The sequence below is a fragment of the Zingiber officinale genome, unplaced genomic scaffold (assembly GCF_018446385.1).
Source record: "Zingiber officinale cultivar Zhangliang unplaced genomic scaffold, Zo_v1.1 ctg209, whole genome shotgun sequence".
NCBI classification, from domain to species: Eukaryota; Viridiplantae; Streptophyta; class Magnoliopsida; order Zingiberales; family Zingiberaceae; genus Zingiber; species Zingiber officinale.
In genome coordinates, this window is record NW_024589891.1 from 1 (window position 1) to 140,591 (window position 140,591).

Below are 140,591 nucleotides of genomic sequence, written 5' to 3' on the forward strand. Positions count from 1 at the left end.
CTTCCTAATCATTCCAATAAATTACCATTAGCACTTACTTTGCCTTGGGAATTGGGACAAGTTGCCCAATGGCAACCTGTTGAGTGGCTGTGTGTGATTCAATTGAATTCTATGAAAGGGAGAGGCCATGATTTCTGCAACAGACACCACTGCAACAAATAATCATAATTAATGATAAAAAAAATTAAAGGAAAAATAATAATAATAATTGAGGTGGTGGATATTGATGATGTCTTGTAGCATCATTGATTGAGAGCCTTCTGCCCCTCCTTTCTGGTTAAAGCTGGACAAAGGAAACAAAGTCATTCAGAAATCTGTTGAATTCCACTCAGTTTTTGTGTTCAGACGTAATTTAATGGGGGAAAAAAAAGGAAGAATGATCATTCTTCTTTTTTCTCTGATGGTTTTTGAGTAGCATATTCACAATCGACAGGGGCGATCCAAAGACCCAGGAGTATGAACAAGTGTACACACAGCAATAAACATGAAGAGTAGACATTTGAAGGGTAGATGTTCCAGCAAAGCTCCACTCCAGCAAACAAAATGAGTCTGAAAAAACAAATTATATCAATCAAAAGCATTACGAGTCTATAATGAATGATCTTGCCGAGAACCAACCTTAGAGGTGTAGGGAAAGGCGATATCCACAAAAGGAAGGGCAAGGAGTAGAAGTACCTGAAACAGTTGAGAGATTTCTTCTTAGAGTAAGAATTTAGTAGTATTTGTTTGACTCAGCAAATACTTGGGTTGTGTATTTGTTGCAGAGATTATAGGTTGAAAATGACTCACCAAGAGTAGAACTGGTAATGAAGGGACCGAGCACATACTATGCCAATGAAATTCCCGGTAAACATAACAGAAGCAACATCTAGATGGATGTCAGCCCACTTGCATGTTCAGTCAAAGGAAACATAAGGTAAAATACTTGGTAAAAATTTAAAGCATACATGATTTGTTAAGAGTTTTGGTTCTTGGTTCATAGGAATGAAATCGTCGAATAGATGATAAGGCATCACTGACTTTGACCTTCAAGAGAATAAAAAGCCCTTCGCTCCTGCCAATGCAAGTTGATGGATTCATTGACTTTTACTATTTCATAAATGTTGCAACTCTGAGTAACTATAGATAATGTAATTTGTAGATGTTATAAGCAAAACATTTTGTAAAATGATCCTTCCTGCACTTTAGATATTCTCAGAAAGTAACAGTTAATTTCAGATTAAAATGTTTCGGTCTTGTTAGAGAAAGGATTAAGGATGCATATTAGTACATGGGCAAACAGATATAAGAAGATCTGAATGAAAGAAGAAGGAACAAAGATTTAAGCACTCACTTGGACCACCTAAACTGTGCAAAAATTGCAAGCAACATGAGATGAAGAACCAACAGAGCAATGGAAAACTCCTTTGATACAAATATCTGTTCTGGAACAAACTTGAAATTAACAGACCTGAAAAAATCATGCTATGAGAATTATGTGTATCTAACCCCATCAATATCCTGAAACACACGCGACAAGTACAAACATTAAAAGCATTTTTTCCTATGTCTTGGAAGAGACTAGTGATTAAGATGTAGGAGCCTGAAATAATCTCCACAGATAGGATATCAGCACATACAGTATGTAATCTCCAGGACAAGAAAATATTCATTACCAACCTAACATAATTGGGACCTAATATCAGCATGTACAAAAATGAACATTGGTTTGCTATATCAAACAAAAACGTTTTGAAAGAGATGAAAATTATAAAATCTTATTTGGCAAACAAACATTCACTTTCTACACTATTTTTTAAAATAAAAATAAAAAATATTTGATTTAAAATATTCATTTTCATAGTAAAACTAATGTAAACGATAGAAAATCTTGCCTAACTCCATTATTATATAAATATACAAAAAACAACAAATTAATAGTACCAAAGAAATTAACCAATTATCAACACCCAAAATTATATTAATTAAATAAAATGATTATCCTTATCTTAAATAATCATTTGTTATCATTAAATAATTTAGCATTAAGAGATATAAATGAAATGTAAAGTACAATTTTATGTGAAAATATGTAAGGGTAAAATATAATTAAAAAATAATTAAAAATCTATGATTATGAGGGTAGTGTAAAATTTTTAAAATTTTATATCAATTTTTGGGCTAATGGCGAAATTATACAATTTTAAACTATGTAGTGTTTATGTTGCCTGTATTCGTCTACTAAGGTGGTGTCTTGGCTTCTACAAGTTGTAACTTAGCAATGGAATATGTTATAAAGAAAGTATAAATTTATTTTTTAGGACAATCAATTATACTGGAAATATCTAAGGTTGTCAAGATTGAATATGCACCAGAAATGAATGAAGACACGTCCAAGGTTAAAGGCTCTTGATAAGTACTCAACTGGATATGTCAGCAAGAAAGGTAAGCCCAATATGATCTGCAAATTCACCATTTAATTGTTAAGAAGGGAAATGTAAATCCATAAGTGGTTTGCTAAGCATTGAGTTGAAAGAGCATCAAACTCTTAAAAACCAGAGTTCAAGTGATCAAATTATTATTTTATAAAGAGATGAAGGCATAGAATAATAAATAAGTATAGATAAATCTAGAAAACTAAGCATTGTTGAGGTGCTAGCACTATAAGGAACATCAAAGGCTGGTTTAAGTCAAAGTAATTACACCAATATCACAAAATTATCACTATACAACTAAGGTCATATATGGGCAGACTCTTATTGGAAAAAAGAATTCAAATAGAACTGAATAGCTATTAATAAATAAGTAAATAACTAATTCATCACTCTGAAAATGATCTCAATGAAAAAATTGTTTCTTTGTAGTAGATTGGTTATCTTTCTCCTCTATCAACAAGCAGGCATCTTTCGACATGAACTTGGAAAGAAAACTCACATGATGCCAGAAAATTAACCAGCAAGGTGATGAGTTATCATAGTTAAGATGCGATTTGGACCTAACATATCCATTTAGTTCAGTTCTAGGCCTAGTTTGCCACAACTATATAATATAAATACGCAATATCATCTGAAACAAGCACAACTTGAGTGAAATTGACTTATCAACTTCTACCTTAGGCTTATACAACTGGAATACAAATCAAGTAAATAGAGTAATATATATCAGGGCTTAAAACAATAAAGGTTTTGTAATTTAATGGGTAAATGACAAAAGAAATAGTGAGAAAATTTCAGTTTTCGCAAGGATTAACATCTACATAGAAAATGGAAGATGAGAAACAAATTCTTAGCTCCCTTTCTTTACAGATTTAGATATTGCATCAAAGTAACTTTATATGAAGAAGAGAGCATAAAATCTTAAACTGCAGTGAGTAACTTAGTACCAGGTACATGTCAAATGTGACAATTCAGTTCATTCAAACAGTAAACAGAATACTAATGGCCAAATTTCCTTAGTGGGTAAACTGTAAAGGACCTTTCAAGGAGAGAGACAAATTTGGAAATATAAAATTTCACTAAAAAGTGAAACCTGATATGGATGAATTAAAGCCAATTCAAGAATACCAGTACAGGAAAGAGCAACATGAAAAGAATAAGAAAAAATATTTTATGGAAGAGATTCCAATATTAAGTAGATTGTAATAATCCAAATTTTTAAAATGTGTAGAAGTAGAACAAGAAATTTACACTTTGAAGGATATGGTAAAGAAAAACATGTAGATTCATAGACTGATACCTGCACTAGTGCAGCACCAAACAAGGTAGAAAAGACGCCCTTAATATCAAGAGCCTACAGCATGATACTCAAATTAACAACAGAAAACTATCAATAAGCATCAACAGATTACAGATGAACCAAAGTATCTAATAAATGGATCTTCAGGAGCATATTTGTATACCTTCAACATGAGCAGAAACAGAGGTGGTGCATAAAGAAGAACATTCATCTTAATTGCCACAGCTCCACTACAGAGACAAAAGGCAAATGTGAAAGATCAAAACACAAATAGACATCAACCATCATAGTCATAAACCTCATTTACTATTGCTTATGATATTTGACAGATAAAAAAAGTGTGTACCTGTAAATAATCAAAGCCATATGCCATTTTTGACATAGAACCAAAGCTAGAGAAGCATGAAGCAAAGTCATTGCAAAACAGTCATTAAACAGACGAAGAACAAAAATGGAATGCACCCTCTTTGACAAACAAAGGAGACTGAAAGCCCACCATGGAAGCTGTCAAAATATTCAAAGATCAAAGGTGGCATAGAAAATAATCATAGAGACGGAAATGCATGTAAAACAGTCAGATGTGAGGAACTTATTTTATGATGCATAAAATCCAGTTTAATAATTATCCTTTGCATTCATCTGATCTAAATTTTTTTCAAGGATCAATCAACAATGATTTCTATATAATATAACTGTGATTTATTTTATATATTTGATACATATTTTCCACTAACCAGTACTGACAATGATACATAAATGCTAGCAAAGATGTCCCAATCTAGCTTGTGTCATAAATTTCAATGAAAGACAAGAAATATAATGCTATTACTCTCATGGAGTATGCAAGACAATTTGTGCTACCAGTTAAAACAACAACAGAAACAAAACCAGTAAAATGAAGACCAAGTTTTGCCTTAAGATTCTAAATAAGAAAAAAGGTTTAGTTAGAGACATCACCCAGCATAGAAGACATTCATACACTAAGACTAAGAAATGAAATAACATAAATATGCTGACGCACAGAAAAAAGATCTAGTAGTTCAGCTACATAAGTGAGGTAAAAAATGCATATCGTATGAGACAGCCAAATTGAATTTCAGTGAATAAACCACAAACATATCAAAATTGTAATATGAAGCACATGGACAAAAACAACAGAGAGGTAACAAAGACATAAGTAACTTCTTGTAATAAACTCTCAAGAGTTTTCATACCACATCTGATTTTATATAGATGAAGAAAATAACCGCCAGGTTTATTATATAAAGAATGCCAAACAAGATCTGCAAGAGGTAAACAATGGTAAGAACATAATTAATCACACTAATATTTCATCATGTGTGTAAGAAGACCACAAGCAAACTTTTTAATAGCCCTTCTAATGGTAAGTAAATAAGTAAAAGCCTGATCAGTTTGACCCTTGAAAGAACTGAGAAACAGAGTTTTTTTCACTTATTTTCCTAGGAAGATATTTTCATTGTTTGTAGCTCCTAAAATAATTAGATATGGCAATTCACATATCTCATAAGATTGCCGAAAGGCATGGATATCCCTATCACCATCATCAATCAATTATATTTATCCCAACTATTTGGGAGTGGCTGCATGAACCTTATCTCATCCTTGCATTGAACTCTATGCAAGACAACATCACCGGCAATATTTAAATCTAATTGATTCATTTCCTATTGCATTGAACTGTATGCAAGATAACATCACCGGCAAGTGAACTTGCATTGAATATTCCATTCTTGTTAAATAATTGATCCAAGATATTCAAAACCTAAAGGAATTTCTTATCCTTCCAGCCTAACTATTCCATCAATTTTTTTCTTAAGTATATTGAACATAATTAATTTATAATATGGAGGACCAAAAGAGAAAATGAGCTTAAGGAAACTATAACTGCATGATCAATAATGTAAATAACATGTCTACATCTTAGAAGCACATCAATTCAAAAGGAAAAAAAGAAATGCAATTTCTCAGGTAACAATGACAGCTCTACATTCTACATTCAATGTCCCGTTCTCCTACACTGAAAATTCAAACAGGATGAGGTTCACTTCTTAAGAATTCTCAATAACGTTATTATAAACATTCGCTTAACACATAAAAACTTTAACAATTATCAACAAAGCCCAAATACATCTTTGAAAACTAATTCAAAGCCATTAAAATGGAAGATAACCTGGAAAAACCTTTTGCAGATTCACTGGCATCTCACCTGCGCAGGAAAGACTTCTCCTCCAGTCAGAAATTTGATGCCAGAATAGACATAGAGAAACCCAGCTGGATAAACCAATGGGCCTGTGTCCCCCTTCAGTTTGGTGTAATCCCTCTCTCCTCCAAGGAACCCATCTACCTGTCATTACAAAGGATACTACTAAGCTTGAAAAATTATATATATTTTTTGTTCTATGTCGAGTAAGAACGCAGCTTTAACCTAATAATTACAAAGAGTCAGTACCTGGGACATGTATGCATCCCAATCAATCTTCGTATCTGAGCAGGGATTGCATAGTAGAAAGAAAGATCAAGCTACAACAATAGAACAACTATGTAAAACGGGGCAAAAATGTGATTTTGCGGATCTCACAAGGGACGTAGGCGATGATGAGAGCGATCAGGACGGCATCGAGAACCAACAGCGCGGATGCAAATACAGACTTTGAGATCCTGAAGCCCCCGACGACCGGAGAGATATCCTTCGCCAGAGACCTTGCCGGCGCCATGGGCCCGGGCACCCGCGTCGCAGTCCCCCCCGTCCTCCTCCGATCCCTTCGCTTTGGCGCCCGCCGTCTCTAGCAATATGCTTGCTAAACCACAGTCGGATCGAGCCAAAGTCAGTTGGGCTAATTTTACTGGCCGATCAATTTATTTAGATTCTTCACGTGCGCATCGGAAATTATCATTTTGTCGTTTGCTCCCCAAAATTTACCAGCCTTCAATTTATTCCTTTTCCTCTCCTATTTTGCAACATTGCTCTTTGCTCCGACATTTTTTTTTGTAATTTTAACTAAATTTCTAAATTGTAAAATAATTTTGGTAAAAAAAATAAAACAGGGAGCTCTTTTAAATATTATTATTATTCATAATAAAAACTTATATTAATTTTTCTCCAAAAAAAATACTGATAACTAAAGATTGATCAGATAATATTCACAAATAAAATAGATTTTTTTTGCAATAGTTACAAAGTCAGGGAGCAATATGAAAATCACAGACCCTCCTCTGCTGGCCTGCCATTCACTTACTTCCACTATAAAAAACCATCCCGAGCCCTGCTCTCTTCCCAAGCCAACTCTCCGCCATTAACGCTGATCCTCGAGCTCCATACGAAGCCGAAAGATGGGAGGGGCCCTGTCCTGCTGCATCTCCAAGCCCCGTTACCTGGACGATGACAACGACTACAGCTGCGACGCCGCCGCCGCCGCATCCCGGAGGGTCAGCCCGAGAGACGAGGACTGGGGCCGGTGGGGAGCCGGAGAGCCGGACGTCGACTCCAAGGCGTCCTCCTTCATCGCCAAGTTCCACGAGGCGCGCTGCATGGACGCAGAGAGCTACGAGGCTCGCGTCGTCAACCGCGAGAAGCAAACTCCGAATCCTCGTTCAGCTAATCACCAATTATTTATCGCCTAATTATGTATTAATCCAGTCGTTAATCTCTTTGCAATATTTGATGTGTTCATGAATCGACGATCAATGAAATTTGGTGTTCATTCTACAATTAAGAGTTTATTTCCAATGCTGCATTTTTCTGCTTTGCTCTGTTTTTTCCCTGCTTCTTGAATGAAGAGATTCATTTCGACCAAGCCATTACTGAGTGGACTAAAATCAAAAGACCGGCGCCATTCTTTCATTTATTATAAAAAAATTATCTCCTTTCAATATATTTTTAAATTATTCTTATTTTTATACTTTATTTCTTATTAGTATCCATAGCTACCATAATGGTACAATCGTAGTGGATCATAATTGAAAATCGATGAGATGAATATTGACGATGTGGTGTTTTTATTGATCTCCTATGGATTTCGCTTCGACCTGTAATATAACTGACGTCGGTGCCAAGATAAGGAAGGGGTCCCGACAATGGCCCTCCGATACTCAAGTCTGTTTCCGACGAAGAAGAAGAAGAAACAATAAGTGGAGCAACAAGAAAACTGTAGCGCAACAGTAAAATATCGCATACCTCCGTTGAAGCTTGGACCCCCCCCCCCCCCACCCTCTTTATATAAAGCTTCGGTAGCGCGTGTGCATACTTCCCCAGACGGGCACGCATCTCAAAGTTTTCTCTAAAAAGACTTGTCAGTAAAGTGTCCCTGACACAGTACGTTAACAAGCTGAGCATATCTCTGAAGTGACAGTGGAACCTTCCGTCGTACGATCCTTTGTCTGACCATGCCGCCTGTCAGCGGTACTAGCTCCCAAAAAAATATTGAAAGATAGTGTGCTATGTCTATTGTTTGGCCGAGCGGAATAGCCGCTCGATCGGAATCCCATTGTCATCGCGCTGTCCGTTGTTGGGCCGAGCGGGATAGCCGCTCAGTCGGAAGTCCACTGTCTGCATGCTCTATTGCTGGGCCGAGCGGGATAGTCGCTCGATCGAAATTCCACTGTCCGCATGCTCTATTGTTGGGCCGAGCGGGATAGCCGCCCGGCCGGAAGTTCACTGTCCATGTGTTTGGCTGATATTGAGTTTGCTGCTAGACCGAGCGAGGTGACCACTCGGCCGAAGTCGAACTCTATCGATGTCATACTTTGTTGTTCGCCCGAGCGGGGTAGCTGCTCGGCCGAAGTTGAACCCTTGATGTCATGCCTTGTTGTCTTACCGAGCGGGGTAACCGCTAGGCTCTGCTTCTGCGCGCCGTCTCCCTTGAGCGTCGGTTGTTTGATTGCTTCGTGTCGAAGTCGACGACGGGTCGGGGCCTTCTCCCCAGTCGAGGCATGTTTCACCCGACAGGCCAAAACCTTCCACTCGTTGACCGTCTTGACTTTGACCTTCTTTGATCTCCGCCGTGGCAACAGGGTGGAGTCCTCCATCATCACTGCATCACAAGTCTCCCCCTGAAGTCTAGTCGAAAGAGGTAGTCCGACTGACTGGACAATTGTCCGAGTAGGTTTCCTCCCGATCGGCCTTCGAGACTGTGTGGTTTCCGATCAGGTTAAGACCGATCCTCACCCGATCGTCCTGCTGAAGCTTGTCATTCGGGCATAGGTATGCTCCCTTGATTCGATCGGCATGACAAAGGTTTGCACTTGTAAAAATTCTCCTTGGGCTGTCTCGGGCGAGCGCGAGTTAGGCTGATGTCATCCAAATTTCTTGGAAATCATGCAAATCTCCGGTCATTAAGGCTGAGCACGCTCCACGCCTTCATTAATTGCTGACCCGTGGTGATACACCACATGTCACGCCCGTTGTCGCCGCACATCTGACGCGACAGGGCACTGATGTGATGTTTGACGGTTTGAATTCGATGGCCCGATTGTTGCCTTGGCTTCCGTGACCTAAATCGGACGGCTCCGGTCGGTCGAACCAGAAGTTTATAAGTTCGCCGCGTCGCTTCCTTCGCACACTTCTTCGAGTTCGCGTTCTTCGGCAGCCATCTGTTCCTGTTTTCTTCGTTCTCTGGCGATCCTCTCTGTTCCGATGCATCCTTCGCACCCCGACGACCTTCTTCCTAGTAAGCTTTCTTCCAATCGCGACTGCCTTTGTGCTTTTCGGCCTCTCTTTCTGTTCCGGCAGTATTCCAGCGACATTTTTCCATCTTCGATCGCATTTCTTCCCCTTAAACTCCTTTCCGTTTTTGTTTTTGGGGAAGGCAAGTTCCTCGCAACCGTCTGCTTCTGTCCCTGGACTTTGGTACACATCCATGGAGTCTAGGTTCGATGGAGATGACGCCGAGAGCTTAAGAGATGTATTCAAACTCTCTTCTGATCATCAGATCGTCTTGCCTTCTCCCTCCGATCGACACAATTCTCCATCGACCGACTGTATCTATTTTTTTTAGGATCAGTTTATCGCCGGTCTATGATTTCCCCTTCATCCCTTCATTCACGCAGTTTGCAAATTTTTTCGCATTTTCCTCCCTCAACTTGTGCCGAACTCCTTCCGACTGCTGTACGGCGTTGTTGTTTTGTTTCGTCTGTACGACATCCCCCTTACTCCTCGGGTCTTCCACTATTTTCACTATCCCAAACTGTCAGATCTAGGGACTTTCCTCTTCCAGTCTCGAGTCGGTCTAGTTTTCTTCGACAAGATGTTGACCTCCAACAAGAACTGGAAAGAATATTTTTTCTTCATGCGTCTTCCCGAGCGGCCAGACTTCCCGACCAGCTGGCAGCTCGAAGTGGCGCCTCAGCCTCCTCTGAAAAGTTACAAGAATCGATCGGACTACCTGAACGCAACAACTTTGATGTTGTCCAGTCAAAAGTACGACATCCACAAATTGCTACTGGAAGACGTCCTTTATATCTTTGGCTTAAGCCCGATCCACACCCGGCTGCCGACCAGCCTAGGTATGAAGCTCCTTTAATTCTTCCTTTGATGCTAACTGATTTCTCTTTCTCTTTTGCAGTCGAAGTCATGATGCGAGCACATCTGGCCGGCAGGGCGAAGCTCAAGGACGCCATGATCAATGCGGTGGTCGTTGAAGAGCTGGCCAGCCGCGGCCTGCAGCCGGTTAGCTCACACAAAAAACCCCAGGATGAGAGCGAGGTGACGCCCATCTTGGTGAGCGAAGGCGAGGCCAGCCATGCACCGAACGGAGGAGCCACCACGGGATGACAGCCTCCATCCGAGCGACGCCCGATCATCCCGGTGGAGGAGTCATCGGGTTCGACCTCCTCTGATGTACCACTGAACAAGCGCAAGAGGCGCTGAGCAGAGCCCTCATCTCGCTCTACCACTTTAAGGGCGCGATCTACCGAGCGAGTTAAGACTTCGACCCTTACTCCACTCCCGGAGATTACGACAGCTACATCGTCTGATCGGACGCCTTCTCTAGCCGAGCTGCCGCAGGGAACTCTCGCCGCACCACCAGTGGCCTTCATGCCACCGCCTTCTAAGTCCACGAAGGTAAAAAAAAGTCTGGCATCCACCTGGCGCCTGCCTCCCGACTGTATAGCCGAGCGACCTCGACGCAATCGGCCCCGAGTGGTCATCGCCATATAACGGCGATCATCCACCTGCCGACCGAAGAATATTACGAGTCGAGCGCCAAGTCTCAAGCCCCCGAGCACCAAATTCACATCCAAAGGCCGCTTGCAAAGATCTGGGAGAACGCTCGTGTCCGTGCGATGATCATGCCCCCAGGGGCGCTCACGGACTGCCACAACCCAGATGTCCACTGGGGTAAGTGTTCCCTTTATTGCACCTTCTTATATTACCTCTAATCGGCGTTAACCTTTCCTTGCTCATCCGCAGTACTGGGTGGAGAGCCTGACCATGTGCCACAGACTCGCATTTTTAGAGGAGGAAGTAAAGCAGCTGAAGGTGTCGAGCGACCAATCCTCCGCCATTTAGGAAAAAACAGACACTGAGGTGGCCATGCTGCGGGCAGCTCTGGAGAAGAGCGACAAACTGCTCAAGGCCGAGCAGACCAAGAGCGCCGGGCAGGCCACGATGTTGGAGCGGATGAATAAGCAGGTCACCACTTTTGATAATATAATCGAGTTGGCCAACACACGGAAGAACCGGGACATCGCCAACCTCGATAAGAAGAATAAAGAGGCCCGGGCCCTCGCCTAAAAGCTTAAGGAAGCTGAGGACTTCCTAGTCGCCGAGCGGCACAGCCGGTCAGTTGAGGAGGCTGCTCTTTGAGGCCAACTCGCCGATAAAGATAAGGCATTGTCCACTACCAAGGATGAACTAGAGAGCTCCCAAGCGGCCTTGAGGATTTATCAGGATGTTGAGGTGAGTAGGTTTGATGTCATGAAGCAAGCCTACATCTGCTCTTTGTAGTCGACCGGGCCCTTCGACTATTTGACTTGGCGATGACGGGACGATCGATTAGCTCCGTGAGAGAGGCCTCCTGCTGATCACTCTGACCAACAATGTCATTAGCTGGGACAAGTTCACTACCGCGCTGCCGGACGATGCCTTGGACTATCTTGAGTGAGACAGAGCCCTGTAAACTGTAAAATTTTTGAAGTTTAAATGCATGTTCGTCCGTTCGGACAAGCTTTACCTTTTTGTTTTTCAACTCCTTGAGTATTGCAAAAGTTCGTGGCCTCGTTTATGATTATTCTATCAGCCGATTGACCCCTCTAGTACTTAGAGTCCATAATTTCGCAATCCAAGGAGTATTTTAAAAAATAGTGTCGAACGGTCGCTATATTATGAAGACTTTGAGCTTTTGAGTAGCCGGGTTCATGGTCGACTATTCATCGATGTTTGCCCGCTTACTGAGCTTTCGAAGACTGCTCGACCCCGAACGGGGGAGACCAGGAAACCCGTGTGTTGGTCCGAGACCAGGGAAGACTACTCGACCCCGAATGGGGATAGGTTGAAATCCAATGTACTGGTGCAAGACCAGTGAAGCTCACTCGACTTTTAGAGCTCGTGGCTCCAACCAAAAAACCTGGCTGATCACCTCGGGAGTCTCTGACTCGAGGGTTTATAGTCGTCGTTCGAATATTGATGAAGACTTGGGTTTTTTAGGTCGTCGCTCGACCGTTGTTGAAGAATATGTGAAGACTCGAGTTTAAGGTCGTCGCTTGACCGTTGATGGAGACATGCGTTTAACGTTGTCGCTCGTCGTTAATGGAGACACGCGTTTAAGGTCGACGCTCAACTGCTGTGTAAACTCGGGTTTAAGGACGCTGTTCGACCGTCGATAGAGACAAGGGTTTAATGTCGTCGCTCGACCGCCAGTGGAGACACACGTTTAAGGTCGGCGCTCGACTGTTGATGTTGATAAGGGTTTAAGGTCACCACTTGACCGTTGGTGGAGACACGCATTTAACGTCGTCGCTCGACGATTTGATGTAAACATCGACCATTGTAAACACATGTCTAAGGTCGCCGCTCGACCGTTGGTGGAGACACACGTTTAACGTCGTCACTCAACGATTTGAATGAGACAAGGGTTTAATGACGCCGCTCAACCGTTGCTGGAGACAAGGGTTTAACGTCACCGCTCGACGATTTAAAGATGTATTTCAAGAGGCCTTTGCTTTTCTATTCAACTTTTGCCCTACACTTGAGAGATATACAAGAAATACAGTATATAGTATTCACTCGCACACCTCTCATCCAACCCTGTAGATTGAAGATGGTGTGCGCTCTATGGTCTCTCTAGTTGTCTTCCCTCTTCGTCCTCCAGATAGTAGGCGCCCGAACGGAGTTTCTGCACGACCTTTAATGGTTCTGCCTATGGTGCCTCGAGCTTGGCGACGTCACCGACCGGCTTCACTTTCTTCCAAATGAGATCATCGACCTGGAAGGACCTCAGGATCACTCGTCGATTGTAGTTCTGTTTCATTCGTTGCCGGTATGCTGTTAACCGAACTGTCACTTTTGCCTGCATTTTGTCCACCAAGTCAAACTCCATCAGCCTCCGTTCGGTGTTTCCTTCGTCGTAGAGCTGCACCCGATCGGATTCTACTCCGACCTCCACGAGGACAACTGCTTCGCTCCCGTACACCAACTGGAATAGGGTTACGTCAGTCGCCTCCTTTGGAGTTGTGTAGAGAGCACATAGCATACTAGGGAGCTCGTCGACCCAACTGCCTTCCATGTGGTCGAACTAAGCGCGTAAGACTCTAAGGATCTCCTGATTGGCGACTTCGACTTGCCCGTTGCCCTGAGGGTAGGTCACCGAGGTGAAGGCTTGTTGAATGTCATAGCCTTTACAACATTCTCTAAGCTCCCGGCTAGCGAACTGTCTTCCGATGTCGGATACGAGTCGACATGGGATTCCGAATCGGCAAATAATGTTTTTCTAAATAAATTTGATTACCATCTGCTCGGTGATTCTTACAAGCAACTCGGCTTCTACCCACTTCGAGAAGTAGTCCACCGCAATGAACAGAAACTTTCGATGATCGGTCGCTATGGGGAATCACCCAACGATATCCATGCTCCATTGGTTGAACGAGCGTGATACCGTGGATGCTTTTATTTCCTTGGTCGGTCGGTGCGACATGCTGTGATATTTCTGGCAGGACAAGCAAGTGACCACCGTCTGAGCGACGTCTTCTTAGAGGGTCGGTCAAAAATATCTGGTTAGGAGTATCTTTCGGGGTAATGTACGACCACCCGGATGACCTCCACAAGAGTCTTGGTGCACCTCCTTCAAGATGTACTCGACGTCTTCCGCTCCGACGCACTTGAGAAGGGCCCTAGAGAAGGCCAGCTTGTAAAGCTGGTCCCCACCACCAAGGTGAACCGCCCAACCCTCTTCTTCAGTAATCGAGCTTCTTCCGGATCGGCAGGTGTAGCTCCCAACCACAAAAACTCTGTCAGGATTGTTCTCCAGTCGTTCGGGAAGGTTATTCCCTCCATCTGATCGATGTGCATCACAAGTGAGACTTGCTCGATCGGCTAACCTATGACGATCAACGTTAACGAACTGGCTAGTTTCGCTAACTAATCTACCGCCTGGTTCTCCGATCGAGAGATATTTTGTATAATGACCTCCTGGAAGTTGGTCTTCAGCTTCTCGAAAGTCTATGCATAGAGCCTTAGCCAAGCGTTGTTTATCTCGAATATCCCGGATCGCTGCTGGGCGGCGAGCTGAGAGTCTGAGTGGATGAGGACTTTAACCGCTCCCACATGCCAAGCTGTCTGTAGGACGACTATCAGCGCTTCATACTCTGCTTCGTTATTAGTGGCTCGGTAGTCCAGCCGAATGAATAGCTGCATCCGATCCTCCCGTGGTGAGATAAGCAATATGTCGATTCTGCTGCCTTGCTGAGTGGACGAGCCGTCCATATATATCTTCCATGTTGCTGTCGGCTCGTCACTCTGGACTTCTATGACGAAATCTGCCAAGGCTTGAGTCTTAATCGTCGCTCGGGGTGATATTGAATGTCGAACTCACTAAATTTTGTCGTCCACTTAATCAGCCGTCCAGATGCCTTCGGATTGAGGGGGGCTAAGCGTTGTTAGTCATCACAATTATTGAGTGTGCCAGGAAGTACGGGTGAAGTCTCCACGCAACGAGTACTAATGCATAAGCCAACTTTTCGATACCAGTGTAATGGGACTCAGCATCTTTTAATATATGGCTAAAAAAATATACAGGCTGCTGCTCTTGGCCGTTTTGTCTAACTAGAGCCGACCCGACCGCATGCTCATTAGATGACAAGTAAATCCAAAGCGGCTCACCAATAATTGACATGGCCAGTATAGGCAAGGAATTTAGGTTCTCCTTGAGTTCTTCCAATGCCCGATCACACTTGGCGTCCCACTAAAATTTTGTGGCTTGACGAAGTACCTTGAAGAATGGCAGGCTCCGATTGGACGACTTGCATATGAATCTGGACAGCGCCGTGATCCGACCGGTCAACCTCTGAGCTTCCTTCAAGTTTTGAGGCGGAGGCATGGCTTGTAAAGCTTGGACCTTGCTCGGATTGGCTTCGATGCCCCGTTCGGTGACTATGTAGCCTAGGAAGCAGCCACTCTTCGCGTCGAACAAACACTCACTCGGGTTCAGCTTTATTCCATATGTCCTCAGCGTCCGATAAGTCTCGTTGATATATGCGCATAAGTCAGCAGCTCGAAGTGATTTAATCAATATGTCGTCGACGTATACCTTCATATTACGACTGATCTGTCGTCGAAACACTTTGTTCATCAGCATCTGATAGGTGGCTCTGACATTCTTCAGTCCGAATGGTATGACGTTGACGCAGTATGTTCCATCGGTCGTAATAAAGCTGACCTTTTCCTGGTCCTTGCGAGTGAGCGACACTTGGTGGTACTCTTGATACGCGTCAAACATGCAGATCAGCTCGCAGGTTGCCGTCGAGTCCACCATTTGATCTATCCTGGGCAACGGATAGAAGTCCTTTGAGCATGCCTTGTTTAGATCATGGAAGTCGATGCAGATCCGTCATTTGTTCCCCGACTTGGAGACTAGCACAACATTAGCTAGCCAGCTCGGGAATTGGACTTCCCTGATATGGTCAGCCTCCAGTAGCTTCTCTATCTCCGCCCAAATGATCACGTTCTGCTCTGCGCTGAAATCCCTTTTCCTTTGTTTCACCGGCCCGGCGTTCGGTCGAACGTGAAGCTCGTGCTGAGCCACGCTTAGGGAGATGCTAGGAAGCTAATGGGTCGACCAGGCGAATACGTCGTGATTTTATTTAAAGCAGGCGACAAGCTCTGCCTTCTTCTTCTCCTCCTCCAGGTCGGCGGCGATGAAAGTTGTTGCCTCCGTTCAGCTGGGGTGGATCTGGAACTCCTCATTTTCTTCGTATACCAAGGTAGGGGGTTTCTCAGTGATCGCGTTTACCTCTAGTCGCGGAGCCTTCCGAGCGGATCTTGCCTCGGTTTTGACCATCTCCACATAGCAGCGCCGAGCGACCAGTTCGTCGCCTTTGGCCTCGCCCACCTGATCGTCCACTAGGAACTTTATCTTCTGGCAATAAGTTGACACCACCGCCCGAAACTCGTTGAGAGTCGGTCGGCCCAAGATGACGTTGTAGGCCAATGATGCGTCCACCACTATGAAGTTGGTAGTCCGGGTCCTCCTCAACGACTCTTCTCCCAGCGAGATGGCCAACCTTGCTTGGCCGATCAATCTGCAGCTAATCGTACGTCTTTTTAAAGATGATGTTCACCGAACTCCCTATGTCGACGAAAGTCCGATGAATGGTGTAGTTAGCGATCACTGCTCGGATGATCAGAGCATTATCATGAGGGATCTCTACTCCCTCCAAATCTCTAGGGCCGAAGCTGATCTGGGAGCCTTCGGCCTTCTCCTTGCTACATCCCACGGCGTGGATCTCCAACCGCCAAGCGTATGACTTCCTAGCTCGATTGGAGTCGTTGCCTATCGGCCCTCCGGCGATCATGCCTATCTCTTCTCGGGAGGCATTGTTCCTGTTTTCTTCTTCCCAAACCAATGACCTGTTTCGCTCAACCGAGATCTTGGAGGGATCGGTGTCCTCCCTTAGCTGATGTTGATGATGGCGCTCGAGCTCCCTTCTTTCTTCCTCCTGCCGTCCGGTCGATCGATGCCTCTGTCGCCGATCGGGAGAAGGAGATCGGCGTCGGTACCCTCTTGGGGTCGGTCGGCTGACAATCGGTGTCAGTCCTCGGTAGTCCCGCGTGTTGTGCGTCACCGACTGTGGAATGAACAAAACATAGACGTCCATATCTTTCCTTCGATGTCTTAGGCCGACTAGATGCCACATGCTATATGGCATATGCCCTGGTCTCCTAGTGCGACCATGCTCCTTCAGCCCTCGGCCCCTTGGGTGGTTGATGGTTGCTTGACGGTCGACACCGAATGCTCGGTCGGTGCCTCCTTTCTTCTGGTCGCCTGGGTTTCTTCCACATTGATATATTCATTGGCCTTCTTGAGCATGTGGTCGAAGTTCCTAGGCGGCTTCCTGATGAGTGACCAGAAAAAATCTCCCTCAACGAGCCCTTGGGTGAAGACGTTCATCATCGTCTCGGACGAGACCGAGGGATGTCCATGACCACTTGATTGAAGCACTGAATGTACGATTAGAGCGCTTCCTTAGGCAGTTTCATGGCAAGAGGCTGACGCTTGTCTTCTGGTAGCGTCGGCTGCTAGCGAAGTGATGCTGGAACGGGGCTCGGAAATTCTTAAAGCTTCGTATCGAGCCGTTCGACAGTCTTCTGAACCAACGCTGCGTCGATTCGGAGAGAGTCGTGAGGAAGACACGACACTTCACTCTGTCCGTGCATTGTTGTAGCGTGGCTTTGTTATCGAACCGATCTAGATGATCATCTGGGTCGGTCGATCCGTTGTACGTCCCGATCGCTAACAGGGTGTAGTGTCGCAGAGCGTCTTGTAAGATCTCCTCTGAGAACTGTCTGTTGATTCGTTCAGGAGACGTGTTGCTTTGGGACGCCTTGTCTTTTTGTGCATCCCGAATAGGAGCATCGTCTGAAGATGATCCCCGCTCCTAATGCTCTTGGGCTATCTCCGAGGGGGTCTGGGACAAAGCTCGATGGAAGGGGATCGACGCGAGCGACGCTTTCCCTTGTGTGCCGATTGGCCTTCGGTTCTGTCCCCATACGGAGAGTTGCTCCGCTCGGTCTTCTTGCCCCACTCGCCTATTGGCTGCCGATGTTGCAGGTTATGACACTTTCCGATCGGTCAACGCCTGTTGTTGTCGTTGTTTTTGTTCAATCCTTTTTATTGCTCAGGCTTGAATGAGCATCTCAAGCTCCTCTTGAGTGAGCGTCACAGTGGTGAGTCATTCAGTGTCCTCCATCTTCTCGGCTTGGATGCAGGTGACGTTCCCACAGACGACGCCAAATATGCTCCTGTCCAAAAGTCGATGAGATGGATGTTGGAGATGTGGCGGTCCCGCTGACCTCTTGTGGACTTCGCTCCACCTGCAACACAACTGACGTTAGTGCCGAGCCAGGGAAGGGGTCCTCGACGATGACCCTCCGATACTCAAGTTAGTCTCCGACGAAGAAGAAGAAGAAGAAGTAGTAAGCGGAGCAACAAGAAGACTATAACGCAACAGTAAAATATCGCATACCTCCACTGAAGCTTGGACCCCCCCTTTATATAGAGCTTCGGTAGCGCGTGTGCACGCTTCCCCAGGCGAGCACACATCTCAAAGCTTTCTCTGAAAAGACTTGTCAATAAAGTGTCCATGACATAGTACCTTAACAAGCTGAGCATATCCCTAAAGTGACAATGGAAGCTTCCGCCATACGATCCTCTGTCTGACCATGTCGCCTGTCAATGGCATTAGCTCCCAAAAGGATATCGAAAGATAGTGTACTGTGTCTAGTGCTTGGCCGTGCGGAATAACCGCTCGATCGTAATTCCATTGTCTGCACGCTGTCCGTTATCGAGCCAAGCGGAATAGCCGCTAGGCCGAAAGTCCACTGTCCGTATGCTCTGTTGCTGGGTCGAGCGGGATAGTCACCCGGTCAGAAGTTTATTGTCCGCGTGCTCGACTGATGTTGAGTCTGCTGCTAGACCGAGTGAGGTGGCCGCTCGGCCGAAGTCGAACTCTGTTGATGTCATACTTTGCTGTCCGGCCGAGCGAGGTAGTTGCTTGTCGAAGTTGAACCCTTGATGTCATGCCCTGTTATCTTGCCGAGCGGGGTAGCCGCTCGGCTCTGCTTTTGCGCGTTGTCTCCCTTGAGCGTCAGTTGTTTAATTGTTCTGTGTGAAATCGATGACGGGTCGAAGCCTTCTCCCCTATCAGGGCATGTTTCACCCCGATCGGCCAAAACCTTCCACTCATTGACCGTCTTAACTTTGACCTCCTTTGACCTCCACCGTGGCAGCGGAGTGGGGTCCTTCATCATCACCGCATCAGTAGTAGTTATAGAATCATAATTATTATAATTATATAATAATTATAGGATTATAACTATTATATTTGTGTAGTAGTTATGAACTATTATATAATTATAGCAGCTATAATTCTATAACACAGTCGTTACCGTTATAATAATTACAAAATAGTAACTTTTATAATATCACGTTGAAATTGATTAAAAGTAAAATATCAATTATGATTTATAACTATTATAATATAATGTTGACTTAATCAGTGTTTATCAAAGATGAAATATTTGTAGTGTGATAGTTATATAATTATTATATCATTACATATTTTAACAGTTATGCATTATAAAATATAGCAGTATTAATATTTATCAAAAATAGAATATATATTATAGCAATTGTAAAATAATAACGGCTATAATTATACAACCGTTAAAGAATTATAGTTGTTATATATAGTTATATAATAATTATTAGAAAAAAAAATATTAATACCGATAAAACAATGTTATGATAATAGGGGCGTCATTATGACGTTTCCAACACAAAAGGATGTCATTTTGCGCAATTACTGTTGCCATTATTATATTATGGTTCACTAATTCCTTTTTTCTTCTAAATGGGAATTTCTTAAGACTACTGTTAATGTTGAGAAATTAGAACAGTCTTAAAGGTGTGTGTAAGCATCGCAAAGAAGAGACGCAAATTTAATGGAGATTGGAGAAATTCCCCATGAGCTTCACAAGAATTCCCTTTTCATTATTTTTTTTTTCAATTCTTTGCTCCAACTTTTTGATTTATTTATTTTGGTCACATGTTACAAATCCCACACCATTAATATCTTAATACCTAGTTTAATCACATTTAAACTAATGGAACTTCATCCATCCAAAGTGCATTATTATAACTTATCTCACACCATTATTATTTTTTTTGTTATTATAAATTAATATGCCCTAGTGGTGGTTTATCACATTAAGACGAGGGTTTATTCCCCCTAAGAAAAAATATCTCATCCATTGGGAGGTTGTTATGTACTCTAATTTATCTATCGGAAGCCGATAAGATTGGATCGTTTGAGATAGGTGCATCATCTTTTTACCACGTTATTATAAATTCATATAAAACACATTTAATATTTTGTTGAATCTTGACTAAGATAAAAAAAAATACAGTATATTTAGAGAATTAATTAAGTCCACTAAGTGTTATAAAAGTATTACTAGGAGGATCAAGATATAATACAGTGTATCATAGTTATAAAACTATGTGCTCCCATAGGTGTGGTATAATAGTAAAACATTATGAAGAATAATAAAAGGATCAATTTGAATTTCTAAATAAATATATCTTATAAGTCACTTCTAAGTGTATAAATTATGTTCTGAAAAATTATTTATCTTTCAGATTAATTAGCTGGATATCAAAATTATATATGAAAGACCTTAAATGGAGGAAAGGATTCTCTTAGTCTACTCTAGGCCTATTTTTATATTGTCTTTCACGTTGCCTCTCTTTTTAAATAAACAAAAACCACTTTCATCTCTCGGCTGCACACCATAAGGAAAAAGTTTGGGCATCAAAAATATTAATTAGTTGAAAAGATCTAAAAAGGTTTCAACTTTCTTTCTCCTACTGGATTCTCTTTAGTCTCTTCTCCTACGTCCTTTTTTCTCTCTTTTTGCTGATGATCTTTCTGTCCCCCTTCCCTCTGATGAATAATGCATGAAGAAGCAATTTTTTATTTGAAAGTTGCATGGAAGTCTCTGTCATTCATGATCATGATGGAATGCAATCCTTCCAGTTCATGAACCTCTGGAGTGCATTCACCTTGACTAGCCATTAACTTCCACCTCTTTTCTTGCTTGGACTAATTGGAACCTGCATGAATTCGTGCATGATTCCTTTTGTGTGCTCATTTTGATGGTGTAGAGTCCTTTTCCAAGTTATTTCCTTCTCATGTGTCCAAACTTCGCTTAACTAATCTTGTAGATAGACAATCTTTTTCCTTGCACACAAAATTGACCTCTAGAATATTTATCCCATTTGAAATTTAAACAAGCTTTACCATTACACTTCACCTGCGGGGTACCCTTTTGCCTCCCATTAGTTAGAAGCTATGTGAGTCTTCAAAGCTCAATCCACTATATTATGTTCCTTAGTCTACATCGCTGGATCGCTTTGCATCACATAAATTTCTATCCAACTTAGGCTACTATACAATCTCGCTAAAAGGTTTAAAATGTATAATTAATCATGTTAAACCATTAGGTACTAAACCACTCTCATGGAACTTGATTCTTCAATCAGAATCTAGCTAAGTTTACAAGAATAAGTTCTTCTGTAGTTTGTTTAATCTATCCACTAGAATTTGAATAAAGACGACACAATCATAGAAGTTACACTAGAGATTAAATAACTTATTTTACTCTTTGCGTCAAGTGATTAATGTTGAGAGAACACCACCGTGTTATTGGAAATTTAGACCTTATCATCTCAAAAGGGCCACCTTTTGAAAGTTTCTATCAGCTGTAAGTGGCTCTAATTATAGCAATTTTGTACTGGAAAAATTTGATGTCAAATGAGGAATTTGCAAAAGGATAACTATGAACTTGAATGGGCATTTATGAGAAAGAACTTGAAGAGACAGACCTGAAGAAATGGAGGTAAGTTCTTGATTGGCTCCTTGGTTGTAATGACATTGCATAAGCTCTTCAATTCACAGCTTTGTTATCAGAAGATAGGTAGTGGTACTTGATTGATGGAACATGCTGGTTAAGAAGAGAATTTCCCAACACATTAGTATCATTATTCACTAATTTCTATCCTTCGAACTTCTCTCCAAGTAAATCAAGTAAATTAAAAATAAATGTTCATCCTTGCAAGTAAATAACAATATAAAAGAAAAACAAAAAATCACACCTCTTTCATCCTTCCTCTATTTTCTATCCACCCTATTTTCTCTCTTCACGACAAGAAAAACACCTTTAAAATTTGTAATAGCGAAATAAAGTATTTTTTTACATTATAAGGTATCCAAAATACTAGCTAGACTTAACATTTTAACTCCTGATTAATGTGAATTCAAGCTGCAAAGTTTTGACTCTCCAGAAATACAAGACTGTATATTCCTAACTTAATTTGCAAGGTCAATAGACAAACAAAATTTTAGATGAAGAGAGTTTTGCAACATGCCTTATATCGCATGAATCATCCAAAGGAATGGACAAAATGACGCAGCACTTCTCATGTATGCATGCTTGATTAAGAGATCACTCCAATAAGTACCATTCAGAATACAACTGAAACAATATGCTGCTAAGTTACATTTGATTCTGACCCTCTTGCCTGTGTTACTAGAAAAATTACGCTCAGTCAATAGAAAAAAGCCGAAAGCATCTCAAATCTTATTTTATTTGAATGGTTCAACCACATTGGCAAACAAGTTATTTGAGCCTGGTGATCTCCAAGCAGTCAGGACTAAATATTTTTTATGTTAACTGATACAAGCTCAAGATTATCAGTTCATTTATAAGTTCAGTTCAAAAGATTCTGCTCGTAGTTCAATGCATTTAGAACTATTCATTCTTCATTTTGATAAACTTCTTTATCACCCCCATCATCTCACTTCCAGGAAACCTTCCTAAGCAGCCCCTCGCAGCTGCAATCTCACTGAACTGACAGACTGAGTCCCCGTTGAAAGCTTTAAGGTCTTTGTTCACTTCCTGAGATTCTTTTATTATGTCTGTAAGATCTTCCCCAGCATTCACTGAAGGAAGTGGAAAAGGCTCCAGAGAAACGTTGTTTATATTTGATTCTCCCACGGATCTAACGAAGTCCCTTAATTGACATAAAGCAAATGGAACTGGTTCAAAACTGTGGTCGCCATACTCTACAGGAGTTGAGTGATCTCCAGTGACACATAAATAGTATTGAAAGTTGCCAGTTTTTTCTGCCTGCCATAAGAGTCTTGCCAGCTGACCTATGGCTCTATCAACAGCTTCCAGGGCCTTAACCTTCAAAATGCTTGCCTTATCGTGACCAGCGTCATCTATTGCCTGTCAAATAAAATAACATAAAATATGGTCAAACCCTTCCTAACATACAGGTAATTCTGTCGCCAACAGGGAGAAATCCCCTTGGGATTTAGATGCATGTGCATGCTTCTTTTTCTTGTTTAATTCCATTTTTTTTATCTTTTACGTGGCTGACCATGAGATATTTAAACCTAACCTTTATGTGAAGGAATCCAAAATCATATCCCTGAGCTCGGCCAGGTCTATGTTCATCCTCCCCTGGCACAAAGATGAATGGAGGAGTCTGTAGCGGAACAGATAGTGCTTTTGCTATTGCTGTAGCCTTCGATGTTAGAAGTGTTCGGTAATCCCCAGTTGCTCCTGGTGCTACAAGAATGTCAATTCCCAATGACAAACCCAATCCTGCTATGATTTTTGTGGGAGCTACCATGCATGGAGATAATCCATGTTGCTTCTCAAATGGAGGGACCTGGTAGACATATCATATTAAAAAAATCAAATTAAAAATTCTGAAGCATACTATTTGATCCTACCACATGTCTAATTTGTATGTCCAATATGCAATTTAGATTCAAAAATTGGCACGCCTAAGTAACTAATCAGTAGTCCTGGAACACTGGTAAATCTTGTAGATTTTTTGACATCAATAAAATGTCATCAGCGAAAGAATATCTGTTATCCTAAGAAGTCTTTTTTTTTTTGCAAGTCTAAAGTTTTAATATAGTAATTTATAATAAAGACAAATTTACCATTTTAACATTCTATAAAAAAAATATTGTAGACCAATCAATAATGTTTATCAATTTTCCTCAAGTATTCTTTTAATATGTAACAAGAAAAGAATATTGACCTTGTATGGAAAATATGTTATTGCTTTGGCATACAACATCCAGAATGATTCAACAGACGTGAAGAATATTAACAATCTACAGTTCAGCAGTCAGGATAGTAAATCTACAAAAAATGGAACAAGAATGGTGACTAACCTCGATCCGTATGCCACAACCTCGTAAGAGTACAACATTTGCAATATTCTTTCCTTCTGCTAACCTTTTTGCATTGACAGGGTGAGCTACTAGAATCTTTGACATTTCTTTTGACAGTTCATTGACTACAGTTGCTGTGTTTTTTGCTTCGTCTGTGTCATCTAGACCCTCTGCCTTCAGCAGTAAGCGGTTATCTTTCAATGGGTCAGTTCCAGAAATATTTCCACTTAATTTTGGTCCTTTTACAACAACCCCACATCTGTGCTCGGTGGCATACCTGTTAGAATAGGATATTCTTATTAGCTTTGCTAGTTAAAATGGCATCTCAAAATTACTTGCAATCAGCTCAGCAAAATATGAGTGATGCTAAAACAATTCAACCTTGATAAAAGAAATCTTCACTTGCCAATGTGCAAAACAATCAATTAGCATTGAATTACTGATTGATTTCAATGTCATTGCTAAATGTGCATCTGATTGCTTAGAATATTTCCTCATTAGATATCAATCCCATGGTCAATTATTTGTTGGATTATTTATCAGAAAAGTAGTGCACAACTGTTCATGTCATAGTCTAGTAAATCATTTTTCACAATTATAAATGCAAAAGATATTTAATGAAATTCAATTATGTCCTTTTAAAATATGACATGCTAGTCAAATGTGAGTATATCATCAAAAGTGCATAGAAAATTAAAAACGTATAAACAATTTCATGAAGGCACTAAATTTGGTTCCTAAGAGGACAGAAGTGCTTTGAGCATATATTTCTAACACAGAAAAGTTGCCCATCAATCTAACAAGAGATTGTTGGTTCGATCAACCTCCAGGGTTTTGATATTTTTAAATACCCCCTCAACTTAAATTTCTATTTAAACAATTATTAGTTTCATATTTTAATAAGTAGAATTGATTGCACCTGACTCTCACTTCATATTCTGGAAAAGATGGCAGCTTCATTCCATCCAATGCAGCACAAAGAATAGGGCCCTCTTCCTCAAAGTGCCTATCAGCCCTCCTGCTCGTCACAGTTCCACTTTCCTCATCCAAAGTGGCAAAATTTGACTGAAATTTTAAAATAGTTCAGTTACATGTTCAGAGAAAATCAAATTGAAAGCCGATACAAATATGACAAACAGAACAAAACATGCAACTAAAGCAAATTCATGCACTGTTTATATGGTTATAGTGCAAGATTAGTAATATTTGCAACGTAACTAGGATATCAATTTCAGAAGACTGAAGAAGGAATCCATTTTAAAGCAGGTCTTGGATTAAACTTCAGAGATGAACATAATGCAAGATTAATAATATTTGCAGAGTAAGCTCACCACCAAGATTTCAAATTCAGAGGAAAGTGCCTCCAGTTTAAAACTAGATTTGGGATGAATTCATAGTTTATTTAAGACGTGAGCACCCAAAAGTGCATAGGTGCTATGAGGCCTGAGACACTAGGCGCAAGGTGAGGCATACACCTTACCAAAGTAAGACACTTTGAGTATAAATTTATACAATTCAAACATATATAGGAAATTTCTGCCAACATATTTCACTAACAAAATTATAATCAATAAACTATTAAACAATAATATAAATATAAAATTTACTAACATTCAAATATTGAAATAGTTTATCTTCATAATCAAAATCAAACTTCAAATTAAAGAAAAAACAAACTTCTAATATTGAAGAGCCATGCAGAGAAAAATAAATTTGCAAGGAAGGTTGATGTTCATTTTCTAGGAGAGCGGAGTCATGCAAGAAAAATGTGTCATATGCATGCAACCTAATCAAAGGTTGATGTTCATTTTGTAGAGGAGAGGAAGAGTCACTCAAGAAAAATGTGCAGTATGCTTCCTAGGGGAGAGGAAGAGTCATGCTAGAAAAATGTGTTGCATACATGTAACCTAATTAATTTAAAGGGTAATTAAAAGTATGGGTTGGGCTTTAAAAAAAAAATTAACTTCAATAAGGCGAGGGAAATCATGCCTTAAGCGTGCCTTAACATATCAAAAAGGTGTGTGGTTAAGCACGCTTCTTTCAAGTATTGGCCACTACCCAGGCACAAATGGTGCGTCTGGCTGCGCCTAGCGCCAAGGCACAACCAGGTGTACACTTTTCACATCTATGGATGAATCCAGCAATCTTCATGGATCCATAGAGCATGATCATCAACCTATCTAAAAAGACATGTCACATATCTTTTAATCAACCAGAGTTTTTAGATTCAACCAGCCTATAAAGATGCATGCAAGAGACATGGTATCTTTATCTAAGCATAGCATAGGAAACAAAATGCTAGTTTCTTCACAGAGCAAAATGTGATATTAAATCTCATTCATTGGGGTTATAGACAGAATAGTGAAAAATCATTTTGTAACTTGGATTGATATGACGTTAGATTCTTACCTTAAAGGCAATATCTCCTGGTGACATGGCTAATCCAGCACCCATTGACTCAAATGCTCCTCGTCCCCGGTAATAGATTCTCGGATCATAGCCTAGTAGAGACAGATGTGCAGTGTCACTCCCACAACCCAAGCCTGCTTCAACAGGATCCATCAGACCATTAACACCAGCTGAAGCTATTGCATCCAAGTTAGGAGCATTTGCCACTTGAAGAGGAGTCGTGTACTTTAACTGAGGAAGAGATACATCCCCTAGTCCATCAATCAATATAAATGCCACTCTTCTCTTAGCAGTCTTGTCCATACTCATAATTTATGCTTCCTGAGGTTCTTATTGCCCCTTCTTTAATGAAAAATAATGAATTTGACAAGAAGATAAAAAAGCTTCAACTGAACTGGTGAAATGGCCTAGAAGAGAAAATACAGAAGAGAAGTAAGTAATTTCTCATGTTTCTTTCATTCAATGATACCAAGAGAAAAACAAAGAAATATAATGACATACTTTTGAAGTTTTCAGATTAGAATAATTTACTGGAACACCAATTCTTTATAAACAAAAAACAAATAGATGCATATGCACATCATACAACAAAAGGATCATTATGCAACTTTAGCATTATAAATTGAAGCTTCTCTCAATTTTGTGTTATCCACAGGATTATAGAATGAACTAGATTACACACATTGATCCCATGCATTTCCCAACTACAAAACAACAGCCAAAATTAAGTGAGACAATTTTAGGAAATCTAGTGTGCCATGTGAATCATGTCAAACGATTGTTTTGCATAATCCTAGTGCATTATAATAGGCAAAAATTGGATCATCTAAAGCTTTTAAAAAATACTGAAAACTATTTCAGAACTTTAACAAATTCAAATACATGGTCATTTAGTTCATCAAGCAACACTTACTGGATAAAACAATAGGAGAAAATGAAACAATACAAGTTAAAGAGAAGAAAGGAAGTGAATTGTGATATCTTATTTCTGCAATTCCATTTTTCTTGTCTAGTTGCACAAAATTGAAAGGAAAGAAATGATAGTAATTACTTATTTGTGTTTATTAGCTGTTTAAATTTCAACCCCGACAATGTCCATCTGATTTGGGCAGAATCAGAGTAATTGACCAAATTAAGTACCTTTCTCCTCTCTAGTTCTTTTTAAGTAAAGAAAAATTAACAATTTTATTTATTTATTTTTCTTTTCTTTCCTACTTCCAAACAAGTAAACACAACATTAAGGACGTGACAACAATAAACTGGAACAAAAATACATCAACCTAGTGTAAGCAAGAACATTTTACTTTTTCACCATGCGATTTAAAGAACTAGTTGATGTCAACATTTTCTAGGAGTTCTTCAGAAGGGACCAATTAGGGAGGGGGGGTATCATGAAGCCACATATCTTGTGCATATATCTCACACTGGTCTTTAGATCATAACATCTTCAACCTCTCCCTTGGGCACCACTGCAAATAACTTCTACTTTTCTTTCCATACATATGCCAGTAATCTTTTGAGTTGCCATTGATGAAACGATGGCCAATCGAATGTTGAGTTGTGTTAAAGTCAAGGAGGATTTTGGCTGAGCCGATTCGCCAGAGCCGACCGACCAGTCTTCCAAGGACTATCCCTGCTAGAGCCAGTCTTCTAAACCAGTGGCTGACTAAGTAGCACATAAACCCATATGGATTGTTAGAACACATGGGTTGTCCAAACACATGGGTTGTCCAAACACATGGAGTAGTATGAGTGACATAGCGTGAACACGTGAAATAATATGAGTGACTAGCGTGATCCCACAATATCTCCATGGTACAAGACATGGGCAACATAACCCTCTTCTATGAGGTAACATCTTCTTTATTACAGATGTGCCATCTAATTAATACAGGGATTACAAAATGTTATAAAAGGTCCATCCCCCATAGGCACAGGTATGCTTTTCTCTACGCACAAACTCAGCACTCCTCCATCACTCATCTGCCATTTTTCTCCTCTACTACACTGACTTGTCTCGGAGTGGCTGCGCTAGGTACCCCGCCTACTTACTGACATTTCTCTCTTCTTTTCCTTTTCGTGGTCTTACATGTCCCCTGGTCCAAGGTCTCCTTTTAGTCAACATTCCAACCAGCTCACCGGTGGTCCAACTTTATCAATTTCAAACCGGATCAAATTTGCCGTCGTCTATGAGAATGTACGCCTGATCTGAAACATGAAAATGGATAACGCCGAAAAACTCTCTGCCATCACCATGACTCTGGAGGATTTCGACAAACACATCGCCGCCACAAATGCAGAAGGAAAAATGGAATTCCTAAGGTATCATTCTCTTTCGATCGTTGCGCTAGAAGTTTATGGGTCTACATCTCAGCGAGATCCTTATTCTCACCCTGACTCCGCGAATATTCGGGAGTCGAGGGATTTACTCAGTTAACAACTCCAAAATGGTTGTCGACAACTCCAGAATGGAAGTCGACAAAATCCGATCAGCAACTCCCGATCGGTAACTTCAAGAGATGAAATCCCAAGCAAAGTCAAAATTTCCAAAATCCAGTGGCAACACCAATGGACAATTTCAAATGGAAAAATCCAATCAACGTGGATGGAAATTATCCAACAGCAATTCCAATCAGCTTCACTCAATATTCGACAATTCTCCACTCGGCATTTGTCAGCTCCAAAGTGGTTAACTTATAATCAGATGCCAATGGGCAAAAGCCAATCGGCTACAAAGGCATCAGATGCAAATTGACAAAAGTCAAAATTTGCAAAAATACGTCAATCAGCAATTTCAATTGGATCAAGAATTCAATCAAAATGCACAAAGTGGCATCCGATCGGCTAAGGAGCGAAGTCAACATTTAAGGGGCCAAAGCAAATTCGATCGGCAACTCTTCTCAAATTAGACAAATTCCAATCAAATTGCCAAGCAAAAGCCCATCGATGATTCTAATGGATAAATTTCAAGCCAATGGGAAAGTCAAAGCAGCTTCATTTAGCAATTTAAATTGGTAAAGTTGCCAATGGTTTCAAAGAGGCAAATTCCAAGCAAATATGCCAGTGGCTAAACCCATTTAGAATTAGCTTGGCAATTCAAAGGAACCTCAATCAACATCCGATCGGCAACTCCAAAATAGCTTCAATTGCAGAAATTTCAAATTGGCATTCGGCAAATCTAGACTCTCGTGTCTCTTGACTGAGTTATACACGTGCTTCCTACGTGCCCAACGACCCTCCAGTCGGAAAATCAAGACTCTTGCACCTACTTTGAGTTATAAGCGTGTTTCCACGTGCCCAACGACCTTTTAATCAGAAAATCTAGACTCTCACATCTACTACGTATAAGCATGTTTCCACGTGCCCAACGACATTCCGGTCGGAAAATCTAGGCTCTCGCATCTACTGTGAGTAATAAGCGTGTTTCTACATGCCCAACGACCTTCCGGTCGGAAAATGCAAACTCTCGCATCTCCTGCGAGTTATAAGCATGTTTCCATGTGACCAAAGACTCACATCTACTGCGAGTTATAAGCATGTTTCCATGTGCCCAATGACCTTTTGGTCGAAAAATCAAAACTTTGGCATCTATTGCGGGTTATAAGCATGTTTCTACGTGACTAAAGACTCTCATGTCTACTACGAGTTGTAAGCGTATTTTCACATGTCCAACGATCCTCTGGTCGGAAAAATCCAAACTCTCACATATACTATGAGTGATAAGCGTGTTTCCATGTGATAAAAAAACAGTCGCCCGCTCGGCAAAAGACACAACCGTACGTCATCATGCTAAACCAAATCAGTGAGTATCTACTACCCAGGTATAGACACAGTTACACAATACAACTAAATTGGAGAAAGTCTAACCAACCATACTTTAATTCCTACGACATTCAACTTGTCTAACAATAACTTAAACAAGTAACGTACACAAAAGGTAAGAGAATCACCAGAGGTATACCTTACTTTCCTATAGCTCAGAGATGTCCTTCGGCTTGTCTTGTCCCAAAACTCAAAAAGTTACATCGAGAGAAATACAAAATTAGGCTTCGCAACTTGGCTCTGATACCAATAAAATTATCAAGCCTCGAGGGTATACATGTCCGTCAAACCGGACGGTACCCTCTAGTTACAATATAAGACATAATTGATATCAAATCACTAAAAGCCGATACAAATATTGATGCGTATATGCATGCATGTACATGTGATTATACTAAAATACACAAAGTAACAGTGATACTATTATAACAAAACCTCAATGATTCGATGAGGGAAAAAAAGCAATAAGTAGCGACAGCGGAATAGAAAATAAATCAACCCAAAATAAAAATCCAACTTGAGTGAGACGACAACCGGGACCTCTGAGCAACACAACACTTCATCGACTTGCTAACCTAATAGTCAACGAAAAATAAAGGGTAGTGAGTACAACGACTCAGCAGGTAGATAGAAAGATAGTGCATGATACTAAAAGATAAAGGAGAGAAATGAGCAAGCTCAGGTATACTACTTACTAGCGAAGGTAAGAGCAAAGCACCAACCTAGAAATCCATAACCTGAACAACGAAACATAGCATATACAAAATACAAGTATACAACAACTATAGACTACAGTTGAACTGTCAGCCAAGACATGTAAGATGCCATTATTTGCGGGAGAGCACTCTGCCACGGATGGTCCTGTGGGTAGACTCGTGGCCATTATCTGCGGGAGAACACCCTACCACGGATGGTCCCATGGCAGACAGGGCATGAACGTAACTATCTAGCCACGGATTGCGGGCGAACATGCTACTGCGGATGGTACCATGAGCGGTCAACGTCTACATGTACCCAAACAATAAAACAAGAAGCAGACAACATCATGTACTAGGGTACATGCCAGTAGCTATACCACTATCTAAAGGTATTGCATGTGTATAAACAATCAACCATAGCAACAAGGAGACTGCATAGGTGTCTAATGGAATAAACATAAGGGCAAGAAGAACAAATAAAAATATCAGAAATCAATCAAACATAGAGTCAAGGTAAGCTATGTATACTATCATAACAATGAAATAAAATCATGCACCACGAAAGGAGAACAAGAGGGAACTACCCACCTCAAATGTATATCGACCCAAATGTCTTCATGTCAGAATGCTCTTCTCGTATCACCGTCCTACATCACAGGATATATTTTAGTCAATCCTATCATGAATCAAATAACTAACTTAAATCCTAATCCAATTAGAAAACTCTAATTGTATCAACCTAATCATCGATTAGCTCACCTAATCTGATCTGAATTCTTCCTTCACATGCTCCAATTTAATCAAACTGTTAATAACTCAGTCGATCCATTTAAACTACACCAAATTCTTAATCACTCAACTTAATTCCAGGATTCATCAACTAGCTAATCAAGTTTTAATTGTCCAAATTAATCCAATTTTATTGATCTGTATATACCTGTTAATTTATCCATACATCAGAGCATTAACCTAATTAACAAATCACTTAACTAGTCATTCAAACTTCTATTAATCCAATCCAACTTAACAATCGAACTTACTGTTACCTCCTCTCTTCTTCTCCTCCTACTTCTATGAAGGCAGCAATGACTTCGGCGGTGGCTGACGGTAGATGGTGGCGATGCAGCAGCAATCTGTGACCGAGGTGGCTGCTCGCTGGAAGGAGAGATCAACGACAGCAGTGGCCAACCTCGACAACTCGCACGAATGGTGGTCCGCGAAAAGGATAGTGGCCAGTGGTTGAAACCGCGGCTAACTTTGCGGCGAGCAGCGGCTTGCGTGTTAGTGAATAGAGGAGGGAACAACGGTGCATCCAGATGCCGGCGGTTGGGCAGCGTCGATCCCTTTCACGGCGGATCAGCACCGTCGTGCGCGAGTGGAAGAGGAGACGCGAAGGGGTGAGTGACGGTGTGGATCGGGATTAGGGCAGTCACGACTTCTTGCTTGTGGCTAGAGAGGGGCTGACGGGAGATTATCGTCGTCTTGCTCGCATCGATCGGGAGAAAGGGAAAGGCGAGAGGGTGATGGCGACGTCGGGTGAGAAAGGGGATCGGGGGAATTTCTAACTCCCACTTAAATATATATTTTAAATAGATTTTTTTTCAAAACATAAAGCCTAATAAAATTTTTCCAAAATATATCATAACAAATTTATTTAAATTTTCTAATTTTTTTTTTTAAATCTATATAACTATCTTTCAATTTATACTTATTATTATTATTATTATTATTATTATTATTATTATTATTATTTAAGTGTCATATATCTAATCGTGATGACATGTTTTCCTAGGGCACCTAGTTTTGCCTTTTGAGTTAACAAAACTTATTTGCTAGTAGTAGTCTGTTATGAGAAGACCAAGTTCAATCTACCTAGCCATAAATATCACTAGAATATGAACAATCAACTCTTGCATATCTGCACCAGTGTGAAACATAAATAATAAAGTAAAATATACATCTATCGGTAAACATTGTAACAATAAACAATAAGTGCAATAACTCAATTACTTTGCATGAAAATTGAGGCATAACAAAATAAGCTGTTGGGAACTACTAGTAGGGAAAAAACAACATGATTGTAAGCAAGACATAAGATTAAAAAAAACAGATGTTAAAAGACACACAAGAGAAAATTCAAATTAAATGAAAACATCTTACAATAAGTAATCACAATGGAACCAACGTATCTTCGCTATGCAATAATGCAAATGTTCTATTACTGAACTACTCACAGGAATGCATCAGGACAAAATTATATAGAAATACATCATCGGTCCCAATTCAAAGCATAAATGTAACACCAATAGGGTATAACCAGTTATAACTCAGTACATCATGGCATAACATATTAGCATTATCCACTTAAAGTCATTAATGCTCGCGCGTCACCACCACATACACAAATGTTACACTGTGTTAGCATATCATGCACGCCAATGGCGGATCTAGGGGGGAGTGGAGGTGTGCTTGAGCACCCTTTGCTCCCAAAAATTCCACCAGTATGCTATAGTCCGAGGGATAGCGAGAAGGAAGACAAATTCCAGCTTACTGATGCACACAAATGCATCAAATTACTCTTGTACCACATTACCATATACCTATGTCACAATGCAACAATCTGCACACATGCCATCAGACATCTTATGAAATTAATCAGTGCATAGGACCAATTGGTCCCCCGTTCCCAACTGAACTGCGACATTATGGAGAGGTCAGAGTGATTGCCTATGCCCGTGTACAACTGCTAAAACATCAGTCATATTGCATGCGTGCTATGCATTATGACATGGAGCATATAAAATCTCTATGCAAGTATGCTCGTGTTCTCATAGTAAAATGACCTAGTATCAACTAGCACAAAATCAACTATAATCTCTACACAATCTCATGATTTAAGCAAATATCACTAGCACACAATACATGCCAACATATAAACTCCATAAGCCAATAAAATTTAGAAGCAAAAATGACGTTTAGGATGGAAAAAAGATGAGCTTGAGTTTTCCTCTCTGTCAGTTAGGATTTGAGAATGACTAGACCGACACACATACACAGGGATCTAAGTCCTAATCTAGAGAAGTGAGGGGAGGGATCATGCGGGGATGAATCACAATCGAAGGGAAGAAGGCTCCGGTGTCGCATCGAACAGGGAAAGGAAGCGCGAGATTCTCGAGCGATCGAGAGAAGCAGAGAGGTTTTTAATACCATGGATAACACGGAAGAGGTGGGATCGTGCCTCGAGGAGGATCGCGATTGCGAAGGTTGTAGCAGCAGCGAAGTGAGACACCAATCTACGGCCACACTCAGCTAATCTTCTTAGGTTGTGGAATTTAAACTAACCTCGTTCCTCCACATGAACAAAAATTGTAGGAAATCACAATGAGATCAATCACGTGCACTAAAATTCTAGGTTGCTTGTCCACAAATACGAGGGAGAAAGATGCTCACCTAGCCAAAGTAGTAGCGTAAAGGACATAAGATTTTCCCGAGCGACAATGATGGTGATCGGGGTTCCTCAGTTCCCAGAACTGGCGGTCTCGCTCGCTGCCGCTCGACACAAATAGTCGTCGCCGCTCGCCGGAGGAAATCAGCCTAGCGGAGGTTTCGATAGAGGAAGAGGGATCGGGTGCGTACAGTGCGGCCGAGTGGCTTCAGAATTAGAGAAAGTCTCATTTTGTCCCCCAACCCTCTTAGTTTGAAATTTGTTATTAAACGCCCAAATTAATTCATGTAACTAAACGTAGTGGGTCAAGAGATTGATCCACCCGACTCGGATCGACTCGCTCGTGTCATGATGGAGTCCACACAGAAGTGAGTGACACGCATCGCTAACAGGCGCTCACCCCGCTGCCTCCCGAGTGTCAAAACAAAAACCCTAATTCCGGCTCCGTGCCTCGCCTGTGAAACTTGAAAACTAGCCTCTTCGATCCGGATCGGCTATTGCTGACGATGAGGACCGCGTGGAGGGAGCTCTCCCGGCGCTACCTCGCTCTCGCCGCACCCCGCGCTTCCGCCGTCGAGCTTTCCGGCCTCCAGGTGAGCGCTCCGCGACTCCAAGACTCCTCCTTTCGCCTCCCGTTTCTCGGTAGGAACCGCCTTCTTCCGAACCACCCTGCAGTCCGCTGGTTTTCGGCGGACGCCGCTGGTTCAGATGGCATTGAAGCAGAGCTGGCGTCCCTTGACCTCTCATTCAACGGGGAGACAATGGGTTTGGTGCTTCGTGATCTCAGAAGCGCTGGTTCCGTCTCGGAGGACGGCAATATTCGGATGGATTCAAAAGCCTTGAATCGGATGCTCGAAACGCTTGGAACCAACGGGCGGCCAGAGGAATTCTGGCGTGTGGTCGAGATCATGAGAAAGAAAGCGTTCGGTATCACTAAAGATACATACTTAGCCGTCTCCAAGAGCTTTGAGGAGGAGAAGAGGGTAAAAGACGCCGATTTGTTGCGTAAAACATACTCTTTGAACTGTGAACTCAGTAAGATTCTTCAGGAAATTGAATCGGGTGAGTTCCTTAACAAGGAACCATATAAGACCAGTATCATCTTACCATCTGAATTGGACACTGAGTTCCTGGAATTCTTTACCCGACGTCCAGGGAAAGCTCTTCCATTTTTAGAGTGGGTTGAGAAGACGGCACCCTCCAAGCTTAATGGTAGAGTTTATAATGCTATGGCCAGAATTTTGGCTAAAAAAAATCGCAGAGAGTTTCAGGATCTTCTCTGTAAGATGAGAGATCAGGGTCATGAATTGGAGAAGAAAACATACATTGAGATCTCACGACGTTTTTACCGCAGGAAGATGATTGCAGAATCTGTGGGTTTGTATGAATTTGCAATGGAAGGCTCAGAGAAACCTTCACAGAAGGATTTCTTGTTTCTCCTTAAAAATGTTATAGTGGGTGAGAATCTAGACTTTGATTTGATTACTAGGCTTGTTCAGAGTTTTGTAGCTGCTGGGAATTCTATTGAGAAATCAGTTTTCGATAGGGTTATTAAATCACTAAGGAGATCGGGTGAGTGTGATAAGGTGTTAAAAGCCATGGAAGAGGGTGGATTTGCAGCTGATAGTTCTGTACATGTTCAGGTAGTCAGGGGGCTTTCAAATGCTGGAAGATTAGATGAAGCCCGCCAGTATCTGATCAACACTGAAAATGAAGATGGCGGGAAGGGATGGCCATATTTAGTTCGAAAGTACTTGATAGCTGGCCAACTAGAACAAGCATTGGCCTTGTTTAAGATGCTGATAGAAAAAAAGGGTGGTGAATCTGTCGGAAGAACCTTTGAAGCATTGATTACCGGATTTTGCCGCAAGGAAAGATCAAACGAAGCGCAAATGTTGCTCAAAGAGATGGCAACTGAGAGAAATATAAGATTTCAGCATATCACTTACAGGCGACTGATTCAAAAGCTGGTCGATCAAGGACACCTTGGAGTAGCTTGTAGCATTATGGAACTGATGAAAGGTCATGGGTTTCCTCCTTATATCGACCCATTCATTAAGCATATGTCCAAGTCAGGAACTGTGGATGATGCTATGAAGTTTCTGAAGGCCATGACAGTGAAGGAATTCCCTTCTAAGAATGTGTTTTTGCGTGTTTTTAAAGCACTTCTCGCGGCAAGGCGACATGAAGTGGCGTACAGTATCTTATCGAAATCTCCTGCTTGGGTTCGAAATCATGCAGATGTCTTGGATCTGTTCCACACTATGAAACCAGGCAAAGCCCCTGCTATAGCTGCTTAGATCATACACTGCGGTTTCAAATTGCTGTGCTTCCTTTAAAGCCTTGGCATTTCATTCAGTAATGTCTTTGCTGCTGATTTAGTATGGCTCTTTAAAAACTAATGTTGTGGATTGAGAGTCAAATTTAATACGATTAGCTGATTGTGAGTTGTTCACAATTTTATTTATCAGGAAAACTAATATCAGCATGATTGTGAGTTGTTCACAATTTTATTTAGCAGGAAAACTAATAATGCTGATACCTTTTCTTCTTAAACTTGATATGTCGATCTGTTTTCATTAGTAATTTTAGAGTTCGAGCATTGTCTTTCATAGTATGCAATTTTATGATTTAATTCCTTAATATAGTGGACAACATTGGTACTTAGCTTAAGTTTGTTCCTTGATATCTTAAACAGAATCTAGTGTTCAAAATACTTCGTTGCAATTTAAAAATAAATGTCATTCAATAGATTTAGTGGCAATTTTAGAATTTCTTTTGCAAATTAATTTCTAAAATGTACTTATTTATATTGACTTTGAGTCAATTCAAAAGGCCCGAATTATCCTCATGGTTTTATTAAATTAAGCCAACATTAAAACACACATTTTAAGGGATAAATTGTTATTATTATTATTATTATTATTACTAAATAATCAAGATGGAGAAAGAAGGGCCGTCAGATTCTGGTCAACTTACTCCGCCTGAAGGTTAAAAGCAAAGCGCGCCCCAAGTGTCCACTACGAGTCCTGCCGGCTGCTCACCCTTCTTCCGATCGCGATTCGCGAGTGCGGGCGTCGGCGATTCCCTTTCTTTTCCTCTCGATGTCGATGGCCAATGGGACGAAGCCACCCTCGTCGCCTCAACCCCTCACGCCCGAGACGGCCAGATCTCTCGTCGATTCCGTCGAAGCTTTCTTGTTCGATTGCGATGGTCTCTTCATTTTCTCCCTTCTAAAGAAACTTAGTTAGTCTCTGTCTACAAACTTGCTTTCACTACTGAATCCTTCTCCCTTGACCCTCTGCCTTCTCTTTTGAGCTTCTAGGGGTCATCTGGAAGGGCGACAAGCTCATTGAAGGTGTTCCACTTGCCTTGCAAGCACTCCGATCTTTGGTAATCGCGCTTCTCGCTCGCATCTTTTGCCCTAGAACTCTTTTTCCCGTTACTTTGCATCGTAAAATTTGAGTTTTTATGGTTTCAATTGCGTGGCGGACAAAAAGTTTGTTCTTTTTCTCTCTCAACTTATCGAGGATTGAAACAAACATCTTCTGTAGGGGAAGAAGCTGGTCTTTGTTACAAACAACTCCAGAAAATCAAGGAAGCAGTATGCTAAGAAATTTGCATCTCTTGGTCTTGATGTTAGCGAGGTTGTGCCCTGTATAACTTTAGTTGGTGATTGTATCATCTTTGAAATATATGCGGCATTGTTATATGATTTGGGCACCATGTCCGCAGGAAGAGATATTTTCATCATCCTTTGCTGCTGCGATGTTCCTGAAACAGAGAAACTTCCCGAAGGAGAAAAAGGTATGCCATTTTCCCTACCTGTGTTAGTTTAATTATCCATGTCAGTATTGCTTGTTATGATGCAGCCATGCGAGATACCTAAATGATTGAAATGTCTTAATAAATAAATTATTGTTGTTTTTCAGGTCTATGCCGTTGGAGAGGAAGGCATACTAGAAGAACTCACACTGGCTGGTTTTTCTTGCTTGGGCGGCCCTGTAAGGATCACTGCTTTTTTGTGATGAAGTTAGGATTCATTGATAGCATAAATAGGACATTTTCTTCTTCAAACCTCTTAAAAATTGCTTTTAGGTGTACGATTGGAATTTAGTTGGCTCCTTGTAGGTTGTGATACACTTTTGCTTGCTTACTTAGCTACTAGATAATACTGAATAAGTTGGATTCCATTTTGTAAATTCTCCGAAGGTTGTGTTCTTTCCTTTCTTAGTCAGTTAACTATTCACAGGAGGATGGCAAGAAGGAAATAGAGCTCAAGAACAATTTTTGGTTTGAACACGATAAGAGTGTAACTTCATTTCCCACTTCTATCATCCAGTTTTTGCAATATTCTTAAAGAAAAAGAGAAGTCCTTAGTTGGTATTCTAAGGAATTTATTTAGAATTATCACATAATAAACAAAGGATTTCTTTTCCAGGTTGGAGCGGTTGTTGTTGGACTTGATCAATACATTAACTATTACAAGCTTCAGTAAGATATACCATCTTACTTTTATAATGTATTTTTGTATTATAAAAGTGACTGTTATATATATATACACACACACACATCAGTTGTAATGGAAGTTCTATATATATTAGTTGTTATTTACAAATTATTGTTAAGATTCTCATCATCCCTGATTGCATCAGTGGTAATGGAAGTTCTATATATATTATTACCCTTTTCCATCTGATTATTTAAAGCATCTCTCTCTATCTCTCTCTCTCTCTCTCTCTCTCTCTCTCTCTCTCTCTCTCTCTCTCTATATATATATATGGGTGTGCTCACATATGTCCCTCTGAATACTTGTTCTTACTTCTTTGTTGAACTTTGAGTTACTTAACACTCAAAGTAGAATGGAAGTACCTGGTTTTGCCACTAACTACACCTTAACATAGATCTTCCTATTGAATATTTGTCTTTTATGGAAGGCAAATACCAAAGGTGGGATTTCTTCGAAAGGTCACCTTATGCAACAGCAATGAGGTCATTACTAGTTGTGCTACTTACCAACTTTTGTAGAAGAGAATATATCCGCAAGTGTTTATTGGCGGTTCTTTGTTGCTCTATGGTTTCCAGTTTGCATTGTTTCATTTATTGTTATTTTCTTGTCAATTTTCCAAGATAAGTTCACAGAAAGATAACTCCGACAGGTATGCAACACTTTGTATCCGAGAGAACCCTGGATGCCTTTTCATCGCAACCAACCGTGACGCTGTTGGTCATATGACTGACTTGCAAGAATGGCCAGGTTCATCCTTTCAAAAAATATTTCCTACTCTCCGATTCCTCTCTAGGTCATGTATATATATATATCTGTGATATTGTTTCTTGAAATGTGCAGGTGCAGGTTGCATGGTGGGAGCAGTAGCCGGCTCAACTGGCAAAGAACCAACTGTGGTTGGAAAACCATCAACCTTCCTCATGGATTTTTTGTTAGAAAGGTGACATTCTTGCATCGACGATCTCTATGATGTTGGTCGCTACTCGGAATTCCGTTCTAAAATTTGTACAAGCACAGAACTTTCCTAACAACCTATGTGTTCCTCATGAGTTAAACTTGAATTGGAAACGGAACTTAACATCTTTACTTCAAGTTCAACTCATGTTCTTTAGTAGTTAAAACTTGGATTGCAAACGATACTTAACATTATTAATCCAAGTTCATCCCATGTTATAGAAGTTGATTGAATATCTATTTCAAGAATTGACTTACAGATTAAACATGGCGAGACACTTGACCTTCTTGGGTATGAGATCATCCACCATTTCCTAGACAAAGTCTTTCAAAGAAATTGGATATTTAAACTTCTTACAGGAACCCTAGATTTAACTACAGAGACTTCAATAGAAGCACAAGATTAAAACACTAAATCGAAACACAAAATCGAAACACGAAATCGCTAACCTCTTGTGTTGGTATTTCAGGATCCATACAAAGAACACAAAATAATTAATTTGAAGCGGAAACAATTAATTAGTTATACCTTTCTTTGTAGCTAAAGACCTCTTAATCTTCTGTTGTATTCCCCTCTTTCTTTTGGACGTCGTGTGGGTGACGATCTACCAAGATAAAATCCACCCAAACAACTTCTTCTCCTCCAAGAAATTCGGCCACCAAAAGAAATCAAAATAGGAAACTTCCTACTCTTCTTCTTCCTCTCCAAGCAACCGGCCACAAGAAGATGCCACTTGATGTGCCGCCGGCCGTAAGGAAGAAAACAAGGTGAAGAGGTCTCCTTCTTCTTCTTCTTCTCCACCAAACAACCGACCACCAAGGATGAAGAGAGGTGTCGCCGGCCTCTAGGGAGAAAGGGAGAAGAAGGACCGACCACCAAGGAATAGAAGAGGAGACTTAGGTTGTGTGTAATCCATAAGGCACCATCTACCTCTCTTTTATAATCCTTGGTCATGACAAAAAAGGAAATTTTAATAACAATTAAAATCTCTTTTTTTTAAATTTCCTATTGTAATGGTTACAAAAGGAAAGTTTTAAAATTAATCTCTCTCTTTTAAACATTGTAGATGACTACAAAAAAAGGAAAGATTAAAATTAAAACTTTTCTTTTAAATCATGGTTACAAAAAAGGAAAATTTTATCAAAATTAAAATATCTCTTTTAAACACTACAAATAAAGAAAGATTTTAACAAAATTAAAATCTCTCTTTTTAATCCTTTGTAGATAGCTATAAAAGGAAAGATTTTAAAATTTAAAATTCTCTTTTAAAACCATGTGGATGACTATAAAAAGAAAGATTTTAATAAAAATAAAATCCCCTTTTTAATCCTAGTGGTCGACCCCTAGCTTGGCCACCAACCCATGCTTTGGCCGTCCACTTCTTGGGCTCCAAGCTAATGCTTGGTCGGCCCCCTTGCACCAAGCAAGGATGTGTCCGACCCATTACTTGGGTAAGAATGTTCATTCAATAAATATTCATACAAAAAACTAGGCTTTTAGTATACATCCTAACACATGAGATATCATACGTATCGATTTCAAACTATTATTTTGGCACTTTCAACAGATTGTAATGCATTTTGTCACTTGTGACTGTTGTAGCATTTGTCATGATCTATGCTTCCCATTGCATTGCAGATTTCAAATCGAAACATCCAGGATGTGCATGGTTGGCGATCGTCTGGACACCGATATACTCTTCGGGCAAAATGCCGGCTGCAAGACTCTTCTTGTTCTCTCAGGTCTGTATCAGTTAGCTGCTACTATCTAGCTTCGCTTGTGTTGTTGATTGTTCTGGAGGAACCATTTCAGGTGTGACTAGTTTATCAGATCTTCAGCACCCTACAAATGAAATCCACCCTGATTACTATGCCAGTAACGTGGTCGACTTCGTCGAACTATCAAGAACCTGCCCTCTTTGAGGACACGAAATTCTTCGAAATAACTTGTAAGGACATTTCTTACTCCATTTTCGAGCTTCTGTTCCCACAGAGAATTGTTTACAATTATCCTTCAACTGTAAACCACGAGAGTTTAACATTTATTGATCCTTTTATTTTCAGAATTGTGCTTCAATAAAAAGTGCCATAAAAATTGTGTTTGATTCTCCTAATAACCTAATTGCATTTGATTACTTCTTCTGATTATCATTAGATGCCATCTAAATATGCTTAAGCCAAATGTCAAATTTTTTGCGAGTTAATTATTTCATCTTCATGTTCTAATCAATTGCGATGGTGACATAATCTTTAGTGGTGCAATGTAACTGCACCAGAAATTGCATGGGCATCGCATGATCGCGACGCCCATGCTCTTAATGCATGTGAGCATATAACTAGGATGAAAAAAAATACTAACCAAATATGAACAAAATAAGAAACTTTCCACCTTTCTTCCATCTAGAAACACAAGTCGACGTAAGTGGACATTTAGACAAGATAGATATTTAAATGATTTATGATTTTTATATTTTGTTTTTTCTTTCGAATTTTAGAGGTATTTTAATTTTTGATAGTAAAGAACAATCCTATTTATACTAGGAGTCATTCGCAACTCTACTAGGATTATAAAGGACCTGCAAAAGAATGTTTAGGAGGTGCACAGGCCCCCATCTCATTCAATACTTTTGTAACTTGCTTGGGAATGACAGAACCCACTCCTAAAGCCTCCAGACCAAGGGACAAGAATCACTATTGCCGAAAAACATGATCGCTACATTCTGTACTACATCAAGAATTTATTTTGGCCCATATTTTCTTAACTACCCTAATCCGATCTATCTCAACCTAACACGATGCGCATGATCACAACCTTAATGCCCTGTTTACTTTGAGATGTAGACGAGAAAAAAAAAAGACAAATTGAGATACTTTACTTATCCATAGTAAAAAAAAGTTGAGCAATAGAGAAATTCATCAGTGGATTATTTTTAAATTATTAATCATTTTAGATAAATCGAGTTAAATTCAATTTTATCATTTTCCTAAAACATTTAATAATCACTATTAAATTCTCAACCCGACGTACCAACTCAACCACTCGGTACTTATTGACATCTCTAAATTTATTATTGTTTATTTATTAATTGAATGAATGGAGTCGATTCGATTTTAATGGCACGGCTTAAAAGACAGTCATATAAAACCTAACATAAACTATGAGGGCCCCACTATACGTCTCAATTTTCAAAAGCTATTATAACTCATTTAAGTTTATATTCATGATTATATTATATATAATGCCGACTTTCCCCACTCCATTTCACGCCTTTCTTCTTTCTTTTTATATATAATCTCTAAATTAATTTCCTCAAAATTAATTAATTTTTTATCGTTATAAATTATTATTTAAAAATATACCGTCGAGTAAAAATAAATGTGGTGATTTTACAGTAAGGACTGAATAATTTCTCAAAAAAGGGTGGAAAAGTTCTCCGTTATTTCGGGAAACATGACCGCCTTCTTTACAAATCTAACCGCGTCTCTCTCTCTCTCCTCCGCGTCTGCAGCTGGATGATTACTGATGAGTAGGAAGGAAGGCAGCGAGAGGCGATCCGTGGAGGAGGAGGACGACGACGTCGCGGTGGAAGCGAGCAGCGTCGTAGTCCATCAGAAAGTGCCCTAAAGCTGCGATTTTTGGATGCCAGGTAGTCTTTGCCAGCTTCTTCTAGCTTCGTCTGGTAGTTTCGCGGGTTGTCCTTTGTCGTTGCTCGTGGCGTGGGTGTGGCGATGGGATCTGCGCTAGGTCGAGGGGTGGTGGGGGATTTTCGGGAATTAGTTTCGATCTGGCCCGACGCAGCCCTCCTTCGATTGCACTATTTTGTCTCTTCTGAAAAAATAGGGGTTTTGGGTGGATTGTTTGCTCCCCGAACTTAGATCGTGATATATCGTTCTTCATTTTTTTTAGTTTTCGAAGTGTTTCCTTGCGGTGTACTCTCTTTGTCTTTGTGATTTTTGATGAATTTTCTGCATAATTAGTTCCTTTCCAGTGTATTTTCTTTACGGAGATGCTTTAAGATCCATTCTGCTATTAGGATTTCTATTTCCATCGAACGCAATTTTACTATGATGTAAAACTCCTTCCTTGACATGGATTGAGATTTAACTATCAGCGGGGAAGAAAACTATCAGTGGGAAAGAAAACATACAGAATGAAATTCTTATTCCTGAACGTTATATTTTCAGTTGCTTCCTGGTCATTTGAAGTGTTCTTGAATCTGTTGCCATAGTAATCTCTTTGAGCTTTGGATATATTTTTTTTTGAAAAAGATTTTGAGCGACCAATCATGTCATTCTATTTATTATGCAAATCATATTTACAAAATTCCGTCCAGGTCATGTTACAAGATTACATGAATAGATTCAAAAAAACAAAAAACAAAAAACAAAAATCCTCATTACTGGGGGCCGATGAAGGTGTGTCGGCCTTCCTTAGGAACTCACAGTAGCTTCCCTTCACCTGCATAGGAATCCGGACTTTCCAGAGTATCAAATATTTCCTCCAAGTGTGCAGCAACTCTGGATTGTATAGAACCCAACTTGTGAGAGGCTTGCACAAATGCTTCTCCTCCGGCCAGTGATTACAGTGGCATGATTTATCCAATCATGCAAGGATGATGAGCCATCCAAATAACGATAGCCTAGCAGTTAAAAAAGAGGTGTTCAATGTTCTCTCCCAATCCATCTCTGCACATGACACAATTGAAAGATGCTAGCTGCTCTCTTTTCTTTTTCAATCTCACACTAGTATTGATTTTATCCCTACGAATCAGCCAAGTTGAGGACTTTCACTTTTATCAGAGAGTCAGAGTGCCAGATTAAGTTGGGCCATGGTATAAATATTAACATCTCGTATGCGGACTTGACCAAAAAATTACCAAGCTGTTCCATCTCCAGGATACTCGCAGCGCTTCTGATTCCTCAATTATTCTTTTGATCATCTTTATCAAATCCAGCAGCTTTGTAGTGCAAACTGCTCTTGAAAACACAGCCCCATCTTGTGATGTGCAGATGGTAAAAAGGAGATTTTAGACACATTTAAGGACTCTACCTTCAACCCATCTACAATGACAAATGTGAAACCAAACTCTAACTTATGCAAAAAAAAAAAAAAAATCTAATCCTTGGAAGTTGGTCGTGTGCATCTACTCTTAGTCATCTTTAACTTGTTCATATTAATTTACTTATACTCAACACAATTTATGAGTTGTTATTAGGTTTATCTTGTGTCTCATATTGATGCAACTTTTTTTGGCACCATTTTCATTGAAGTTTTTTATTATTATCTGGCAGAGTTTGCTATAGGTTATCCATTAATGGGTGAAGTTGAAACGACTGATCCTATATATGCAGCAGATAAGGCTTAAAATTTTACTACATAGAAAATAAAGTGCTTGGATTGATGGATTCAAAATCTGTGTCCAAGCCCTTGCAACAGCAACATAATCAACCTGGTGTCCAAGTTCTTGAAAAAGCTTCCTTGCGACCTACGACTCTACAGTTAGCAAGCAGATTTGTGTCTGATACATCAAGACTGTCACAGTTATCTGTGTCACAGAGCACACCGGAGCATAAACCTGAGGAAATTGCTGAAGAATTTTTGAATCAACAAGAGGTGCCTGCTAACCTTTCAAGCCAGGAAGAAGATATTGTTGAGCTGCTTCAGTCAAATGGGGCAGTGAATTTGGAGCCCAAGGAGTGTGATGAAAAGAACTTGGAGCAGGATAGTGAGAAAGATTGTTTATCGTGTGCTAAAGTTAGTGATGGCACAGGTGGTTTAGCAAAGACCAGCGGCAGTGCAAAAATAAGTGACCAAACTGATAGCGGCAAAAGTAGTCTGTGCAGAGCTAGTACAAGCAGTGAAGTTAGTGATGATAGCACTTGTAACAGCATAAGCAGAAGTATTAGCAAGCCTCACAAAGCAAATGATTTGAGATGGGAAGCAATTCAATCTATTAGAGCTAAAGATGGGATTGTTGGTTTGAACCATTTCAGGCTACTGAAAAAGTTGGGTTGTGGAGACATAGGTAGCGTATATTTGTCGAAGTTGAGCGGAACCAAGTGTTATTTTGCAATGAAGGTAATGGATAAAGTATCTTTGGCAAGCCGGAAGAAGTTGCTCAGAGCCCAGACTGAAAGGGAGATATTGCAATGCCTAGATCACCCCTTCCTCCCGACATTGTATACTCATTTCGAGACAGACAAGTTCTCCTGTTTGGTAATGGAATTTTGTCCTGGAGGAGATCTGCACACTCTTAGACAGAAGCAACCCGGAAAGTATTTTTCGGAGGAAGCAGCCAAGTAGGTACCTAGTCCCTATTCTCGAGTTATGGTTCGTTTTTCAATTAAATTTCCACTTTTCTCGTATCCGTCACTCATGATTAATGTGGTGCTTCTCAACATACCAATCCGTATTTTTTTTGCTAATTGACTTTTAAGTTTTACTTGATGAGAGGGTAAAATTCGGGCAGCCGATTATCCTATCGTTAACAATGTTAGTTTCAAAATCTTCTACACTTAGCAAAATTTGCTTCTTGATTGGTTTCTCTAGATCCTCTTTTTTCAACTCCATTCATATATATCTAATTTGATATAGTACATTTCTCAAGTACGATGTTCTATTTTCATCTTAAACCTAAGCATGTTTCTTATGATTCTTCTGGATTGCTACACGCACAGATTTTATGTATCTGAGGTCCTTCTGGCTCTAGAGTACATGCACATGTTGGGTATTATCTACCGTGATCTGAAGCCAGAGAATGTTCTTGTACGAGAAGATGGGCACATCATGCTCTCCGACTTCGACCTTTCTCTTCGTTGTGCTGTTAATCCCACCCTTGTCAAGTCGTGCAACCAGATCTCTGATTCCTCCAGGCGTAACAACCCTGTCTACTGTGCTCAACCTGCTTGTATCAAACCAACCTGTGTCCAGCCTTCCTGTGTCGCTCTCTCCCCTAGACTATTTTCATCAAGGTCCAAGAAGGCACAGAAGCAGAAGCTTGAGGATGGAAACCACGCGAATACACTCCCTGAGCTCCTCGCAGAGCCTACAGACGCAAAGTCCATGTCATTTGTCGGTACCCATGAGTACTTAGCTCCCGAGATCATTAAGGGGGAAGGGCATGGTAGTGCTGTAGATTGGTGGACATTGGGCATATTCCTCTACGAACTTTTGTTTGGCAGGACGCCCTTCAAGGGGTCAGGCAACCGAGCTACGCTGTTTAACGTGGTCGGGCAACCACTGCGATTCCCCGAGTACCCAGTTGTTAGCTTTGCTGCAAGAGACCTTATTAGGGGATTGCTCGTCAAGGAGCCACAACACCGTCTTGCTTACAAGCGTGGGGCTACAGAAATAAAGCAGCATCCATTCTTCGATGGCGTAAACTGGGCCTTGATAAGGTGTGCAAGTCCACCGGAGATACCGAAAACCTTCGAGATTGGTCAGACACTCCTAGATTCAGTATCATCAGCAAGCCAAAAGGACATTTCCGCATCTGATAAGTACCTGGAGTTTGATGTATTCTAATGGAATTCAAATGTAGAGATCTCAAATGGCCTTGTAGAATCTCAAGTATTCTCTTTGTATTGCTACTATTTGTTTCAAATTCAAGTATAATGTGGTATTGAAATGTAACTTATTGGTTTAGAATGATCAAGTGGAGCAATTTAGCAATTTTTCCCCTCGAGTAACATAGTACCTTGATGCACAGGTAACAATTGCACTTGTCGAATTCCTCTTGATTGTTCACAAGTTCTTCTATCTATTTACTTTTTATATCTTGCAATCACTTAAATAGCTAGCTGCAGAAAATCCTGCTATTAACAATTTGGTAATTACATGTGTTTAAAGTCTCATTTACTCAATATTAACATTCAAAGTGACTTCACAGTTCTACAATAGTTTTGACTCATTTGATGTAGTTCACATAATATGAACAAAGAAATTAGATCCAATATAATAAAGACATGGCTATAAATCAATTGAAACAAAACATCGACACATGAAACACGTAGTCTTTTATTGAAACCACAGAAAGAAACAGAAAATTTTGGTGGATGGAAGATGCAACTGAAAAAAAAAAATGATGGCAAGCAAATAGACACAAGATTCTACTAATGTGCTCTAGCAAATGTTCCTACACATCAAAAAGTAACCATAATTCTGAGGTTCACCCCTACTTGAGCATGACGCCGAACTCTACCTGTTATTCGCAATGCCACAAACCTGACAAATTCAATTCGAAAAATTCGACTTCATGATCGCACATCTCTACTATTTGGCTGATGTATGCATGCAGCAAAACCATTTCTTCTGTGATCACAAAGGGGGAAGGAAAAGTATTAATCCAAAGGATTCAAGTTCCTTTAGCAGAAGCAAAGTGTGTGGATGCGCATAGAATACTTACAGGAGGTTTGGAGGCAGAAGTTCCTGGTTTAAGAGCTTCTTCCTCCTTTCCCAGAGAGTCAGTTTGGTGTATGTTGCCACCTGTTTTTTTCTCATCGCGGGCTTTGTTGAAGATCACGGTGAAACCGTCTGCGGAAGCAGGATCATTGACATCCCACTCCCCAAACTTCGGCAAGGGCCGGCCTTTTTCCTCCTACAATTCAATGCAAATTTATTAGTAATCTATCATATAAGAATTTATAGCTAGGGAATCTATCATAGTATTCAAATTTCAACTCAAATTTGCATATGTTAAATTGTTGCTATGTGTTGGTGCGTTTAGTACTAACGGTCTAACTTAAGTTTTGATGAATGACAAAGTAAGTTAAGTTAGTTTCATTTGTGTTTTAAACACTTTGATCAAGTGTGCAGAAGAAGCCCAACTAGGTCAACGAGCCAACCGGATAGCTGGCACGAAGTCCAAACGAGTCGAAGGGCTGACCAGACTTTTGACACGAAGTCCAACTAGGTCGATGGGCTCACCGGATAGCTGGCATGAAGTCCAGACGAGTCGACGGGCTGACCGGACGTCTGGCAGGTAAGTGAAGGTAAGTCACTGGAAGAACGCGTCCTGCGCGTTCCCGAGAAGAGAACTTAGGTGCCGATCCAACTTAGAACCATTTCGGAATTCTAAATTGAGATCTTGGCTAGATTCCAGTCTCGATGAGACGGAATCTAATTACTACATCATTCCTTTTTATGACTATGTTATGCTAATACTTTGTTTTGCAGGGTAGTTTGCATTTTGCCTCGGACTAACACTTTTATGCAGGTAGCAAAACACCAACAAGATCTTCTATCACGTGCTCTGCTGTGCTCCTGCGACGCCGCGAGGCTACTCCGACCCTTTCTATCGAATTCACGATCCAACACTATGTTGCTAACGTAATCCAATATATCACTTGCTAAATAATAAAAAACTAATCAATTAATTCAACTCCTGTACTCCCCTCTTCCCATTCTCCATCATCTCCTTCACAAAGAGCTTCTCCATGTTCTCCAGCATCCTCCATTTGTCTCTGGTAAGAACATGAAGGATACCGATACCAACACAATTCTGTCATACAAGAAGCTGCCCATATTGAGATTGTCTCGTAGAATGAGTTGAAGATTGCCATGAGAACACTATAAGTGAACTGATTCATTGCGCCAATCATTAAGGGAAGATATCCAAGCTACAAACATAATGGACCCCTACACAATGAAGAAAAAGGCCATGTAGGCTAGGAAGGGTGGAGAGGATGCTGAACCCCACCATCACACATGAGAAATATTGCTTCTTGCTGTGCCAATCAATTGTTGTCGACCGGATCCCTAGACCACCACTAACACAATCATTCTGTGAAGACGAAGAAGGTTATCATTATGACAACGAGCATCTTGGTGAACCCATTGTCATCCTCAGCTGTGCATTATCAAATGCAATCAACCTCAGCTGTGCATTATCAAATGCAATCAACCTCAGCTGTGCATTATCAAATGCAATCCTAACCCTCTCCGACACCCAGAGACTATAGAGACCAGCATCTTGGTGAACCCATTGTCATCCTCAGCTGTGCATTATCAAATGCAATCCTGACCCTCTCTGACACCCAGAGGCTATAGAGCACTACCTACCAGTTCGATCCTCAACCTCGCTATAAGTGGATCCCAATAGAGGTAATCAATACTCAGCACATTGCTAGGATTGTGCCAAGGAATAACTCCTTACACATGCTCCTATCCTCATAATTCTCGGAGACCGTCAACAAATCATTGTAGCAGGCTTCAAAGATGCCCCCAGTGCACTTGATGCCAGAATGGCAAAGCCAAGCTCCTTCAGGCAAATCAAAGGTCTTGTGATAACTTTTTTGCCATCTCTAACTCTAAGCTGTCACACATGAATATGGCATCGAAAGGCCTACTAGAATGAGATGTGAGATATCAAAGAGATGTTTTACCTGATGAATTAATATTTGGGGAACATGAAAAAGGCTAGAGTCTAACTCAGGGTTATACAACGAATACTGGAGAACTCAAAAGAAGAGCTAAAAAAATCACCTTTGCAAATTTACGCAAAATGGATACTAATCTTTCCCGAAAGACAAAAAAGGAACCGCATTTTGGTATCATCTGAGCATACACATTAGCTCCAGACTCCAGTAGACTAGCCGATTCTCAAAACGCAAGAAATCAATGAAGCAATCACGCAAAAACTAGAATCGATCAAGCCCTAGATCACCATAAAAGAAGCAGGCGAGAAAAGGAGGTAAAGCAAAACCAAATGCATCTGCTCAACTTTCTGATTCTCAAACATAAACCACAACCAGCCCTAACAAGATCAATGCCCCCCTCAACATCAACCAAACCAAATCAGAAATTTCTCAAACAAGCCACACTACAGCTATTAAATCCGGTGAATAAAAGCGGGGCAAACGAGGGAAGGAATTGCCACTTACCGACATCAACTCTTCGCGCAGAGAGATAGAGCGGAGGAAGAGGAGGAGGAGGCTTGTTGTAAGCTGGGAATGGAAGGGGGGTGGGGAAGAGGAGCTCCTTATATATGTCGAAGACGAAGTACATGTGAGCTGTCTGCCGCCGTCAAATACGACTCCGTTATGCTGTGTTTACTTCGAGGGAAAGGAGTAGAAGGGGAGGGAGGGAGGAAGTTCTAATTATTTTCTTAATGACAAAATGTCGACACTAAAAACTGTTTATCACCACTTAATCCCTGTTTAAGGATGGCAAATAACTAAAAACTAAGGGGGCATTTGGTTTAAGGGAATAGGAGTGGGGAATGGGAATGAGAATCATTGATTGTCATTGTTAATGTTTGGATTATAGGAATAATTTATCTTTATCTCAAATCTAATTTTTTTCTCTTATTTTCCTTTAAGGGTAAAAAAGAAAATTTTGATTTATTCCGATAGAAGATATGCAACTAACCAAACATTACTTTTAAGAGTGATATCCATATTCATACCCATTCCCATTCCACAATATAATGATTCCCATTCCGATTCCTATTCCTAGGAATGAACCAAACGCCTCCTAAACTTCACTTTGCCACTTAATAAATTTCATGGCAAGAATATCGATTGAATAAAAAATAATATTTTTACACTTGTGCCTAATCTTCAGGTGTTTGTATCACAACATCTTCTCAAATTTGTCCAGCCTTTTCACTCTTTGCATGGATCTGATTGCCAATGCCCAAAAAACACCTGAATCAAAAAGGAAAGAAATGAAGAACAACGATAAACTATTATATTTCATCATGTTCAAACTCACTTACACGCGCCGATGAACGATACATTGGCGATCGATAGTTGTCCTTGGCTGGCCAAAGTTACTCCAACGTTGAGCAGAGTTCCACTAAAAGCAGTGTACATGGTGGCCATTTGCAATACTGAAGCTCTTCTTGCAGCTCTCTCAGACTGTAGGAACAGAATGTGAGTTTCAAGTTCAATATCAGTTTTGAATCTCTTAGTGATGTTATGTACCTCGAGCACTTTCACGCGGAGCTTCACTTCTCCTGATTCGAGTTGTTTTACGAATTCTTCGATTTTGTGTATCCTGTACGGCATCGACATAGTGTAATCTCTGGCCTGCAATCCATCCATTCAGTGTTCATCACTTAAAAAAAAATCTTCAGATTCAGCAGGGTGTTAAGTTGGCAGTTTGTTGTTTACTGTGCCATACATCATTGGCTTGTTTCCTAATCTCCTCGACAATTTCGGTGCCCCCACTCTGCCTCTTCCTTACGTCGAGCAATTCCTGAACGACGAATTGATATTCAGAGATGATAATCGAATAAAAGAGTGAGAAGTTATCTACCTGAATGTATGGTTCGGCGACTTTTGCAAAGGAAAAGTTTGGATCCAACAAGTTTCCTATTCCTGTGATTGAAGTAGAATATAAGAAAGTGTGTGTGTGCAAAGGAATACTATCGAAAACCATAGAGCTGTGGCTGTTAGGAGGCACCTTCGAGAGTTGCAAATGCCCGGAGGACAAAGGTAAATGTGGCAGGGAAGCGAAATGGCTGATCAGCAGCTATCGTAAACAAATCCTGGAAAAAGTTGTTCGTTATTCGTCTGCGTAAATCATCAGTATATTTGAAAGGCACCTCGATCTGAACACACACTACCTCGCCGATCACTGCAACACTCTGCTGCTGCTCAGGAGTTTGGCTAGAAATGAAGTCCAAGAAGAACTTTATGGACTTCCTCACCTAAACATTGATTATGAAGAACAAGCATGATATCACACAGAGTTTAAGATTGTTTTAATAACAGAAGGGGAAAAGTTTGCTGACCGCTGATAAATCCCCTGTTGGTCGAAGTGTTTCAAGCTCAATCAGACTTGCCGTAACCTGAATTGGGCAATTGGTTAGACTTAATCATGAGTAAACATAAGAACAACTGAAGCAAGCATAGATATATACCTTATTAACATCCTTCTCGTAGATTGCATAGAACAACTGAAGCAATCTCTCTCTGGTGAAGGATTTAATTTCTCCCATCATACCGAAATCATAGTAGACGAGTGTCCCATTGGCCGCGACAGAGATATTGCCCGGATGTGGATCGGCATGAAAGAAACCATTCTTCAGTATCTGATTGGACAAAAGGTAGTATGTCAACACAATGAATCAGTGTATGCATTGCATAATGTTATATCGAATGCCTAACTAATTGCTGTCTACAAAATAGTCCAGGAAACATTTGCTAAGCACTATGATTCAAATGAAAATAAACTCCATATCGAGCACTACCGTTGCTCCAAATGAAAAAAGATCCTTTGCTGGCATAGGAGGGTTTATTTTTTCAACACAGAGCTGGTAATCTTTTTACCTGAATCAAGTATGATTCTACTGCACGAGAGGCAATAAGGGAGCGGCTGTATCCCCTCGCGTCTATCTGCTCGACATTGTTAATTTTTATTCCTGATCAAAGGCAGGACTCAAAGTATCAGATTCAAGCTGTCACATGATTCATAGTGAAAGCAAGATTAGACTCATGTCTTTCTGGCAATGCCATTACAGCTCACATGAATGCATGTTCTTGACGACGATATCATAAGCGACATATTAAGCGCATGTTGCAAACAAACCTGGAGCGTACTCCAATGTCAGAACTTTGGTAGAGGTGTAATCCCAATAGATAAGCTACAAAGTAGGAACTATATTATGTTAGTTTCAAAGTTTGTAAAATGTGTACATATACTTCTGAATACAAAGTGCAATCAGTGGAAGAACATACAGGTACATGGACCCACTTTATGTTTCTAAAATCCCGACGAAATCGGTCAGCATTTTTCCCTTCATTGATGTAGTCAATCTCCTGATACAATGTCCTGAAGATACAAGGATGCCAGAAATGCTCAATGAACAATCCTCTGTGTACAAGAATGCCAGAAATCAGTGGAAACTTACTTTGAGCATTCATTGTAGATATCTAACCAGTCCTCTGCGGGAATTCCAAAAGTTTCAGTTCTTTGAAAATGCTCAACTATCAGCTTCAGGTTTCCTGAGAATTTATATCATAAATTTTAGATGAAATATAGTAGTTTATAGCTCTCATTGTTTTTAGAAAATTAGATATAATAGGAGTTCAAAGTATATATTCGGTTTCCTAAAAATATAAATAGAAGGGAAATAGAATTCCAATTCAAAAGTAATTGTAGGTAAGATTGTTAATCAGAACTAAAATCATGTCAGATTATTCAATCTATTAGCAGTAATTATTACTATGATATCTACAAAGGTCACTTACTAAAATCAATGTCAAATAGCTTCTTTAGACCTGGCCTTTGAATTTTGACAACAACTTGCTCACCACTATGAAGGATAGCTCGATGTACCTAAAAGATATACATTCGAGTTAAACAAAACAAAATATATCATTCTCAACAATCATACCAAGAGCATAATGATAATTGGAGAAGTATTACAACAAAAAATTGGAATCTTCCTGTTAGCCATGTCAGTAGTATAAATAAGAGTAAAAGTAAACACCTACCTGACCAAGACTAGCAGCAGCTATTGGATGGTCTTGAAATTTCTTGAATAATACTTCAACTGGGGCATCCAACTCATGTTTTATGAATGCTTTTGCTTTTTCTGGTGAAAATGCTGGAACTCTATCCTGTATAAACAAATAGAGAAAATCATGGCTTATTTACTTGTATATTGAGTGCTCACTCACATCATCAAGCCGTGTTAGTCTTGACTATTTTGGATCAACAACATAGACTTATTCCTCCATTGTCCTCTATACGAGACTATACTAATTAATAAGAGGCTCCTGAAAATTGCGTGTATCCTGATTACCTGGAGCTTGGCAAGTTCCTCGACAAACTCCTGAGGTAGAAAATCGGATCTAGTCGAGAATTGCTGGCCTAGTTTGATAAAGGTTGGACCAAGTTGTAGTATTTGTTCTCTCAACCATGAAGCAGTTTTTCTTCTTCTGATTTTCTGTAAATGTTGCGAATGCAAATTTCAAAAACAGAACTTAGAGACCAATAATCGAATACTTGGCAGATCATTATAGATTTCATTGAACGGAAAATTTAATTCATAGAAAATATACACATACAGATGTAACTGGTGCATATACCTGCTTCTCCTCTGTGAATCCATCGATATATGACCATTTTGCGTTGATGAGGTGAACCCGAAATTGTAAAGAAAAGACGAAATTCCAAATCTCTACATTCCTTTGCAAGTAGTTGTAGTTTTCATTGGCCCAGCTGAAACCTTCATCCAAAGGCAATACTTTTACCTCATCAGTGAAAGGGATCTCTCTGGGGGCTTTCTTCTTCTCAGTTCTAACGATTGAACTGTTGAAAACTACTTCTGATCCCTTTACTGGTAGAGTTTTTTTAGGGGAAGGATTCTTTCTCTTCACCAAATCCTTTGTGGGAACCATTTTTATAATGCTTCCATTGGTGGCGTACTTATGAGACTCTGTCTGAGCTGCCTTTGCAAAGATCTGAGGGAGCCCCCTTGTGCCATTGATGACCATACCAAACGTTAGAAACTTGGATCTGGAGATTCTCTTGGAGAAAGTGAGATCTTCTATAGCTTGTCTTTTATCTAGAGGTAACAAGAATTGGTGATAGCAACTACTGAAAGCCAGAAGATTCATCGTCGATCGCCAAAAGCTCCCAAAGACTCTACACTTGCATCAAAAAGGTTCACAAAACACAGTTCCACTGCAAAAGAACTAGCAAAGCATATAAGTTCACTATTAGGAGAAGAAGATGACGAATGGAAGAAACAAAAATATATATTCCAATCTTTTTAATCAGAAACAACGGTTTCATCAACAAGCCAACAAAATCCCTACCTAAAGCCCCTTCTCGTTTGGTTCTCTAGCACTTCAAACAGTCCTGATGAAACCTTGAAGTGTCTAAAGAAACGAGAAGGATACCTCAAAAGGAAAACTCCTCCAGCATAAATGCCTAACATTGAGTCGATTAGAACCAAACTAAATAGTAAATAGTCAATGACCCGACCAAGAAGCGACATGGAATCAAGAAAAGACAAAACTCTGGAGAAGAAGAAGAAGAAAAAAAGAGGGATTTTTGACCCTGACAAATATGGGAACTAAGAACAAGAGCCACAAGTAAGGACGAGAAGGAGGGGCAGAAGCGCGACGGAAGGTCGATGACTCAATGAATTGCTTCTTCTTCTTTTTCTCTTTATCGAGTTTGCTTTTTATCCTTCATGCAGCTTGAAATAGTAAGCTCGTACGCAAGTAAATAAGTAAGATGCATCTTCGAAGTGAAAGGGACAGACAAGTGACTAGCCCACAAATTGCTTCCGTGCACGTCTCGATTTTCCTTCGCTTCGGGCAACAACTCGCCGGCCTCAAATTTCTACGTTTTTGTTCTCTTCCTTAATGTCTAATATCGCATCGTTTACCCGTGTTTTTATTGTGGAAGATATCGATCGATTCTGGACTCGCAACAGGATGTGTTTTTATTGAATAAATTCTTGTTTTCTAACCAAAACAGAAGCATATAGAAACGTGTAAAAGTATGAAAAGAAGGATCTTTGACAAAAAATCTAATTCTTTGATTTGACTCAAGCAAGAAATAGATAAAATCTTCTTCACTAATGAACTTGGATCTTCATCACGACGAGCATTATCAAGAGAAACTAAAGTGTTTGACAAAGGCGAAGTGATTAAGAGAACTTAGTAGACGTAAAAGAAGGTTTTTAAACAAATTTTATCATTAGGATCATACGAAGAGAATATGTTTATTTACCTTTTAATATCGTCGTCACTCATACTCATAGCAAAGAGAACACGAGCCCGGAGAGCGGCTTCTCAATTGTCTAGATGAGTCTTAACTAATTATTTTTGTCTGGACGGTTAACCAAACTGTCCACTGTGAATACTTTCCATTTAAAATTAAACTAATCGAATCGATCAAATTGAAATTATATAAATCGACCTTTTTTTGAATTGACTAAATTTTTCAAAAAAACTGAACTTTTAAGTTTAGCTGGTTACATCAGTTAATTCGATTTAATAGAACTTTTACCCATCCTACAATATAGAGGGGATACTCACGAGCATCACGATTCAATTCTCTACTGGATTTTATCTTCAGCAGTGAAACAATACAATAGGGTTGGCGGGTGAAGAGGATAGAGGTTAGCTGATACAGTACTGCGGTGCTTTTGGGAGCACTTGTAGAATTTATCTTTAATGATTAATGAGGAACTTCCGTAGATCATATTAAAAAAATAATCCGATTTAAATACCTAAGTTAAAACGAAATAGAACTAATTAATTCATCCAATTAAATTAAACTATAAAAATAAATTTATTAAATTGATGGTTAAATTAAAATTTCAGTTTTGCAAAGTTGAATAAAGACACCCTTATAATGGTTAGAATTAGATGATGAATTGTTTGGAGAGGTTTTTTTTAAGTGTTCCAAATCTTTGGAGTCATTTTGTGAGAATAAGTAAAATTTGTAAGGTGGGAGTGAAAATTTCCCAAAAGATGATAGATTTTTTAAACCTCGACAGGGGTATAAGCAGAAGGAGATCCTCGACGGAGGCGGCGGTCGCCGGCGATCTATCTCCGGCTACCACCACTGAGTCCTTTCAATCGCACGAAATTTTATTCTCCCAATAATAGCCCCTTCTCTCTGATGTGCAGCAACGCCGCCTCCGTCCTCCCCAGTCTTCTTTTCGCCTTCCCGAACGGTCCCCTCGTTCCGCACTTCAATCCGTCTCCTAGTTGCCGAGATACGCGGAGAAGCATCGCGAGAAAGTCTGCGTGCATATCCCCACGGGGAGTTAGGTTCTGCAGCGGCAGACCATTGTCCATCCCCTCAATTTCCGGCTTCCATCATGGTTTCCTCCAAAAATCGTCTTTCAGTGAGAAAAACCGGGTTTGGGACCTAGAGGAGACGCTTGAAAACAGGGTGGGAGGTTTTTTCCAAAACGGTGAATCTATGCCACTAGCAGGGTGTGCCTGCCCGTCAATTGCGGCTGATTTGAAGACTCATGCTAGCGTCGCTGAGATGGCTGCTTCCACTGATACGGATGAGGAGACATCCTCGTTACTAAATTTTCGCAGCATTTTGGACAGGATTGGCAAATTTGAGGTGACCTTGGAGTGTGAGGAAGATAAGAGTTTTAGTCGGTTTAGGTCAGCGAGACTGTTTCAACACTATTCCAAGTTGGTAGGTGGAATGAGTGAAAGTAACTACTGTAAGCTTCGACGTAGACAAATACAGATAGAATCTGAAGCTTGGGAGCAGGCTACGAAGGAATACAAGGAAATGCTAAAGGATATGTGTGACAGGAAGTTGGCCCCAAATTTGCCATTTATGAAGTCCTTGTTATTAGGTTGGTTTGAACCACTGAGAGATCGCATTGCCAGAGAGCAGGAGAAATGCAGGGAAAAAGGCAATAGAGCATCCCACGCTCCTTACTTCAATCAGCTTCCTGCAGATAAAATGGCTGTAATCACTATGCACAAGATGATTAGTCTTCTAATGTCAAGCAGTGAAAGCAGATGTGTTCCAGTGGTTCAGGCTGCATGCAAAATTGGTGATGCCATCGAGCATGAAGTAAGAATGTTGCTTTATTGTTATACTATAATTCTGTCCTTTCTAGTTTATAGTTAAATCTGTGAGGCTCTACAATCCTATAACTTCTCTTATATAATATAATGATCTTTTTATAATTGGAATAGTTAAATGATTAACAGAAGGCTGCCCTCACTTTACTCTTCTATAACCAAAGCACATTTGCAATTAACATTCTCTTGGATTATCATAATTCACAAGTCACAACCAAAAATTTTCTTGTTTGTTGTACGGGGACGATCATGTTTCTTGTAAATATGGATTATTCCCATTTATGGTGATTGGATCAGTGACTATAACAAGTTAAATAAAATTTGTCATTGAGAAGAAAAAAAAAATGCTATGGAGCTGAAGGAATATAAATTCTATTTTCACATTTTGCAACGATGGGCCTCATCATGATTACATCACTTGAGCTGAATAATCAGAATTTGTTTCACTGCTAGATAAACATATTAATGCTCATGACAATACACTTCCATAGCATGCTAAAGAATTGGTGATTCTAGTTTAAGTTGATTTTATGATAGAACCATATGTAGTTCAAATTATTAGAGTGGGAATATGGTGACTTTTGAGTCACTAATTATGATCAATTATAACAATGAACAAGTCAATAAAGAATTATTATCAGATGGAGAATCATTGATCTAATTGTAAAAATAACCTATGCGTCGATCGTGTGAGAATTTACATACTTATATAGCACAACAAATTCAAAATTTATTATTTGCTTTTTTATTTTGATAATTGATGCAATGAGCAGCTGAATTACTGCTACCTTGATTATTGGCGGTGATGGAGAATGTTTTCAAGGGTGAAGCACATTCTTACTATCATCCCACAAACAGCTTGTAAGTTGAAGGCTATGCATGTAGGGGAATTGAGGGTTGGATGATGTAATATTATGCATCAGCATAGGTTTAGGAAGAGCTACGGAAAGAGAATTATTTAATTATAATTATATACGCACACATGTTATATGTAAACTTTTAATAAAGAGCTTAAGCAATAGAGGGGAACATTTCCTTGAACCACTTCAAATGACTCCTGTGACATATATTGCTACTTTCCCATTGTAGTTCTGTATGAGCTTTCTAGTGTTTGATATTTTCAAATGCATAGTCTTGAGATAAGTCTAGTGGATTCTCATTGTGATATTTCTTGTTTAATTTTTAAAAATGTTTCTCCATATAATCATTAATTATAAAATTTATTTATTATTTCCTGTAAGTCATTTGTCCTTGATAGTAAGTGTATTTGGTTTCATCTCCTTCTATGAGATGCTGAAAGGTCGTCTGTTTGTTGTACAAAATTGAACTTGGTTCTGGAATTTGCCAACTCTATTTTATGTCATGACTCATGAGTACAATTCAACTCAATGATAATGCTACCTAGGATTCCCGCCTGAAGTGTTTTAGTCTTGCCTTTGATTTTATGATGTCAAATCAGCTGTCATATGATAATAATACTTATATTGCAATAGCCAGTATCAACTGAACTTTTTTTAGCTAGTGTTCATGCAGAGAAATTAGTTTGTAAATATCTTGTTACCTGTAGTAATGGATTGAATTAGGGACAGATCAGCAGGAGCATTGGAAAAAGTAAGAAAAAGAGTATTAAGGTTAAGTCCGGATCCTCATGACTTCTAATGAGTCCTGACAATAATTCAACCTGACAATAGTGCCATTTAGGATTCTGACCTAAGTTTTAATGAGTTATTCATGCCTTTGATTGTATTATGTCAAATCATCTGTAATATGATGTTACCTAGGTCATGATATCCATTCTCCACTTAACTTTTTCTATCTAGTTTTCATCTTCAGAAATTTATATCATGTTGGTAACTATAATATGGATTGAACCAGGGGCGGATTCAGTGGATTCTTGAGAAAACTAAGAAAAAGAGTATCAAAGTTAAGAAAAGTGACGAAACAGGTGTTTCTGTAAATGAAGAGCAAGAATTAATTAGGAAAAAGGTTACAAATTTGATGAAAAGACAAAAACATCACATAGTAAGAAAGATGATTAAAGGACAAGATGATTCCAGACCATGGGGAAAAGATGCTCAGGCCAAGGTTTGTGTTTTTTTACAGATTATCATGACAATTATTATCTACCTTTATTGGTATTCAGAAAGTTTCTTTGTTAAAGGTTGGAAGCCGCTTGATCGAACTCTTAATAGAGACTGCATATATACAATCTCCTGTTAGTCAATCTGCTGCTGATCCTCCTGATTTACGTCCCGCATTCAGACACTATGTCAAAACTATAATAAAAGAAGAGAAGTGAGACTTGTTTATTGACCATGTTTAAAAGTTGTTTCCATTTTGTGTATGCTGATTAAATCTTATTGCATAGCAGAAACATTAGCAGGCGTTTTGGAGTCATTGAATGTGATCCATTAATTTATCATTGTTTAGATAGAACTGTGAGTTTTAATGTTTATGTTGTCATTACTTATGTTTCTTTCTTGTATCTTTTATACTTTACACTTCAAATAATCTCTGAACATGTTGCTTTTTAATAGGCAAGCCACATGATTATTCCTTACATGCCAATGTTGGTGCCCCCACTAAAATGGACTGGGTATGTAGACCTGAATTTGTAAATACTTTTGCTGAGTCGTGGTATCTTGTAGTAGCATTGCAGGGCAGATTTGGTTCATGCATAAATGCACTTTGTTTCGTACTTGCTGGGCTATTACCTTTAAAATATTCCACTATGAAAACATGCAAAGGATTCTCCAAATGTTTTTTCTATTGTTACTTTTGTCGGGCATTATTTTAATCCATTTTAATTAATAAAGTGTCAAACTACTTGTGTACATTGTCAGATATCGTTTATTGCCTTTCAATATGTACATTTTATCTCTAAGTCATTTTGACCTTAATAGATTTTGCTCCATTTGGTGAATTAATCCAATAATACAATTATATTCTCCTGTGGGTTAAACAATTTTTTAAGTTTATTGTACCACTTTGGATTAACTTCTTTGGTATAGAAGTTGGTGTGTCACTCCAATTTAGTCATATACAGGAAATTGTTGACTAATGAGGGAGGTTGATAAGGCCTAGATGAGGGAACTACTGTTAACTTGACTTAAGTATTTTGAGAAAATGGTTGTGTCTACCAAGTTAATGAGCTATTTCTTTCTTTGGAAAGATTGTTATATTTGGTATTAAAGCAGGGCTAGTCCTAGGTTTAATGAGGTGTTCCTATTGGAAATGGTTAATGATGGTGGGGTCATCATTGGCCAGGCATCATCTCGTCTATGAGGAATTTGTCATGAGGATATTGAATGGAGGAGAATGTGACAGCTCAATTTAGTCCCACATAAGAAGCTATGCAGTAAGGAGAGAGCATGTCTTTTATGAGTGGATTATTGTCAATTAAGCTTAAGCATTTTGGATTTTTGTATCAGTGGTTGTTCCTAGCAAGATAATGGGTCAATTCTCTCACTTTGGTAGTTGCTACTATTGGACTTAGCCAAAGAGAGTTGAATTAATGCCAATTGAGGTTTGCATTGATTGGAAACATTCTATGGAGCCAGATGGTTATGAGCTCTTCACTAGACTCTAATACATAACACTTCTTTATTAACATTGTCATCAACTTTTTCAGTGATTTTTCAGATTGGTTACTGTGATCCTTCTGTTTGTCATTGATTGCTCAGATATGACAGAGGAGCGCATTTATTTCTTCCATCTTACGTTATGCGAACACATGGATCAAAAAAACAACGGGAGGCTGTTAAGAGGGCACCAAGGGAGCAGATGCAGACTATTTTTGAGGTTTGCTATTTCTACTTTTTATTACCAGAACACCAAATCCCAAAGACAGTTCAAAGAAATATTTATTTCTCTTTCAAGCTAATATTGTCATCATAACTTCAAATGTACATGTTGATTTTGCTTATTAGCTTAATTAGATCATGCCATCAACATACTATTATGCTATTCAGGCACTGGATACACTAGGCAATACCAGATGGAGGGTTAATAAAAAGGTGTTAAATATCATCAATACAATTTGGTCAAATGGAGGACGTCTTGGTGGTTTGGTTGATCGGGAGGATGTGAGTTGAAAAAATTGTACTATTTTTGATGTCTTAAGGTTTTTTAACTTACTAGGTTACGAAATCACTTCTTTTAACATATGCATCAGTTTACTTCAACCTATTCCATCATGATAATTCACTTTTCTTTTTAAATCCTTTTATATTTGCATTAAAGGTTCCTCTACCTGAGAAGCCTGATACAGAAGATGAAATTGAACTAAGGAAATGGAAGTGGAAATTGAAATCTGTGAAGAAGGAAAATAGTGAAAGACATTCCCATCGGTGTGATATGGAACTTAAACTTGCTGTAAGGATTTTCATTAACATGTGATTGTTTCATACTTTCACTGGTGCTATTGGATTTTTTATTCCTTTTGTAAAACCTTATGCATCTGGTTATCAACTGAGAGCAGGTTGCTAGAAAAATGAAAGAAGAGAAGGGATTTTATTATCCACACAACCTGGACTTCAGGGGCCGTGCATATCCCATGCATCCGTATCTAAATCATCTCGGTTCAGATATTTGTCGAGGAGTGTTGGAGTTCGCAGAGGGACGACCACTGGGGAAGTCTGGTTTACGCTGGTTAAAGATACATTTGGCAAATTTATATGCTAATGGCGTTGACAAGTTATCACATGATGCTCGAGTGGCATTCACCGAGAACCACTTGGAGGATGTATTTGACTCTGCAGATAAACCTCTTGAAGGTAGGCGCTGGTGGTTAGGTGCTGAGGATCCCTTTCAATTGTTAGCAGTTTGTATCAATCTTGCTGAAGCATTGAGGAGTTCAACACCAGAAAATACAGTTTCACACATTCCTGTTCATCAGGCAAGTCTAGGCTCTTAAATTATTCTATATCACTTCTACTTCGGCATTTGAATTATACACCCAATCAGTTGCATGCTTCAAATAAATTTCAACATTATTGCATAACCCACTATAACTGGAATGTTTCAGAACTTCCAAGATATTAAATGAAAAAATAATGAGTTATGGCCTGGTGATGGAGAGCAATCCATTTTTAGACTGACTTTGCAGAAGTTTAACCTTGGCATGAAAAACGAACTAAAACAACCAAAGATCAATGGAAGTGCTCAAATTTTATTGGATCGTAAAGATGCTTGGAAATAGATGGGGAGTCTTGGCGCAATGGTAAAGTTGTTGCCATGTGACCAAAATGTTACGGGTTCGAATCCTGGAAACAGCCTCTTGTAAAAAGCAGGGTAAGACTGCGTACAATGGATCCTTCCCCGGGACCCCGCTTGGCGGGAGCTTCGTGCACCGGGCTGCCTTTTTTTTTTTTTTTTTAAAGATGCTTGGAATTCTAAAATTTTTGTGGAGAATTGAAAATTTTCCTTGGAACTCTAAAGTTGTGTGGTTCACAAAGACGTGTGTTTTGTTTCCACCATTTTCCATTTAGTAAGATACTTCAAAAATTCCAGGGAATAAAACTGCAGCCAACAGAGGACCAGTTAGACATAACTATGGGGCACTAACTATGGAATCTCACTGACTTCATCACCCTCTACCTGGAAGTTGTTTTTTCTCATTTAAGAGAACTTACTTGGGAGGAGAATGGTAGGGCAAGAACCATGACGTTTTGTTTTTCTTTCTTTGGTGCTCGTTTGATTTTCCTTGAGTGATCTCACTAATAGTGTCCTGAGATGGTTTTCCCTAGGGACTCACATGTGGAGGATGAGAAGATGAGAGAGCTGTTGTCAGCTGAGAGGAGAAGGTAGAATGGTGTTGGAGGGGAGGCCATGCCATCACAAGAAACATGCAGCCTCTTCCTAAGTGGATTAAAGAAACTCCAACAAATTAAGGACCAACATCAAGTTGAGAGGGATAATTTTGTATTGTAAAGTAATTATTGATAATGTTACATCCATAGTTACAAGAATTTGATTTAACACTAATAGTAGTATAAATTCGCATGCAGGACAAAAACCATAACACTAATATGTCAAACAACTAGATATTATTTAGAAGCAAGCATAGTTGATAATATCTTGCAGTGATACAGTTAGATCATTTCTTTAATTTTGTACGAAACCATTTCAAGAATTACAATCAAAATAGTGGAAAATGAAATTTATAATATAGTTCTATTTGGTTGGAATTAATCTCTTATCTAATGAATAAATTGATACGGGTGTCAATTCCAGTTGTAATGTTGTCAATTACAAAAATCAGTCTGATTCTTTTGAGCTGAACGAGCATTGCACTTCTAACTTGCAGGATGGATCGTGCAACGGTCTACAACACTATGCAGCTCTGGGGAAAGACAAGGTGCTATTTCCTTCTGCCACTTGGTTCCACTTCACTGTTTTAATCTGTAATTCTTATCATACTGCAGCAGTGAGTGCTCAAATTACTAGGTCATGCTTATTATCATAATATTCATTAGAAAAGAGGACCCTAATTTGCTCAAGATTAATTTTCTTTGTTTCATGATTAAGCATGGTGGGTCCCTTAACTCTTTTTAATAATCCTACTGCTCTTTTTTTTTTTGGATAAAGGTAATAATCCCACTGCTCTTACATTTATGGTAAGTAGCATTTTCTAGCAAGGTACTTTGGCTAAGCCCCTTCAGACTGTTCCATTGACTCTCAATAAGTACCTTTGAGCTTCTAGGAATGTCAAAATGAAATATTTATTTATTTTTATTCGCATGACATAATTATAATCGTGTTAACCTTTATTGCATCTATCTGTATGGAGTGTGCACTAAATTCAGATTTGTACACTTGTATGAAATTTTAGCTCTTTCATTGGTATAAAACTGAATGTTGTATGTTTCTATGTTATGGCCTTCGGTAGAAAATGAACAAAACCAAATTAGCCCTCTGAAGATGAGGAATAAGGTCTGTTGGAGCATGAAATAGTAGAAAAAAACAAAGGGTATGGTATTCTTGCTTGTCCTTGCTCAAACTAAAAAAAGGAATCAAACCAATGTTAATTTGTTTGATTTTGTCATATGGTGGTGTTATGACGGAGCACCAAATTGAATAGAATAAACCTTTGTTCAATTCTCTCTTCACAAACTCATCCAAGGCACAAAATTTATGGTGCCATAGCCCATTAAGGTTGTAGGTTCTGAATATGCTCTAATGATGATGAAATCCCGGTTGAAGTTGCATATGATATCATGTCATTAATATTCCAGTCATTCATGATTCATGCTGGGTTATTTTGCTTGCTTCAATTTGTGGTCTTTCAACATTTATTTATTATGCATTCATTTTTTTTGGTTTCTTAGGATATGCTCTTGTATAACATCTACTGTTTTTGTTTTTAAAAAAAACTCTTATTTATTAAATTAACATTCTTTAAATACTTCTGAGATCTCCATATGTTTCAGTTTTTTATTGTTAGACTTTAGATTTAAATCTCACAAGATCTTGATACATAGCCATTCACAAAGCTGATAATACCTTCATAGATCTGTTCCAAGTAGTCCTGTTGTATTTGCACATTGAATTATTGCGCTTGCTAAAGTTTTAAGCTGTTGCATCATCAGTTGGGGGCCATTTCTGTGAACCTTGTTGCTGGAGATGAGCCTGCAGATGTATACTCCAGCATAGCTACTAGGTAAGCAGTAATTTTTATAAATTGTTATGATTATGAAATCGGTGCTAATAAATGTTGATCAGACAAGTACTTTCAAAGTCTTAGTGTCATTGCACTTTTTTTTTGTCTAGTTATATTCTTTTCTTTATGTCCATTTTTTTCACTTCATAAGCTATTTGAACAACATTAAGCTGCAGACATCCTAAGCCATTTCTATATCACAAGCATTTTTAAAACACTAAATCTAGTTCTAGTCGCTTTTATCTTTTGCAATCAGTTGGTTTCTTTAAACTGACGTCTACGATGTGCCTTCTGAATGCAGGGTTCTCAATATCATGTGTAGAGATGCAGAGAAAGGCCCTTCCATCAACCCAAACGCTTTACATGCTAAACTACTAATTGATCAGGTTAACATTTTACTTCGTTTTTTGTATATGTGGATTAATTGAACCTATGATACCCTTCCCTGCCTCAGCATTATTCCTGAAAGTTGATATCTGTTTCCAAACAGGTGGACCGGAAGTTGGTGAAGCAGACTGTCATGACATCAGTTTATGGTGTCACATATATTGGGGCACGTGAGCAAATTAAGAGAAGATTGAAGGAACGTGACATGATGGCTGATGACACAGAATTATTCCGTGCATCTTGCTACGCTGCTAAAGTAAGTCACTAATATTTATTTATGGTTGAATAGTTGCTAGACTGAATTATTGTAAATGTTCAAACAGACCACACTGACTGCATTAGGGGAGATGTTTCAAGCTGCACGGGATATCATGACTTGGCTTGGTGACTGTGCTAAGGTGTGCTATTTACCAGATTGAATAGTCTTATAGCTGTGCGGGATATCGACTGTGGATGGAAAAGCAATGTTTTTCGAGTTCATTTATCATCTTATAGCTATTAGATGCTGAGATTGATATATCACTTAAATTAGTTTATTTACTAGAAATGGTTGTCATAACATATGCTCTATAGTATATGTTTGAACTAATCGGCATTGGCAACAGGTGATTGCTTCAGAAAACCATCCAGTAAGGTGGACAACTCCTCTTGGTCTCCCAGTGGTTCAACCTTATCAGAAGTTGGGAAGCCATATGGTAAATCTTTTAAACCTCTGTTTCTTTTCCTTTTTGTGAAAATTTTCTATTTGTAGTTTGTAGTTTCTGGAAAATAAAATAAAGTTATTGAAAATTAAATTGGGGGAAAAAATATTTTTTACATCATTCACTTCTAATAAATTCAAATGTATTAAAAAATAATGTCTAATATTTGTTTCATTTCTCTTTTCAACTCTCTACATCTCTCTGTAGGTAAAAACTTCCCTCCAAGTGCTGACTTTGCGCAGGGAAACTGATAAGGTCACTTCTCCTAATCTGGGAATTTAAAGCCTCGTACTTTTATTGTTGTTGTATTGTTTTGATTCTTTCGGATGTATGAATTTATTATCTGTTTAATTTTACAGGTCATGGTTCGGCGTCAAAGAACAGCTTTCCCCCCAAACTTTGTGCACTCCCTCGACGGTTCCCATATGATGATGACTGCAGTTGCCTGCCAAAGAGCTGGGTTGAACTTTGCTGGTAAGCTACTTTTCAATACTGGTCCAGTTAACACTAGTTATTCAGATGCATCGGCATCTTCTTTTCAGGTGTTCATGATTCGTATTGGACACATGCATGTGATGTGGATCAGATGAACCGGATTCTTCGAGAGAAATTCGTGGAACTCTACGAGAAACCTATACTAGAAAACGTAATATCTCATTTGCCTCTATATTCAACTAAAATGATCAACCTAGTAGAGTTCTAGAATATGAGCAAACGTCTTTATACTTGTTCCTTCAGAAAGCTTTTTATAGCCTAGTGTTGTTCTTAGCTCGGCTTTGTTTTGTCAAGTTCTTATCCATTTTCATACATTCATGTATTTCTCACATCTGCTGTACATTTGCAGTTACTCGAAAGTTTTCAACAATCATTCCCAACACTAAGTTTCCCACCATTACCGGAACGGGGAGATTTCAACCTTAATGATGTTCTCGAGTCGCCATATTTTTTCAACTAATGTGACATTCTTAGTTATCCTTATTCCAATTCTTCTCAGTTTCCCCCTTCCACTTCGCCTTATTGTTTCTTTTGACAGCTTGTGTACAGGCATCTTCGCCGTCAACATCTCAGGCAACTCTAGAGTTAGTATGCGAGATGTGAGTGCATCAGCATTGACAACCGAGATCCATGTTCAGCAAAAGCATCGATCCGTAGGCAACAAGAGTTTCATGTGTGTATATCGGTGAACTTCTTTGCAGTTTTGGCACCGCGAGTGACAAATTGCGAGTTCTGTGTACATGTTGTCGTTCTTGACCTTACCTGCCTGTCCTCGATGGCCATGGAGGGGAACAAGAAGCAACGAACAAGGCAGGGAAGCCGCCACCGAGAAACCAGATAGGAAACTGATGCGAATTTCACTCGCAGCATAGGTTTTTTGTATTAACTTCAAAAAAAATCTTGTTTTTCCATGAAACTTCTATATGAACAACTAAAGCTGTATGTGTACTTGTAATTAATGTTGAGTTGTAATATTTCATTAAGTTGTCAGTATTTCAGTAATATGTTTAGCTTAATGCTATGTTTTAAGAACTTGAGGGGATTAAGGAATCAACTCTTCAAGGGTAATTTTTTTGCTTGTGAAAAGAGAAAATTGTTCAGAGAAATAATTATTTATTCATTTTATACTTGCACTTAAATATAACCAGAAGATGAAAACCATATCAATTTTGTTTATTGAATCACTTGCAATATTATCTGATAAAAGTTTATATTTTTTTCAATATGATCGGTGAAAAATTTTCATAGACCAAGCCAGATGTTCCAGGATTAGTTAAGGCTTGGATACTTGGTGCCAACTAAATTGAAAAAGAGACTCCATCAAAACAACAGTATGGTTGTTACATAGTTCAAAGGTTGGTAGATCAGTCAGAAAGATTATCATAGACAATAATAATGTTCAGGAATGAGATGTAAAAGATTATACAAGAATACGAGGTTTGCAGCGAGGCAACGGTAGCATCACACTATGGCTACTTCCCACAAGAGTGAGATATCACAAACACATTCTTTCCTAGTTCTAAAGATAAAGAAGATAACCTTGAATGGGTCTGTCCATTTTCTATATTCAGTTGAACAGTGACATCATTGCAAGTCGGAGTAATCCAATGAATTGAATGCCAGTCAATTGGATATCTCGATCTGAAGTTGATTCAAATACCTGATGTTATTACAGCAACTCTGATTTCCCTGGCTAAAAGGGTGGCTGTGGCGATGCTGCTTGACCTGTCTCCCTGTAAGGAGAATTAGAATGGTCACCTGAATCAGGGGTCGTTGGCTCGCGGGCAGAAGACAATGAATCATTTGAGAGGCCTTGGAATAGCCTGCAGGTGGCCTCGTGGCTGCAACTAGCTGATTGGTCTTCTTCAAGGGATTCAGAGTTTGGCACTGGGGTTGAGGGGTCAGTCTTATCTGAATCAAGGCAGAGATCATTTGAGATAGGAGCAGCCCTCCTGGCTCCGGATGTTTCAGCCAATGCGCTGCTAATGCGCTCCTGCTCTTCGATTATCTTTTTAAGGTACTCACCTTGGGCTTCAATTCTTTGCTGTAATTGTCTTTGAATCTGCATGAGGCAGTCAATCATGTTTATTTGCTTTCAGAGTCAACTCCATAATATTGATGTGTTTACCATGACAACCTAGTGTGATAGTTGTCACAAACAATGGTTGCAATTTACAGGGAAATTCCTAATCCACATTAGAACCTGGAAAATAGGACATGATATAAATCCAAGAAGATGAAAGACAGAAAAGAGTCTAGGTAGCCGCAATTTTAGTAATCTTCACTTCTATGGTTGGAGGAAGTTTATGTCTATAAGACAAACAAGAGGGACTCGGATAACTGTGTGAATCCCGATCCCAATCTCTCCTCTTTTACTTATTTCCTTCTTTTTCAAAAACCTGGTAGAGTAGATAGAGTTTTGTTGAACTACGTCATCAATTCTTGTGGACCAACATGAAAGAAGTGTAAAATCTGGAGATATGTTTTGAGCTATCTGGGCAAAATATATGATTTCTAGCCCACACAACCAATCCATCCTAAAGGGAAAAAAGGTCCAGAAAAGTTAAAATTATAACAAATCTCAAGAATATATCTCCAACCTCAATTATGGATGAGGCATAGGAGACCTGATGGAAAGGAGCTCCGTTAGGTTATAATTAGATTGAGGTGGATTTGCTAAAAGTGGATTTAATTTGGCCAAGGTAAGTAGGATGAGGTTACATGGGATGCAATTCGCCTGATTTACTAGGAGTTTGGTTGTGTTGATATATTTTTGGAGTTGTGCATATTTCGTGATTGGTGTATTGAGGTGGAGAAAAGGTTGGAAAGATAGTTGAAATGGGGTGTCAAAGAGTGTCGAAGTTGGAAAGAACTTGGTTGCCCAGCACATATGCCAAGATATCACAAGTGGTTAGAAACATCTAACTTTATAGGCCTAAAGCCCTCCCAAATGCCACTGAACCGCAAAAGAATCAAGTTGTGCCTTGTTACAAGAGTTCCCTTTTATTTCACCACATGCCAAACTCAAATTGGTCTAATAGTATACTCTCAGATCTCACACATTTCACATTAGATGTGTACCCTACATTGCGAGTGTCGCTCGCTCTTAGTGCTAGTGGATAATTTTTCTAATATTAGATATTATAAAATTTATAATAAGCAAAACTAACAGAAATATCATATATCTTTTTATAGTGCACATGGAACTTACCTCTAATTGTTCGTGAAGCCGTTTTTGCACCTCCATCTGTATTTTAAGTGCTTCATTAATTTGCACCCCACTGACACAAGAATATGATAGTCAGAGGGAAAATTTTTTTTTAGCAGATAAAATGAGATTCTGCACAAGTTGTCATTAATCTATTAAAATGAGTTAGATGTGTAGCAAAACAAAACATGTCATTAACACAACAACAACAATATTTCACACACAAAAAAAAAGAGTGAAGGTAAAAAAGGAGAAAGAAAAGGTGAAGGCACAAACTACTTTATTGTTTTCTGTGAAAAATAAGGAAGAGTTATTAGTCATAAACTCACGAAGTGCTTCCAAGTCCAGAAATCAAGTCCTCTACATCTTTTCTTTCTGATATTGTACCTGCATGAACAATAAATACTAGATTGAATCCCCATACCAATAATTGTTTTCTAACTTCTGTTCCTTGATCATGTGAAAAGATAATAAAACAAATTCATAACACTGTCAAACACTAGTTAAGTTCTCTGAAGATACTTGCCATCAGCTGAAAAGTCAGGCACGTACTTTGCAAGCCGATATTTCTGCTTACACCATGTAGAGGAATTAAAGAAATGAACCAAAAAAAAAATTGTCTTCACAAGAAAAGGTGAAACTAAGTACCTGTAAATGACTCTTAACATGATAAATAGTTAGTCCAGGCACACCCATGATTCGAAGGACTCCTTTAGGAGTTGCTCCTGTAATGTATAGAAAACTTAATGATGACATGAATACTCAAAGGTAAGATGCATTATAGTTTAAAAACTATCATACATATTCTAGGCAAATCGAGAAAGAGTTCAGAACCGAAGCACTTACTATCTGGTCCACCAAGCTGTGTTATCGCATCTACAAAACGTTGGTGGAGCTCATTTGTCCAGCGTAAGCGTTGTCTTGAAGTCGAATTAGAACTATTGTTGTTCTCTACATTATTTGAGTCCATTGTCCTGTTACAAGATTCTAGTTTTTGTCCATGAATTGAAGAATTGTTCTGGTTTTAGCCAATAATAGGCTTTGGGGACATTTATTTTGAACTGTAGAACGGGAAAACAGAATAAAATAATAGTAAAAATGTGCATTGCAAGTTTCACGATCAGGTAAAATATAAAGGAAGTCTAATGCCAAATAAAAATCGTTGCTGGATAAGAGATTGAATGCTTTTATAAACTAGCATAACTCTTGAAAGTTAAAAGCAGGGAAAATACAGACAAAGAAAAATTGGATACAAACTAGAACTTCAGCCCTGGAGTGTTCCATAGTGCTACAACAATGCAATTTTAGATAACAATCCACGCTAACAAATGTAAAATTGTTAGCAGATGCTAATGATGTTGGAATCTGACCATCCAAAGATCACCTAAATTTTGAAAAAAAAAAACAAATCTGAGAAATTCTATGCTGATACAATGGATCACACGCAGCTTGCTCATTGGTAGATTATTATTTTTATTTATACGATACAAAAAGCCCACGAACATCCCTAGACCCTAGTAACAAGAACACAACTTCCATGGTAGCCTTCCTCTCACTCTTGCTCTCTCTTCCTACTTATCCTTTCTCTACTTCCTATTATCTTCCCTTGGAGCAGCAAGATGTCTTGCAAGTCAGAAATATTGCTTAGACTAAAAAAGAGCAATGAAGTAAGATAGCTGGGTTAGCATTGCACATTTGCACACTGGAGAAAAAACCTATCAAATAGATTGCTCATGACCACTAAACACAGACCAATTCATACAAACTAACAAAAGAAACCATCCAATTCAGCGAAAAACAGCAGCACAAAGATTATAAGACAGATCATTAAAAACAGCGCTCGAGCTCCAATCTACGGAGATTTACAGGTAGATTTTCAATGAAAAAATAGCTGGATTTGAGTGGAAAGGGGAGCAAAAAACAGCTGAACTGGATTAATGAGACTGAAAACAAACAGTCAAAAAAAAATCTTTCAGAAGAACGAGAAAGCGCTACCCTGATGCTGACTTCCGGCAGAATGGCGAAATCTTCCGCTCGCTTCTCTTCGCCGGCGATTCGCCTGGCTTCGTCGATCCCGATCTTTTCTTTAGCGCCCTCTCTCTCTCGCTCTCTCTCTCTCTCTCTCTCTGTAGAGCGCGGCAGGAGAAGGTCGTCTTCACAACTGGAGACTCCGAAAGGATCTCCTACAAGCCGCATTGCAAACGCCACTTGCAAATGGGCCACGTGGCATCTCCATATGCTTGCCAGCTGTAAGCGTCTCGCTTTCGCACGAAACGAACCTGGATGCTTACGTTGTACCCACTCGCACGCCCGCCTTTAGTTGGTAAAGTTAGAGGGGCCCCCTCGCCTCCCGAAGAAAGTCCATAAGAAAGAAAGAGGGCTCGTGAGTAGGGACCACAATGCCCTCCAATAAAAGGAAGCCATATCTTCGGGTAGTCCAAGTTAATGTGAGATATAGACCGTCCATTTATTGCCGATATTATAATATTTTGAATTCTGATTTTGTGGCGTTGGAGATGACAGTTGACAGCATCTACTTGCGAATATTCTTTTACCTAACGACACGCATTGCGTTGTTGCAAGGGATATTTTAATTATTATTATTATTATTATTATTTGTCTCTAATCATAAATAATATTTTAATATTGGTTATAATTTCTATGCCATCTTTATTGTTTTTTTATTTAATTTTCTTCTTGACCAAAAAATGCCGACTGATCACATGTAACCGCAAAAATGATGTACTATAATATCTCATGCTTTTCACAAATAAACAAGAAGAAATTACATTGATGTGATTAATATGTTTGGACATGTTCCATTTCCTTCGTCAATTTTGTTTACTTCAAATTGAATATGTGTATTTTTTTATGGAAATTAGTCGAAAAGTTTAGTATTCAGTATATGATTGTTTTAGATATCGACAAATGATGATGAATTCACTTTTGTATTGTCCATTGTGTCTAGATGTATAGAATATCTAAATAAATTTAAATGATTTGCGTTTTGATTTGTCTAAATTCAAATTAATAAATGGTTGATAGATTTAAATTGATTGAATTATTTGAATAAATCAATCCATCTCTACCACCTAGGGTCATAAACGAGCTGGGTCGAGTCGAATTTTATTATGTTTAAATTTATTTGATAAGGTATTCAAGTTGAACTGAGTCTAAAATGAATGAAATTGTTGAAATCATATTCAAGATTGACTTAATTTTTTATTTTTTAAAATTTGTTTAATTGATTATTGAGTTTGATAATATAGATTTATTAGTTCATTTTAAAAAATTCTTTATTTATTTAGCCAGTTGATAAAATTTTATTGATAAATATGGTTCATGAACGTTGTTCACAAATATTATTAAAGAATGTTGTTTATGATCATCAACGAGCTAAACATATATATATTCAAGTTTATTGATTTAGTTTAATGAGTTGTTTAACCTTGATCATTTAATTGATTATGCATGTATTGAACAAATATAAATAAATTCGTACCAAGCTGAATACTAAACTTATTCATGAATGTTTGATTCATTTACAATCGTCCTACTAAAACCTAACCTATTTAGAAGATAGATTTATATTTCGATTTTTATTAGACTTATTTATTTAATGGACTCAACCTAACTTTTCCACCGATTCAACTAAATGAATCTATCTAGACCGGGTTTTTTCCATGAATGTGATGTAATAGTAAAATATTTAAAAAAATAAATAAGAAGATAAGAATTTTAATTTTAATATGAACAAATATTTTAACGATAAATCTATATGTATTTCATATGATAAAAGATAATTTTATTCATTTCAAACGATTCAGTATCGTCCGATTCGAGTCCAATCTACAAATCAATTAGTCGAATACCAACTGAGGGCGATCAGTGTGTATTTCAAATTTATAGATCGAATGGTGTGTTGAAGTCTCTCACCACACTTTTTGAGACATAAATTCATTCCTTTACTACTTTAATAGGGAGATATTTCGATTTGGCGGATTACGCAAAATCTAAAAAAAAAAACAGAAGGTTAAATTCAGCCCCCAAAACGGCTCACGCGCAGCGCGAAACCCTGGCGGGCCCCTCCGCTCACGTGATCCTCGCTCCGATATCGGCCCCGCACGCCAACGGCTCTTCGGCTTGACACGTGGCGACTTAATCCACCGCTTCTCTCTCCGAGAGTTTTAGCGTGATTAATTAATCACGTAATCCCTCCTCTCGCAGACACGTGTACGGTCGAGCATTGTCGTGGGGCGTTGATGAAGAAGTGAGCGGCGCTCCAGATCCTCCGAATTGATTAGTTAGCGTGTTAATGAATGTTATGCTAGATAACGACGGCAGTTAACTGTGAGCACCGCCACGAAGGTAGTGATAAAGGGGAAGAACACGAGCTCGGTGAAGCCACTCGTTGCTCGTGAAGCCGGCGGTGGAGATGGCGGCGATGGGGATTGGGATGGTATCGACTCCGAGGAATTCTGCTCCGGTTTGTTCTGGGGATGCCGATCGGAGAGCTCCGCCGACGCCATTCCTCGGGTCGACGAGCGCGCGGAGCCTCTCCTCGTTCTTCCATGTCTCCGGATGCCAGAAAATGGACCTCCTCCGTAAGGAGGTGGCTGGGGTGAGGAGGCGGAAGGAGTACTGCGGAGTGAGGACCCCGATCGTCGTCTCTCCTAAGGCGGTCTCCGACTCCCAGAGCTCGCAGACGTGCCTCGATCCTGATGCCAGCCGGGTGAGTGCTTCTTTGCGATAATCCCGCGATTCTTTGATTCTATGCTTTTCTGCTCGGTTTCTTTTTTGCTTTGGGAAATGCTGTAATGTGGAGATGTCGAAAATTTGATGAATTTTGTATTCGAGTGGAATTAGTTGCTCCCTATTTTCCCTTTTGATCGTCATAGAAGTTGAATGAGCCTTGAAATGCTTTCTAATAGTATTAGCTGCTGAACTTCCATGAGTTCAAATTGTCTGTCTCATGTTCTATAAGAAACTAACCTATGGAATTAGTTAGTTGAGGTAGGTGTTCTAGATTTGTATAGAAATTCATGCAGACTGTATGTTCAAATAACATTTTTATTTAAAAGAAAAAGAAAAGGTTTTTGATGATCTGATCTATCCTGGAGTCGGAGCAATTATCTTCTTGTGTCCATTTACTCGAATATCACCTTATGCCAGGCTTTATGGATGATTTCTTCATGAAAGTTCATTGTTTGTTTTTGCCTTGCTACCGATGTTGGTGCACAATCTAGTATTGAAATGATGATGGCAAAGCACTTAGTTAACCTACTTTCTTTGCTCTGTGTAGAGTGTTCTAGGGATTATACTCGGGGGAGGCGCTGGGACACGCTTGTATCCTTTGACGAAGAAGAGGGCGAAACCAGCAGTACCATTGGGAGCCAACTATAGGCTAATTGATATTCCTGTCAGCAATTGCTTGAACAGTAATATTTCAAAAATTTATGTTCTGACACAATTCAATTCTGCATCTCTTAATCGCCACCTTTCACGAGCCTATGCAAGTAACATGGGTGGGTATAAGAATGAAGGTTTTGTTGAAGTTCTTGCTGCACAACAGAGTCCAGAGAATCCTAACTGGTTTCAGGTATTATTACTTAAAGTGCTTCTGTCTCACTTTATGCTTAGTTGTAACAAAGACTTATTTTTCCTGCAATCTTATTCAATTATGTTCTTGAGTTTGATAGCCACTTCTACTGCTAACTGTAATAATAATATCCATTTTTTCAAATTTACCTTCCTGGCTTAGCTTATGACAATATTTTATAATAATAATATTAATAGACTGCTGTAATATATTGAGCTCAACAATTTATACAGTTACTGTATGTATATTGTTCATATGCACACAGGGTACTGCAGATGCAGTTAGGCAATACTTGTGGCTCTTTGAGGAGCACAATGTCATGGAGTTTCTAATTCTTGCTGGAGACCATTTGTACCGGATGGACTATGAAAAATTCATTCAAGCGCATAGAGAAACAAATGCTGATATTACTGTGGCTGCATTGCCAATGGATGAAAAACGTGCAACTGCTTTTGGTCTTATGAAGATTGATGAAGAAGGGAGAATAATAGAATTTGCAGAGAAGCCAAAAGGAGAACAGCTGAAAGCAATGAAGGTAAATTTTTTTTACTAGTTTTATCATAGTTGTGAGTATGCTCGCTCTTGAGCAATTGTCATTCATAAATTTCTCTTACAAAATGTTAAAATAAGTGGTTAGCTGGATCAATTTTAATAGGTATCAGAGCAAGAGGGTTGGGATTTGAACCCCACCTGTGTTAAAAAAAAAGGAAAAACACTATTCACTTCTTGTGTAAGCCAATCAAATCAAGTGTTCACGTAAAGAGAGAATGTTAACAATATAAAAATCAGACTATTTCCTAGAAGCTTGAGCTTTTGTATAAGTGGTTAGCCAATCAATTTCAATAAAACTATTCATCTTGTTTTACCCATTGTTCTCAGGTTGATACCACCATACTTGGCCTGGATGATGAAAGGGCAAAAGAGTTGCCTTTTATTGCAAGTATGGGTATCTATGTTATCAGCAAGGACATTATGATGCAATTACTTCGTGACAAATTTCCAGCAGCAAATGACTTTGGGAGTGAAGTTATCCCTGGTGCAACTAACATTGGGTTGAGGGTATGCCTGATATCTTAATCTGCAGATTGGTTTCCCTTTAATTTTCATTATCAATGAGATGCCTGATATCTTATAAAATCATTTATAAGATAGATTCTTATATTGTAGCAAAGGTGATTACGCTCAGCTCAGTCGTCCCTCACAGCCCGAGATAGATTCTTACAATACTTTCAAGAAGTTCATTTCCATGAGATTCTATTTTATATCATAACTGCATATACTATCATTTTCTTTGAATTTGGTGGGCTGCAGATAATGCAAATGTCATTAACTATCACATTTCCTGCAACAATGGTGAAGATTGGCTATAAAATGCTAAAAGTTTTCTTGTGTCATGTGCTGATATGTTTTTTTTCTTTATTGGTTTGGTGGCAGAGCAATTAAACTTTTGAGAAAATTCCATTTTGCCCCCCCTAGTTTATCAATCTTTTCATTTTACCCCCTCCCCTGTAGTTTAGAATGTCATTTTATCCTCCCATAATTTCCAAAAGAGGAACAAAATACCTCCTAATTTCATTCCACTTATTCTCATGAGAAAGCTTGAGGAGATATCTCTTACCTTAGAAAAGATCAAGGGATGAAGAAGTGGTGAAATCGCCTACATGGGATTTGAGGAGCGAGTGTGGAAGAAGATTCACATAAGAAAGCTCAGAAAACAACATGAAGAGATTTAGATATAATTCCAATTTTACCCTATGATATTATGCCCATCTAGTTACACATGGCCAATTTTAAAACTTCCTTGCTAACAAATAAATAAATAATGGAGAAGGGGTATTTGCAAACCATATTAAAAAAAATGGGGTATGTTGACATTTATGAAAATTTAGGGGGTATTTTTGAAAAAATATATAAAATTTAGGAACAGTTTTCAATTGTCTCGAAATTTTTTATCCTATAATACAGATGGTGTCAGAGCATTTAAACTTTGCATTCTACAATATATTAGTAAACTGTTCAAACCATGTTTAATTTGTTTCTTCCTTTGTTTTGCTACCATGACTGCTACTCAGTGCTTAATATTCAAAAACTTGGTTCGTGCCAGATTGGTCATTATTGACTGAGACAATTTCTTTCTACCGCATTACCCTTCTGTTGTTTTGAAGATCTACCTCAACTCTTTTATTATGAATAATAGGTACAAGCTTATTTATATGATGGTTATTGGGAGGACATTGGTACAATTGAGGCATTTTACAACGCAAACCTCGGAATAACCAAAAAGCCAGTGCCAGATTTCAGGTAGATTATCCAAAAGAAACTAGTAAGATTATGTGTTTTTTCCTTGATATGTATGTCATCAGGAAAAGATTCCTAAATTTACCTTTGGTATCTGATTATATCTGACTCAATTGGTTCAGCTTTTATGATCGTTCAGCACCGATCTATACACAAGCTAGATATTTACCACCTTCAAAGATGCTTGATGCTGATGTGATTGATAGTGTTATTGGCGAGGGATGTGTGATTAAGGTAAGTACATTGCAAACCAATTTCAACCTCTTTTTTGTGAGATATTCTGTAAGGACAGTTTCTACTACTTGAAAATCAGCATTTTGAATCACCCTTGCTTGCTTTACTTTGCTCAACTCCGCATGCTTAGCTTCTTCCGCATGTCGGAGGGACAGATAATTAAATTTGATGCATACCTTCTGCCTCCATAATTATTGGAGTTTAAAGTCGGATTGTTACTTTCTTTTGTAGAACTGCAAGATCCAACATTCTGTAGTTGGACTTCGCTCTTGCATCTCTGAAGGTGCAGTCATAGAGGATACTTTACTGATGGGAGCAGATTACTATGAGGTAATCTATCGACAAATTGTCCTTCAAACATAGATATTTTTTTTACTTGACCTCATATTGCTTGCTACACTTCATAGACTGACGCCGACAAGAGACTATTAGCTCTGAAAGGAAGTGTACCCATTGGCATTGGAAAAAACTCTCACGTTAAAAGAGCCATCATAGACAAGAATGCTCGTATCGGGGAGAATGTAAAGGTGAGCTACTCCGGGAATATTCACCATTGCATCCAGTTTTATTTCTCTGATAATACAACACTTTAGGTTGCTGCCTTTGAGAATTTTGAACTAATTTACATAATAACTTGTTTTTATCGTGATTTTTCAGATCATAAACTGTGATAATGTGCAAGAAGCGGCCAGGGAGACTGAAGGATACTTCATCAAGAGTGGCATCGTCACAGTGATCAAGGATGCCCTCATTCCCAGTGGAACTGTCATATAGATTTCATCTAGTTGCTCTATCAATCCTATGTACACTCGTTAAATTCTATGGCGTATCGAAGAAACAGGGTGAGCTGAGTCGAGTTGTGTTATGGTGCACGAGAAGAGACTTGTTGTATAAATAATAATAATAATAATAATATAATTCTATATGTTCGAGCCAATTGTGAGAATGCAGCAGAAGTATTAACTGAAAAGCTAGAAACGACTGCGAAGGGTCAAACACCATAGCACATACACTACACAAGTTTAAGACCTTACCCATGTACAGCACACAACTACAATACATTCGTTGAGGGGGGTAAAGAGGTTACTTACGCTAACAAAACAGGACAAAACGAGGAAGATAAGTATAACTTATATCGAGTTACACTGCCATTTCGAGGTCAGGGCTTATGGCCTTCCTCTTCAACTTGTTTTGTGCTACTGATTTTGTTACCTTCATTTCTGTGTCCCGAGTAGAACTCGCCGCTCTCACTGATTTAGTGTAGCCTTCGCCTCGTCTGGTTGTTTTGGACTCATCCTCATGATCACCATCCGGAGCTCGCAAACCCAAACTCAAGTCCAGATCAGCACCATTTCCTAAGCCTGAGAATGTTTGATCTTTGCTTGAGACCTGGAGTGGAATACTTTTTGTAAGAACATAAAAATCTACAATCGAAAAGGCAACAACCATCACTACAAGTGCCATAACAAAGGAAATAACCTGAGTATTTAAGTCTCGAGCACCTAGCAAACATTTTGCTGAGAAAAATACACCAAAACACCAGATGAAAATTGAATCATCACCTTTATTTCTGCAGAGACATTGTTCATGTCAGGATTTGTGTCAAAAGGATCTATCTGGCTTTTGCGAGGGAATCCTTCGGTTACGTTAAGTTTAGGGCTGCTGTTGGATTTTGGCAAAGACTCTTCTTTTCGCTCCCTGGTGACAGAAATCTGTAAGTTGATAAAACATTAGTCACCAACTGATGAAACTTGAAAATATAATTTGAATTATTGAATATCGCATATTACTTAGAGTTGATACACTTGCTACCAATGATATTCACCTGAAAATTGATGAACAAAATCATTTTACTCTGTTTTCTTTCTTTTACCTCCATTAATAAACCGGAAGTTTTTTGCTTCAAATTACCTAATAACTGCTAACTTGATAAAACTGAATATCATCCCAAAGGTCAAGAAGTGTCGATAAACAAGATTCAACTGGAACACAAGTGAGAAATCACCAATCCCAAACAGAATGACAGAATGTGAATCAGCAACATCTTCCTCGAGAGTTTGTGTCGTCGGCAATGTATCCATTGCAACAAAGTTGGCCACAGACTCCTTGAGCATAATAAGGGTTCCATACTTTTTTTTCGTGTCGGAATGAATTTTGCTGATAGTTTCCAATTCCTACTCCTCCCTATTTTGTAAGTACCTAGCAACAACTCACAATAGTCTGGGCAATTGTTGCTTTCGCCTTCTAAATCGCCATCACAATAATTGGCGAATCTCTCATTTTATGATATGCTTATTCTTCTTTGTAAAGAACATATGCATAAAGACACTGTAGTAGTAACTCGTGCACATACTTTTGTTGTAAGAGAGACATCTTTAAAAGTGCAAGCATTCACTACTTTCTGACTTGTATTGGACCACCTTAATAGATAGAACAACATATCAACAAGAAGAGAAAACAACAGATGCTTCACATGAACAATCAATCACTACTTGAGACTAATCTTTCAAGTTAAATTCCTTTCAAGACTATGGAGAATGGAATCCGTTACTATCCAATTTGTTGTATTCAGAGAAAGCTTTGCAAACCCTAAATTCTAATCATGGAAAGTAAGTTAAAGACACCCTCACTATCTTTGAGCAATATGCAAGAGAGAAAGCTTAACTGCTAAAGAATGGAGGAAATCTAAATTTCATCTTTTTCATTCAAGAAGAGGGTTTTGATCCTCAGACCGTTTGTGAAGAACAAATCGATCGGAATCCCTAGAGAAGCAACCAACAACTAAAAACCCTTGTTCACCAAATTAGGCGGAAACAAACCCTGATCGCCATTTACGATGCTCAAGGAACCGTTTTTGACCTAAAAGAAAAAGGGGAAGGCGAGCGCGAGTGTTACCGGTACGTATCGGAACTTCCTGCGGGGCGGCTCCTCGGGCGGTGGAGTCGCGTCGTCCTTGGCGAGGGCAGCGACGGGGGTCCACCTGTACAGGAGTATACGGGAGGAGTGGCGGCCGCCGCTGATGCTGCTTCGGCGGCGGTGGTCGGGATTGGAGAGCGCCACCCACTTCTTGTTCCAGCGCCGCACCGGGCCGCTGAAGACCGACGTCGGACCGTAGCGAGTGGACGACCGGCCGAGGCGACCTGCTACGCCGTCCATGGTTCAAGCAACAACCCTCGGGCGGACCAGAGCTTCGCCGCCTCTGCTCTTGCCTTCAGCGCTATCTTCGAGCAAGCAGCAGCTGCAGAAAACACTTGAAAAGGAAGAGAGAGAGAGAGAGAGGAGAGAGAAGGGCTGTCCTCTTCTATCTCCGCTTGAAAGCGACACTTAATTAAGTCATTTTATTTAAGGAGCATTTTCTTTTTTACAAAAGCCCCTTGGAGTTTTAGAATCATTACAGCGTCCCTTAAATTTCAGTCCGTAGTAGGGGTGAGCAGTGAATCCGCCAAACCGACCAACCCGCTTATACCGACCCGAACCGAATCGAAAAAAAATGATCCGCCGGATATAGGGTCGGATGTAGGGTCCTAATATTGCATTATCTGATCTAGTAGGGTCGGATAGTGTTTTATCCAAATAACCGAACCAATCCGATCCGATCACCCCTACTTGTAGCAACTAATGTTGATAAGCTGTTACATGTTATAGTAACTACTGCCGATAAGCTGCTACATGTTGTAATAGTTATTTCCGATTAATTGCTATAACGTGTAATGAGTAATGTCTATTATCATTTTAAAAAATTTTATTTTTTTTGTTATATTTATATTTATATTTCTTTAGATATAGGGTCGGATATCCAAATAACTGATAATCCATCGGATATCTGAAACATAAGAACCGCCGGATATAGGGCCGGATGTAGAGATTTTGCATTATCTGATCTAGTAGGGCCGGATAGTTTTTTATCCCAATAACCGAACTAACCAGATCCGTGATCATCCCTAGTCCGTATGACATTTTAATAATTCTAAAATTTTAAAATGATGAATGAATCAAAATAGTAAAATAAGATATTTTTTAATTACATAATTTATTCATTCAGCCTATTATCTATATCATTAAGTTTTCTAGATGGTACTTAAATATGTTTTTTCATTTAAAGTTTATTACTCGAGATATAAACGATAATTTATTATAGGATGCGTTAGATTTTTTATGGTAAAAACTAATTACGTTCGCGCTTTCAGCGAGAGCAAATTCTCTGATCTACAAATTATGGATCAGGGGATGGTTCATTATATGTGGACCTTTGATTTAGATAGACCTGTCCCCATGGGCTGGATCAACTGGTAAGTTGCCTGGTTGTTTGCTCAAATGGCCAAAGGTCGAGGGTCGTCAGTTGTACACGAGAATAATATTTCTGGTCTGCTGGTCAAAAACTCCTAAGACCCCAGTCAACTTTCCAGCCCAGCACTCACCATGATTTACTCTCTCTGAAATCCTGGGGGGTCAGGCTCAGGGGGCCGCTAGGGTGACGGTTTCACCTTTTTTTTACTCAAATTGATTTAGATAGACCCCACTTATTTAAAGATAGAGTCCATCTAAATCAAAGGTCCTCATCAATGGACCATCCCCTGATCCATAATTTACGGATCAGAGAATTCCTGTTGATTTTCAGCGTCCATACTTAAGGTTAATACAAAGGGATAAATTAAAAGTGACTATTAATTTTAAGAATAGTAATTAATACATACAAGAGATGTTTAGCTGAGAAAATCAAACTCCAAATTTTGTGACAATAATTTATACGTTAACCATTAGCTTTTTGAATTAATATACCATTTTAGCATTCAATTATGTGTTTTTTCATTCTACAGCAAAATTTCATTGTCAATCCTAAAATGGACTTGATATTAATTATATTAGATTTAATATTATTTATATCAGACATAATATGAGTTCATGTTAGGGTCCAAAATCAATTCTTTTAATAATATTTTAATATCTTTAAAAAAAGTAAAAATTATTAGTACAATTTTCTATCAATCAAAATTGACCAAGTTGATTAAGTTTGAGTTGACTCAAGCTTAAATTTTGATATTTTAATTTTGATATTTGATAATATATAGCAATTATTGATGCAATTGCCTATCTGAGAGATTGACGGTCAAAGGTTAATCAAAAGTTAAGTAGGTCAAGGTTGACCGTGTTGGATCAAGATGCACGTGAGAGAGGGGAGGATGAATCACGTGGTTTTGAAAACTTGTTCTTTTTTAATTTTAAAAGATGAGTATGCAGCGAAAAACTAAGAAAACGAATACAATAAAACACGGTCGGTTTACTTGGTTCGGAGCACCGAGAAAGAAGAAAACTTGTCGCAATTATTGTTCTAAAGCTACATGTCAAAGGCCTTTAAATAGGTTCATTTCAGGCCCCCTGGAATCTCTCCGGGTGCTTGGACCACGTGGCTCGGCTAATTGACGCGCTCCACGTCAGCTTGTGGATACTTTTTTGGGTCAGGGAGCCCGGATCACTTGGGAGTCTGTGGACCACCTAGGTCATCTTGCTCTAGGTGCCCGGTCAAAGGCCTTTAAACAGGTCCATTTCGAGCGCCTGGAATCTCTCCGGGTGTCTGGACCACGTGGCTCGATCAATTGACGCGCTCCACGCTAGCTTGTGGATGCTTTTTTGGGTCCGGGAGCCCGGATCGCTTGGGAGCCTGTGGCCCACCTAGGCCAGCCTGCTCTAGGTGCCCGGACTAACTCTGGGTGCTCGGAGTTCAGATGCCTGGACTAGCTCTGGGCGCCCAGACACTGGGCGCCTGGAGTCCTTTTCTTCAGCAGCCTTCTCCCTGCAAGAAAATGTTAGTCCGAGCAATCAAAAATTATATCTATCCTGCAAAATAGAGTCAGTATAACATAGCAGATAGGGTAGTAATTAGATCTTGTCTCCTCAAGAGTAGGATCTAGTCAAGATTCTCAACTTAGGATTCTCAAATGGACCTAAGTTCGATTGACACCTACAGTTCCCTCAACTGTTAGAGTGTATACTAAAAGCCTAGCTTTTGGTATAAACATTTATCTAGAAATAAGAATCACATTGGTCAAATGTCTACATTTATGATAAATGTAGTTGTTCAATTAATTTATATTGTAGATAACATGGTGTGTGGTGTCACACACAGAAGATCATGTTATTGGTTCCTTATAAATTATAAACAGTAGCTCACGACCAAGATGGAAAGGAACAAACCATTGGAAGGTCGTAGTGTAATTAGGTATTAGTTTATCTTAACTATATAATTACACTAGTACACTTAAAGTGTATTGAGTAGGACCATTTGAGGTCGTTTCTTTTATACTGACTTTATAAAGAAACAAAGACCTCGGTTATTATGGAAGTGTGTGCTCTTAATCCTGATATAATAACAAGCATATATATTTGATATTTATTTCTTTAATTTATCAATGGGTGAGATTTAGTTCGATGAATCAATAAGCTAGATATGGGAAATAGTATCACTTATAGTGTGTGTTGTTGATTATAGAAGGAAACTGTGTCCTAGAGATACTAGGTTGATAATCTCCTCAAGAGGAGCTCATAAGGATTGTCATGTTAAACCCTGCAGGTGGACTTAGTCCGACATGATAATAAGGTTGAGTGGTACTACTCTTGGACTAAGATATTAATTAAATGAGTTGTCAGTAACTCACTTAATTAGTGGACATTCGATATCTTAAACACAGGGAGACTAACATACTCATAATAAGAAGGAGCCCAAAAATGTAATTTGGGATTGGTGCGGTAGTTCAATAATAGTTCTCTAGTGGAATGAATTATTATTGATAAAATTAAGTTGTGTGTTCGGGGCGAACACGGGATGCTTAATTTTATCGGGAGACCAAAACCAATTCCTCCTCTTGGTCCCTATCGTAGCCTCTTATTTATAGAATACTATACCCACCTATACCCACCTTCTATACCCACCTAAAGGGGGTTGGCCAAGCTAGCTTGGAAACAAGCTAGGGCCGACCTAGGTATAAATTGGGGTGGCCGGCCCTAGCTTGAACCCAAGCTAGTGGGGGCCGGCCAAATTAAATTAAAAAGAATTTTTATTTTTATTTTTATTATGTGGAAGAAATAATTTATTAAAGAGAATTAAAATTAAAATATCTCTCATGTAAAAGATCTACAAAAGATTAAAGAAAGAGATTAGATCTCTTTCCTTATTTGTAGATTGGTGAGATATTTTGTTTTTTCTTTAAAATTATCCACATGTTGATAAAATTAAAATTATAGAAATTTCTTTTTATCAACCATGAAGAGATTTTAAAGAGAAATTTTAATTTTTAAAATTTCCGGAAACAAATTAGGAAGTTTTAATTTGTTGATTAAAACTTGTCTAATTTATTCCTTCATTGATGTGGCCGGCCATGATTAATTAATTAGGAAATTTTATTTAATTTTTCTTAATTAATTGTTGCCAAGGAAAATTAAGGAAATTTTATTGTAATTAAATTTCCTAATTTGCCAAAGCTTAGGAATATAAAAGAGGGGGTTGTGGTGCCTTCATGGGTGATAACCTCTATTATTTTTCTCCTTTTTTTTTCCTTAGTATGGTGGCCGGCTCTTCCCTTTCTCTTCTCTCCTCTTGATGGCCGAAACCTATCTTTTTGGTGGAGCTTTTGTTGGTGGCCGGATCAAGGAAGGAGAAGAAGGAGAGAAAGCAAGTCTCGTCTCTAGCATCCCTTGGAGCATTGGTGGTGGCCGAAATTCTTCATGCTTGAAGAAAGTTATTTTGGCCGGCCATCTTCTTCTTTTCTTCCTCTTTGTGGTGGCCGAAACTTATCTCTTGCTTGGAGCTCTTGTGGTGGTCTGATACTACTTGGAGAAGAAGAAGAAGAAGGAGAGGAAGCTAGCATCTCTTGGAGCTTGGTTGGTGTTTTGATTTTCTTCCTTGGTGAAGCTTCCTTGTTGTGGCCGAACCTAGCTAGGAGAAGAAGAAGGTGGTTGGTGGTTTCTCATCTCGGAAGATCGTTGCCCACACAACGTTCGAGGTTAGAAGAGGAATACGGTAGAAGATCAAGAGGTCTTTCTAGAAGGTATAACTAGTAGTTTTTCCTTTTCCGCATCATACTAGTTATTTATGGAAATAATACCAAATACAAGAGGCTTACGTTCTAGTATTTCGAATATGTTTTTCGAAGTTGTGTTCTTTTGTTTTATTTTTTCCTTGTGATTTGATTGTTCTTTTCGGTTAACCTAAAGTTATTTTAGGAAATTAAATATTAGATTTCTATAAAAGGTTTTGTCTAGTCGGTGGTGGTTGCTCCCATATCTAAGAAGGCCATGTGCCTCGCCACGTCAGTACTGGGAACCAATTATGGAAATTAATATTTAATGGAATTAATAACTTAAGGCGATTTGGGTCGAACGTGTTAAGTTCCGCAGGAGACCCAAGTCAAAACCTAAAAGAACGAATAGATTAAGTTTTGGATCAAACGTGTTAAGTTCCGCAGGCGATCCAAAATTTAATTTAAAAGAACACATGGTAGCTAGGAAAAGGTTCAGACCTTTGTACAAAATTTTTGTACAGTGGAACCTCTAGGTTTTCCGAGTAGCAACCAACATCAACGAGGAACGCGTCCTCACTGGATCTCTCCTCCAGTTACTTACCTTCACTTACCAACTACAGTTACTTGACTTGCCTCTGACCCACCAAGTCTTTCCGCCAGTTGTCAGGTCTGCTGACCCAACTGGACTTCGGCTGATTGTCAGGTCCCGTAGACCCAATCAGACTTCTCGCCAGATATCAAGCCCTACGGATCTATCTGGACTTCCCACCAGCTATCAGGCCAGCAAACCTAGCTAGATTTCAGCCTGCTGGCAGGTCCCTCAGATCAGTTAACTCCTGCACACTTGGTAGAGTAGTTAGACAAACAACATATCTAACTTTAACCAATTTGTCATACATCAAAACTAAATTATTAGTGCAACCTGCACTAACACTTACCCTTGCTAGTCATCTAGTTAGAGCCGTCAATTTGGGTTGGGCCCGTCGGGTTGGCCCGCCCCGCCAAACAATTTAAGCGAGTTGGGTTGGAATTTTATCAACCCAAGTCCGCCGTGGGTCGATCCGCCTAGGCCCGCGACCCGCGCGGGCTTGGGTTGGCCCGTGGGTTGAAAAATACATGTAAGCTAAGTTTTAGGCCAATTTATTATCGTTCTTTGTTATAATTTTGAAATAAAAATAGTACTTTTCATCCAACATAAGTACTCATTTGTGTTTATTTATATTTAAAATACATGTTTATGTATACATTTAATTGTAGAAAACTTTTTTGAAGTACAATGTTGATGATATGAAATATTTTTAATTTTTTAAAAAATTTTTGATGGGCCCGCGGGTTGAACCGCCAAACCCACAACCCGCAACTCGCCTTAGAATGGGTTGGGTTGGAAATTTCCCAACCCACCAAGTTGGCGGGTTGGCCCGCCCCGCCAAATGGTTAGCTCGCCACGGGCCGACCCGCCCCGCCACGGGTTGACCCGTCTGACAGCTCTACATCTAGTCCTGACTAGGCTTTTCTTTTCTAAACATCAAGTCCTGTTTGAATTAAGCATTGGTCAAACTGATCAGACTAAGGTACATTATCAAACATCGAAACCCTAGAGGTTGATTGCACCAACGGACCGGATATTTGACTGGGAAAGTCTAACTCGAGGTTAGGCAAGGGAAAGTTCAACGAAATTGTTGGCAGAAGAAGAAAAACCAAGTGAGTCAAGATTGACCAGACACTTGGTGTGGAAAGTCCTAGTGAGTGAAGTCAGACAATTAGAAAGTCCTGGTGAAGCCAGACAAATAGAAAGTCCTGGTGAGTGAAGTTAGAGAGTTAAAAGTCCTGGTGAGTGAAGTCAGAGAGTTCAAAGTCCTGGTGAGTGAAGTTAGGTAGTTGGAAAGTCCTGATGGGTAAAGCTAAGCAGATAGAAAGTTTTAGTGAATGAAGTTAGACAGTTAAAAAGTCTTAGTAAGTGAAGTTAGACAGTTATAAAGTCTTGGTGAGTGAAGCCAGGTAAATTAGAAGTCCTGATAAGTGAAGTCGGGCAATTAGAAAGTCCCAGTGAGTAAAGCCGATCAGTGAGTACGTCCTGGTGAGTGGAAAATCCAGGTGGGTCAAAGGTTTGACTGAACATCTAGTGAGTGGAAGTTCAAGTGAGTCATGGAGGATCAGACACTTAGCAGGAGATGATAAGTCCAAGTGGGTCAAGGTTGACTAGACACTTATCATAAGAAAAAAAGTCTAAGTGGGTCAAAGGATTGACCAGACACTTGATGGAGAAATCCTAGCAGGTCATGGTTGACCGGATGCTAGGTAATGAGGAGTCTCAATAGGTTACGGTTGATCGAATGTTAGCAAGGAATTCTAGGACTCGAGTTAAGAAGCTAGGGTTGTCAAATCAATTAGGACAATCAATTTGGCATAGCTTAAGCGATCATGATGATCGCTTAAGTGTTGGTGTAATATTCCCCAGGTCAAGGTTGACCAAGTTGACTAAGCTTGGACTGAGTCAAGCTTGAGTCTTGATGTTTGAGTTTTGATATTTGACAATACATGTAAACAACACATGGAGATTGCAGGTGCAATTGTTCATGTGGGAAGATTGTGAAGAAGAGTCAAGTAGGTCAAGGTTGACTGGATACTTGACTGGAAAGTCCTGGTGAGTGAAGCCAGGCAGATTGGAAGTCCTGGTGAGTGAAGCCAGGCAGATTGAAAGTCCTGGTGAGTGAAGCCAGGCAGATTGGAAGTCCTGGTCAGTGAAGCCAGGCAGATTGAAAGTCCTGGTGAGTGAAGCCAAACAATTAAGAAAAGTCCAAGTAGGTCAAAGTTTTGACCGGATACTTAGCACAAGGAAATCCAGGTGGATCAAGGTTGATCGGACACAACTGGTGGTGAAAGTCCAAGTAGGTAAAAGGGATTGACCGGATACTTGGCACGAAGAAAAGTCCAAGTGGGTCAAAGGGATTGACTGGACACTTGGTGAGCGAGTTCTAGCAGGTCAAGGGTGACCGGATGCTAGGCATGATGTACCAACAGGTCATAGGTGACCGGATGTTAGTTTAGGGGGCTTTGGACTTGATTTTGGGCAAAATCAAGGAGCTGGATCAATCAGCCGATCGATTGGCTCATGTCCAATCTATCGGCCGATCGATTGGGTGAGTCCCCGCGACAAGCTTCCTCCCAATCGATCGGTGGATCAATTGGGAGAGGCTCGCAATCACACAGAACAACGCTGGATCGATCAGCCGATCGATCCAGAGCTCCCAATCGATCGGGCGATCGATTGGGAGGTGTGATTCAGCGCAATAAGCCCTGGATCGATCGGTGAATCGATCCAGGCATTTCCCGAGAGCACAGAGGTGCTCTGGATCGATTGCCCGATCGATCCAAAGCCTCCCCAATCGATTGGGAGCAATCCAATCGATTGGGATCCGACCGTTGGCGTCGATTAAAGCCGTTGTCGAGCTCCTTCTTTATAGAGCTCGCACTGTTCATCTCAGATCCTTTCAGCGCTTCCATAGCATCTCCAAAAAGTTCTCACCGCCAGTTCTTGAAGGATCTTGGAGGCACGTCCAAGTCAAGAGGCGAAGAAGAAAGCTAGGGTTAGGATTTTTCTTGTGCAAACTTGTAAGATTTTGCTTGTATTTTGTTCCCTTTCCCTTTCTTCTTGTAGTGTGAACTTGTAGGGCTTCTCCGCCTTTGGTAGTTACCATAAAGGAGTGTTTTTATTAGTGGAAGGTGTGTGAGTGTGTGGATCCTTGGATTAGTCACCTCTTCTTAAGGTGGATACCAAGTAAATCCTTAGTGTTAGCGTTGTATTTGTTTTCTTTGTATTTTCCGCTGCATATCCTTGAAGCAACAAGCAACGAAGAGCACAATGAGCGCACCGAGCTATTCACCTCCCCCCCTCTAGCTACATTTTGGTCCTAACATTAAGAACCTTTCTGTGAAAAAATAGAAAGATTATTGGTAAGCGATTAAGCAAGGTTGCTTAATCCCTTACAGACCTTTAGCGATCGAACAAAGAGGACTGTAATCGATAGGATAATTGATTATGGTATGCCTAAGTAATTAAGGCAATCGCTTAAGCTTGGTAAACGATTAGGTTGATCACTTAAGAGTTGTTCTTCGTGAAGCACAGTGAGTTACTGAATTGAACTGACTAATCAATACAACATGGCTTAAGCAATTGGGGTAATTTCTTAAGGCTCAAAACTAGTCGTTTTATATAGGTTGCTGACATGGTAATTGCTTAAGCATCTCCTTAATTAATTAAGGCGTCTGAAGAAGCCCTAGAAAAAGGTTTTTCATAATCGTTGCGCGTAGACCTCTCAGGACCATTTTCTCCTTCATTATTACTAGTTCTTAATGTTTCTTGGAGACAAGTGTTGTTGCACTTCCAAGGTTTAAGAGGTGATTATAAGCTACAAGAGAATAAACAATAAGGGGTTTTCATTTGTATTTGTGTATTTACTTCTTGTTTTGAGTTGTACTCTTATATGAGCTTGTATAAAATTTCTCCACTTTCGGATTATACTTTCATTGTGAAAAGTATGTTTGCATGTGGATCCTTACATTAGTCACTTTGTTGAGATGGATATCAAATAAATCCTTTGTTTTAGTATTGATAAAATATTCGCTTCGATTTTTTACTGTAAAATCATCATTGATTGATGAAATGAGTGAACTATTTATCCTCTCATCTACTTCTGGCGTGCAATAGAAAGTATATAAATAAGTAATATAAAAGAGTGACTACATGGAAAAAAAGTATACTGTAGAGAGGAAAAAAGGAAAAAAAAGTTAAATTTGAAGGAAGGATAGAACCAGACAAACACATAATTGAATAAATTTGTGCACTTTGATAAATATTAAAATAGTATACTTATCAATTCAAAAATTTACATATACCCTTGGTAAATTACTGCATAAATATAATTTGAAAATTTCAAATTACTTGACAATTGTCGTTTATGCAACCAATTGATTTGCTATTTAACCCATTGAATTGGCTGTCCCCCAATTTTAGTACGGATTATGTCAACGCTACGTAGGTTTGCCTCTCGTACATTTCTTAGGAAAATCTAATTGTGGACCTGCGACAGCAAGGAATTCTCATTCCCTAAAATGGGCAAGAAGGGCCATTCTCGTACTTTCGCTCCTGTTGTTGACCTGACGTGGACCGGGAATCCAAATTTAGATTTCACCCGACAAGATCTCCTAGCTGCCCAGGTCATCAATATGGGCGTGCGGTCGTATCAATCGCCGGCATTTGAACTCCAACCGCATAATTTCCCTCCTCCTGCATTGGAACATCCACCTTCAAAATCCAAGCTTTTGCCGATCTCACAGCTCGCAAAAAAGGTTGCCGTTTGTCGCCTCTCATGGCTTCTCTGGCTTGCCGCGTAACAAACTAGTCCTTGAATAGGATCGATCGCCGAAGCTTTTCTTCCCATAAAGTTGCAATCTTTGAACTCCGAATCATCCAATCCCCCCGAACCGATCTCCAAAATCCCAACTTTTTTTCTCCACGATGAACAAGTCCTTTCAATCTCCAGGTAAATTCGAGCAGAGTCTTGCTGTTCCCGCCGCAAAAATGTGATCTTTCGTCCGATTTCGCAGGCATTCGCTACTCGACGCAGCCTGGGAAACCCTACTGGATAACCTCGATCGCTCACGCTCACGGCGACGCCATCTCGATCACCTCCTCGATCCCCAAGGCCAGCTTCCCGGTGAAGTTCGAGGACCTGTACGGCTTCACGGCGGAGGGCAACATCGACGACGCCAACGTGCTGAACGAGGTGAGGGAGAGGGTGCGGCGGCAGGACCGGATCTGGTGGGAGCTGGAGGCGAGCAAAGGGGTGAACTGGTACCTGTTCCAGCCCCAGATCTCGTGGAGCGCCGACGGCATTAGGGTTTCTTCGCTGGGGCTCTCCAAGCTCGCCAACGCCATCACCCTGAACAGGCTCATCAGGAAGGGGATACCGCCAGGGCTGCGTCCCAACTTGTGGCTTTGGGTCTCCGGCGCCGCCAAGAAGCGCTCCACCGTGCCGGAGAGCTACTACGATGACCTGATCAGGGCGACGCAGGGGAAGGTCACACCGGCCACACGACAAATCGATCACGTACAAAATCGATCTTAAATAGTTGGAAAGATCAGTGGCATTTCATATTCTAGTTCATGATCATTGCTTTGGAATGTATGCAGGATCTTCCAAGAACATTTCCTAATCATCCATGGCTGGACAGCCTCGAAGGTCAGGCATCTCTTCGCCGGGTTCTTGTCGGGTACTCTTTCAGAGATTCGGATGTTGGTTATTGCCAGGTAGATGAGATCTAGTTATTCCAATGCTTTGTGTACAATTTCTCATGGATCTTTGGTAACTTTGAATGACTGTCCAGGGTCTGAATTATGTGGCTGCCCTGCTGCTTCTAGTGATGAACACTGAGGAGGATGCCTTTTGGATGCTCGCTGTCCTCCTCGAAAATGTCCTTGTTCGCGACTGCTACACCGGCAACCTTTCGGGCTGCCATGTCGAGCAACGGGTTTTCAGAGATCTTCTAGCAAAGAAATGCCCTAGGTTATTGTTTTCTTCAACCTTTTCGTCGCCAATTTGAATTGCATGTTACTTATTTTCCTTTTTAGGAACTTTTACAGGAGTTGAGTTTGCTTAAACTTTCAGGATTTCTGTTCATTTGAATGCTATCGGGTTCGATGTCTCGCTTGTGGCCACTGAGTGGTTCCTATGCCTCTTCGCGAAGAGATTACCTTCGGAGGTAAAGTAAATTTCGAGCAAACATTCTATCACACAATTTCAGATCGATATCCACAATTCGTAATCGTAAATCGTAAATCTATGGCCATTAGGCCAACCTCTAGTGTTCAAATTGTTAGATCTTTTGGTGTATCTGAACTTTACAAGTTTTTTTAGACGACTTTGCGGGTATGGGATGTTCTATTCAAGGAGGGTGCCAAGGTTCTTTTCCATGTCGCATTGGCTATCTTTAAGGTACACCACTACACCATACTTTCGATAGAAGAAACATTGCAAAAGAGCATGGCTATGCGATAACCATGGGCTTGTTTATGACCATTTTCGATGTGGTTGCAGATGAACGAAGAAGAAATATTAAATGCAAACCAAATCGGAGAAGTCATTCATATTCTGCAAAGAACCATCCATCATTTGTATGACCCTGACGAATTGCTTAGGGTAAGAAGTCATTAGTATAAGATTCGTTTATATCGATAGATGAAGCACTTGCTGATTCTTTTCGTTTCGCCTATAGGTTGCTTTCGACAAAATTGGTTCTATGACTACTAACACAATCACAAAGGAAAGGAAGAAACAAGAGCCGGCGGTCATGGCTGAGCTTCACCAAAGGCTGCGGCGACTCAATATGTTGAAGACAAATCAATAGTTACCTATTTTTTTTGCAAATGTGGAGATGGTACAACAAAGATCTATCCCAATTTGCAAAGACCAAAAGAGTTCATAAGCCATAGATTTTGTGATTTGGGATTTGGACAATTTCCTTCCCTTTAGCTTTTACCTTGTAGTAGATGATGATGTAAAAAGTTCTTTCCATTGTGAATGAAAGAAAATTAACTTCTCATTTAAGTTGGTGTGTTATGAGAGATCAAAGTTTCAATATGTGAAAACTTTGGCCTTAAAAATCTTAGGGTAGCAAAAAGATATTTAATAAATTAGAATTGAAGAAATAAGAGTAAAAAAAAAATCAAAATAGTCCCCTATCTAATTTTTATTTCAAAAATATCCTTATTTCAATATTATTATATAGCAGTTTTAGCTAACACTGTTACAATATAAGATAAAATTGCTTTTGCTTGATTAAAATTGTTACACATAAAATACCTCATGTAGGAGGGTCCGAACTATGAGATATCCTAATTTTTTGATTTGAATTGAATAATATGACTTTTAATATATTAAATTGAAATTCATTTAGAGATTTATAATGGTTGTCGGATATGCCACATAACGACTCAATCTTAGGTTAAAAATATATCATTTAAAGTTTTTTTTTTTTTGAAGATTTGGAATAATTTTTATCATTATTTTAGGGTATTTTTATCTTTTTACATTCTTTTTGCATTGTTAGAGCATCCATATTAGTTACCCTATCTAAGAATTTTACCCTAAATTTTAGATAGAGTAGCTAAAAAGTCTTTGCATCAGCTACCTTATTTATTCCTTAAATTTAGATTTGATGAATAGTGATTATCTAAATTTAGGAAATCAAATCTCTACCCTAAATATATAATAATATTTCTTTTCAATCTCTCATCTTTCACTAATTCTCTTTCCTTCTACTCATTCTTTAAATATAATAATAAAAAATAGAAGAAAGAGAAGAAAATAATAAGAAATTAAAGATAATGAAAATTTTAGGATAGTTGATATAATGTATAGTGAAAAATGGTTATCTAAATTTAATAAAGTGAGTTGTTTACCTTAAATTTTAGATATAGTGATAAGGAAACTGATGTGGATATTAGAATTTTATTGATGTTATGATATAACCTTTTATTTTGAATCGATTTTATTAAGTTAAACTTGGAGACGGTATTTTTGTGTGTTGATGATTTTTTTTATCTTCTTTGAAATTCCCCACTAAAAATAAGCCTCCGGATTAATCGCAATTATGTCTTGTGTCAATTCTATTATATCAAAAGATTTTTTTTAGATTTGTCAAAATTACTCTCTCTCTATATATATAGTGATGTGGTGATAAAAGGGGCATACCAAGGATGAGTCAGAGGTAGATGTGGAGGTCAAAGTCAAGATGGTCAACCTTAGGAAATTGAAGGGCTTACCAAAGTTGGCCGAGTGGATGCCAACTGCCGATCGGGCTTGAAGGGTTCGATTGGCTCGACCACTCATTTGAGTAGATCACTCATTCCGGCCGGAATCACTACAGAAAGAACATCAGATGCTCACAACTGTGACCAAGTGAATGCTAGTCCGATCGGATAGGTCCGATCGGGCAAGAAACAACCTATTGAGTCGAGAGACTACGGAGAAGAACTGCCTTAAGCGACCTGGATGGGAATCCTGGCTGAGCGGCTCACCCGCTCCGTCAAACAGTGGGACCCCTTCCATATCTCGTTATATCCTTCTGGGAGGTAGTGCCGCTGACAACAGGGCATGATCAATAGACAAATCGTACGATAAAAGTTTCTACTGTCATGTCAGAGATTTGCACGTCCTATTAAGGAATGATATCAAAGACACTTTCCTGACATGTCTTTTCATAGGATAGTTGGGGAAATGTGCACATGCCTTGAGAAGTGTGCACGTCTGCTACTGGAGCACTATATAAAGGAGGTCCGTGTACCGGTGGAGGTATGTGTTATTGGTGCTTGAACTCTCGTTGCTACTACATTCTTTCACTGTTTTTCTACTATTCCAGTGATTGACTTGAGCGTCGGAGGGCCAACGCCGAGAACCCCTTCCCTGACCCGACACTGAAGTTTTTTGTGTTGTAGAGCGGAGCAGAATCTTCACACGATCAATCGAGGAGCCACATCCCCAGCCAACTGTCTTTGCCATTTTCGGACACAAACATATTGGAGTAATTTGTGGAAACTTAACCTGTATCTGAGATGTGGATATGGAGGACGTTGGACGACTTACGACTGTGACATTAACGAAGCCCAGGTGGCCAAGATGATACCAGCCCGAGTGAACCAAGATAGTGGAGCAGCAATAGCAGGCGATGGTCAAACGCTAAGCAAATGAACATGTGGCATCACCAGAGGGACAACAGGCTGGCTACAGAGACCGAGTGGAAAATATACTTGCTCGGGGGCCAAACAAGAGGCGACTGGCGTAACCCCATTCCATCTGGTGTATGGGGGTGAGGCAGTGGTGCAGGTCAAAGGAGGAATAGAGTTTGATCAGGTGTATCTCTACGATGATGGAAACGCTGATCGGAGGCTCATGGAGTTCTACTTAGTGGATGGAAGGTGAGATAAGGTTGCCGTCGGCTCATGGCATACCGGCAGCGCATGAAGCATAGCTACAACCAGAGGGTGATCCCGAGGTTATTCCAGGTCGACAACTTGGTATGGAAGAGAGTGAAGCCGATTGGTGATGTTACCAAGCTAGAAGCCCCGTGGGAAGGACCATATAAAGTCATTCAGAAGCTTTGCTCGGGAACTTATTATCTACAAGATGAGAATGGGAGAAATCTCGAGTGGCCCTAGAGCGTGAACCATCTCCAGGCCTATAGGGTCGGGTGAGAGGTGCGTGATTGAATTCTGATACAGTTGTAAGAATGTTTTCTGTAAGTGCAGGGGAATTATGAATGAAAAACTCAAGTGTCTTAGACTCTTACGCCGATCGACCAAGTTAAAAGTCGAGCAGCGACTATAAACTCTTGCGTGTCATTATCAGAAAGCTGAGCAACGACTATAAACCCGAAAGTATATGTCTACTAAAGTCGAGCGACGACTATAAACTCGGGAGTCGATGACAACTAAAGTTAAACGACAATTATAAACTCTTGCACGTCATTATCAGAAAGCCAAATGGCGACTATAAATCTGAGAGTTTATGCCTACTAAAGTCAAGTGATAAATATAAACTCGGGAGTCGACAACAACTAAAGTCGAGCGGCAACTATAAACTCAGGAGTCGACGACAACTAAAGCTGAGCGACGACTATAAACCCGAGAGTTTATGCTAACTAAAGCCAAGCGGAGGCTATAAACCCAAGAGTCTACTAAAACTAAAGCCGGGCGGTGATTATAAACCCGAGAGCCTACGAAAACTAAAGTTGAGCAGCAGCTATAAACCCGAGAGTCTACGAAAACAACAGTCGAGCGGCGGTTATAAACCCGAGAGTCTAACAAAACAACAATCAAGTGGCGACTATAAACCCAAGAGTTTACGAAATAATAATCGAGTGGCGACTATAAATCCGAGAGTCTACACCTACTAAAGCCGAGCGGTGGCTATAAACTCGAGAGTCTACGCCAACAAAGCTGGGTGGCGGCAATAAACCCGAGAGTCTAAGGCTATTAAAGCTGAGCGGCAACTATAAACTTGAGAGTCTATGCTACAAAATCGAACGGCGGCTATAAATCCGAGTGTGTCTACGCTAACTAAATCCGAGCGACAGCTATAAACCCGAGAGTCTATGACAACTAAAGTCGAGCGACGACTATAAACTAGGAATTCAACGATAACTAAAGCCGAACGGCGACTATAAACTCTAGTACAAGAGAGGTATATAGTTAAACGATGACTATAAATCCCGGTTTAACAACCGAACAATGGTTATAAAACCTAGCAGGCGTCATCGAGACATTCAAATAAAAATGTCAAGTGTCAGGTACTCCTAACCTAACCGGGCGAATCATGAGGGGGCGGAGAAGAATCTTCGCAAGAAAGGGTAGGAGATACTCAAGCTGATTGGGCCGAACGTATGTTCTTATCTTCTATAACAGATGGCCGCTCGGCTGTGCCTCATGGGATTCGAATTATTCCACGTGGTAAGTTAAACATGCTGAATCGCTGAGTTGGTACGTACGAATGAGTACTCTGTAGCTTCAAGGATAAAATGCTATATGGAGCCGAATGGGAGGACATCGATGAACGTGCAGAATGGGGAAATGTTGATTCATACTTAATTCTTTTTACAAAATGCTAGAGGAAGTACTAAAAGAGTTGACAAAGAAACTCAAGAAGAGAAGCTACTCCAGATTGACGACAATTTCCTCGGAGAGAGAAACCACATGCTCATCCTTCCGAACGGATTCAACAGAGACATTAGCAGGTAGGTAGCTGCCATCATTCAGTTGCTGGACGGTGCCTGCTATGCCGAGATCGAAAAGCCATAGAATCTGATCGAAGAAGAGATAGTTGAAGTTTTTCGAGCGAAGATACTTGACTCGGAAGTCCTTGAGCCGAGTAGGCTCATCCTCTTGAAACTTGGCCATCTGGGCCTTGGATGCTTTTAGCTCGGCCTTCAGAGATTGCAGCTCAGCTTCTTGATTGACAATTTTCAATTGCTCCGCCAATCAGCTTGATTGCTCTTGCACCAAAGCCATCTCTGTTTCTTTGTGTTTTTTCTCCAAGGTCCGAGCCTCCAGATTTTTCTTCCCTAAGTTCTCTATTATCCAGAGTTTTCGGGTGTTTGCTGATCTAACCTTAGAGTCAAAATCCTTAGCTTGCTTGTTGAGCCGCTCGAGCTGTTGAGCCTCTCGTGCTGTTGAGCCTACTCCTAGCTCTTCTTCTTCTCGGTCGATAATGCCCGCTCGGAGCCTACCAACTGTTTGGAAGATTGTTCCAAATCCTCCTTTAGCTGAGTGACCTCAACAGTCAGCGTTTCGGCTGCAACTTGGGATGCACTTGTTCCGCTGGTCAAGGTCCGCAGCTGTTTATTGTCCTGCTCGAGGAACTTCAGCCTTTAATATAGTGCCAAGCTCTCCACCCAGTACTGCAAAAGGTATGAGTCAAAGTGGCATAGTAAAGGAGAACAACAACTCTTAGAATACATACCATGGTGGATTTCTGTGTGAAGCTATCAGCCAACTCCCCGGGCAGGATGGTCATCATCTTGTACTGGGCATTTGCCCAAGTCTGAGTTAGAGGACCCTGAATGTGGATCGTGTGCTCAGGTGTTCAGGGTGTGTTATCATCGGGGGAACACTAGGTATCCATGGGTAGGTGAATCAGAGCGGAGATATATCAGCAACCGACCAGATCAGAGGGCTCTGAAGTTGCTTGGCCCTTAGACTTAGACTTCGAGGGATGGATGGTGGAGACTGGGGTCTCTAGACTGGCCGACAGTGGAAAGAGGGAAACTGGCTGTACTAAAAGTGTTCTGGTCGGCAGTTCCAGCACTGATGGAGTCCGATCGGATGAAGGGGGTGTCGGTAAAATGGTCATCCTCTTGGGGATGGTGGAAGACGAGCTCTCGCTCCGCTCAGAAGAAGACCGGGAAGTAGACACTTCCATGGGCATAGGAGCCGAGGTTCCCAAATGGGAGGTCCCCTCCAAACGAAGCCTTTTTCTCTCTTGTCGCTAAATCAGTGGCTCATCAGAACTGGCCGAGTCGGTCGGTTGCGACTAAGAGGGAGCGACCACCGGGGTCATGGTGGACTGCTCAGAAGGGAGGTCGCCAGTGGTAGTGGTTGCACTACTCCCAGCCGCTCGGCTCGCCTCACCAGTCTGATCTACTGAGCTGTCGACCGATACCAGCCCGCGGTTCTCAGCTTAGCAGCTCCACGAGCATTGATCTCGGTGGTGGAGAGCTTGCTCTTGTCGTTCAACAGGGACTTCAACATGACTTCGACTATAAAAATGAAAGTAAAATCAGTTAGATTCTAAGGCAACATAGGAAGAAATAGTTTACCTAATAAGTCGGGCAGCCGTGATCGAAGGGGACTCAATCCAAAAATATATAAAACGCCTTCATGCAACAACTTATGTATATGATATTTCTGACCGGCAAGATGAGTAACCACCTCGAGGTAGGTCGACTCCCAACGATACTTGTGCAAAGCGGGAGGCTTCATCAACTCCATCTGCCAGTCGCTCGGGAATGATGACCACTCGGGAAGGTGAACAAAAAAATAATACTCATTCCATTACTTGTTGAAAGAAGGCATCTTCTTAAAGAATACAGAGCCCACTCGAGCCTGTAATAGAAAGGTCCCTGTCTCAGAAAGCTTAGGATAATAAAAATAATGAAAGATACGAGGGATGAGCAGGATACCGTATAGGCAGAATAAGATTACCACCCCACACAGAATAAGATTACCGTATGGGTAGAGTGATCGGCAATAATGACTAGAGATTTGCACAGTCTTCTAGAAATTGGACAGACGCCAACAACCATTAAAAGCACTCGTTCGAGGAAGCGGCGAGAGGTGGAAAAATCGCTAAGTATTGTCGCTAACCATCCCGATCAACAAAAATCTTTGACTAAGAAGTGGTCGAGCGAAGACATTGCCAACATTCACCATAGCTAAGTGGTGACTCTAAACCCAGGTCAATAATTGATAGCCGAGTGACAGTTTTAAACCCATGGTAGAGAGCAACTTCAACATTCACCATAGTCGAGAGGCGACTCTAAACCTATATCAGAAAATGATAGCCGAGTGGTGGCTCTAAATCCGAATAAAGTTGAGTGATGACTATAAAACCTTGATCGGAGGAACTCAAAGTTAAGCGGCGACTATAAACTCTTGATTAACGAAGATGTGAGCCGATCGGCGGCTCTAGAACAAAGAATATCCGATCGAGTGGGAGGATCATTGAAGATATTGCTCGTCTAGTCAATCGGACTTACAGTCTTCTTCGATTAGACTTGAGGGGAAGGCTTGTGATGCGGTGGTAAAAGAGGCATACTAAGGATGAGTCAGAGGCGGGAAATACGACCGACGTGGATGTCAAAGTCAAGGTGGTCAACGCTAGGAAACCAACGGACTCACCAAAGTTGGCTGAGCGTGTGCCAACTACCGATTAGGCCTGAAGGGTTCGATCGGCCCGAACGCCCATTTGAGCAGATCGCTCGTTCCGGCTAGGATCGTTACATAAAGAACATCATATGCTCATAATTGTGATTAAGTGAATGCCAATCTGACTAGACCACCTATTCGATCAGTCAAGAAACAACCTACTGAGCCAAGAGACTATGGAGAAGAATAGTCTTGAGCGACCAAGCGGGGAATCCCGGCCGAACGGCTCACTCGCTCAGCTAATCAATGGGACCCTTTCCATATCTCGTCATATCCTTCTGGGAGGTAGTGCCACTGACAACAGGGCATGGTCAATAGGTAAATCGTATGAGGGAAGCTTCTACTATCATGTTAGGGATTTGCACGCTCTGTTAAGGAATGATGTCAAAGATACTTTCTTGACATGTCTTTTCATAGGATAGTTGGAGAAATGTGTATGCGTCTTGAGAAGCATGCACGCCCGCTATTGGAACACTATATAAAGGGAGGTCCATGCACCGGTAGAGGTATGCGTTATTGGTGCTTGACCTCTCATTGCTGCTACATTCTTTCATCATTTTTCTACTATTTTAGTGACTGACTTGAGCATCGGAGGGCCAACACTGGGAACCCCTTCCTTGGCTCGACACTGACGTTCTTTGTTTTGCAAAGAGGAGCGGAGTCTTCATACAATCAACCTAGGAGCCACATCTCCAGCCATCCGTCTTCACCATTTTCGAATAGGATCATATAGCAATTAATATAATGTTAAAACTGTAATTAGATACTTAATCATGGCTTGCTTGTCCAATTAAGCTTACAAATTCCACTACTTTGAGTAGCATCTTGTTCACATTGGAGTGTCCCCACGGGATGACCGCGCGGGGGGAGGGGGCATACTTATTAAAATGGGATAAAAAATTCATTTTCTCCACTCATTAGCTTGGTGGTCAACTATAAGCTGATTCCATAATTTATTTTTATTCATATAACATGTGAACGGATTATGAGGGAGTCTTGGGAGAACGTAATCATATTTTACTAAAATAATTCTAATTGGAGTTGCCCCACGAGCATAATTGAGAAAATAAGTGAATGAAGGTTTATCACTTGAGATCGAAAGGTTAAGCCTTGGGGCTGATAGAGTATAAATTCTTAAATCCCTTATAACTCACCTCCATCCACTTGCCTCCTGAGTTACTGTGATTTATTTTCCTCCTTTGTGTTGGTTCTAGGACAGATTTACCTCCTCCGTATTGATTCTAGGATGAGCTAGTGGAGACGCTAGGTGAGGGCTTCACTTTTTGCCATTTATTTAAATTGGAGTAGTTCTAAGGCATAGTGATTTCCAAGATGCAGAATCATTTCCTTAGGCATGAGTTTGAGTCGTGAGGTTGACGTTGGTGGAATATCCTTCTTCCTGAATTTGTTACTATTTATTTTATCTATCTGTATTTTGTTATGGAACTAATGATACTGAAGTGTTTGAGATAAGTGAAATTCAGTGGTTCAAATTGGAGTAGTAAAAAGATATTTAAAATTCAAATTGAATAAATATAGAGTAAAAAAATATCAAAATAGTCCCTTATTTAATTGTTTTATTTAAAAAATATCCCTCTAATAATACTGTAGCATCTCTAGAAATAAAATTGTTACTCATGACATACTGTTGTATCAAAATATTTTTTTAAAAAATGATTAAAATTATTCTTAGTCAAAAATCACTAAAACTTAATCAAATTCGCTAATAAACTATTATAAAACTAAACTATTATAAAACTATAATTAGATACTTTGAGGCTTGTTTGTCCGATTGATCTTACCAATTCCACAACTTTGAGCACTTGTTTGATCACCAAAGCAGCCCCATCTCCATGAGAGTGAGCATGGCGATGAGCAGGTAGGTGGTAGTTAAACAAAGGCGGGAAAGAAACTGCCTCAAAATACCCGCCTTCATCTTCAAAACAACTCCACCCACAAATCAACAGATCTCGATCGATCGCGCTATAAGAACTCCATGGATTCATCTTCTTCTCATCCAATCCAATCCAATCCAATTCGATTCAATCGAAGGACCAAAAATGGCGTCCCTTTTCAAGCTCATCTCTCTTCTTTTCCTCGGAGCAGTGATCTCCTCCTCCGTCCCCTGTCACGCGAAGACTTGCTCCGGCTACACCTTCTCCGGCGGCAGATCTTTCAGCTCCTGCACCGACCTCCAGCACCTGGGCGCCGCCCTCTACTACAACCACGACGCCTCCGAGAACGCGGTCTCCGTCGCCTTCAAGGCCCCGCAGAGCTCCACCGGCTGGGTCGCGTGGGGGCTCAACCCGAACAGCACCAAGATGGTCGGCACGCAGGCCGTCGTCGCGTTCCACCACTCCAACGGCAGCCTGGTCGCCTACCCCACGCGGCTCGACAGCTACGCCCCCTCGATGCAGCCGCAGCCGCCGCTGAGCTTCCCGGTGACCGACGTGTCGGCGGAGTACGTCAAGAAGGAGATGATCATCTTCGCGACCCTGAGGCTCGCCGGCGGCGCCACCAAGTTCAACCAAGTCTGGCAGGAAGGCAGCACAGTGTCCCACGACGTTCCGCAGGCACACTCCATGGCCGGCGACAACATCAAATCCTTGGGATCCATTGACTTCCAGTAATTAAGTAAAATCCATGCACGACTAGTTAATTATTACTATACTCGAGCAGAAGCTTTGTGCATTGCTTCTGCAACTATAGATATGTGTGAATTACCTCATCATCTTCTACTGCATCATCATCATCAATAAAATATATTTTCAGGATACTTAAATAAGTGTTCAAAAAGAGAAGATGGACTTCATAACTGAAGTCTTAAAGTATGTCAATTTGATGGAAATACATCCATAATAATCCGCGATGGAGAAAGTTGGGAAGCCGGAGAAGCTAGGATATATGGATCGGACTGAAGGATGGAGGAGGATATAGTGATCGACACTCGGGTACCCTCGAATACGTGAGAGTACTTCGGGATCGTATGATGCTTGACGCTCAGAACTCGGGTGTGTAAGAGCTTTGGATTGTTTGGTGTTTGACACCACAGGGAGGAGTTCAAGAGATGTTTGGGGATGAGTGGTTAATCAAATGCATGAAACACACAACAAAAATTATAAACACTTACAACGATTCTTAATCTTGTTCTTCATACTTGTCGTCAGAAGAGTAATTACAAGATCGAACAACCTTCTTAGTTCACGAACCAAATTCCTCTCAGTACTGGATGTTCTTCTCTTGTGGAAATCTTCACGTTCAATCTCCTAGCAGCTTCGTTCACTTCACCGCTCCACTTGGATGCAATTTTCTTAACCACACTATGTGCTGCACGCAGCGGTCGTGTAGTCTCTGCACTATGTGTGGTCTCTACACTATGCGGTAGTCTGCGCAGTCATAGAAACTGCTAACATCTGTCACTATGTGCAGCATTTTGCTTGATGACCGCCCAATATTACAATATGACACGTTAAAGTATTATAACATTTTAATGATATAAATTTCTTTAGACAAACTCAAAAGATTTTTTTGATTGTCTTTAGTTCTAAAATGTCCTCAATTTTTTCTATATCTATTATGTTAAATTATAATAAAAGTAAAGATTTGACTTTTATAATAAATTTTATGTCACTTCCAATTATTAGATATTATCAACATATAATAATAAGATAACAAACTTTTCTTTTTTCCTTTCTTATATAAAGACAATGATCCTTGATGTGAGGGAAAGAGGAAGACATGTGGATGGAAGGACATTTTAGGATTTTGAGTTGCTATCCCATTTTGAGAGTTTTGTGGAGGGGAAAATAAGGGGGGATTTCTTTTTCTAGAGAAGAGGAGAGGGGGGAGGGGGATATTAGGAGAGTATGAGGACTCTACCTCTCACATTCTCTCTCCCTCTCACAATCTCTCTCTCTCTCTCTTTCACTACTCTCTCTCTCCCTCCCATGTTTCTCTCTCCCAGCAATCTCTCTCTCCCTCAGACGTCTCTCTTATGGGCTCTCTGTCCTGAGACCTCTCCTTGGAACACTATCTTCCAAGGGATACCACTGACCAAGCTGCCGAGGAGCTATAGATCATGTCGTTGCCATCATTTTTGGCATAGATCCACCCTTTGTCACCACCTCCGGTGTAGATCCAACTACCGCAGTCACCTCCTCTGGTGTAGATCTAATCATTGTAGTCACCTTTGGTGCAGATCTAGTCATTGCTACTGCCTCTAGCATAGATCCAGCCGTTGCTTCTGGTGTAGATCCAGTCGTTGTTGCCGCCTCCAGTGCAGATCCAACCACCGCCTCTAGTGCAGATCCAACCACCGCCTCCAGCGCAGATCCAGCTGCTGCTGCCGCCGTCGCCTTGGGTGTAGATCCAGCCATCGTTGTCACTTCCGGTGTAGATCTCGCTATCGCCATTGCTTCAAGTGCATATCCAGCCGTTGCCTTTGCTGCAGATCCAACCACTGTCTTCGATGCAGATCCAATCGCTGTTGTCACCTCCGGTGTAGATCCAACCGCTACCGTCGCTTCTGGTGTAGATCTAGTCGCTGAATCTACCTCCGGGATAGATCCTGTCGTTGTCATTACCCTTAGCACAGATCTCGACGATGCTACACTTTTCGTGACATCGCCTCCCTCGTCTCCCATGCTGTTGTCTCGCCGTCCTTCCTATGCTGCCTCCGTCGACGACCTCACAGCGTAGTCTTCCCTCTCCTTTTGCTATGCAACAGCTGCCCACACATTCTGTCACTTTACCTCAGGCCTCTAAGTCGTCGTTGCTGTGCACCCTGACTGCGTCGTGCTATTGCCCTGTTGACCGGAAACTCTGGTTCACTCCCACTTAGTGTTATAGAAAGTTTCATCCCCGCGGGCCAAGGTACACGTACATATTTTCATGCATTTATTTCTATTGGCCAGCTACCGTTCATCTTCTTCATCTCCCTTGTCGAAGACTGACTTGAGCGTCAGAGTGGATGAGCTAGGACATCCCTGATCTCCATTCTAATCCTCTCCTCGCTCCTCTACTCCCAACAGACTCTTTGAACAATTAGGTTCCCCTTGCAGCGCATGGTGACACCCTTCTATAGATCCGCAGACATCTTCGATGACCCCATCAGCTTGCAGCTCATAGGACCTAGTCAACATAGAGGATAGTTAGGACCCATCTTCGCCTGGGTCATGGTGACTTAGTCAATCTTGACGCCCATTCACTAGCGATTTATTCATCAACAATCTCAAAGCAGAATCAATCCTCATTGATCATTTTGAAATCATAGAAAAATAATTTCATTAAATTTTATGTTTTATTGTATTGACGCTTGTTTTTGACCTTATATAGACTTTTAAAGTCTGCATACTTTAGTCTCTTGGCTTTCAGCAATGTAACATTCTAGTTGTATTATATAGATTTTCTCGTCAAACTTACCTTTAAGGAAGGTTATTTTTGCATTCATCCAATGTAATTTCAAATCAAAATGTGCTACCATATCTAAAATGACACAAATTTCATAACGGGAGAAAATATCTTTTCTAAATCAATACCCTATAGTTAGGTATATCATTTTGCAACTAGACGAGTTTTATATCAATTAATTGATCCATCCGCTTTCCTCTTAATTTTGAGAATCCACTTATTCCTAATATCTTTTCGGCTTGGAGGAAGATAAACCAATTCTCAAACTTGATTCTTTTTCATAGACTCTATTTGTTTATACATTGTAACTTTTCATTTTTCTCTAATTGGGCATCTCAATACTTCCATAATAGTTTGAGGTTCTTCATCAACAACTGAGAGAATCATTAATGTCTCATTCTCAATATCAAACCTTTTTCGAGAAATCATCTTACGACTACTTCTTAGTAAGTTAAATTATTGAGAAATCATTTCATTAATGAACAAATCACTCTCATTAAGTTGATTAGATTCAGACATCCCTTATGATACATGTTTCATTAATAAATATCATCCTCCTCAAATAGTGGAATATTATTATCAATGCCACATTTTGTTGGCAACTCAATTTTAAGAAAAGTTATGTCTCTCGACTCCATTTCAGAGATGGATCTATTTTGTTGCTCACCAATAAAAATATAACCCTTGGAGGTATTAGAATATCTTACAAAGATACACTTTTTACCTCTGAGTCATAGTTTTTCATATTTGTGAGTATTTTCATGAACATAAGCAATTGAACCCTAAAGTCTCAAATTATCCAAATCTAATTTTTTGTCTGTCCAACATTTATATGGAGTAGATGGAACAGATTTAGAGGACACTCGATTAAGTATATAAATTGCTGCTAGTAATGCATTTTCCTAAAAGAAAAATTGACAAGTTAACTGGAGCCATCATAAACCTAACCATATATAGAAGAGTTCGATTACTTCTTTTGGTAATCCCATTTTGCTGTGGAGTTCTCGAAATTATTAATTGTCTAATAATCTTTCTATCATTACATATTATCTTGAACTGATTAGACAAATATTACCCCCATGGTTACTGCGTAAGATTTTAACCTTATGATCAAATTGATTCTCAGCATTATTCAAATAACGTTTGAATCAATTTAATGATTTAGCTTTATGAGAAATCAAATACATATATCTGAAATGTGAAATTATCAATAAATGTAATGAAATAAAAACCTCCATATGTAGCCTTCACATCCATCAGACTAAAAATATATGAAAGAATTAATTGCAATGAATGTTCAACTCTAATAGCCTTACCAAATAATTTTCTAGTTGATTTTCTAGAAAGTCAATGCTCTCACACAGACAAGTTTATTATAGAAGGCCTCATTTAGCTAATCTATTCATGTGTTCTTGTTCAATATGTCCTAATCTAACATGTTAAATTAAGTTCATCATTAACATTAGTATCGCTAATAAGAGAAATGTTTGAAAAATAGCCATCAAATTTCATGATCGTTATCCGGTTCTACATCAAGAACCATAAACCATTAGTTAAAAAATCATATTCAATTAACACAGAGTTAATACGAATAATATAAAGTTCCACACACTGTTGTAAAAGTTTATACAATATGCCAAATCACTAAGACAATTAACAGAAACTAAATTTTGTAGAATCTCAAGAGTATAAAAGACATCATGTAGAAACAAGATACGTCTATCATATAAGTTAAGTTTGCAAGTGTTAACTCCTTTCTTGTCAATTGGTACCCGACGGTACTCCACAAATGTAGCTCGTTCACAAGCTACATAGTTTGTTGTTCTTGAATCTATAATCCACAAATGATAAGAATTAGTTAACAACACTTACTAGCAACATAATGCTCATGAATAGAAGATAAACATGGATCTATCTTTTTTGACTTGGTACATTTCCAAGCAAAATAACCCATCTTGCCACAGTTATAGCAAATTAGTTTCCTTTTAAGTTTCAGTCCATGCTTCTTCCCTTGGAATTTATTTTTGGTTGGCCCAACCCAACAACAACAGTAGTACTAGTTTCCTTTCTCTTTTCCTTTCCTTTCTTGAACCATTTTTTCTTATTCTTGAACCCAACAAAATCTTCATCTACAAAAGCTTGTCCAAAAATCCTTACAAATTCAATTCTCTCCACCTCCAGTTAAACATGGCGTGAGATATCAACGAAAGTCTTGATACTTTTATTGTGAGTTAGATTCTATTTCATCATTTCCCAAGAATCAGGAAGGGATTGAATTACTATCTAAACCTATTATTCATTAGTCAACTCATTACTAGTAGTCTTTAGCTCTCGAATCATATTTGTCATTTCCCTCAGATGTTAGGCTATGATAACATTCGGAAGCTTCATGTAGCTGTCAAACTTAATAGTCAGCTGTCGAAGCTTGCTTATACTCACTCCACATTATTTCTCTCTACGGGCAACCTAGATAGCATGAGTTGATGGAAATTGCTCATACTCATATATTAAGTCATCAACCATAGAACTAATCAATATACCATTAGGAGTAGAGTCTTTCTTCTTCCATGCCTTATAGACATCAAGATCATGTTTGTGTTGTGCTTGTTGGACCAATAACAGGTTCTTCCATAACTTGATTGATAGTCTCAAGAAGTTCTTGTTCTTTAAGAACATTTCATTTCTTGAGATGTCATATTTTATAGTTATCCTTATTTAATTTTTCTCCTTTATTGAGCTTAGCATGATATTCTTAATAGCTATAATATAACATAAATAAACATATTATTTAGTGATTCAGTGTAATTCATATGTATGCAATTCATGATTAATTCAATATTGATCTGATTTGGTTTACAAAATCAAGTAATAAGAATATTTTCACTCATCATTTGTATGATCTAATATAACTAACATTAATTAATCATATTATATACAATCCATCAAATTTATAACAAATGAACATATCATTTATAATAAATATGATATTAATACATAACAATTTTTTTAAAGTATTTTAACACATAACACAACATTTTCAAGTTTGTTAACACATAACATAAGATTAGAAATAACTTTAAGAAACTAGATAGATCATTACTACTCTCATTAGAACTGACACTAAGGCAATAGTAGATAGGTCATTGCTACTTCCATTTGGACAAATACTAACATAGTAGTAATCAACAAAAATCCCATATTTCTAAGCTCAACTCGTACAATGATATGGCACACTGGCATCAAAACTCTTTACAGAATCCCCAGTCAAATTCTCCTCCGGATCCTCCTCGATCGTATGGAGATCCTCTCGAGGAGGTTGTTGATAACCATCTACATGGACTAGATGACGAAGTAGCTCCTTTTTCAGCTCCACATATGTGATGTGCCTTTCATAGAGCCCCTATATATGGTGTGCTACTATATTGAGGTGTATCAATAGCGTTCGAACTAGAGCCCAAATATGGTAATTATCTAGGATAAGAAAATCTTGTTACTCGAGTCTCTAGAATAATTTATCAAGCCTCTCAATGTGTCCTCTACTCCATAAGCAGGATCATACACTATCTCCTTGATAGCCTCCCTCAGTTTATTTCATAGCACATCACTACGAGTCATAGTGTATATCATCCTTGCCAAATGGAATTGAATAACAACAAAGTTAGTACAAAATTGACAAGCTAGTAACAAAAATTAGTTCATTTCAATTTAAAATGGTATAGAACCAACACACTAAGAACACATAAGCAATTAAGAAAGATATTTTTTCTTGATTTTAGGAGCACCAGTCAACTGCTAACTCTAGAAGTCAGATTTCGAGTAGTCTGAGTGGGTTTGAGTGTGTGTGGCCGACTCCTCCGAAGCACACCGAGTGCCACTGTGCTTCGTCTACCCAAGTCAGGTCAAGACAAACTCCTCAAGTTGAAGTCGAGTCTGAGTAGGTTCATATCAATGCCAACTCAGCTAGTGTACCCACTCGGTAGACTCAAGTCACGCGGTTAACCGAGTGTGAGTAGGTTCAGAACACCCACTCGACATACCTGAGTCACTTGGTTTGAAAATAATGTTGACTCCATGATCCAACCGAGTCCAAGTACTAGCTTAGTCCAATGCCCTCATAAGAACTAATCTAATAAGAACTAATACAACTGAATAAACTCTGAGTACTTATAGCGATTCTTTGTTGATCTTGTTCTCCATGCTCGTTGTTGGAAGAGCAATTAACCATTATTAGTTCATGAAAAAAATCCATCTCGGTATTGGATGCCCTTCTCTTGTGAAAATTTTCACGTTCAGTCTCTCAACAGCTTCGTTCACTCCATCGCTTGACTTGGACACACATACTATGTGATGCCTGTCGCAATCATGCCATCTCTGCAGTATCTGCAGCCACTGCACTATGCAGTAGTGTGCATAGTTATAGCAACTGCCAAAAACGAGGGCTTAATCCGAAGATGAAATATTTTAGAAAGAGTGACTGATAATGAAAGTGACTAGTAATGACAAACATTAATTAGCTTTGTAGAAGGATGAAACTTTGATAATGCTGAAAAATATAACTGATGTGATTGTTTGTAGATGGTGCCACGGGCATCTAAGGTCAACATGGCAAGTGGGATGTCAGTCAAAGTCAAGGTTGGTGAAAAGATGTGTCGCTCGAGGTATGATCAAGCCGATCGGGAATGGGAACTCACTCGTCTGGCCCACCCTTAGGGTTCCTGAACCTTGCCGATCGAGTATAGTCACTGCTCAGGTTACTCTTCAAGCTACCACTCGGTTACCCTTTATAGGTTATGGCAAATAGTATTCCCACTTAAGTACATAACCGCTCATGTGTATGAACTACCGAGTTATCGCTCGGGAGGAACACTTCAATGGACATTTAAGCTGCCTGTATTATTAAACACTTAATGTCACCCTTATTAAATGTCCATCATAGATACATAAATGCATGGCAAATAGGAACCGTCAGGGGAAGTAAACTAGCAGTTTACTTCAGTTAGGATGATCTCATTAATGAGATTGCATTCAAAGCTCGAGGAGGACAAAATGAAGATTCTTTGTAATTAATGTACCAATCATCAGTTCATTAACTCAATTGTATTAAATATAGCCTCATTGAATGAGGAGGAAAATGAAAAGTCCGAGGAAAATGAAAAGTCCAAGAAAAATGTATAAAAGGATAGTAATAAGAAAATAAAAGGGGGATCCAAAAATTAGAATACTAGGCCTACTCCTTGTGTCTTCTTCTTCTTCCTCTCCATCGTTACTTCTTCACGTATCATTGCAGTCGTGTCAACTCTCTTGCTAAGTGCATCAATGAAGTTGTCCTTGAGTTTTTCAGAGCAAGATCAAATTAACATCATTTATAGGAATCCTATTCACCTGAACCGAGACTCATGGGAGACACCGACAATATTACTTTGACACAAGCAGAGTTAGCAAAGATTGTATCAGATGCTGTAAAGAATGCCTTAGAACAACATCAAGTAAATCAAGTACAACAGTAGCAAGTGAGTCAAGAGCCACCTCCAGTGACAATATGGCAAGAGTCGACTCATCACCCCTCCCATGGAGCCTTGCCTGCTATGCAACTAGAGCATCCCCATCTAGCTCAACCATGGTGAGGCACACGGGAGGCACGGGGCATCCTCCGGTTGGGAATATTGAAGATGCCTGATCAGTTGAGTCATCAGCGAGAAACAATCCTCCTTGTGACCCCTCTCGGCAATAGTTGCCACCAAAAAATAGAGCAAGAACTTTGGTGATTTCTCTTTTCAGCGCGGGGATTCTCGAAGATCCATTACCTCGCCATTATAGACCACCGACTAAGGGGGAATATAATGGCTCAATCGATTTGAAAGATCATATCTACAAGTTCGAGCATATGACATTGCTGCATCGATACTCAGAAGGGATAAAGTGTAAAATATTCTTAACAACACTATCAGGACCTATGCAAAGATGGTTCTTCCGGCTCCTGACAAACTCGATTCATTCATTCAAGGAATTTAGGATTGTATTCCTACACCATTTCTCCAACAGTAGGAGGTATCACAAAATCTTCATGAACTTATTCGCCTTGAAACAAAAATCGAAGGAACCATTGAAGGATTATATTCAAAGATTTAACAGAATGGTAGACGTTCCCTCGGCCACCTCGAAAATACTGATGAGTGCCTTCTCACAAGGCCTTCTGGAGGGGAATTTTTCAAATCTCTCGTAAGATAACCTCCAATCAATTTTGATGAGCTACATATAATATTAGACATATGATTACACTCCCACTAACCTTTTGATATACACAAGGTTCATCTAGATTTTGTGAGAAATCAAACTGTTTGATCGCCTCATCAAAATAGATATTTCAACTCCTAGATGCTTGCTTTAGTCCATAAATAGACTGTTGAAGCTTGCATACTTTATTCTTGTTGATAGATGTGAAGCCTTCGAGTTATGTCATATACACATCCTCTAGAAGATTTCCATTAAAAAAATCTATTTTCACATCCATCTACCATATCTCATAATCATGATGAGCTGATATGGCCAGGAGTATCCGAATGGATTTAAGCATGACCACAGGTGAGAAAGTTTCATCATAGTCAATGTCTTACCTTTGACGATAGCCTCTCGCCACCAACCTATTGGTGTAGGAAGTACCAGACGATCAAACATGTGTTTTGATAATGGCAAAGGATTCAAAAGTTAAGATGTCTTGTTGTCTAATAAGGTTGATTGAGCTTGCAGGAAAGTCCTAAGTTGTCTTAAGTAAAAGTCCTAGTAGATTCTAGGCAGGTGGAAAACCCTAGGGGGTGGTAACCCTAGGTCCTAGGGGTAGTAACCCTAGGTGATGGAAAGTCCTAACTACAGCTACGTTATGGAAAACCCTAGGGGAGGTAACCCTAGGTCCTAGGGGGCGGTAACCCTAGGTTATGGAAAACCCTAGGGGGAGATAACCCTAGATCCTAGGGGGTGGTAACCCTAAGTGGAAAGTCCAGTCGGTCTGGAGGACGGGTCTGACAACAAGTAACTTCTCCTGAGATGAGTAGGTGAGGACGTGTTCCCGGTGAGGGAACAGTAGACATCGGTTCGACCTAGGGGTTTCGGAGGAAATATGAAATCAGAACCGAACAGTCCGAAGGCTGTCAAAGTTATTTATTTACATATTATCTGTTATGTGCTAACTCTGTTTTGTAGGAGACTAAGACTTTGTGCAGGGTTACAATCGACTGGGATCGGTCGACCGAACGTCTGGATCGGTCGATCGAATTTCCAAGCAGCATGATCATAGTTCCAGCGAGTGGACCGAGTTCGACCAGGGGATCAGTTGACCGAACCTTGAGATCAGTTGACTGAATCGATGATAAGCGGTGACGTGGTTGAGCCGAGTTGATCGGACCAGATGAGCTTAGGATCGGTCGACCGAACGACGAGATCAATCGATCGAACGAAGAAACTCTATTCGAGCAGCAGAACCGGGATTGGAAGGCTGACCGATTCAGGTGGGATCGGTCGACCGAACCCGGGGATCGGTCGACTGATCCGATTCGAGTCAAACTTGATCCCAAGATCAGTGGATCTAGATCATGTCTGAAAAAGTTATAAAAAGGAGCCTCGACCAGCACTACAATACAATAATTTCTACACAAGTGATCTTCCAAGCTGTGAGCCACGCCGAAATGACTCAACGACGCTCAACTGCTGTTTTGACAAATCGATGAACCAATTCATAATCATTTATTGTTGGTATAATTTGTTTTAAGTTCAGTACTTGTACTTATATATTTGTAAAGAATTTTGGATCTATAGTGATTGCCCAACGTAAGCAATCAACGATCGCGGGCCTTGGAGTAGGAGTCATTACAGGTTCCGAACCAAGTAAAAGAAATCTTGTTAGCGTTGCTTGTTTTTTTCATTCTTTATTCCGTTGCATTACTTTGAGTTTTCCGAAACGAACAAGAAATCAACGCGTGTTATTCACGCCCTCCCCCTCTAGCACGTCTACAATCATACAATTGGTATAAGAGCCATGCCGCTCTGAATTGGTGAAACCACCAATCGAGCAGAGGGTTTTTTTTAAAACAAAATTTACAATAATATTTTTTTATTAATATTTAATTTTTTTAAATTAGTGAATTGTTAGTTTTATTTTTTCTCCCATACTACTAATCCAAGACCAAGTCTTGGGATATTCATTTTTCCCCTTTGTGTGCGAGATTTACTTCTATAATGGCCCACCAAGAAAGCTACAACACTGCACGTCTGCCTCTCTTCTCTGATGAAGATTTTGGCTACTAGAAGGGCCAAATGTAGTACCACCTCTAGACGCAAGTTGAGATGTAGATGATCATCAAAACTGGCCTCTCACTCCCACTCGACGGCGCTGGAAAACTAGTATCATGCGAGAACTGGGACACAAGTCTAATGAAGTATCATGTGGAAAATCACGTCATTAGGTATGCATTAAATGCATTTCCTAGGAACACCTTGTGGGCATCAATGGTAGATGCTTACAAGGTCTCTAAGGACCTTTCTTCAATTAGATTAAATGAATTATTCTCAGAGTTTGAATTACATGAATAGACTAATACTCTAGTCGAGAAAGGTATTGCTTTAGTTGCAGGTGCAAGCAAAACATGGGAACCAAAGCTCAAGCACGATATTGAACCCGAATTTGAAGATGAACCAAACTCAGAAGACAACGATGAGATTGTTGTCAAACTTGTAAACCTAGTCCGGAGACTATACAAGAAGAATAAAGGATTCACCAAAAAGGAGATCCAATAAAAAACAATGCAACCAAGCCCAAAAATCAAGTTAGAAGTAACTTGCTATGGCTGCAACAAGAAGGGGCACATTAAAGTAAACTGCCCAAATTAGAAGGAAACAAAGAAGCAACGGAAGAAGAAGGCACTTCAAGCAACGTGGGATGAATCTTCATCTGAAGACTCTGACGAGGACCTCGAGCAGACAAATTTCCTCGCACTTCCAGCCCGAGAACAACTCGACGAGTTTTAAACTGAAAGAGAATCTGAAGCTGAGTCCAAAACAAGCCACAAATCTGTATCCATTTCCGAAGGGCCAAACACCGCTGTAAGATCTTCTCAAGTAGATAAACTATATAATTTAATTAACTAGTTAATGTGCAAATTAACTAAGTCAAATATCCAAGTCAAGTCACTCCAAAAGGAGGTAACAGTCCTTAAGGAAGTGACTAGCCCAAGCTCCTTGACCGAACCCATTCCAACTGGAACTTCGACTCAAGCTCAACAACTTGAGAAAGAAAATCCAGTCTGAAAGATCAAGTCAAAGAACTAAAGAGAACATTGGAATGGTTCACCTTGGGTTCCAAAAATCTTGATCTGATTCTTGGAAAACAAAGGTTCGTATACAATCGATCTGGACTTGGATACAAGACTAAATACAAGTTCAAATCATACTTATCTCTGGTTAACATAACAAATAGAAGAATAGTCCAAGCATGGGTCCCCAAGTCTAACTTGGTTAATCAAGTTGGACTTGGTCAATATTGGATCTCCAAGGATCAAATCCACTACCTTGATAGACCCTATCGAGGCCATGATCCAGGGGAAGCCAATAGAAAGATTATTGTTAGATAGATTTGTTTGATGCTTGGTTTACTGCTTTCACTATACATGCTTAGATTAGGGTAGATAAGGACATAGGCTTGATTCATACTTGACTAGTTAGACCTAGTATTTTCAGAAAGAAAATTAAATATTTAATTTATTTGAAATGCTTTGTCTAGAAGTGGTGGATGATCTCATACCCAAGAAGGCCTAGTGCCTCGCCACATCCTGGAAGTCAATTATTGAAATAAATATTTAATCGACTAACTGTTAAATCTTAGTCTAACTTAAATGTAAATCAATCCTTAGATGATAATCTAAATTGAAGATAAAATTAACCATCTCACAAAAACCTATAAAGTTCCCTGATTGACAATTTAGAAAAGGGTGAGATGGACTTAGGTAAATAAAAATTTAGTTCAATATAAAACAAATAAACAATTAACTTAATCTAAAACAATTAAACAATTAACTTAAACTAAAACATTTAAATAATCAACTTAATAAATAAAATTAATTAAACAATTAACTTAATAAATTAATTAAAATAATTAACTTAATAAATTAATTAAATAATTAATTTAACAAATTAAATAATTAACTTAATGAATCTAAATATTTAAACAATTAACTTAATTTAAATAATCAAAACAATTAACTTAATAAATCTAAACAATTAAACAATTAACTTAATAATTAAATTAAATTAATTAATTCAACCCCAAGGAATTAAGTGAGTTAAAAATTAAAATTAATCAACCATCTCACAGTCACCTATAAAAGCAACATGATTAATAACCTAAATTGGGTGAGATGGAAAATAAGGGGTGGAACTCAATCAATTTATCTTACAATCCTTTTAAAATTAGATCCAAATCAAATACTTTATGTGTAGGAACATAACGATTTGGACCAATCGATGTTGGATAGTGGATGCTCCAGACACATGACACATGACTGGAGATCGATTGAAGTTCACCAAGCTAAAATACAAAAACCTAGGGTCAGTTGCATTTGACAATGATGGAAAGCTTAAGGTAATTAGAACAAGTAATATCGAACTAAGTTCCGATTTTATTGTTCGAAAGGTGTTATTAGTCGATAAATTTAATTTCAACTTACTTAGAATAAGTCAATTGTGTGACTCCGGATACCTAGTAACCTTTTCCAACTCTGATTGCCTAATTAAAATATTGAAAATCCCAAAATCATATTTAAGGGAATTAAAAAAAATAATGTTTACACAATTAACCTACCTACCTCCTCACTAAAGTGTCTTCTGACATAACAAGAGGAAACCAAGCTGTGGCACAGAAGGTTGGGTCATACTCACATCAGACTCATTTCAAAAATGAGTCAAAATGACCTACTCAGAGACTTACCCAAATTTAAAAACTTAGAAAATTCAGTTTGTAATGCTTGCCAACAAAGTAAACAAACTAAGTCAACAGATAAACCGATAAACCGATAAACCAACAAACCTAAATTGAACCAACTCAATACTTGAGCTCCTACATTTAGACCTATTTGATTCACACGGAGCCAAGTCACTAGGTATAAACCAATACTGCTTAGTTATAATTGATGATTACTCAAGATTTATTTGGGTAAAATTCTTAAAAACTAAAGATGAAACTTTTGAAATCTTTAATAATTTTTGCAAGTTAATAGAAAATGGAAAAAAAAAATACTAAAATCAAAGGAATTAGAAGTGATCATGGAGGGAAATTTGAAAATTATAAATTTATTGAATTTTGTAAAATTAATGGATATAATCATGAGTTTTCATGCCCTATAACTCCCCAACAAAATGGACTAGTAGAATAAAAAAATAGAACATTACAAAAAGCTGCTATAACCATGTTAAACGAATATAACCTAAGCAATCAATTTTGGACAGAAGCAATTAACATGACATGTTATATTCAAAATAAAATATTAGTTAATAAATTCTACAATAAAACCCCTTATGAAATTTACTATAACAAGACACCCAATCTAAATTATCTAAAAGTCTTTGGATGTAAAATATAAATATTAAACACTAAGGATTACTTAGGTAAATTTACATCAAAATCTACAACTGGAATATTTTTAGGGTACTCCACAACTAGTAGGGCTTATAGAGTGTATAACAAAGATACTCAAAAAATTGAAGAAAACCAACGTAATTTTTGATGAAGAAAATAACTTACCTAATTTAATCAATGAAAGTAACCATCAAAACATAAGAAAAATAAATGATGAATAAGATACTCAACTTAAACTAAACAAAGTGAATCTCAAGAACTAATTGTTGACTCCAACCCAAGACCAACAAGAATAAGTTTGAATCACCTATCTGACCAAATTTTAGGTAACCCAACCGTAGGAGTAAGAACTAGATCATCCTATAGAAACCTAAGTCAAATAGTCCTTATGTCTAAAATTGAACCCAAAACTATAGAATAAGTCTTACTTGGCCCAGACTGGATAATAGCAATGCAAGAGGAGTTAGCCCAATTTGAACGAAATCAGGTCTGGGAACTTGTACCTAATCCTATAAATAAATCTATAATTGATACTAAGTGGATATTTAGAAATAAACTAGATGATAAAGGTAAAATAGTAAGAAATAAGGTTAGGTTAGTAGAAAAGGGGTTTAGCTAAATATAAGGATTAGATTATGATGAAACCTATGCACCTGTAGCCAAACTTGAATCCATAAGGATGCTACTAGCCTATGCAGCACATAAAGGATTCAAGCTATATCAAATGGATGTAAAATCTGCATTCTTAAATGGGTTCATCAAAGAAGAAGTCTATGTAAATCAACCCTTAGGATTTGAAGACCTAGACCACCCAAACCATGTCCTTAGGTTAAGAAAAGCTTTATATGGACTCAAACAAGCACCTAGTGTTTGGTATGAACAACTTTCAACATACTTAATATCTAAGGGATTTAACCAAGGCAAAATAGACCAAACTCTATTTGTTAAAACCTTAGAAAAAGATATTTTTATAGCCCAAATTTACATAGATGACATAATATTTGGATCAACAAATACAAAATTTTTAAAAGAATTTATCAAACTCATGGAAAATAAATTTGAAATGAGTTTAGTAGGTAAACTCAATTTCTTTTTAGGCTTACAAATACAACAGCAAAAGAAGGAATTCATATTTTTCAAACAAAATATGCTAAGGAGTTAATTAGAAAAGTTGGAATGGAAAATTCTAAAAATATAAATACCCCAATGACAACTAATGCTAAAACTAACTCTGACTTAGATGGAAAATCAGTAGACTTAAAATACTATAGAAGTGCAATAGGAAGTCTATTGTGCCTAACTGTAAATTGACTTGATATTTTATTTGCAGTAAATATGTGTGCTAGATACCAATCTTGTGCAAAAGAATCACATTTAACAAATATAAAAAGAATACTAAGGTACATAAAGGGGACCCTAAGTGTAGATCTTTAGTACCCTAAGACTAGCACATTTAACTTAGTTAGGTACTCTGACTCAGACTTTGCTGGGTGTAAATTAGATAGAAAAAGTACAAGTGAAAGCTGGCAATTTCTAGGTTAGTGCCTAGTAAGCTAGTCCAACATAAAGCAACACTATGTTGCTCTATCCACTACCGAAGCAAAATACATAGCCATGGGAGAATGTGCATCTTAATTGCTATGGATGATGCACACCTTAAAAGATTATCAACTTGAATACAAAAATACAAAAATTTCAATTGATAACATAAGTTCAATAAATTTAACTAAAAATCTAATTCACCATTCAAGGACCAAACACATAGAAGTTAAACACCACTTTGTAAGGAATCACGTTGCTAAGGGTGATATTGTACTTGACTATGTTGAGTCCAAGTCAAACCTAGCTGACATCTTTACCAAACCCTTACCTGAACTTGAGTTCAGTACATTTAGAAGAGAATTAGGGATGTGTACAGTAGAATAGAATTTGTTATTATCTTTTCAAAATTATGCCTTGTTTTAAAATTCTAGGAAAAATATTTTTCAAAACTCCCAATTTTACTAGAATTTTTAAAAGTTTGGAAATAGTCTAGGATTTTCCCTTAGAAAGTATGCACCCGTAGGTTTCAGCCAGAGTATCTCACAAGCACACTAGGATTACCTTGCTTGTGTATGAAAAACACTTAGAATGGTGTGAGATGCATAGGGTACTGCCTGGACTTCAGAATACTTATGTCTGTGCATCAACATAAGTCTAAGCAATAAGTACAAAAATAAAATTAATCAAATTAGGTTATCTATGTTTAGTCAAACTAACTGGAACACTTACTTAACTTGACTAACCAAGTGAAAGCTACTACCTTATGGTAAATAGCTAGTAGCTAAAAGTTAGACATTTGGTTAAAGGAAAATAGGTATTTAGTTTGAAGCTTTTATTCATCTTACATTCTCATGCTTGGACTTTAGGACTTTAAAGTTCTTATATTTTGCCACTAATCTAGGGGGAGGAAAAAGAAGCTAATTTTTTTTTTTAATCATTTTTTTTTGCTAAGTCCTTATCAAAATTTTTTGTGACTTTCTCAAATTTAACCAAGCCTTTTTAAAGTTTTTATCAAAATATTTTTAAAGATAAAGTTTTTATCAAAATATTTTAAAGCTAAGTTTTTATCAAAATATTCTTAAAGCTGAAATATTTATCAAAATATTCTTAAAGCTGAAATATTTATCAAAATATTTTTAATGCTTAAGTTTAGCTAAGTTTTTGTTGAAAAAACTAAGTATTTTCAAAGCATTTCTAATTTAGCTAAGTGTTTTTTTAAAGCTTAAGTTTAGCTAAGTTTTTGTTGAAAAAGCTAAGTAATTTTCAAAACTTAAGTTTAGCTAAGTTTTTGTTGAAAAAACTAAGTATTTTCAAAGCATTTTTTTAATTATTTTTAAAGCTAAAATTTAGCTAAGTCCTTTTAAAAGCTAAGATAATTTCAATGCTTAAAAATTAACTAAGTTTTTTTTAAGTTTTACCCTTCAGGGGGAGCTTAAGTTAAACAGAGTAAAAACCTTTTTATCACGCAACTTTTCCTTCCTAAATTGTTTTTGATATATGACAAAGGGGGAGAGAATAGTCAAAAGTTAAGGGGAGTGATAAATTAAGGGGGAGCTAATACTCAGTGAGAAAATACTATATTTTTCTTTAAATATTTTTTTTCATTAAACTGCTATATATTTACTTAACTTTTGAACCTGGTTGCCTTAATGAAAAAGGAGGAGATTGTTGGTGCAGGAAGCACCAGACGATTAAACCTGTGTTTTGATAATGACAAAGGATTCAAAAGTTAAGATGTCTTGTTATCTAATAAGGTTGATTGAGCTTGCAGAAAAGTCCTAAGTTGTCTTAGGCAAAAGTCCTAGTGGATTCTAGGCAGGTGGAAAATCCTAAGGGGTGGTAACCCTACATGATGAAAAGTCCTAGCTGCAGCTAGGTTATGGAAAACCCTAGGGGAGGTAACCCTACGTTATGAAAAACCCTAGGGGGAGGTAACCCTAGGTTCTAGGGGGTGGTAAACCTAGGAGGAAAGTCTAGTCAGTCTGGAGGACCGGTCTGACAACAGGTAACTTCTCTTGAGAGGAGTAGGTGAGGGCACATTCCCCGGTGAGGGAACAGTAGGCGTCGGTTCAACCTAGGATTTTTGAAGAAAATCCAAAGTCAGAACTGGACAGTCTGAAGGCTGTCAAAGTTATTTTTTTTACATATTATCTGCTATATGCTAACTTTGTTTTACAGGAGACTAAGACTTTATGCAGGGTTAGAATCGATCGAGATTGATCGACCGAATGTCTGGATCGGTCGACTGAACCTCCAAGCAGCAAGATCATAGTTCCAGCGAGTGGACCGGGTTCGACCAAGGGATCGGTCGACCGAACCTCGAGATCGGTCGACCGAACTGAGGATAAGTAGTGACGTAGTTGAGCTGAGTTGATTGGACCAAATGAGCTGGGGATCGATCGATTGAACATCAAGATCGATCAACTGAATGAAGAAACTCTATCTGAGCAGTAGAACCGGGATTGGAAGGAAGGCCGATTTAGGTGGGATCGGTCGACTGAACTTAGGGATCGGTCGACCAATCCGGTTCGAGTCAAACCTGATCCTGAGATTAGTGGATCTGGATCAGGTCTGAAGAAGCTATAAAAAGGAGCCTTGCCAGCACTACAATACAACAATTTCTACACAAACGATCTTTCAAGCTACGAGCCACGCCGAAACGACTCAACGACGCTCAGCTGTTGTTTCGACAAATTGACGAACCAATTCATAATCATTTATTATCGGTATAATTTGTTTTAAGTTCAGTACTTGTACCTATATATTTGTAAAGAATTTCAGATCTATAGTGATTGCCTAACATAAGCGATCAACGATCTTGGGCCTTGGCGTAGAAGTCGCCATAGGCTCCGAACCTAGTAAAACAAATCTTGTTAGCGTTGCTTGTCTTTTTCATTCTTTATTCCACTACATTTACTTTGAGTTTTCTTAAAAGAACGAGAAAGCAACGCGTGCTATTCCCCCCCCCCCCCCCCCCTCCCCTCTAGCACGTCTAGGATCCTACACAACCTTGCCTTGTAGGTAATAATATTACCATCCATGACGATTTTCTTCTTGAAAACTCATTTGCACCCTATAGGTGTAATGCCTTCAGGTGGGTCCGTCAAGTTCCAAACTTGGTTTTCGTACATGGAATCCATTTCGGACTTCATGGTTGTAAGCCACTTATCCTTTTTTGAACTATTCAAAACTTCTTCATAATCAATAGGTTCCTCATCCTCAATGAGTAACACATCATTCTATTTTTTTACAAGAGATCCATATCTCTCAGGAATATTACGTGTCCTACCTGATCTACAAGGAGGTTCTGTTATAATCGGTTGTGGTTCTTAACTAAGAATCTCATTAGTATTTATTATAGTCCCTTGAACTTCATTAAGTTCAACCATACTCCCACTTGCTTCCTGTAAGAGAAATTCTTTCTCTAGGAAGGTAGCATGCCTTGAAACAAATACTTTTTGTTCCAAGGGATGATAGAATTGGTAACCTTTAGTTTCCTTAGGGCATCCAATAAATAAATACTTATCAAACTTGGAGTCCAATTTGTCTGATATAGTCCTCTTCACATAAGCAGAATATCCCCATATCTTCAAATAAGATATGAGGTTTCTTACTAATCTATACCTTATATAGAGTAGTTGAGATTGCCTTCATCGGGACTCTGTTGAGCAAGTAAACAGCTATCATGAGTGCATAACCCCAAAAGTTCTTTGAAAGATCTGCACGATCCATCATGGATCTAACCATGTCTAACAAGGTTTGATTATGCCTTTCTGATACACCATTATGTTGTGGCGTATAAAGCGGAGTCCATTATGACAATATACCATTATCCCTTAGATAATTTAGAAACTTTTGACTTAAATATTCACCACCTCGATCGAATCAACGTATCTTAATATTTTTACCAAGTTATTTCTCTAATTCATTTCTGAATTCTCTAAACTTTTCAAAGGCTTCAGACTTATGTTTCATTAGATACACATAACCATAATGAGAGTGATCATCAATGAAAGTAATGAAGTAGCTATAACCTCCTAATGTATGAGTTGTCATTTGCCCACATATATCGGTATGTATGAGTCCAAGTAACTCATCAACTCGTTCACCATTTCGAGAAAAAGGTAACTTTGTCATCTTGCCTTTTAAACATAAATCACATGTATCTAATTCAAATGATTCAAGAACTGCAATCTTTTACAATTCGGACATTCATTTCTTGCTTATATGCCCAAGGCGACAATGCCATGAGTAAGAGGTTAATTTCTTATCTATTCGGGCGTGTTTATTGCTCTTTTCGATATTGACTACGTCACTAGATATATCTAACACGTAGATATCATTGCATAAAGTTCCAGTGCCATAAAGAACGTCATTTAAGGTTATATAATAATAATTGTTACTAAAAGTTAAATGAAAACTTTTTCTATTTAAGCAAGAAATAGAAACAATGTTCTTTATTAATGTTGGAACAAAATAATAATTATCTAATTCTAAGACAAGTCCACTAGGAAACTTTAACAAGTATGTTCTGATGGCGACTACAACAACCTTTGCTCCATTCCCAACTCGTAGACTTGTTTCTCACTTGACAAGTCTTCTGTTATTCCTTAGCCCTTGTATATCATTACATATATGTGAGCCACACCTAGTATCCAATATCCAAGTGTGTGAGGAAATAACATGACAATCAATAATGAAAATATCTGAAGAGGATGAGGCATCGGATGTCTTATTCTTCTTCACGGACTCAAGATAGATCTTGTAGTTTTTTCGCGAGTGTCCTATCTTGCCACAATGATGACATGAGCCCTTTTGTGCCAGTTCTACTGTCTTGGCCCTTTTGCTCTTCCCTTTAGCCTGATGTTTTGGCTTCCTCTTAGAACCTTTCTTGGAGGAGTTTACTAACATCATAGTTTTCTGTTCACACTTAACAGAAGGCTCCACAGTCTTGAGCATATTTATCATCTCGAGGATAGTCGATTCCAAATTGTTCATCCGATAGTTCATCACAAATTTTGAATGACTTCTCGATAAACTATGTAGAATTAAGTCAATACTTAACTCATGATCCAGTGTAAAATCGAGTGATGCTAAATGCTCTATGTAGCCATTCATCTTTAATATGTATTGTATTACAGACGAACCCTCCTACATCTTTGAGCAAAATAGATACTTGGAGATCTCAAACCTTTCAGATCTAGCTTGCTTATCAAATAACTCACGAAGATGATAGACAATATCATAAGCATCCAAATGCTCATGCTATTTCTATAATTCAAGAGTCATAGTTGCTAGCTTGATGCAACTAACAAGTACAGAATCATCCTTATGTTTCTGAAGGGCCAACAATTGGTCCACAGTTGCATCAGCATCAAGACTAGTGGGAAGAGGCTGATCAAGGACATAAGTTAGCTTCTCAGCTTTGAGAATAATTCTCAAATTTCGAAACCAGTCCAAGAAGTTCGTCCCAGTCAGTTTGTTTTAGTCCAAAATTGAACGCAGATTAACATAAGTCATAATTAAATGATTAACCTAGAAAAAAAAATGAGAATGTATAAGAGACATGATTTTATTTATGTAAACAATTTACATAAAAACCCGCTTATTTATCAAATTCAAATACCCTTATTTTGAATTCGGGAGATGGTAGGTTTTCTCCAAGTGAGTTGATATCCACCATAGATAAGAATAACCTTGACTTTGGACAACAAGACATTCTTAGCTATAGCGGTAGAGAACATATTTACCGATTGCATATCACTTATATACAACTATCACATTATGCTAGCAACTAATTAATCTTCGCATAAACATCGAGTTGTTAATACATTAACAAATATACATTAAACGTACATCACTCAACTTCACCTCTATCCATATTGATCATGGCTTTGGCACAACAAATCAATGCTTCAAGTTTAAAACCAACCCGTTAATCATGAGATTGCATCTCTATGGTTTGAACATGTTTAATTTCATGTTGTGCTTGACTTTGGTCAACAACTCAAACAAAAACTTAAACTCTAGTTCTTACCATATTAACGAAAGGTGTAAGTTTTAATATTGAATAAGGGATTTGTCTCATCTACATCATGCAAAATTCTATCAACATGACATTAACGCATGCCATAAATGATGACATGGCACGCCACACGCATGACATAAATGATGATATGACATATCACACGCATGACATAGCATGACACATTATACATATGGTAAGATCTAATCACATCACACGCATGACAAAATCTAATCCTGTTATAATTAATGCATCTACATGACATACATGTTAGGATGTATACTAAAAGCCTAGCTTTTGGTATAAACATTTATCTAGAAATAAGAATCACATTGATCAAATGTCTACATTTACGATAAATATAGTTGCTCAATTAATTTATATTGTAGATAACATGGTGTGTGGTGTCACACACAGAAGATCATGTTATCAGTACCTTATAAATTATAAACAGTAGCTCACGACCAAGATGGAAAGGAACAAACCATTGGAAGGTCGTAGTGTAATTAGATATTAGTTTATCTTAACTATATAATTACACTAGTACACTTAGAGTGTATTGAGTAGGACCATTTGAGGTCGTTTCTTTTATACTGACTTTATAAAGGAACAAAGACCTCAGTTATTATGGAAGTGTGTGCTCTTAATCCTAATATAATAACAAGCACATATATTTGATATTTATTTCTTTAATTTATCAATGGGTGAGATTTAGTTCGATGAATCAATAAGCCCAATAAGTTGGGAAATGATATCACTTATAGTGTGTGTTGTTGATTATAGAAGGAAATTGTGTCCTAGTAATCTAGGTTGAGAATGTCCCCAAGAGGAGCTCATAAGGATTGTCATATTAAACCCTGCAGGTGAACTTAGTCCGACATAACGATGAAGTTGAGTGGTACTACTCTTGGAGCTAGATATTAATTAAGTGAGTTGTCAGTAACTTACTTAATTAGTGGACATTTGTTATCTTAAACACAGGGAGACTAACACACTCATGATAAGAAGGAGCCCAAAATGTAATTTGGGATTGGTGCGGTAGTTCAATAACAGTTCTCTAGTGGAATGAATTATTGATAAAATTAAGTTGTGTGTTCGGGGTGAGCACGGGATGCTTAATTTTATCGGGAGACCAAAACCAATTCTTCCTCTCGGTCCCTATCGTAGCCTCTAGTATATAGAGATTTATACCCACCGCATATCCACCTTCTTACCCATCCAATGGGGCCGGCCAAGCTAGCTTGGAACCCAAGCTAGGGCTGGTCAAGACCAAGTGGATGAGTCATGTAGGTGGCCGGCCAAAGCTTGGGTCCCAAGCTTAGGTGGCCGGCCACTAGAATATTAAAAAGGATTTTTATTAAAATTATTTCTTATGTGGATATCATGATTTTAAAAGAGAGTTTAAAAATTAAAAATTTCCTTTTATAGCTTTCTACAAAAGATTAAGAGAAGAGATTAATCTCTTTCCTTATTTGTAGTTTAAAAGGATGATTTTAATTTTTTTGGTAAAAACTTTCCTTATTTGTAAATCATCTATATGTTTAAAAGAGAGTTTAAAATTTGAAATCTTTCCTTATTTGTTGATTAAAGGAGGATTTCAAATTTTAAGAAAACTTTCCTTTTTAATCATGTTCATGATTTAAAAGAGAGTTTAAAATTAAATATTCTCTTTTATAAGTTTCTACAAAAGATTAAGAAAAGATTTGATATCTTTCCTTATTTGTAGATTAAAAGAGATTTTAATTTATAGAGATAACTTTCTTTTTATCCACATGTTTAAAAGAAAGATTTTAATTTATTAAATTTCCTTTTTATAAACCAATCATGAAGGGATAAAAATTATTGGAGAAATTTTTATAAATTTCCGGAAGCAAATAAGGAAGTTTTAATTGGTGTTTAAAATTTTATTTGCTTGGAGATTTTATTTGTTATGGCCGGTCATTGTAATTTGAAAAGAGAAAATTGTTTTAATTAAATAAATTTTCCTTTTCAATGGCAAAAGAATTAAGAAAGTTTTTATTAAATTTTCCTTATTTGCCAAGACCAAGGATTATAAAAGAGGGGGTAGAGGAGGCTTCAAGGCTAAGGACTCTATTCTATTTTTCTCCCTCTTTTCCTTGGTGTGGTGGCCGACCCTTCCCTTTCTCTTCTCTCCTCTTGTTGTGGCCGAAATCTATCATCTCTTGGAGCTTGGAGGATGTGACCGGATCAAGGAAGGAGAAGAAGGAGAGAAAGCATGCATCCCTTGGAGCTTGGTTGGTGGAAAATTCTTCATCCTTTGGAAGTTCTTGTGCTTGGCCAAAACTTGAAGGAAGAAGGAAGAAGGTGCCTAGGTGGTTCTCATCTTGGAAGATCGTTGCCCACACAACGTCCGAGGTTAGAAGAGGAATACGGTAGAAGATCAAGAGGTCTTTCTAAAAGGTATAGCTAGTAATTTTTCTTTCCGCATCATACTAGTTATTTTTGGAAATAATACTAAATACAAGAGGCATACGATTCTAGTATTTCGAATTTGTTTTCGATATAGTGTTCTTTTGTTTTTCTTTTCTTTGTGATTTGATTGTTCTTTTCGGTTGACCTAAAGTTATTTTAGGAAATTAAATATTAGATTTCCTTAAAAGGTTTTGTCTAGTCGGTGGTGGTTGCTCCCATATCCAAGAAGGCCATGTGCCTCGCCATGTCAGTACTGGGAACCAATTTTGGAAATTAATATTTAATGGAATTAATAACTTAGGTGATTTGGATCAAACGTGTTAAGTTCCGCAGGAGATCCAAGTCAAAACCTAAAAGAACAAATAGATTAAGTTTTGGATCAAACGTGTTAAGTTCCACAGGCGATCCAAAATTTAATTTAAAAGAACACATGGTAGCTAGGAAAAGGTTCAGACCTTTGTACAAAATTTTTGTACAGTGGAACCTCTAGGTTTTCCGAGTAGCAACCAACAATACAATATGATATGTTCATGGCATAAATTTACATATGTTATAATTCTATTTTGGAAATAAAAATATGATAAATCTGATTTTAATAAATCAAGATTTATCTAGGGGTGATCATTCGGTTAATTCGGTCCATAAATTAACCGAATTAACTGAAAATCGATTTAGTGTTGGCTAATCGAATCAAATCAAAGTTTTACTAAAACTAAATTAACCGAATTAGTAATTTCAGTTAACACCAAATTAACTAAATTTGTTTAAAATAACAATAAAAAACATTTATACAAAATTAATATCGAATTAACTAAATTAACCGCTCACCCCTAGATTTATCTAATCAAATTAGGAAACTAATAACAAAATTTAATTAACATATCTCATCTAGAATATTTTTAACAATCAAGAATCTTTAATTATTTTGAAAATAAATTTCTAAATTAATTTCCTAACCATTAGTGAATGAATAATTAATATTTCTTAATTTATTATAGAATAATTTAAATCTAGATTTTTTATGATTTTTTTAAATCTTTCTAAATTTGGTATTTCCTAACAATTTAAGAAACTTTTCAAAAATAGAATATTTTAATAAATCCAAAAATTCTAGAAAATATTAATTCTATAATTTAATTTAGAATATCTCAAATTTAAATTTTTATGATTTTTTAAATCTTTCCAAATTTGATATTTCCTAACAATTTAGGAAAATTTTCAAAAATAGAATATTTTAATAAATCTAAAATTTTTAGAAAAGATTAATTTTATAATTTAATTTAGAATATCTCAAATCTGGATTTGTTTTTTAAATGTCAGAATATTTCCATATTTGGTATTACCAAACAAATTAAGAAATTTTTCAAAAATAGAATATTTCAGAAAATTCTAGAAATGATAATTTCTAAATTAACAGAATATTTTTAAATTTAATTTTTCAAAATTATATCAGAAACTTTTCAAAAATGAAATTTCCTAACAATTTAGGAAACTTTCCAAAAATAGAAAATCTTAATAATTCTAGAAAAATTCTAAAATTAATTAAAACACAAATTATGAACCGTAAAATAATTTTACGATCATGTCGAAGCACGATCAGGCTCTGATACGTCTGTTGAGATATGGCTGATGCAGTGTGTGCTAAAACATGTTTCGTAAACATACGCAACGAAAAATAAAACAATAATAATTTCTAAATTATTACATGACACGCACCACACGCATACAAGGATACAACATGCCAAACATGATTGCATAATTAAATCTTTATGGAAAGTAAATTTACGCTAGATGTACCTTACAGATGACCTGTAACGAGAAGGGCATCAACCGTAGCGATGTTGTCGAACCTTATCTCTATTCATATCCATGCCAAGCTCTTCAAAATAACTCCTTGAGTAAAAGTCTCTCCTTCATGTTGGTTGCTACTCGGAAAACCTAATGGTTCCACTGTACAAAAATTTTGTACAAAGGTCTGAACCTTTTCCTAGCTACCATGTGTTCTTTTAAATTAAATTTTGGATCGCCTGCGGAACTTAACACGTTTGATCCAAAACTTAATCTATTTGTTCTTTTAGGTTTTGACTTGGATCTCCTGCGGAACTTTACACGTTCGACCCAAGTCTCCTTAAGTTATTAATTCCATTAAATATTAATTTCCATAATTGGTTCCCAGTACTGACGTGGCGAGGCACATGACCTTCTTGGATATGGGAGCAACCACCACCGACTAGACAAAACCTTTTATAGAAAGCTAATATTTAATTTCCTAAAATAACTTTAGGTTAACCAAAGAGAACAATCAAATCACAAGGAAAAGAAAAATAAAGAACACAATATCGAAAACAAGTTCGAAATACTAGAATCGTATGCCTCTTGTATTTGGTATTTATTTCCAAAAATAACTAGTATGATGCGGAAAAGAAAAATACTAGTTATACCTTTTAGAAAAACCTCTTGATCTTCTACCGTATTCCTCTTCTAACCTCGGACGTTGTGTGGGCAACGATCTTCCAAGATGAGAAACCACCAAAGCACCTTCTTCTCCTCCTTTCTAGGTTCGGCCAAATCAAAAGCTTCACCAAGGATGAAGAAGTTCGGCCACCACCACCATGCTCCAAGGGATGCTAGAAACAAAACTTTCTTTCTCTCCTTCTTCTTCTTCTTCTCTAAACTTGATCCGGCCACCATATGAGTCTCCACAAGAAGGATGAGGTTCGGCCATCAAAGAGAAGAGAGGAGGAGAGGATGACCGGCCACACCAAGGAAGAAAAAGAGGGAGAGAATAATAGAGTTATATGCCATGAAGCCTTCTCTACCCCCTCTTTTATAATCCTTGGTCTTGGAAAATAAGAAAAATTTAATAAAAACTTCCTTAATTCTTTTTCCATTGAAAAGGAAAATTTATTTAATTAAAAATAATTTTTCTTTTCAATTTACAATGGCCGGCCACACCATAAAATTTCCAAGCAAATAAAATTTTAAACACAAATTAAAACTTCCTTATTTGCTTCCGGAAATTTATAAAAATTTCTCCAATAATTTTTATCCCTTCATGATTGGTTAAAAGGAAATTTTATAAATTAAATCTTTCTTTAAACATGTGGATAATTGCCGGAAAGTTATCTCTAAAAATTAAAATCTCCTTTCAATCTACAAATAAGGAAAGTTATCAAATCTTTTCTTAATCTTTTGTAGAAACTAATAAAAGAGAATAATTAATTTTTTTTAAAACTTTCTTTTAAATCAGGAACATGGTTAAAAGGAAAGTTTTTACCAAAATTAAAATCAACCTTTTAATCTACAAATAAGGAAAGAGATTTAGCTCTTCTCTTAATCTTTTGTAGAATCTTATAAAAGGAAAGATTTAATTTTTTAAACTCTATTTTAAATCATGTTATCCACATAAGAAAAATTTTAAAAAATAAAAATCCTTTTATTTTAATTTGGGCCGGCCACACCAAGCTTGAACCCAAGCTAGGGCCGGGCACCTTGAAGCACCCATGAACCAAACTTTGGCCGACCCTAGCTTGGTCTCCAAGCTAGCTTGGCCGGCCCCTATGGGATGGGTAAGAAGGTGGGTATAGGTGGGTATAGTACTCTATAATTAAGAGGCTACGATAGGGACCGAGAGGAGGAATTGGTTTTGGTCTCCTGATAAAATTAAGCATCCCGTGTTCGCCCCGAACACACAACTTAATTTTATCAATAATAATTCATTCCACTAGAGAACTATTATTGAACTATCGCACCAGTCCCAAATTACATTTTGGGCTCCTTCTTATTATGAGTGTGTTAGTCTCCCTGTGTTTAAGATAACAAATGTCCACTAATTGAGTAAGTTACTGACAACTCAATTAATTAATATCTAGCTCCAAGAGTAGTACCACTCAACTTCATCGTCATGTCGGACTAAGTCCACCTACATGGTTTAACATGACAATCCTTATGAGCTCCTCTTGGGGACATTCTCAACCTAGATCACTAGGACACAATGTCCTTCTATAATCAACAACACACACTATAAGTGATATCATTTCCCAACTTATCGGGCTTATTGATTCATCGAACTAAATCTCACCCATTGATAAATTAAAGAAATAAATATCAAATATATGTGCTTGTTATTATATTAGGATTAAGAGCACACACTTCCATAATAACTGAGGTCTTTGTTCCTTTATAAAGTCAGTATAAAAGAAAACGACCTCTGATAGTCCTACTCAATACACTCTAAGTGTACTAGTGTAACGACCCGACTCCTGGGTACCAGGCTGTGAGCCGGATCGCTACATTAACTACTGAAAATACTGTGCGGAAAACTGAGCAAATTTGAAATTTGCTAAACTAATTACTGTAAAGTCTTAACCTGACATTCTAGGAGTACCTGAGTGTTGTACACATGCTAGGAGAGACAATCTATGCCTCTTGGATGTCCTGCTAGCTGCAGTCAGACATTTCAACCGATCCGTAAGTCGATTGAGCCTTCGGAACGATTCACAGATCGTTCCAGCTGATACTGGCACGGATGCACCCTCTGGATCGGTCGGGAGACCGATCAATGAGCCTCCGTGCTGCGTTACGTTCGCATCGGATCGGTCTGCCGATCGATCCAGCACCTGATCGGCGGTAGACCGATCGCGCTCTTATGTTTCGTTGCCTCGGATCGGTCTGTCGATCGATCCGGCCACGATCGGTCGGTCGACCGATCGGTGATCGCAGATTCGTCCCGAACTCTACGTTCGGTCTGGATCGATCGGACGGCCGTCGACGATAGCATCTGATAACATCTTGTATGCAGATCGATCGGTGGCCGATCCGAGATCTGATCAGAACGGATCGGTCGCGACCGATCCAACTCGATATGAAATCGAGTTTCGATTTCAGAACTTCCCTGGACGAACGCCACAACTCACGAGACCAGTTCTAGATACATGAAAACACTCAAGAATGTGAATACTCATATTCTAAACATGATGACTAAACAAGATATAGTTTACTAAGCTGTAACAAGACTAATTCATAAAACTAGACATGTTAAGTACTAAAACTGAAATAAAAGCGTGTAGATCCCAAGGATCTTTATTCCAGACCCCTTGCACACACACATCATCGTAGCATCACCCTCCAGCCTCCGCTAGTCCACTTTTCTTTTACCTGTATCTACAGTATAAGAAAAGTAGTACCTGTAAGCTTAAAGCTTAGTAAGAAACCATCTACCTCACTAAATCATGCATACGATGCGAATATGATTTTAAATCATGTTGTTTGAAAAAAACATACTGAACATGCAAGCATGGCATGGCATATCAAACAAAGCATAAACTGGAACTGAAACATGGCATAACATATAAACTGAGCATGAAACTGAACTAGTCATGCATATGTCTAAATCTGTACATGAATTCAAATCATGTAAATTGAACCTGAACGAATCGAAGCTAAATTAGTGTTTTCATCACGGTTTCAAATTTGAAAACTATACATATAATAGATGAAAATACTAAACATCCTGTTTGGGACCATCTTGATGCTTCTTGTGCGCATCCCTACGAGACCCGGGATTGCAAGTTCCGAATCCAGTAGGTTACTAGGTTATCGAACCTAGGGACGACAGTGGGAGTCCAGCCCATGGATATCTGATCCAAGCACGATGCCAACCGAATAAAAGTAAAATACTGAATCTTGTTATTTTGCTTTTTCTAGGTTATCGAACCTAGAGCTAGGTTATCTGAACCTAGAGGCTACTCGGGAGCCCACCCAATGGATATCTGATCCATATAGCTGTAATAACTAATAATAAACTGAATAAAATGTTTCTATTACATTTTATATGCCGTTAGGATGCCTATTGGTACATCCTTCGAACCGGGCATTCTATCGAATGCTTGGCGTGCACTAAAAGCATGCCCTAAAACTGAAAACTATAAAATTACTGAACTAACGCCAAAACTAACAAGCGAGAGCAATTATACTGCAGGTGAGGGTTTCTTACCTCAATCGTAAGGTTTTCTTACGATTCTATTCGCTAGGTGTTTCCGGAAAACTGTCCGCTCGACGAACCGCTTCGCGTTCCTCTCGCGGAGAAGAACCCTTTCGTGTTGGAGTCGTCGCCGGAAGATGATCCTATGGACCCTTGCCTTGGTGTGCCGTGCGTGAGGAAGAGGAGAAGAAGGGAGAGGCGGCGGTGAGGTTTTGGAAGAGAAAGTGTCGTGAGGTGAAGAGGTGCCGAACCAAAATAAACCAAACCCCACTTAAGTTTATTATTTATATTAAGTGGTTTAATGAACCCAACTCTAATATAAATATATTTGGTTCTCCTTCCTTTCAGCACGGCCCTGCTGGGTTCAACTGGTTACTAACATTATCCTTACACCATAGGTCTCGGGTTCGATTCCCGCTATTTTGCGACCTATTTGTTTTTTGCTACTCCCGCTACTCGGAAAATTCCGGAAAAATATCTAATAATTCCAGAAAAATCATAGAATAATTCTAAAATAAATTTGGGAATTTTTCGGGCTTTACAATCCCCCATACCTTATAAAAAGTTCGTCCCCGAACTTAAAACAATTCTGGGTACTTCTGTCTCATGCTGGCCTCTGTCTCCCAAGTCGCCTCTGCTGCTGTGTGATTTTGCCAGCTGACTTTAACTAATGGTACTTCCTTGTTCCGTAATTTCTTTACTGCTCGGTCTATTATCTGAATAGGCCGACTGTCATAGCTGAGATCATCACGGACCTGTACCAACTGGGGCTCAATCACCTGGGTGGCGTCTGGAATATGCTTCTTCAGCATGGAGACATGAAATACGTTGTGGACAGCTGACATCTCCTGAGGTAGCTCTAGCTCATATGCTACCTTTCCCACTCTCTTCGTGATAAGGTATGGTCCCACATATCTGGGAGCTAGCTTGCCCTTCTTCCCAACGCATGACTCCTTCATGGGAGCTACTCGAGAAAACTGATCCCCATGAAAACTCTAGGGTTCAAGGCTATCGATAGCTCTTACGGCTCTGTCTTGTCTCTATCCTCCGCGAATCTGATGGCTCGTGGTATCCGCCACTAGATCTGTCTGAAGCTCTAGTTCCTTCTGTTCACCACTCATACCAGCAGATTGGTGATCCGCACCTCCGCCCATAGAGTGCCTCATAAGGAGCCATGCCGATAGTGGCACGATAGCTGTTGTTGTATGCAAATTCTGCTAGACTCGGATATTTGCACCAACTTCCTTGAAATCTAGGGCACAAGCTCGGAGCATATCTTCGAGTACCGATTCACTCGCTCCGTCGACCATCCGTCTGAGGATGGAAGGTTGAATTTTAACCGGTGCCCATAGCTGACTGTACACACTTCCGAATCTGCTGTCTCTATTCGATATAATGGTTCGTGGGACTCCATGCAATCGACAATCTCCGGAGATACAACCGAGCTAGCTTCTCCATAGAGTAGGATATCTTGATAGCTAAAAGTGGGCTGATTTAGTCAACTGTCGACTATTACCCGGATGGCATCAAAACCATTCGTGGTTGGGTAGTCCCACTATGAAATCCATGGAGATATCCTCCCACTTCCATTCCGGAATGGATAGGCTGCAGAACTCCTCCTGGTCGCATGTTCGCCTTGACCCTCGACAGTGAGGCGGATGCTAACATATCTCGCGATGTCTCGCTTCATCCGGGCCACCAAAAGCGTTTCTTGGTCTTGATACATTTGGTGGAGCACGGATGCATAAGCGAGGGAGTCTGTGAGCCTCGTCTAAAATCTGCTCCGTAGCTCCTCGATCCGGAACACAGTCTCGCCAAAATACAACACCCATTGTCGGACACTCAATTCTCCACTTTCCGATTCGCTAGCCCTTGCTTGATTTTCTGAATTTCGGTCCCGATCTGAATGAATATCACCAAGCAAGGTAGACTCTAAGGTCATAGTGGAAAGTTGTCCACTATAAGCTCGAGACTAAAGGCCGTAATCTCCTTCCTTAGGGGTGGTGACATAGTCTAAAGATAATAAGGTAGCACCGGACTTCCTGCTGAGTGCGTCTACCTTATTAGCTTTTCTGGATGGTAGAGGATATCTATGTCATAATCTTTGACTAGTTCTAACCATCTACTGTCGCATATTCAGATCCTTCGAGTAAAGAAATACTTGAGACTTTGATGATCTGTATACACTCTGCACTCCGTACAAATAATGTCTCCAAATCTTGAGAGCGAACACCATGCTGCAAGCTCAAGGTCGTGAGTAGGATAGTTCCTCTCATAATCCTTGAGTTGTCGGAGGCATAGGCGATCACCTTGCCTGCTGCATCAGAACGCTCCTAATCCCAATTTAGAGGCGTCACAGATGTCGAAGCTATCTGTGTTTTCCGGTATAGCTAAAATAGGACCTGGTCAATCTCCGTTTTAGTTCGCTAAAGTCGCTCGCATCCTCCGCCCACCGAAATTTCTTGTTCTTCTGGTGAGAGCATCGGTGGGAGGCTATCTGGAGAAGTCCTCTCACGAATTTCTGTAGTAGCTCGCTAATCCCGTAAAGCTTGATTTCACCGGCGTTCTGGGTCTCTTCGATTACTACATCGCTTCTATCTTGCCGGATCTACCATAACACCATCTTTGGAGATGATGTGACCGAGAAAGGCTACAGTCTAGCCGAATTCACATTTCGTGAATTTGGCGTACAACTGGTTCTGCTGGATGCAGAACTGCTTTCGGATGCTCTGCATGGTCCTCCTGAGTGCTGAATAGATAAGAATGTCATCGATGAACACGATGACAAACTTGTCTAAGTATTCTCTGAATACCCTTCATGAGGTCCATGAAAGTAGTGGAGCATTTGTCACGCCAAAGGCATGACTACGAACTCATAGTGTCCGTATCGAGTCGTTTTAGGTATATCACCTTCCTTGACTCTAACCTGGTGATCTGATCCGAGGTCAATTTTAGAGAACATGTGGCTCCCTTTAGCTGGTCAAACAGGTCATCTATCACCGGAAGAGGGTATCTGCTTTTAATTGTGACTGGTTCAAGGCACGTAGTCTCATGCATAGCGCATGCTTCCATCCTTCTTCTTCACAAACAACACAGTGCTCCCCATGGTGAGTGACTAGGCGTATGAAACCCTTGTCAAGAAGCTCCTGAATTGCTCCCGAAGTTCCTTGCTCTACTGGAGCCATGCGATATGGTGCCTTGGAAATTGGATTTGTGCGGGAATGAGCTCTATCTCGAATTCAATCTCCCTGTCTGGTGCTAAGCCCGGTAGCTCTTCAGGGAAGGGGTAGTCACAAACCACTCGAACCTCGATAGCTGTTGGTTCTTGTCCTGGCTGGTGTTGACTACATTTGCTAAAAATCCCACGCATCCCGAATCCAATAGCTGCTGTGCTTTCAATCTTGAGAGAAACTTCCTGGCTTTCCTCTTTGGCTTCCCGTACTCAAACTCGCTTGAGTTGGAATATGACCTTCGCTTACGGCACTCTATAAAAGCGCCGTATCGATCCGAAAATCCATTCCAAAGATGACATCGTAGTCGATCATTTCTAGCACTATCGGATCACCAAAAGCTCCTCGTCTGCTATAATGACTGGCATTGCCTGAGCCATGCGTAGATGCCATAATGTCTCCGAGGGTAGCGTTGTAAGCGACTATTGAGTACTTCGAGGTGTTGCTAGTTTCTCGGCAAATGCCCCGGATACATAAGAGTGGGTTGCCCGATGTCGAATAAGACATTGCATTATCTTTGAAAAATACCGATCGACTGTGACAAGCTGCCGAGGCATTTGCTCGTCCTCTCGTCGGTGAGAAAATCTCGCATTTGTGGTAGGCGTGGGGCTTCTAATCTGCCCGATCGATCATGGACCATCTAAGACAGCATACATCGGTGTAGCTGGTGAGCTCCATCTTGTGTCGGTGAGGCGGAGGAAGATCGTTCTTGTTCGGCATCGCTTAGCCATGTGCCTTCCATCCACATTCAAAACAACCTCGCGTACCCTTGCGCAATCCTGGATGATGTTTCCCACAAGTAGCACACTTGGGATGTCTGGAATGTTTTCCAGTGGTCCTCCTTTTGGGTCACTACTTGCCTTGCGTTTCCCTTCCGGTTGGAGCTATGTCCTGTTGTTTCATTGAGTACCGAGCTAGTTTGTCCCTTGGGCTCTGTGGAAACTTGCTTCTGCTGGGTGATGCTCGGTGATCGAGCACTACTCACTAGCTCCTCCGTGGTTTGGGCCTGAACGCCACCGCTACATTCATTGCGATCTCGGTCCGAGCATCTTCATCAAGCGTACTCGTTCTTTCTCTGCTGACTAGTTCTGGACACAGACGGGTTAAGACTGTTGAATTTCTTCACGGCCTCCGAACCGATAGGTTGCCCTGACGAAATTCTGTAAACTCGTCATAGTGTCGGTTTGTGACTTGCATATGAAAGAATTCCTCGAAGAATTCTTTCTAGAAGTTGGCCCATGTCATCTGGTTTACTGGCCACTTCGATTTAATCCGCTCCCACCACATGCGTGTGTCTCTGTTAGCAGGAGGAGGCACACTTCACCTTCGCGTGGCCAGTCTAGAAGTTCCATCGTGCTTTCCAGTGTTTTAACCATGCTCGAGCATCCCATGGTTCACTGGTGCCCGAGAAGTTCTCGGGCTTAATTCTCGCACTGGATAAGGTAGCTTCTCTCTTAGCCCCTGCCATTGGGCTCACTGGGACCCATCTTTCGGCCTTGGTACTACCTCTGTGATTCCCGGAGTCGTGAGGTTCGGTACTGGAGTGATGGGAGTAGTCTGCTGGTTAGCCTTTAAGGCTATCTCTGCTGTCATTGCTAGCCTTTGTGGTGAGCCACTAATCTTTGTAAGGTCCGGGAGGCAACCGCCCGCCTCGTCTTTGAGGCTCACCGCTTAGTCGGACGTCCTCGTACCATTTTCTAAATAGCGAGAACACATATATATAACTAAGCTATCATGTTATAGTTAACTTGGTAACATGTTAAATACTATCACTATGCAAACATAAATTAATTAACTACCAACATGAGAGCAAACATGGAAGCACACATAACTGATATGAAAGCTGAAAACAAACTGAGTGAGAGATGTTCTTACTTGGAAGCTGTAGGCACAATGCTGATGTGTGTGTAGGAAGTAAGGAACCCTGCTCTGATACCACTCTGTAACGCCCCGACTCCTGGGTACCAGGCTGTGAGCCGGATCGCTACATTAACTACTGAAAATACTGTGCGGAAAACTGAGCAAATTTGAAATTTGCTAAACTAATTACTGTAAAGTCTTAACCTGACATTCTAGGAGTACCCGAGTGTTGTACACATGCTAGGAGAGACAATCTATGCCTCTTGGATGTCCTGCTAGCTGCAGTCAGACATTTCAACCGATCCGTAAGTCGATTGAGCCTTCGGAACGATTCACAGATCGTTCCAGCTGATACTGGCACGGATGCACCCTCTGGATCGGTCGGGAGACCGATCAGTGAGCCTCCGTGCTTCTGCTGCGTTCGCATCCGGATCGGTCTGATCCTCCAGGCACCTGATCGGTCGGTGAACCGATCGGTCGCTTCTTATGTTTCGTTATCGGCCTCGGATCGATCCAGCCGCCACCGATCGGTCGGTCGACCGATCGCTGATCGCAGATTTCGTCCCGAACTCTCTGTTGGCTTTGGATCGATCGGACGATCGACGATAGCATACTGATAACATCTTGTATGCCTCGGATCGGTCGGTGGCCGATCCGGATCCTGATCTTTAGAACGGATCGGCCTGCCGATCAACTCGATATGAAATCGAGTTTCGATTTCGAGAACTTCCCAGACCGAACGCCACAACTCACGCAGACCGATTCTAGATACATGAAAACACTCAAGAATGTGAATACTCATATTCTAAACATGATGACTAAACAAGATATAGTTCACTAAAC

The 140,591-nt window shown here is 39.3% G+C and overlaps 13 protein-coding genes across 24 annotated transcripts; 7 read left to right on the forward strand and 6 right to left on the reverse strand.

The window, feature by feature from the left end:
• Positions 1-6: 6 nt before the first annotated feature.
• LOC122036790 (dol-P-Man:Man(5)GlcNAc(2)-PP-Dol alpha-1,3-mannosyltransferase-like) lies at positions 7-21,933 on the reverse strand. 3 transcript variants are annotated; one of them, XM_042596205.1, is made up of 15 exons: positions 21,831-21,933; positions 6,314-6,533; positions 6,185-6,219; positions 5,942-6,079; positions 4,929-4,997; positions 4,061-4,218; positions 3,878-3,944; positions 3,715-3,768; positions 2,352-2,440; positions 1,334-1,450; positions 948-1,054; positions 790-868; positions 619-675; positions 475-549; positions 7-283 (listed from the first exon to the last, which is right to left on the reverse strand). In XM_042596205.1, the coding sequence occupies exons 2-15, from the start codon at positions 6,447-6,449 to the stop codon at positions 169-171; spliced, it is 1,296 nt and encodes a 431-aa protein (XP_042452139.1). In that variant the 5' UTR covers positions 6,450-6,533; positions 21,831-21,933; the 3' UTR covers positions 7-168. The 3 variants fall into 3 exon arrangements, with proteins under 3 accessions (XP_042452139.1, XP_042452138.1, XP_042452140.1); XM_042596204.1 differs by lacking the exon at positions 21,831-21,933 and having other exon boundaries at positions 6,314-6,583; XM_042596206.1 differs by lacking the exons at positions 7-283; positions 21,831-21,933 and having other exon boundaries at positions 293-549; positions 6,314-6,582.
• A 624-nt stretch (positions 21,934-22,557) lies between these two features.
• Positions 22,558-32,431, reverse strand: LOC122036788 (probable 2,3-bisphosphoglycerate-independent phosphoglycerate mutase). 4 transcript variants are annotated; one of them, XM_042596202.1, is made up of 8 exons: positions 32,177-32,431; positions 31,719-31,777; positions 30,572-30,672; positions 26,611-27,017; positions 25,121-25,266; positions 24,202-24,478; positions 23,412-23,684; positions 22,558-23,236 (listed from the first exon to the last, which is right to left on the reverse strand). In XM_042596202.1, the coding sequence occupies exons 4-8, from the start codon at positions 26,917-26,919 to the stop codon at positions 22,757-22,759; spliced, it is 1,485 nt and encodes a 494-aa protein (XP_042452136.1). In that variant the 5' UTR covers positions 26,920-27,017; positions 30,572-30,672; positions 31,719-31,777; positions 32,177-32,431; the 3' UTR covers positions 22,558-22,756. The 4 variants fall into 4 exon arrangements, with proteins under 4 accessions (XP_042452136.1, XP_042452137.1, XP_042452134.1 ...); XM_042596203.1 differs by having other exon boundaries at positions 32,171-32,431; XM_042596200.1 differs by lacking the exon at positions 30,572-30,672.
• Positions 32,432-34,973: 2,542 nt separating this feature from the next.
• Positions 34,974-37,045, forward strand: LOC122036792 (pentatricopeptide repeat-containing protein At3g02490, mitochondrial-like). The gene has a single exon (XM_042596209.1). The coding sequence runs from the start codon at positions 35,082-35,084 to the stop codon at positions 36,873-36,875; it is 1,794 nt and encodes a 597-aa protein (XP_042452143.1). The 5' UTR covers positions 34,974-35,081; the 3' UTR covers positions 36,876-37,045.
• Positions 37,046-37,581: 536 nt separating this feature from the next.
• Positions 37,582-42,144, forward strand: LOC122036795 (phosphoglycolate phosphatase 2). Of its 2 annotated transcripts, none has more exons than XM_042596212.1 (11): positions 37,582-37,821; positions 37,901-37,968; positions 38,130-38,222; positions 38,311-38,382; positions 38,508-38,579; positions 38,828-38,887; positions 39,017-39,069; positions 39,735-39,832; positions 39,926-40,025; positions 41,679-41,782; positions 41,853-42,144. In XM_042596212.1, the coding sequence occupies exons 1-11, from the start codon at positions 37,680-37,682 to the stop codon at positions 41,960-41,962; spliced, it is 972 nt and encodes a 323-aa protein (XP_042452146.1). In that variant the 5' UTR covers positions 37,582-37,679; the 3' UTR covers positions 41,963-42,144. The 2 variants fall into 2 exon arrangements, with proteins under 2 accessions (XP_042452146.1, XP_042452147.1); XM_042596213.1 differs by having other exon boundaries at positions 37,582-37,788.
• A 1,354-nt stretch (positions 42,145-43,498) lies between these two features.
• On the forward strand, positions 43,499-47,711 carry LOC122036786 (serine/threonine-protein kinase D6PK-like). Its single transcript, XM_042596198.1, has 3 exons — positions 43,499-43,686; positions 45,332-46,339; positions 46,718-47,711. Exons 2-3 carry the CDS (start codon positions 45,441-45,443, stop codon positions 47,562-47,564), a joined length of 1,746 nt encoding a protein of 581 aa, XP_042452132.1. The 5' UTR covers positions 43,499-43,686; positions 45,332-45,440; the 3' UTR covers positions 47,565-47,711.
• A 324-nt stretch (positions 47,712-48,035) lies between these two features.
• Positions 48,036-51,071, reverse strand: LOC122036787 (protein NOI4-like). Its single transcript, XM_042596199.1, has 3 exons — positions 50,921-51,071; positions 48,445-48,636; positions 48,036-48,350 (listed from the first exon to the last, which is right to left on the reverse strand). The coding sequence occupies exons 1-3, from the start codon at positions 50,924-50,926 to the stop codon at positions 48,312-48,314; spliced, it is 237 nt and encodes a 78-aa protein (XP_042452133.1). The 5' UTR covers positions 50,927-51,071; the 3' UTR covers positions 48,036-48,311.
• A 103-nt stretch (positions 51,072-51,174) lies between these two features.
• On the reverse strand, positions 51,175-56,196 carry LOC122036785 (protein ACTIVITY OF BC1 COMPLEX KINASE 7, chloroplastic-like). Of its 3 annotated transcripts, XM_042596197.1 has the most exons (19): positions 55,811-56,192; positions 55,079-55,676; positions 54,793-54,936; positions 54,482-54,607; positions 54,236-54,323; positions 53,896-53,989; positions 53,723-53,816; positions 53,574-53,628; positions 53,315-53,406; positions 52,906-53,076; positions 52,777-52,833; positions 52,609-52,692; positions 52,446-52,530; positions 52,299-52,360; positions 52,164-52,238; positions 51,965-52,069; positions 51,757-51,898; positions 51,513-51,685; positions 51,175-51,220 (listed from the first exon to the last, which is right to left on the reverse strand). In XM_042596197.1, the coding sequence occupies exons 2-18, from the start codon at positions 55,607-55,609 to the stop codon at positions 51,612-51,614; spliced, it is 2,079 nt and encodes a 692-aa protein (XP_042452131.1). In that variant the 5' UTR covers positions 55,610-55,676; positions 55,811-56,192; the 3' UTR covers positions 51,175-51,220; positions 51,513-51,611. The 3 variants fall into 3 exon arrangements, with proteins under 3 accessions (XP_042452131.1, XP_042452128.1, XP_042452130.1); XM_042596194.1 differs by having other exon boundaries at positions 52,446-52,692; positions 55,811-56,196; XM_042596196.1 differs by having other exon boundaries at positions 52,446-52,692; positions 55,079-55,687; positions 55,811-56,196.
• A 1,312-nt stretch (positions 56,197-57,508) lies between these two features.
• Positions 57,509-68,817, forward strand: LOC122036783 (DNA-directed RNA polymerase 2, chloroplastic/mitochondrial-like). Of its 3 annotated transcripts, none has more exons than XM_042596190.1 (20): positions 57,510-58,559; positions 60,446-60,655; positions 60,732-60,865; positions 60,942-61,008; positions 61,108-61,166; positions 62,254-62,371; positions 62,542-62,655; positions 62,813-62,944; positions 63,051-63,467; positions 64,878-64,928; positions 66,160-66,230; positions 66,532-66,616; positions 66,721-66,873; positions 66,941-67,015; positions 67,223-67,312; positions 67,526-67,573; positions 67,678-67,792; positions 67,861-67,964; positions 68,163-68,274; positions 68,352-68,817. In XM_042596190.1, exons 1-19 carry the CDS (start codon positions 57,633-57,635, stop codon positions 68,271-68,273), a joined length of 3,081 nt encoding a protein of 1,026 aa, XP_042452124.1. In that variant the 5' UTR covers positions 57,510-57,632; the 3' UTR covers position 68,274; positions 68,352-68,817. The 3 variants fall into 3 exon arrangements, with proteins under 3 accessions (XP_042452126.1, XP_042452124.1, XP_042452125.1); XM_042596191.1 differs by having other exon boundaries at positions 68,363-68,817; XM_042596192.1 differs by lacking the exon at positions 62,542-62,655 and having other exon boundaries at positions 57,509-58,559.
• A 299-nt stretch (positions 68,818-69,116) lies between these two features.
• Positions 69,117-73,174, reverse strand: LOC122036793 (myb family transcription factor PHL7-like). Of its 2 annotated transcripts, none has more exons than XM_042596211.1 (7): positions 73,017-73,174; positions 71,868-71,995; positions 71,670-71,746; positions 71,548-71,590; positions 71,351-71,408; positions 71,025-71,094; positions 69,117-69,875 (listed from the first exon to the last, which is right to left on the reverse strand). In XM_042596211.1, the coding sequence occupies exons 2-7, from the start codon at positions 71,989-71,991 to the stop codon at positions 69,507-69,509; spliced, it is 741 nt and encodes a 246-aa protein (XP_042452145.1). In that variant the 5' UTR covers positions 71,992-71,995; positions 73,017-73,174; the 3' UTR covers positions 69,117-69,506. The 2 variants fall into 2 exon arrangements, with proteins under 2 accessions (XP_042452145.1, XP_042452144.1); XM_042596210.1 differs by having other exon boundaries at positions 71,868-72,082; positions 73,017-73,172.
• Positions 73,175-75,354: 2,180 nt separating this feature from the next.
• Positions 75,355-80,077, forward strand: LOC122036781 (glucose-1-phosphate adenylyltransferase small subunit 1, chloroplastic-like). The gene is made up of 9 exons (XM_042596188.1): positions 75,355-75,753; positions 76,324-76,620; positions 76,886-77,155; positions 77,500-77,679; positions 78,818-78,921; positions 79,041-79,152; positions 79,384-79,482; positions 79,560-79,679; positions 79,810-80,077. The coding sequence occupies exons 1-9, from the start codon at positions 75,457-75,459 to the stop codon at positions 79,924-79,926; spliced, it is 1,596 nt and encodes a 531-aa protein (XP_042452122.1). The 5' UTR covers positions 75,355-75,456; the 3' UTR covers positions 79,927-80,077.
• A 32-nt stretch (positions 80,078-80,109) lies between these two features.
• LOC122036782 lies at positions 80,110-82,457 on the reverse strand. Its single transcript, XM_042596189.1, has 3 exons — positions 82,048-82,457; positions 80,715-80,864; positions 80,110-80,541 (listed from the first exon to the last, which is right to left on the reverse strand). The coding sequence occupies exons 1-3, from the start codon at positions 82,306-82,308 to the stop codon at positions 80,293-80,295; spliced, it is 660 nt and encodes a 219-aa protein (XP_042452123.1). The 5' UTR covers positions 82,309-82,457; the 3' UTR covers positions 80,110-80,292.
• A 9,822-nt stretch (positions 82,458-92,279) lies between these two features.
• Positions 92,280-94,648, forward strand: LOC122036784 (TBC1 domain family member 2A-like). The gene is made up of 8 exons (XM_042596193.1): positions 92,280-92,522; positions 92,711-93,277; positions 93,361-93,477; positions 93,555-93,733; positions 93,836-93,929; positions 94,085-94,162; positions 94,265-94,366; positions 94,443-94,648. The coding sequence occupies exons 1-8, from the start codon at positions 92,280-92,282 to the stop codon at positions 94,572-94,574; spliced, it is 1,512 nt and encodes a 503-aa protein (XP_042452127.1). The 3' UTR covers positions 94,575-94,648.
• A 9,019-nt stretch (positions 94,649-103,667) lies between these two features.
• On the forward strand, positions 103,668-104,428 carry LOC122036791 (cytochrome b561 and DOMON domain-containing protein At3g59070-like). Its single transcript, XM_042596208.1, has one exon. The coding sequence runs from the start codon at positions 103,707-103,709 to the stop codon at positions 104,274-104,276; it is 570 nt and encodes a 189-aa protein (XP_042452142.1). The 5' UTR covers positions 103,668-103,706; the 3' UTR covers positions 104,277-104,428.
• Positions 104,429-140,591: the final 36,163 nt, after the last annotated feature.

Bases quoted from the DNA above. Each gene is read 5' to 3' on its own strand.
- LOC122036790 (XM_042596205.1), bottom strand. From the start codon at position 6,449: ATGGCGCCGGCAAGGTCTCTGGCGAAGGATATCTCTCCGGTCGTCGGG. The intron at 4,998-5,941 runs GTGAGATGCCAG...TACCTCTTGCAG, and splicing joins GAGAAGTCTTTCCTGCGCAG to ATCTTGTTTGGCATTCTTTA. The intron at 2,441-3,714 runs GTATCAGTCTAT...GTGAATTTGCAG, and splicing joins TTGGTGCTGCACTAGTGCAG to ATCATATTGGGCTTACCTTT.
- LOC122036788 (XM_042596200.1), bottom strand. From the start codon at position 26,919: ATGAGTATGGACAAGACTGCTAAGAGAAGAGTGGCATTTATATTGATT. The intron at 25,267-26,610 runs GTAAGAATCTAA...TTAAAATTTCAG, and splicing joins CAGGAGATATTGCCTTTAAG to TCAAATTTTGCCACTTTGGA. The intron at 24,479-25,120 runs GTGCAATCAATT...CTATTCTAACAG, and splicing joins GAATATGAAGTGAGAGTCAG to GTATGCCACCGAGCACAGAT.
- LOC122036792 (XM_042596209.1), top strand. From the start codon at position 35,082: ATGAGGACCGCGTGGAGGGAGCTCTCCCGGCGCTACCTCGCTCTCGCC.
- LOC122036795 (XM_042596212.1), top strand. From the start codon at position 37,680: ATGTCGATGGCCAATGGGACGAAGCCACCCTCGTCGCCTCAACCCCTC. The intron at 38,383-38,507 runs GTATGCCATTTT...GTTGTTTTTCAG, and splicing joins ACTTCCCGAAGGAGAAAAAG to GTCTATGCCGTTGGAGAGGA. The intron at 38,580-38,827 runs GTAAGGATCACT...AACTATTCACAG, and splicing joins TTTCTTGCTTGGGCGGCCCT to GAGGATGGCAAGAAGGAAAT.
- LOC122036786 (XM_042596198.1), top strand. From the start codon at position 45,441: ATGGATTCAAAATCTGTGTCCAAGCCCTTGCAACAGCAACATAATCAA. The intron at 46,340-46,717 runs GTAGGTACCTAG...CTACACGCACAG, and splicing joins TTTTCGGAGGAAGCAGCCAA to ATTTTATGTATCTGAGGTCC.
- LOC122036787 (XM_042596199.1), bottom strand. The intron at 48,351-48,444 runs GTAAGTATTCTA...TTGTGATCACAG, and splicing joins CTTCTGCCTCCAAACCTCCT to AAGAAATGGTTTTGCTGCAT.
- LOC122036785 (XM_042596194.1), bottom strand. From the start codon at position 55,609: ATGAATCTTCTGGCTTTCAGTAGTTGCTATCACCAATTCTTGTTACCT. The intron at 53,990-54,235 runs GTAAGTGACCTT...ATAAATTCTCAG, and splicing joins GCTATTTGACATTGATTTTA to GAAACCTGAAGCTGATAGTT. The intron at 52,239-52,298 runs GTAGATAACTTC...TTCGTCGTTCAG, and splicing joins TCGCCGAACCATACATTCAG to GAATTGCTCGACGTAAGGAA.
- LOC122036783 (XM_042596190.1), top strand. From the start codon at position 57,633: ATGTGCAGCAACGCCGCCTCCGTCCTCCCCAGTCTTCTTTTCGCCTTC. The intron at 60,656-60,731 runs GTTTGTGTTTTT...TCTTTGTTAAAG, and splicing joins GAAAAGATGCTCAGGCCAAG to GTTGGAAGCCGCTTGATCGA. The intron at 60,866-60,941 runs GTGAGACTTGTT...ATTGCATAGCAG, and splicing joins ACTATAATAAAAGAAGAGAA to AAACATTAGCAGGCGTTTTG.
- LOC122036793 (XM_042596211.1), bottom strand. From the start codon at position 71,991: ATGGACTCAAATAATGTAGAGAACAACAATAGTTCTAATTCGACTTCA. The intron at 71,747-71,867 runs GTAAGTGCTTCG...TATACATTACAG, and splicing joins ACAGCTTGGTGGACCAGATA to GAGCAACTCCTAAAGGAGTC. The intron at 71,591-71,669 runs GTACTTAGTTTC...TGGTGTAAGCAG, and splicing joins ATGTTAAGAGTCATTTACAG to AAATATCGGCTTGCAAAGTA.
- LOC122036781 (XM_042596188.1), top strand. From the start codon at position 75,457: ATGGCGGCGATGGGGATTGGGATGGTATCGACTCCGAGGAATTCTGCT. The intron at 75,754-76,323 runs GTGAGTGCTTCT...TGCTCTGTGTAG, and splicing joins TCGATCCTGATGCCAGCCGG to AGTGTTCTAGGGATTATACT. The intron at 76,621-76,885 runs GTATTATTACTT...ATATGCACACAG, and splicing joins AGAATCCTAACTGGTTTCAG to GGTACTGCAGATGCAGTTAG.
- LOC122036782 (XM_042596189.1), bottom strand. From the start codon at position 82,308: ATGGACGGCGTAGCAGGTCGCCTCGGCCGGTCGTCCACTCGCTACGGT. The intron at 80,865-82,047 runs GTAACACTCGCG...ATCAACTTACAG, and splicing joins GGAAGTTCCGATACGTACCG to ATTTCTGTCACCAGGGAGCG. The intron at 80,542-80,714 runs GTGATGATTCAA...ATTCCACTCCAG, and splicing joins ATGTCTCTGCAGAAATAAAG to GTCTCAAGCAAAGATCAAAC.
- LOC122036784 (XM_042596193.1), top strand. From the start codon at position 92,280: ATGGGCAAGAAGGGCCATTCTCGTACTTTCGCTCCTGTTGTTGACCTG. The intron at 94,163-94,264 runs GTACACCACTAC...ATGTGGTTGCAG, and splicing joins TCGCATTGGCTATCTTTAAG to ATGAACGAAGAAGAAATATT. The intron at 94,367-94,442 runs GTAAGAAGTCAT...TTTCGCCTATAG, and splicing joins ACCCTGACGAATTGCTTAGG to GTTGCTTTCGACAAAATTGG.
- LOC122036791 (XM_042596208.1), top strand. From the start codon at position 103,707: ATGGCGTCCCTTTTCAAGCTCATCTCTCTTCTTTTCCTCGGAGCAGTG.